A 144,179-nucleotide genomic window follows, 5' to 3' on the forward strand; every position below is an offset into this window, starting at 1 on the left:
TAGGGTAGGACTAAGCGTTAGTGAACGCCACTCCTAACATATGCGGTACAAGAACGCTGCTTCGCTGCGGGAAAGGCTAGCCGTAGCAAGGGGTCCAGCTAACGAAGGCGGCAATAGGAGACAATCGTATATGACTCCAGGAAACTCGTCTCGTTTTGAGGGTAAGCAGACGAACTTACCTGGCAACATCCGTCCTTGCCAAAGGTATTGGAAGCATCTAAGTGTCCTTGCGGGCCCACCGGGCAGCCTTTTCAGCAAAGTTGTTGCTGACGATGTCGAAATGAGCCAGAATCCACTGAAAGTTGACGTCGAGCCCTGTTTTCAGAGCACGAAGGGGTATTTAACTAATGGTGGATACTACCTTCTCGTATGTTCTGTTATGTCAAGCAGACTGGGGGCTTTGAAGAGCTGCTCAGGAATCTTGGAACATGAGTCTATAAAACATATATTGTGTGACTGTCATCAATACACTGAAAATCGGTAAATGTTACGTGATACGTTTACCCATTTTGACAGCCACCAGCTTTCAGAGGAGTTTCTATTAGGCCTGAGTGTAACTTTACAGGTCATCCAGGAATTCTTTGACGTTTTCTAAAATGTACGGGCCTGGACTCTAGACAGTGAGTTACGTGCTTTCCCTTTTCCCTCTGTTGTCATCGTCACCGAGTTTGTTTCCTCAGTCCTTTTTCTTCCAGCGCTGAGTAGGTGGCTAGATCATTGGGCGTCAGGCAGACCTCTACAAACGGTCCTTTTGCTTTCTTACCATTAAACTTTTCTGTCTCTTTCTGATTGTGGTGTCCTGGCACAACTAGATCATTATTCGACTTTTTACCGAGAAAGAACTGCATTTTAGGGGTGGTGAGCAAGGAAAATTGTGCGATTGTGTTTGTTAGAGACTAAATGAAGATTACTAAACTTTCATTTTCTGCCTGTTTTAATGCGTTTTATGAAAAGCTTACGAAATTTCCACGCTGGCATGAGAGAACCAAAGGCAGCAGCAATCATATATTTGAAACGAATAGAGGCAATGTTATGAGTGATCCTCAACAATGTATGAAATATGTAGGTTATTAGGAGCTTTGAAGATACCAACTATATGATCGTTGGTAGCGTATTTCACAAACCATGTACGAAAGCTCACGAAGTTCTTTCGAAGAAATACGCAGGGGTCATGTTATGCGGATGTGTGGACAAAGTTTCAAGAGCATCAGTGAAATACGGGCTTTGCTATAATGTCCTTAAGCAAGTACACGAAATCGTTATACGACCGTTAACCGGAACGTTTCCAGTGTCCCAAAAAAACTGTACTTCGCACTTCGTTCCGAATTCGTGAAAAAAGAGGACGATTTGTAGATAGTCTTTATATGTTTATTTTTAAATGTAGATATATACTGCGCATTTAAACGAGAACTTTGCAAGTGGTGAACATAAAAAAGAAACAAAGGATAGATAAGACTAAGCACAATTGCTACTGCAAAAAAAGCACAATTGCTACTGCAAAAGTACAACGTGACAGAAAAGAGCAGCGAAAATGCAAATACACATAAAATACGTATAAAGAGTGTCATTATTGGAGATGCATTTCAAAATGTGACAAGGAATCCTGGGTTATTGTTTGTTCAAAAAGGTTCTTCCAGTCAACTAATAGTTTTGGGAAATATAAATACTTAAATCAGTTGTTATGTAAACAGAGTAGTTGCTTGGGTAATTGCTCGTGAAAGCTTAACGTTCTTGGCTTAATTATGAGCTTTGAAAAAAATTGACTGAATGCTTGTTTTTGCCAATTTTCATTTGTTATATGAAGCTCGCACTAGGTTTCCCCTTTGTCGTCATTGAACGAAACAATGCAATTCCTTTATATTTCGTAGAAATGGGGAGAAGGTGACAGCTCATCTGTCAGCATAATTAAATATTTGTGCGTTAAATACAAGATTTGCAATAAATTACTCCTGCAAGTGCTCCAGATCTGGGGAGAAATTAGCCCAAATGTGCATACTGGGTAATTGTCGTCATACGAGCGTTCAGCGCATGCTTTCCTGGTGGCTGATGAGGATAAACTGGGACACCAAATTGAAATTTTCACAAATTCTGGTCCATCTTGTAAGTCATATGGGGGCAACGTCTTAAAAGCTTGCAGTTCAATTAGAGGTCATTAGAAATTCTAGAAGGACTTTTCGAAAGAGGCATCTTTGCTGGAAGTTGGGCTACGGTTCAGAAATATGTGGTGTCCGAACAAGACGTAACCGCGGAACACAAGAATCGATCTTGCATCTTGCAGCGAGGCTGGCTTGACCAGAAGGTTTTGATCATGCTCTTTCTTTTATATTTACTTGTTCCTGTATTTATTTTATGATCCCCACCATTTGCTCTCACTCTTGCTTGGGCCACAGAGCCATCCTTATTATTAGAGTTCATTCCCTCTCTCTCGTATTGTAGAGCACATATTCAGCTAAATATTGTTCGAACTTACCCCAGAAGAAAATCGCGAGCGGTGAGATTCTTTCTTACAGCAGTCACGTCCGAATTTCACTTACCGCCTTTACTCGGGCAGACTTTCTCACCAAAAATGCTTTCATCTCCAGCGAAGGTGTCATGATTCATCCGTGCACAAGTGTTATATGATTCCTCTGCACTATCACTTCTTCCGCGTCCATCAATTTTTTCGAGCCCAACACGTCTTATAACGTCTAGAACTCTATAGATTAAATTGTGCTTCAAGCTTCATGCTACACATCCCTAAAGCACAAATAAATTAGGCCTTTTTGTTGCATCAATGATCTATAACTTCTGATCACATATTGGACACACTGAAAAGGACATACGTGTGCAGTAGATAAACGGAAAATAGGATTGCTTGAATATGCGCACTGCATTGAGCCACAGTGACACGCTAGAACAATTCATAAATAGCTACTAAACCTTCCCTGTGTTTCTATTTGCGCTTAGCCTAGACAAGTGAGCCATTATTTCAAATAAATTCTATGATTTATTGTATGATTTGTACAAGAATGCTAATCTCGACAGGAAATGTCTACTGAGTGAATGAGAGCAATGATGACGAGCATAAACGAAATCCTTGGACGGCAGGCAAGTCACAAGCATCACACTGCTTGAGCACCAGAATGAAAAAATAGCCCCATTTCAATTCTGCAAGAGCATGCTCAGCTCAACACCATCTCCGAGCTCGTGACTCAGTAAGAGAAGGTCAGAATCCTTAAAAGACAGCTCACTGCGAAGGCCGCTGTTCTAAACAATCATTTCACTGAAGAGGGCCCTCTATCCACGACCTAGAATGACCTTCTTACATGGTTCTACACGTCTCTTACTACAAACAAGACAAACTATATTTGCCGACGTAATCAGCCAGCTTCTACAACACTGGCCACCGTCCCTGAAGGCCATTGCGTCGTGTACACGGAGGTAGTGGTTCTTCCACAAAGTGGACGGCTATCCTACGTAAGCGCGAGCCATTCCGAAATTACGTATACACGTACCTATGCCCCTGAAACACCGGATTCCGTATTATTAGAACTACAGGCCAGAAATGATGACATCGAATGTGTCAGCGCATTACCAAAGGTTGCTGAGCTTAACATCTACATGGACTCTCTCGGTGTAGTGAATAAACTAAAGCTCAGTTCAGTTCAGTTCAGTTTATTTACCTTAAAGACCCCTGATTTCAGGGGTATTACATAAGAGGTGGGTACAACATTTGACTTTACACTTGTTCAAGTAACATATGCACACACAAATGTGTACACATATACATATTCAAGTACATGCACACATGTATACACATATTAACGCTTATATATGTACATATACATACACGCATGTAAATACAAACATATATAATGAAAATTCAAGTACAACGTAGTTGCAGATGGTCAGTGACCTCTTGTAAAAATACGGATGGGCAGATTATTTCGACAATGGCAGGAGGGAGGCCATTCCAGTCTGCCGCCATGCGGAGAAAAAACGAGGCTAAAAATGTTGATGTTCGTGAACGTGGTCGTGAAACCTGTTTCGAGTGGCTGGTTCGGTATGATATGCGCGATGCGGACGTGATATAAGGTGCTTGGTGAAGGGTAGGACTGAAAAAGAATTTGTGGTAAAGACAGAGGGAAGCGATGCGCCGACGTAAAGCGAGGTCTGGAAGCCCAGATAGTAATTTCAGTGACGTAACGCTGATGTCATATGAATATGAAGAATGGATGAATCGAGCGGCGCGGTTTTGTACAGCTTCAAGAGCATCGATGAGATATGCTTGATGCGGATTCCAGACTGCGGAGGCATAATCAAGTTTCGGTCGCACAAGTGATGTATAAGCAAGTAATCTTACGTGATTTGGAGCGTTCCGCAAATGACGTTTTAAAAAACCTAAAGTTTTGTTAGAAGCTGAAATGATGTTATGCACATGCGTACGCCAAATCAGGTCGTTTGACACAGTGACACCGAGGTATTTATAAGTGTTAGTTCATTGTAGAACCAAATTATTAATTGTGTACGCAAACCTCCGAGGGTTATGGCTGCGGGTGAACGACATGCTTTTGCATTTGTTAACGTTTAATGTCATTAACCAAGTGGTGCACCATTCTGAAATGTTAGCAAGGTCACTTTGTAGGGTTAGCTGATCCGGAGTGTTTATTACGGCGCGGTAGATAACACAGTCATCGGCGAACATGCGTATATTACAGGATACATGCAAAGGTAAGTCGTTGATATAGATTAGGAATAGGAGCGGGCCAAGAACCGATCCCTGGGGGACGCCTGACGTTACTGAAACAGGAGTGGAGAGGTGGTTATTTATAGCAACATATTGCGATCGATTAGTAAGAAATTCTGTAATCCATGCTAAGACAGTAGGATGTAAATTTAGCTGGGAGAGCTTCGCAAGCAATCGTTGGTGAGGAACCTTATCAAACGCTTTCGCATAATCAAGAAAGATCGCGTCAGTCTGTACGTTACCATCCAGGTTAGTGTAACCTGGATCAAGTTGCAAAGGCACTCAAAATCTGCGAACAAATACGTAGGCTAAACGAGTCGTCCCATTTCACTATCACCGTGCACTGGACTCAGGAACAGTGTCGGAGTCCGCTCAACAACCTGGATGAACGAATTGGCTCATTCACCAATTTTACCTCACAATCCACATCCTCACGACCCTCTGAGCCCCGAGCTCTCCTGAACGCCCACAAGTCCATTCTCCGACGGGACACTCATGTGCTATAATTTTTCACCCGTTTCTCTTCCTTCCCCGCAACCTTTCCTGGGTGGAGGAAGTTTGTCTTCAGAGGCTTCGGGTTGGGGTGGCCCTGACACCTCAGGTCACCTGCGCCTGGGAATCTGCAAGTGACAACCGTTCAAAGTGTCCTAAGTGCCCGTAAGCGCTGCCTACGGCGCTGAGTGGTCGTTTCTTGTTGCTGTTTCCCGGTAATGAGCACATTTGGCCCAAGATGCTTAGAAAGGCCACATTAAAGCTTAATGTCTCTGAGGACTTCCACCGTTGGGTATCGGGAAACAAGTGCGAAAATTTATAACTGCACTACCTGCAGCAAACAGGGGTGCACACATTTATTTGACGTCTTTCGCTCACTTTTTTGAACATATGCATTGCGGAAGTCCACCGAACCAAAAATAAAGTAAATAAAACACACACACGAGAACAAGCTGGTGCGCGGATTTTTGGGGCTGCCTTCACCTATAGACACTTATACGAAGGAACATGATACAAGAAATTTTGCCTTTCCTAAGAGCATACTCCCTGTCGCGTTTTCACTCTCGCCCGTGCCACATGACGTTCTTATGCCACCAATTCTACTACTCGCTAGCATTCCTTTATGTAGCTTTTTTCTAATATACATTTTTTTCTCGTGCATCTCTTAGACGCTGGCGTAAATTTTTTATGATTGGAATAGCCGGCCCTTCGGTGGCCTAATTTACTGTGCTCTCATCATTCTATAAGCATATTCACTGTGAGTCTGGCGACAACATGAATTACTTTCTTTCTTGTTTTGTGGGACCAGTAATGATGTCTCTTGGCTGAAATCTCACGACTGAATTTCTCGTGAGGCGGTAAACTCAAGGCACCACTATATCTGAGGCTTTCAGTTTACCCTTCCACGCATGGTATTACATGTGCTCGGGGTGGAAAGCTTATGACAGGAAAAAAAGAAATTCGGAACGAAAGCGCCGCCTCTTGATTTGTTTTGCTTTTTTTTCCCTTCTGACGCGCCCAGTAAGCCTCTAGAGCAAGCGGTTGGTCTAAAATCGCGTGTTTCCTGCAGCACATCAACGCTTTCACTGCCTTACCGCTGAGACGCATGAGCTAACTCCGTTCACCTGGCCACGCAATGCCGACTCTCGCCCGACGTGGCTCTAAATGGAAGGAAGCGCCAGCCAGGCTTCCGGAAGCGCTGACTCGGTTCCGGCTTCCTGTTCCCGTTGCACAGTTAAGAGGCGATTCACCTGGCAAGTAGGTCTGGAGCAGGACCCGTCAAATGTGCCCGTGTAAGCAGCGTGCGTGGATGGCGCGCTTTGTTTGGCCTCCACTGTCTGTATGCGCGAGCGGTGCGGCAACCTGGTCGGGTCAGGAGCTGTCACCGTAGCTGGAGAAAAGCACCGTCAGCCTTTGCTGCCTTCTTCAGCGCGCAACCTCGCTTTCTTGGGGCAGGTCAGCTCCGTGAATGTGACACTGACCTTCGGTAGCAGCAGTGCGTTGTTAGCGTCAAACGGAGCTCCCATGTACGAATGGCACTCGTTCAAATGCCCGCGTGCCCCTGTCGGCGACGGTGTAGCTCACACAGGGCCCATTTCACGTACACACTTCTTTTTTGTGTTTCTGCCAAGGTTTCTCGCTTCACGTGCACCCTTGCTTTTATGTTTCTGTCAAGGTTTAACATTGCTGAAAAGGAGTGAATGGCTCCAAGGATGTCGGAAGCACTTTCGCGGGGATAATAATGGGAAATGGCATGCGGGTGCTTCAGTAAAGACCATAGGATATTGTTATGCGGACTGATGTCTACTTTTGTGAAATGCAAGTCAAATGGACATCCCTTGAATAAGCATTTCAGATGGATGAACTTTTTGTAATATTTTATGGCAAAACCATGCTCAACCTATTCAAGTAAACTTCAACAATATAATTTAGTGCAGATTTTGGTGGCGCGAAAGTTTTTTAAGACACAATCATGTATTTATTGTCTTTATATTTATCGCTTTTTATTGTTGTTGTTTACAAATAATCATTCTGGGAAGTGCACGTACCACAAAACAGGACGTATTATACGAATCTTTGTAATATTCGTACCAATGGAGATGCAGGCTTTGAACTGCTTCAGAGATAGCGCTAACCGAACTGTTTAAATTGCTTTAGCAGTTTAAGAGGACCATCACGTACAGCGGCGGGGGTGCAGTAGACGTAAATGAAGGAACTAAACTAGGAGAGAGCATTACGTCACGCAGCCAGCCTTGGCAAGTGAACTGTCCGTGAAATATTCCCTCCGCTTTTTCCCTCGCAGTATAGATCCAACACATGACCTCTGAGACTCGGCGTATTGGTTGGGAATGCTTGGTTCCCGTTAGTTTTTAATCGACGCAGCACTTGTTTGGTTGCCCTGCCGTAGGTCTCCCTGTAGAGCTGGAGCGCTAAAATGTATACCGCGTGCTCTGACATGACAATCACGTGTTGAACCGTTTAAGTTTGGCTTAATCGTGTTGCACAATGCTCTCGACTAATTACTTTCGTCTTCCATTGTAATAAATTACTAGGCAATTGATTGTGCCGGTGGCGGCGCTGCCGTGGGTTGACACATTGACCCAGTTTACACTTCCTTTTTTACTGAAGACACAGCTGGAATGAAAGATATAACGTCATCTTTGAAAGATGAATAACTTCTGGGAAATTTTGTACAACGCGAAATAAAGTTCTTCTTGAGAAGATTAACGATATTGTGTCTTTCTTTCTTTCTTTTTTTGTTGCGACGCATACACGCGTCAATGTTCGCTTCGGGGAACACTTTCTTCAGACTCCCTGAAGCTCTCAAGAGATGCTTAAAGTCCATTCGGAATGGCAGGTTACGGCGAGGTCAATGGAACGAACAGATCGCTAGTCAGCGCTTGGCATGGTGGCTAGTAGTCTTATCTGCGTGATGCAAGCACAGATATTTTTCCGCCATGCATGTATTTCTTACGACCACAGGACGTTTTATGACCAATTTATGTTATAACACAGGGTAGGACAGAGCGCAAAAGTTACTTAGCACACTCAGGAGAGGTACGTCATTTCACTGCAGCTAAATTAGAATGAACAGCCTCCTTAGTACACGGTGAATATGTATGGTCGGTCTCAGCAGTACCGATTTCACAAAACTAGCCATATGAAGCAGCAGCACGCCACTGGCCAACAGTAATGCGCGGACGAATCACGACAACCACCTAACGGCCCCCTATATATGCACGGGCCAATTGTGAGCTCTTGTTGCATCAGACAACCACTTGATGGAACGCGCAAGGTTGATTATTTGCATTTTTGTTTATTTACCTTCAAGGATCAAAGGTATTACAGAGGGACACTGAATTCAGCTTCAGCTTCACCTGGACTTTACGGTTTTAAGGAGGAAAAGTAATGTAGCACCTCTTTTAATCCAATTTATAACAAAAATTAACCCGAAAGCGAAGCTCTCGTGACAGTATTCGTTCTGCTAAAATTACTAACAAATTAATTGAACGTTTTGGGCATGTTGGGGCGGGGGGGGGGGGGGGGGGGCGGGGCACTAAACATGGTTTCCGAGCGCTACATGGGACATTCAAAAGGAAAGACAAATTACACACAACGTAACAGGTGTTTTCAGAATGTTGTGCGAACTATTTGCGATTCTTTTCGTCTAGCTCCATTAGTTTCTCAGTTACGCATGTAACGAAGCGGGTGTGTTCAAAGCGTGACTTGTCCATTTGATTTCAATGCACACTCACTCTAGATCCACTGTTTCGCTAAGCACGCTGCTCTGCTAACCACACAAAGTATCGCCTATTGTTGCAGCAGGTGCACGTGACCGCGGCCACACTATTCCCTTTGACTCGTCTTTCAACGTGCTTCAGGACGATGATTTAGAAATAAAGAAAAATAATTGTTATCGTTGTATCACCGTTAAGCGGTGATGATTGAGGTGGAATCAGAAATAAAAAAGCAGGTTATGACACTAGACGCCGCGAACGTACGTGGTATCTTCCCAAGTCAGTGACCCATTAACTGCATTACGCAACATCTTTCGACCGCTGATGATTGAATCGTACCAGAGCGAGCCGTGATACGAGCCCTGCACTCACTGTGCCGTGACATACAATTAAGGAATACGCCGACCTATCGCAATGAGCACTGCTCGCGCGCGCTATTATATTCCGGCTGGACAGTGATGCAAGCGGCGCAGCGCGTTTCGTATTCGAGTCAAGGCTGGCTCGTTGCGATGTCGACAGCTGGTCTCGGGTGCGCACTGTCTGGCTTGAAGCGGCTCGTGTGCGAACGCCGACGAATCGCTTCAGCTACTGTGTACGCTATATTTTGTGTATCATAACTGCTAATAAAGGCCATAGTTACCTAAATACACACAAGTGATGGATTGCAGTGTAGAAGTCGGCCATTAGCGTATGCGGCCGTCGACGTGCCAATATATGAAGAATAACTTGATTCTCGACATGCCTACAAGTGGCTGTCACCGTTAGGTGGCTGCCAGAGGATTAACGCAGAGCACCTGCTTATAATAGCATGGTTAGATTGCACTTTATCATATGGTGTTAAGGCACCCAGTGCAAAAACAAAGCAACATGTTTTTACTTGGGGTGCCTGAACACAACATCAGAAATGAGGCTGCAAGGGAAGTCAAAAGGGTTTAGATTGGCAACCCGTAAGATATGGGGACGGGTTTCTAACATCAAGGTAAATAAAGAGCACTTGGTGCTTCTATGTGTCGATTTAAATGTAAATTAATGCAATATGCGGTGTCTTAACATAATTGTAGGCATCAGTGTCAGTCCTCATTTTGCAAGCATAATTTTCCTAGACATCACAAGTTGACATGCCGTATACGGTGCCCTGTAATGTTTATATGGATAGGTTAAACTCACAATTCAAGCAAATGTGATCTCTGCCAGTAAAAGGCAACTTCAACCGCAGCGACCTTTCATTTCCCAAGCATGGCCAGTATAACAAAGTAACCTTCCGATAAATCAAACTGAGAGTTAACCGCCACTTCCATCCACTCTAGAAAAATAGGAAACTGCAAAACCCATTAAAATAGCGGCTCGGACGAGACGGTCTCAGTTTATGGCGTGACGTTTGTTCTTCTTTCCGTTAACCTCACGTTTGTCTTCCAGCACTTCGGTGTTTTGCGCTGCAATGACGCCGTGTTCTAAAACATAACTTGAAACAATGGAGAGAGTAAGAGAGAGAGATAAGAAAGTTTAATGGAAACTGAGGGTGTCAGTCCCATGCACTATATGCAGAGCTTACTACTTCAGATGAGGTTCTCAGATTATATGAAGAGGAAAACTACGCCAGAGATGGAGAAAACGAAAAAGAAGAAGAAAAATAAGACCAAATATACAAATCAAGTGTAGACAGCAAAGCGGAAACGCAATCCGAGCCACGAAGGTATTGTTGTTCTGCTTCACATCATGGAAAGCTACAATACAGTAGATGCTGAGTAATGTTTCCTCTGAACAGGAACTCCATCTTTAGCATGCTGCTGGAATAGACTGCTGCGGCTGTAACTAAATTGTCATAAAAACTTTGGCAGTAGCATGCAAAATAGATACGCTTGGAAAGAGGCCGTAGTTATCAATCGTGTCGTGATTCATCTAGAAAAGTCGTTCTGGCGTTTGCAGTTCCGCCCAGAAAAGGTTCTCTTGAGCGTTCGCGAAGCAAGAGAGCGAAAGAGGCAAATACATGACATAGATGGCAAACTCGCAGTCCACGCCACACACGGTGGCTGTTGCTGCACAACAGCACAGAACAGTATCTGGTCTACAGGCAAAAGAAAAAAAAAAGAAAGAAAGAAAACGAAAAATAAAACCACGCCAACTTGCGGTATTGCGGGCAATCTCATCCTGACAAATAAAACGTCAGAAGAGAGAAATACGCTTTCCTTTGTACAACAGAAACCCAAGCTTCCATTCAGCTCGCCAGACAACTCGTGCAGGTTCCGCAAAAGGAGCAGGGGCGACGGGATGTCCAGTCTACGCGGGTCTTACGGGTCAACAACAGCACCGCGCTGTGCTGTGCTACACGCTCAATGGGAGGGCTTGCAGTATGCGGACAAAACCGTGCGCGCCATGGACCTCCCCGAATCGCGAACGCTACGTCGAAAAAGCGTCCACGAATCAGGTCGGGCGTGTCGCTTTCCTGGTGCGCGCGAGGAGTGGAAAACGTTTCACCGGCTGGTCCCGATGAGTCATCACTCATCGAGGGCGACTATCTTTGGGCCAGGCGCCTCCGCGGAGTGCATATTCCTTCACATTTTCCTATGGGTGAGAAGAGAGGTGACTTCGTGGATAGGCGGCAGCAGGAAAGGTCACCACCAAAGAAAGGCCTCTGTTTTCGAAAGTTTCGGTCATTTCGGGAGCAGTCATACTGTTTGCTGCATACGGTCGACTCAACGTATCTTGTTCTTCCGCCCTTCGTTCCTTCCTAAGCGTGCATTTGTTACAGTAAAAACTGAGAGCTTTCTAAAGTGCAGCCGATAGCAGAGTACCGCGATAGCATAAAAAATATAAGCTAGAATTAAAAGTCCATCCATGACGTTTAACAGCGCGAACTTGGACAAAGGATGGCGAACAAGACAGACGTAGACAAGCGCTGTCCTTTGTCTGAATTCTCGCTGTTAAACCTCATGGATCAACACCAACAAGCCCGATCGCATACCTTACTACAGATTATAAGTTCATCGCATGGATGGCATAGAGTTTCGGTTGCCACTCAAGGCGTTATTTTGTACCGAACATCTACTTGCTTAAAAGAACGAAATCACATTGAGTGTCTATCGAATTTCCTAATAGGTGTGCGCACCTTTGCTTCCTTTTTTTTTTTTTTACTTGTGATGAAGTTTGCATAAGCTACTTTTTGTTTCTGGGTACTCATAAGCCAATGAATTTCACTGAGCGAAGATAACATTTGGCAACAGCATAAACGCGGGCTTTCTCAAGGTATTGAAAATTTCACTTCGAAATTTTACGGATGAGGTTCTTTTTCTTTGTGTAAAAAGTCAAGCGTTCTTCAATTCTCGAAAGGACCACGACGACGTTGATCACGCACGTACTTCTGCCTTTCTCTTCCTTCCTTCCTTCCTTCCGCGCGTACAGGGTCGACCACATCTAAGGTGAACACCTCATTAGTATTCAAGACATCATAGAAGCTGATGTACAGTACATAATTCGAAAAATCATTATTGTGTTTATCGACACCATGATTACACATCGTATAAAGAGCATTTCACTCGCGAAGTAGAATAAACGCTGTAATTTTACCGGCTTGAATACTAATGAGGTGTCCACCTTAGATGTGGTAGACCCTGTACACTTCTCTCGGGGCATCACCAACCAGCTCAATGCGATGACCGCCGCGTGTTCATGAAAATGGTTCCCATGCCAAGGCACACACCCACAATGAAGGATCGGCCAAGAAGCATGTAGGCGCGTTGGCTATGATGGTCATGTTCAAGCTATGGTACATACCCACAACGGGGTTTTGCCAAGAAGTGGGTGTTACATTTCGTGCCAACGCCAATTAGCTGTTTGAGATGATCGCTGTGTGTTGATGATGATTACGATTACCGTACTATGACACATACCCATGACGGGGCATTGGCCAAGAGGCGCTGAAACTTCACGTGCCAACAGCAGCGCTGTAACACACAGCCTAGCGAGCTGTGACGCAGTTTACAGTAACACATGCTACGATATTGCTCCGCTCATTTTGAAGCGTATGTGTACCGCTTCTGACATGTCTGGACACTGACGGGCTGCAACGTAACTGTGCATGCGCTCCTCGTAACCCACAAGGTCATGGACAGAAAATGGCTGAGCACATTGGGCTAAGCAAACATTAGTACACGTGCGCGTCTGTTATCGTTAAATCTGTAGCGCCGTTGTCATGCCTTAAAGCTACCGCAGCGCCTCCTGGCCTGCGCTAGCTCCTCATTGACCAAGGCACTTATCCGCGTGTTGATTATGATGATGACGATGATTTTGATACAATGGCACTTACCCACAGCGGGGGACTGGCCAAGAAGAGGCTGGTACATTTAAAATTAGTAAGACGAAATGAAGCCTCTTTAAGAACACGAGAAACACGAGCCTTTAAGAAACACAAGCCAATTTAAGATATGTCGCATTGCGTAGCACGGGGGCGCAGGAATGCATGCGCGCGCCAGTGTCCTTTACTCCAAAGACGCAGGAATGAAATGGGCAAATTTGTCGCTTTTGATTAACCGCTTCACGACGGCTTCGCTTCACATAGATGCCCGCATGTGCGTTGGGTCTGCCATTTTTTTTTTCTTTTATGTTTAGCAGCTTTAATATAAATAATTTTGTTTTCTCTGTATAGTTGCTCGCTGATTTACATACACTCCCCCAGTGCCTTCAAAACTGAAGTCTGTGGGGCCAAGTTATTTCTCTTTCTTGCCCCTTGCAATGCAGCATCATGGAGCGCGTGAGATGAAAACTTGATGACTACGTTTGATTTTTCTTTGTTTTTCTTAGCGACACAATGAATCGCGTAAATGTTTTCGCATGTCACTGGAACTCCTAAAGTCTTCCATACATAGGTGGAAGTATACATACTTGCACGCTAAATTTTCGTCAGGTTTCTCAGTCAGCCTTTTGATCTCGAGCTTACGTGTACGTGTAGTTGATGGTGTAGCCATCTACTTTCGTTTCCCAGCCCTGCTTGTTCCTGTTTCACTTTTTCGATAGTGACTACGAATTCTTCAAAGAGTTTGTTCATGAATGATAATGCATTGCGTACTTGGATTTCTGTGCACACTTTTGAGCTCAAAGTGTCTGCCGTATTCTACCCGTTATTCTAGCCTTTGTCATGAACCTTCACGAGATGTCGCTTTTTAATTAATTGCCCACGTATATCGAAGTAAATGTCTCCATGTCCAGATAGTTCTGGTGTCAAAAATAGGGTAAATTGCAGAGATGACATGATCGCTGATGCGCGACCGCGAACACTGTGACCCGTCAAGTAACCAATTACGTCACCACAGTGAACGATAACTGGCACTGGGCTTACGAACTGGTTCTTTAAGCTCATTGCTGTTCTTCATGTTAGACTTGATATAAGCTCAAATCTATTCAAAACATTTTGCGCTAGAGGTCAAGAAAAAAATTTGGCGGACGCTTAAGCTTCGCCTTTAAGAGCCGAACCCATTATCGTTGAAAGACCCCTGGATGCTTGTCAGGCTTTTTTCTCGTATATTAAAATTACAATCCGACGCTATCACGTCTGTAGGTTGTGGTGAAGTCGTACTTTACGATTATTCTGATGAATTTTATTTTGAGAAATTCAATTTTTGTTCACTAACGCCTTGCGCCACACGAAGGGCCTGCCCGGTCGGGGTAGTTCGGGGTGATGTGGTTCGGCATGATTATTTCCGCCAATGACGCCGTAGCTTACGCCGACGCAGACGCCGGATTTTCTGTAACACGGGGCCTCTTAACGCCTTTCGCGTTAAAAACTCGGAAATATCAACAGAGAGCAGGCGCCAAATACAAAGGAACGGAGCATCCTTCATATTCTCATGCACAGTGAAGCGATTTAAGCAAAACAATGGCTTATACTGAAAGCGTAGCAGACAAGAGGAAAGCAAAGCGCAGTGCTCGATTTTCGTCGCATTTTAACGTCTCTGCACACCTTAATGCGTAGCTAGAAAACGACACACACACACGAAAAAATTTCACTTTCTCATGCCCATCCAAGTAGCTGTCCCACATTATTCATTTCATGGTCATTTTTCAGCAGGAACCCATGCAAACGTGATAATACAGACACCTTATATTCGTTATAAATGTGAGGCGGAGAGAGAAAGAGGTGAGCTGCGCTAAACTCCGCGCACAAACCTGGTAATCGCGTTCGTCGAGCTCTTGGCGTGTACTGGTAACCTTCCTTTTTGTTTTCTTGAAAGGGTGGGAAGGCCGAGAAACTCGACCGCATGTGATCACATTACATGGAATGACCGAGACATAGTCCGCGTGTAACCACAGCTTAAGTGAATGAATGCTTCATTCGCGCCGACTTTGTGACACTTCACGCCGCGCACACTCTCACTGAGCGCGGCATCGCGTGTTTTCGCCGGCCACCGGGGTCGCACGTGCGGTGGAAGAGCGCAAGTTGATCGAATCGGTGAGCTGCGCTAAACTACGAGTTACGACACCGGTCTCGCGGAATCTTTGGGGAGCATAGACCTCTATTTTGCGCGCTCAACGTTGCGCAACGCGGCAGCGGGCATCCTGTTCTGGAACAATTGCTTTCGGCTGATACTTTCGTCCTGTCAATACATTCCATAAAGACTGGACGTTGAAACAAATTTAACACGAAACATGCTAGCACACAGGCTTACTTCGTAGGGTACGTTTACACTCGTTTGGAGGTTTCTGCGTATATTGATTGCACCTTCCCGCGAGGAACAAGAGTGACAATGTCGATGTGCCTAGGGCGAACAATCACTGCACGATTATCTGGCCCAATGACGAAATTGTACCAATATGTGGCAGTACAAACAATATGTAGCAGTACAAAGGTACATTAGTACCAAAAACAAATATGCACATCCACCACACAAGCGAAGTCCTAGTGAAGCCGATAATTTTATGTTATATGCCACTAATGGCGATGCGTATTGTGTTTTACTTTGATTCTGCGCAATGTGTTACCCCAGGCAATTTTTATGCTTGTGTGCTTCACCGTCCACCATCTATGCCTAAAGGCAAACACCAAATCAGATGTCATGCAATGATGTAAATACGAGGAAGGCGATATATGATGCTCGTCGAGGTAACAGTGGCAAGGACAGGTGCATGCAGAGAGAAGTACTATTCATATGTACCTACATTTAAAGATTTTGTACCTCTTTTGTCACATTGGCGCCTACCATTTTGGATGGGCCAAGAATGGGTACACACACAGTGGCACATACCAAATGGCTAAATTTAAAAAAAGTAAATAGTAAGATATCTTAAATATAATGCGCTATTCCTTGAGAGGTCGACGCGCTTTTGAGATAACTATAAGCCGACAAAGTTTTGTGTAGGAATTTATTTCCTGATTACGCAGTGTGGAGGTTCGCTCACTAACGCTATAATTTGTCGGTCAGCGGACAGAGTTATTCTTGTACGAGCAAAGCGGACAGCTGACGACAGTCACGCTATGCCATATATATATATATATATATATATATATATATATATATATATATATATAGAGAGAGAGAGAGAGAGAGAGAGAGTAATTTTCCCTATGTTGTCCATGGTGTCTGTGTTTGTGGACTTCTTATGATATGATTACTAAATCGAGCCCTTCGGTTCCCTTCCTTCGCGTTCATATATATATATATATATATATATATATATATATATATATATATATATATTGCATACTTTACAATCCCAACACCATCTTAGTCCGCAAGTTCTCTTCTGCGGTCTACTACGAGGCTGTGTAACGAATATCGCTTCAGGAACTCTCGAGGGAAAGGAAAGCGTGCCACCAGTCTCCACGAAACCTACTTTAACTAAACGTAAATGTAACAGCGGCCTTCTGGTTGATCTACTCTTCCGTCGTTTTCCTTCTCGCCTCTCTATTGCGACACCGATGCGCAAAGGTTGTGTTTGTCTTATCATGTCGAACTAGCGTCGCACGTTCGCACTTATACCACCCTCTGCGGACTCCAAAAAGAGCCAATGTGGCGCGGCTTTTGAAAGTCTAAACAGGCACGATCGTGCGTCAAGCGACTTCCACGCGAAGAGCTCCCACCACGTATCCCTCACCCGTCGCATCTTTCTGCACTTGCCCCGCCTAAACGTTACCGCACACGCTATGAACTCGCTCGGGTCATCGATGGGTCATTCGACTTCGACTGCACAATCGCGCCATCCGGCACTGTAAAGTGGACGCACGTGACCACCCAGGAGGTGCCATATCGCCGCGCCGCCGTAAGGATGACGTCAGGAAGAGGGGTGCGCTCGGTGCGGGCCGGTACGCCGCAGCGAAAGGGAAAGGGTTTGCTCCCCCTCCGGTCGACGAGGGTGAAGAGAGGCGTGCCATCGGCGGCGGGATCTGATCTGGGTCAACGAGGAGAGTGATTTTTCGGCCCCCTTTTTTCCGGGACACGCAGTGCACAACCTTTCCAGTCGGGCCCGGATCGGAAGATCGCCGCCCGCGTCCCCCTAGCGCGCTCAGATCTTTCGGCTCGGCGGAAGTTACCGTCTGCCGCTGCTTGCCTGTTGCCCCGCTGGACGAACGCTCCTCGTCGCGCGCATCGGGACGCAGCTTCACGTGTACGCACGCTCCTTTCGCCGCCGGTTCGTCCGCCCGCCTGCGGTCAAGAGCACACGGCGCTCGCTGCTTGCCAGCCAGCGTACCTGGTAGTGCCGACTGTTCAGCAATTAATCTTCTTGACTACTTTGCTGGGAAAAAAAAAACCATTCCTCGAGTCGCTTCGTTTTTCTGTCGCGAAACTAAATCGCCCCTGAGTCGTTCACGACGTAGCGTATAGTGAAGCAAGCGTAAAGCGTATAGTGGAGTCGTGTGCGTACAGTTGTCGCGCTGTCAAAGTACACTTTGGAACAAAATACGAGTTCGGTTGCGAAGGGCATGTGCTGTCGGCTGAAGGTGCCTGGGATCTCCTGCTCTTCCGTGCTGCAGACAACAGTGTCGACGACGTCTTCTGGATTTTTGAAAGCTGTGATCGTCTGACACTTACTGCGGGAGGAACAACCACATCGAAGGTCTACTTCTGACCAGGAGAAATCACAGGTAAGCGCAGCCAACATTCCCTTGTGCGATATTTCGTTCTTGTTGCGCAATGTATAGGAGCTGCATTGGACAGTTTCGTTTGGTTCGCTTCAGCAGGTGCGCTTAGACTCTGCGAGAGTCAAAGGTACGTTTCGTTCCAAATCGTCAGTGCGCACATAGAATTGTGGGGCTGTATTGTCAACTGTCGACTGTCATGGCAATTGCATAAGTTATTGCACCACTGCCCTATCTGTAGAACTTCAAGGAGAGAACGCCGAGAATGAAATGGAAAACAAGCTGAAGAAGAGGGGGAAAAAGCTAAAGCCAGACACAGAATGAATGTATTCGAGGAGCAAGGACGATAGCAAGCAAATGAAAACTTTTGAACCGCTACATTCACTACAACGTTGCCTGTCCTCTCTGCATGCTTCGGGGAGCAGCATTGAGCTAAGCCGAGCTTCAGCACACAGTTATAGTATAGACCTATAATGTGGTCACTCTTGATACGTTTTGCCCTGATGTCCATTAGTGCACCCGTGCTGACTAGCGAAAAGAAAGCATTATTGTGGTGCGTCTTTCTATACAATATGGATACGCTTGTAAACAACAATACAGCGAATTAAGATTCCGGGGCAGAAAGTAAGCAAGAATGAGCCAAGACTGACGGGTCGGTCATCGCGTACCATGTGGTGGTGAAATATCGCAGTGCAAAAGCTTCGGTTTGCACTCGTACGCTCGTGCAGCTTGCGATTTTTAAATAACGTGTGCGTCGCTCCACTTGATACCATACGAAGCATAGGAATCTCATATTAAAGCTTGAATTTCTGTAAGTGGCGTAACATGTAAGTGCCATATACAGCCGCTCTGTGATGAGCCAGGCGCACCAGCACTGTGACGCTATGACAACAGTTATAAGAGCCGTAACATTAAAATTTATGCTAAGTGACCACCACTGGAAGCTTCATATATACCAACGACATCTATAAGTTGTGACCTGGACGTTTCGCTGTACTTAGAAGAAGCCCGATCAATCAAACTATTGCTCACCCGAACATTATCTCTATTTAGGACTAGTCTATGGAACCTACAAAGCAAAATATATCCGACCTAGTCATTGGATTTGCAGTGCAAAATTACGAAATATAAACACTTCCTGACAAACACTGTAAAGTATCATATACCTGGGCTAGGTCTTGCTCCCGCTTAACGTTGCGCAATAAGAGATGGGGCACATATTGCGAGGCCGCTTTCAAGCCACAAGGTGACTGCCAGCGCAATGAAGTTTGTGCCGTAATGTACCGAAGCATTGATTGAAAACATATCTAATTTCAGGCGTATGCATTTCGTCTCCTCTTTTTCTTATCAAGCAGCAGTTCCATGTTTCAGTTCCTTTATAACCGCAGATACCTGGCTGATTGGCTACATTGTAGAAGAAAGCAACACTAAAATTCTCGAAGCATGAGCTATATTATTTACTTATGAATGATAGTTTCAAGCAAATATTTTTATGGGAAGAATTTTACAGTTGAAATTCAAAAAAGTGACCAGCACTGAACATGTCACTGGTTGCATGGTCACAGTCATACTTGGTTGAAGCACTGGAACAGTGTGCAGTATACTGCTCTGCCGTCTATAGTGACGCACGCTTATGATTACGTTATAGCAACACGTTGTTGATGAGGCCGCACAAATTAAAAAAAAATATAGGCGCTTTCGAGATCAAGGACACGTGTAAATATTCCACTGCAGTTTGGTTGAAGCGCGCAGTTCGCAAGCCGTGTTCATGTGGGATTGTCTACTCATAATGTTTATTAGTGCTGTAGATTAGTCACAAGGTCTGATCAAACACTTCAAGAGTGCCAAGGTAAGAATTGCAGCTGTAAACACTTCCAGTGCAAAGGTAGTATACACTTTTCACTTCAATGGACCAATGTATTAATCCATTGGTCCATTGAAGTGAAAAAGTGTATACTGCAGATTAATGTCTACCAGCCAAGAAATTTTCGTGTTACATTTTTGAGCGGTGCTGCATCGCATGCCGTTCCGGTGTCCTTAAGCAAATGCCGTCAGATTCCGTTAATCTGAAAAATGTAAGGCACGCGAAGCTGGCTCTAACAATCTTAGATTTCTATTAAACGAAGCGTCTCGACAACACGAATGCTTTTTTTTTTCTGGTTAGTAACATAATTAAAGCTAAGATAGAATTATTCAGTGATGTCATTAACATAAGCCGAGTGATACAGCGTCAATTTGCGAAGAATTCAAGGAATGTGAATTTGGGAACACTCTCTGCAAGAGCATGCAGACCTTCAAGATATTTTCTGGGTGCTAAGCCAATGAATACTTTTCCTAATGATGAAGTATGCTTTGTGGCATCGCACATTTGTCCAACTAATGACTGAACTGGTTCCCGTTCAAGTGAAGACCATGGCTCCTCGCTTCGTCGCTTTACTATGGCTTTTATAAAATGCAATAGCTTCGTTTCACCGCCATTAACTGAAGAAACTGCCTTTCGTGAAAGCTAGTTCCAATTCTTCTTTCTTTCTTTCTTTCTTTCTTTCTTTCTTTCTTTCTTTCTTTCTTTCTTTCTTTCTTTCTTTCTTTCTTTCTTGCAAGTCAAAGGACTTGTCGTGAGACATAATGACGTAAGGTAACTCAAATGACGTAAGGCACAAGCAGCTCTCTATCGTGCATGAACAGAGAACTTGCTTTTCAACCAACTGTCGAAGGAAAAAGATTGTAGTTCCCCGGCGCATCAGACTTTAATCTGGCCTCAAGTAAATTAATTTTGAACCGTGTGGAGATGCAACAATATGCAGAGGCAACTGTGTAGTTCCTATAGCTCAGACACATAGTCTTAAACAAGTTTATTGGAACCATTATTTGCATTATACGCAGTGGGACGTCTTGGTAACCAAGACCTTAATGATTTTTTGCAGCTACTACAGAAGGATTCAGAACTGTAACATCTAGAACTATTACCAAAAGACAAGATAAGCTTTAGTAGAAGCCGTTTCTGAGATATAATGAAGCGTCGATTAACTACACGCATACAATTCCGCCAATGGCAAAGGCTTAGAGTTGCCCACTCAGAGAGGATAGAAACAAAACTGCTAAGATCAGAACCAGCTCTGAGTTTTCTTTGCTTTAGCTGTTGAAAGAGTACTTGTTCTGTTGGGAATTCCAACTATGACGTGTCTGTACAACTCTACTGACATACTTCTATTAATGTAGCAAATGAAATCATTGTGACGGATCTTCATTGGTTGTTAACTTGGGCACTAAGCCATCGTGCGCACCCTGTCTCAATGTCTACGATAGTGTAGGAGCATCGAATGACTGCAGAGTTAACGCCACCTGTTCGGCTCCACGGTATTTATGAAACCTGGTAAAGGGAAAATGCAGTTCAATATACGTATTTTTTATCGCAAGAAAAGGAAACTGTAGACATATAAACCTTCAAAAGGGCAAATATCGGCTATTAAAGATACCGGTGTCCGTTCAGTGAACAGACTTCTGAGGCAGAAGCAGTACGACGGTGTGGTCGTCTCCCATTCCATACTTCGTAAGCTCCTGTATTAGTACATTTCCTTGCTATGTTAGCATTTGGGGAATTGCGGCGCCTTCATTGAGATACGTTTATAATAAGGCACAATAGGAAAATGTTGAGTGAAGAAATGGTTTCTCGCTGCATATGGCAGAATGAAGCCTTCGTCAATCTCCGGCGGTTCTCTTTTTCTGGTGTCATTCGATTCGCCGCGGGAGGTATATTTAGTAACGTGATGTTGGTGAGCACTGCTAATCGACCTCACGGTTTGCAATGGACGCCCGAGAAAGTCCCAGCGACGAGGAAAGCCGCATCGTTTTCTTTTCTTTCTCTCTCTATCTTTCACACTATCTCTCGCTCTCTCTTTCTGCACAGAAAAAAGAAGTGTAGTCCCGTGTATTCAACCTGTGTGCGCGTCTTGATGCCGACTGATTAGGGCAACGCTTGTGCGCTCTCTACGCGTCCTTCTTCACCAAAGTCATCAAGACTATTTCTGAAGCGAATCGTGATCCCAGCACGACCTAGCGGAACAGAGGATCGTGAGAGAGCACAGCGATATGAGGATACGCGGTGTTAGTATACACAACCTGGCTCGGCGTTTACCACCTTGGAGTGATGCAGCTCTCCGGATTGTTATAAACGCCCACGAATAGCGTTCTGATCACGCACGTCTTGCGACATGCATGATCATCATGATCGGCATGCATGATTGTCATGAAAGAAAACAAATGAGTCACCTACAAGGAAATTATGTCTTCAACTTTCGAAACTGATGTTTTGTGCTCGCCAAGGTCATCATCATGATTCGCCTGATGTATCATTAACCCATGTCTTGCGTCAGCTGACACCATCGTATGTTCACAAATTTCGTAACCTTATCATGGCGCTTAATCCTCAAGCATCCTCAATTGCACTTCCCGACCTTCGGCTCCCGTTTTATTCGTCTGAAAGGCTACCTATTATCTGCTTCGCGCAATACGTGACCTTTCGAAATAAATTTCTTCCTGTCAATCTGAACCAGAACATCAGCTACAACCAGTTTAATAATAATCAAGTTCACTCCTAGACGTTGGTACCTGCAAACCACAGGTTGCTGAGATGCTCCCCATCAATCCTAACACTTAATACTTCCCAGTCTGACAGCATGAACGCTTCTTTCGAAGCATGCATCGTATCGAATTGGATATATTGTGTTTTCTGCCTAACGCTTTTCATATCAGTATTTTCCCTGCCTGCCAAATTATGGCGACTTACTACCGCTGATGTAATCGCAGTCAGATACATATACGTACAATATATAATAATAGAATATATAGATAATTTTTATCACAGAAATGACAAAGAGAACAGTAGGATATATATATATATATATATATATATATATATATATATATTACTTGACAATGCATGGTATATGCTGAACAATGCAATGCCGCGCTGCCTTTTCTCTTTTAATAAGGTGCGGTGTAAAGAGATTCAAGTTTTTTATTTTTTTATCAAGCAGAAACGAGATCAAGATTTCGATCTCGGGGTACCAGCACAAACGTGTGGCACAGATACCCCAGGGCGCAATCTCCATCATCGAGCGGTACTTATCGGTGCTTGGCCTCTTTTTATCAACGGTAAAATCAGCCTTCATACTTTTTCCAGGACTAAGACGGAGGTCAACGTGCTTGATATAATAGGACATGTCATTCGCCGTGCGGCTAGTGTTTGGTTCCTAGGAGGATAGCCATTGACAACAAGCTATTCCGGCGAAGTGCACTAGAGGGTGTTGTGGCTCCGTCAGTTCAAAGGCTCAACTCACTTCGTCGCATGGCAGGTGTACGTTGGGGTAACCATCCCATGTCCATGCAGAAACTGAACGCTGCACTGATAAAAAGCCGCATTATCTACAAGCTGCCGTTGATGCCACCACTAATAAGTCAACTTGAGGGCTTAGAGGCACTAATAGAAAGGGACACCGTTTGGTGATGGGTGTTCCGCAGGCGGCTTCTCATGAACGAAGCCGAGTCTCTTCCACTCCCCCTTGGTATTCTAAGCCTTGGTGAATCAACTGTTAAGGCTCGGTCAGTCCTCCGTAGACAGAGTGCTTCTCCAGCGACTGCCAGGAAAATGAACTCCCAGTTTCAAGCCGCGCTGAACACCTTTTGACTGTTAAGTTTCGAATATTCTAAACGCAGTCGTTCGGACCTACCATGGTCTTTTGAAGATGTCACCGGCAGTGTGAGAGTATCCCAACCACCAGTGGAACGCACCATTCCACCGGCCGACGCAAAACGTCTTCTGGTGGACCACTCGAACACAGCGTATCGAAGCCACTTGCAAGTCTTCGCCGTCGGCGTGCGTACACACACGGAGCTGCAGAGCGGCATCCTGTATACCTTCCCTCGACGTGTCATGGTCTGGTCGACTTGACCGCTTAGTTTCGTCAACAACTGCAGAAAGTGCTGCAATCACAACCGCTATGCGAAAACTAAGGGTATATTCTGGTCGAGTTGTCATTATTCTCGCCTACTCAGTGTAAGCGCTGCAACAATTATATCATGGCCTTCCTCGGGATAGGTTTTCTGGGTAATTTTTGGCGCTGGTACCTTAGGGGCACGGGATCCAAAGAAAAATTTCACAAGATCCCATCACACGTTGGAATTGAAAGTAGCGTCTTCGTGAGTAAGCCCTTGGACTACATCAAGTATGTGTGGTCCAAGATCTCTGGAGGATGCAACCTTGCTGTATCGCATTAGAACAAACTCTGCTTACTTGATTGTTTAAGACTGGACGATCTGGTTGGGCGCTTTGTGCTGAGACCGGTAATGCGCAACACTCTTTTTAGTTACGCCCACAGTTTTACGAGAAAAGAAAGGCGTTGCTTCACATTCTGCAAAAGAAACGTCTTACACCCGCGATCTGTGAAGATACCTTTCCTGAAGCGCCCGCTGTAATCAGGAAGAGACGTCTACGACTGCTGCTTGTATTTCATCGAGACACGGGGTTGGACAAAGCCTAGTGACACACCCTTGCTAAAAATGTATGAGATGCTCAGGCATAACTATTGCCTGCAGAGAATACCAGGCTAACCCCGCCTGCCGCTACACCACCGTTACCCCCACCATCTATTGAGGAGAAACTCAACAGAGATTGCGGTAGTCTGGCCCGAGTCTCAATTATATAACAGCTTCAGCATTCGAGGCTGTATTACCATTGTAGTATGGATTCTGCCATGTCGTGCTGAATAAGCCAGTTCTTGTTATACCACCGAAGTTAAGCGGCAGTTCGCTTGGTCAGAGGAGGCATGGATTGCTGCCTTTTCTACGGTGCTATTAATCGGTTGTGCGCTTCAGCTATACTGTTACAGTGACCACGGAAGGAAATTACACCACTCCTTGACCCACACGCCAGCACACCTATTATACTTTACCCCTCTCTCTCTCTCACCAATCTATGATGGTGTCAGCGGTAAGCATTAAATACCTAATAAATTATTCTACCGACGAACAAGGTAAGGATACGTAACGTCACACTGGCCTATAACACTGGTCTATTCAAAGATGTCGCTAGAGTTGCAGTGCTATTGGTTCTCGGTTGACTTACTGTCAAACTATCTGTCATAAAAAAAGTTAAAGAAAACAAAATCCTTCCTCTGAGCCACACTTAGGGAAGCAGCTTCCTGTCAGTACAAAAGATAATCACGTTGATGGGCAAAAGTGCGAGGGAGGTGTTCGCTTGGGACAGCTACGCTTTATAGGAGTGCCGGTTTCTCGTTTGGAGGATCCGCGTCTCGTCAACTAAGAAAACGCTGCGGGGGACCCTTCTTTCGACAGCCACTGCGGCCTCTGAAGCCCCTTAGGACGCGTGACCCACTTGCCGTGGAAGGCGAAGCATCCACAGAGTTAAGAGAAAGAGAGAATGACAAAGAGAGGGGACGTGCACTCAGCGACGAAAACGAGACATCGGCTCCCGCAGGCGACACGTCGTCGTTATATTCGACGCCGTAAAAGACAGGCCACACTGCCGCGCCATCATTCCTGTACCCTTTCCCAGCTTCGCAGTTCCTGCTCAAAGTACAAATTAAAACAAAGAAGTGCAATTAAAGAATGCACTTGAGAGTCAGCAAAGAAAAAGAGAGAGGGAGCTGCAGCTGGACAGATATAGACCCCGGCGCCGCAAGCGGTCCCCTGAGCACACATGCACGTGCGGGGGAGTGCACACTCGTGCTGAATAGTCTTTCTTTCTTTCTTTCTTTCTCTCTTTCTTTCTTTCTTTCTTTCTTTTTCCGAGAAGCGCGCAATGCGCACACACATGTCTGTCAGGTAGGAAGCCCTTCTGAAACAAAGGCAGCCAGCCTAAGCATTATAGCGCCACCTGTGAGTTAAATATAGTGACGGCCCGTAGGTCCACAGCCGCTCGTCTTTAGTGGATATCTGATGGAGGCCTACACGCGTGACCTGAGGACGTTAAACGCGGAAATGGAAGGGCTTATCTGTGCGTTAACCGGAACAAATCACGTGCGCAGTTCCCGATCCGCACGGTTTTCAGAGACCTTGTCAAGGGGCTTTATAAGACATGCTCTTAACCGCATTTCTCGGTAACGGAAATCGAATGAACAGGCATTGGATGTGACGACTTAAGCATGCATAGGCCGCAATCGCTGCATGTGTTGTCCGAATGGATGGATAGATGGATGGATGGATGGATGGATGGATGGATGGATGGATGCAAAACTTTGATGGAAGTCCTGAGGTACGCGACTCAGCGCACTGCGGGCCGCTCCCACGTTGGGACAGTCAGGCCATGCCCGACCGCCGCATCGTGGGCCCTCTGGATAGCCCATAGTTGCGCCCCGGCATCGGGGCTCTTGATAGTGGAGAGCCACTTGTCCTCATTTATTTGTTCCGTGCCTCGCAACGAGGGGCAACGCCAGAGCATATGGTCTAGTCTAGCGAAGTCATTGCAGTGCCTACACGAACTACTGGCATAAGTGTCGGGATAAAGCTTGTGAAATAAAGCCGGGCTGGGATACGAGCCTGTTTGCAATAATCTGAGGGTCAATGCCTGCGCTCTATTTAACTTCTTGTGAGCAAGGGGAAAGTCTCTCCTGCCGAGATAAAAGTGCTGCGTAATTTCGTTGTATGTGTTCAGTTGATCTCTGTTCTCCACCACTGCGGGCTGGTGAGGGAGTTCTCCATGGTCGTGGAAAGCGAGACCTCGAACAAATTTTTTATAGCAATTAAAATATCCGTGTCGGTCTAATTGTTCTTATAGACTCTTATCACAGCTGCTTTTCTGAGTCTTTCTATATGTCAGGGACAATAATAATGAACGATACTAAATTAGTTTAAATGGGTAAATTTTTTTTCAAACGTCTATCTTTGTGTGTTTGGCGGGGAAAGGCTGATAATTACTGCAAAAAATAAACGCCAAAGTTTCCCTTATTGGAAAACGCGGGGAAGCCTGGGCTCCGATGTGACTTGGTTACGTCACGAATTCTGAAGTTTTTTTTTTTTTGGTAGTCGTAGGTCGTATGGTTGAGCGAAAAGTCCTCGAAAGTTGTTAGACTGAGCCACTGGGTATTCAGTGCAGCTCATTCCTTCTTTTACCGATAAACAATTAACTATAAATTAGTCAACGCTTTAAAAATCCATTGCGTCACAGCGACGTTTCGGGAACTGCAGTGCGGCGTCGCGACTCGTATTTCGCTTGTTGTTTTGTTTGTTTGTGTGTTTTATGACTTCCCAAGCCTCATGTCAGTGTTAAAAAGGGCTGCTGCGATATTGCAAAAGCATATTTGAATATTAGAGCTAAACGCTTCAGTCGTACTTTGTGCCCCTTTTTTTCGTTCGAGATCACACGTCCACGTTACAAACACGAGCGCCTCTCGGCGCTCTTCTGTGTCACGCGGTCGTGCTTGCTGCACACGCTTGACCTCTTACAAAGACTCTTACGTGAGCATCTTCGAAAAGACGAGACGCAACCAAATTGGCGGACGCATGCGTTTCACAATGGTCTATCTTTAGCCGCGGCCCCCATCGATATTGCCAGTGTCCCGTCTCAGACCGAGCCGGATCGCTCAAAGCGGGTCGCCAGTTGGAACAAAGCAGCTTCCGCTAAGCGAGCCCATTCCCATTTCTGTAACCGTTACGTAAAGCAAACGTTCGAAGCTACACGTACGTATACGTATACGAAAACTTGGAGTCGCTTCCGTGCACCGGTGAGCGCGAGCGAAAAATAGCAACAACCGGAGCGAAGCCCGCGGGTATGCGTGTCCAGCGAATGCACCCGAAAAGTACTCGCCGCTCCAGCTTTCTGCTGACACACGTGAACCTGCTCGAAAGAAGCGCAGGGCAAGCGCAAGTTGCAAAGTGAAACGTCATGAGCATGCGAAGGCGCTGCCGTCAGTTTCTTCGTAGGAAAAAAGGAACGGACGTTTTCAGCGAGTAATGTATACACGCATGAACGTTCTAGAAACCAAGCTACGTTGAACCCTACTAGCGTCATTTTTCTTTGAAGTTGCGATCAGTGTGCCGGCATAATATTTAGGAACTCTTCTGCTGAAGATTTAGCGTTGTTCGCTGATATTACAAAATCAGGCTGGGGAGGCCAGGACAGATGACACTACCTATGTCGGTTTCGCTGCTTTGTGCACGCTCTTCCCTAAGTCCAGTTTCGTAATATCAATGCATCATTTCCATTTTTAACTAACTGTCCAGCCCACCGTCAAGCTTTAACTAACTACATGTCAAAGCTTATTTTTTTAATTGGCTGATGACGAAAATGTTCGATGACTTTTGCACTATATCTCGTGTTCAGAGGGGCCGCTACAGCAGAGGCTCCGGATGCTATATTGCTCACTCGTTTCGCTTCGGTATCTTGGTAAACAAATCTCCTCCTCCTTGAGGCGGTCAATTCGTGAAAGTGTCTTATAATAGATGATATCCTGGAAAAATACGCCACCGAAGAGCCGCCTATCCCAAACATCGGAAACAAAGTCGAACAACTAAATGTCAGGGGAGAACATATCAAGAAGGCAAAAGTAGGGACCGACATCACTTAACCTATACATGTCACAGCTTTCGCAAGTTAAATTACGAAGCTGCGTCGCGCTTTCCTGCTCCAGTGGTATAATGATGTCGAGAGACGCGCGGCGATCTCGACAGTGCATCCTTCGTCATGAATCATTAACTAGTTGCCTCTTTTTCGCTTTATTGAGTTTCCGCTTTACATGCAACATCGTGCTGCATATATCGTCACTTAATGTGGTAATCACGGAACCCACCTTCATGTTGACAAGCAGTGCATTTGTCAGATTGGTGTGAATGCCCCACTACAACGTTGTAAGAAACACAATGACACATCTACATGTAGCACACACATAAGCCGCACAGATTACGCGCCACGCGTCGTCTTAGCGTTCCGCTCTCGCCATCATTGGCGTCACAAGACTTTCTTACCGATCAGTTGACGAACGCCGACGAAATCAGCTAGCATTTGGAAGTTTATCGCGCACTGATGAGTTCCTGGACATGGCGTTCGAGCCCACGTAATTATCACTGTGCGGCGCGAGGTCCCGTAGTTGCGAGCGCACGTTTCTCTCTCACTGATATGTTTCCGCCCACTTACGAAACTATCCGCTCAATGAGCATTCCCATACACTGCTTCCGTTGTAAAATTAGCCGGAAGTCCATCTATCCGTTCCTTTAGTTCGCCTTCACCTCTCACCTGGTGCTCAACTTTCCCACACTGCACCTCTGCGTCACAACCAGTCCTTTGCTTAGAACAACGGAGGCGCGACGTAAAAAGCCCAATACAACACGCGGTGATTTCCGAACGCACGCACTCATTCACAAAAAAAGACGATGCCGAAGATTTTCCTTAGATTGTACTGCCTCGGTCGTTATCTTTCAAGGAACCACCTCTCAACGAGTGTTACGTAATCATTCAATGAAAGCATATGGTAAACAATAACGAAACGCATCGCCCGGGGTAATATATAGACAGAAATCAGAAAGTGACAAGAAAAAAAAAAGTACGCACAGGAAGGAAGCGTCGATGAAGTAATGCGTGCAGCGAGGGACGTATACAGAAGGATACGTAGGAAGAAAGTAAAAGCGCCGAACGGACGTAATAGGAAAGCGGTCGGTGATAATTTCCAGGCAGCTGTGCTGTTTTCTTTTCCCAGGAAGCGGGCCGTGCGGAGCTACGCTGCCAGCGTCCTTCCTTCTTCCTCCTCGAGGTCCCTAGTGAACGTGGCTGCCGAACGTTGCTTTCTGCAAAAGAAGCCGCCACGTTTCCTTTGGTTGGGAATTCTCAGAGGGGTCAGCAATGCGCACGGAATGAAGTCATAAGTGGGCCGCGGCTGGATGCTTTGTAGTGAAAGTTCTATACGCGACGTTATTTCCGGGGCTGCAGAGAAGGTCGTTCAACTTGCTTTCCGCGGCGAGCGCGCAGTCGTTGGAGATTAAAACTTGGCGCAGAGTACTGTTATATCGAAATGCAGTCTTTGCTCGATGGAATGTCGTTCTCGAACTCTGTTGTCGTCAGCCGGATTATGTCGACAGTCTTGTCTCTACAGGTATAGGTACCTGATTGGCAGGCGGTGTTGTGGGAGCGCATAGGTCGGTGGTTTCGTTCATTGCTTTTTCTTGTTTCCTTGATCTCAAGTATCGCGTTGTGCATACGGCCGGGAAAGCCTGTACTACTTGCACAAGGTGGACAAGTCCAAACTTCATCGGGAAGCCTAATGAGATGACGCATATATGGTAGAGCTAATCCACCGATGTTAAAATCAATATTTAATACTGCACAGTGACATTTGAATTTAAGAGCGATTCTAGAAAAAACATACCACTGTAAACAATCTAGCCGGAGGGAACAAATTTCCACGTTTCTGGTGATCTCGCCACCTCTCTTCCTTCCACAATCCACAAGGCCTATCCGACAACCTTGTCGTGTCTTTCTTTTTTCTTTCAGTATAGTCAGCGTGTCACTTCTTTCAGCCCTAAGTGACAGCTTTTCTTTCATCTCCGTGTCATTTGCCCGATTGTATCTCTAAGATTGCGAAAACGTTGCAACCCCTCGGGTTCTGCGTTAGAGGCTACTTGTCTCTCTTCCATCTGCATCGATGCGTTCCACAAGAGCGCGCGGCGGAGCTCCACGTAATGGGGCGTCATTGAAGCGTCAAAATATGGCGGCAGCATTCAATAACAATACGGACAAGGCTGCATCGCAAACCTTAGCCAGAAACGAAGGCGGCAGAAGGTGTTTCCGAAGAGCGTTCGCTTTCCCTTCTCCCGCCACAATGGGCGGCTGAGAACAAAAGGCGTTTCCGGAGAAAACTAACGCAGAGACGAAAGGAGTGCTTTCCCTCGAAAAGAAAAGTGCGAAGAGAGGGGGGGGGGGGAGAAAAAGGGGGTTGAGCGTAAACAGGAAACGTTCCTCGCCGTTATAAAGCGACTGGCTCGAATCCAATGTCGCTCGCGGAAGTCGGAAGTCAACCATTTCCGGACGCGGAGATTTTTTTTTTTTTTTTTTTTTTTGCGCGCAGCTAGCTAGCGGCGGGCGAACGCGCGAAGCTGGGCCCGCCATAGCCGGGCCACGTACGTAGGGGAGGGAGCCGTTTCGGCACTTTCGGTTGGGTAGCGCCCCGGGACTACTGTGAGGGTCTCTTCCTGCTATAGACTCTGGAGGAAGGAAAACTGTCGGAGAATGCATTCATGGCGTCGATATGATCGGATGCTTGCTGCGGCCGCGTACGCAGACCCTGCAATCTTTCTTCTTTTTTCTGGCCGCCTTTAAACGAATGTGTTATGTATTCCCATCTGAGGGTCGTATATTGCAACTACCAGTTGCGCAATGTTGCGCAACGAAAAGGGGAAATTGAGGGAAAGAGGCCGTGGGCCCGAACAGGAAGGTCGCCTATATAGTTACGGAAGGATTCACCATAGCGGATATTGGAAAGGGGTATACCTCCTTTCCACTGTAATCCCGTGGGCTCCGCCATGTTTGATCGCACGGTGACGCGTCCATTGCTTACCTATAGACTGCATCCGTTGCCACTCAGCAAACCTCTGTTTCGGCCTTTGTCGGAGACAGTGACTGGGTGGACGACACGAAGCTTTGGCCACGACTTCGGAGAACATGTAAGCGTAAGCGCTTTTAGAGCTCATTACGCCTTGTCCAAACAGCGCGAGCAGCGTATACGGTGCTTGTATACTTGAAGCGGGGCTATAGATGTATTCCTAGCTATCCAAACCTTCCGCTTCTGAATTAAATCAGGATCAGTGTCTTTTGCTTTTCGTTATTTGTTTTCCAATCACTTTGAAGCAGCAGCTTGTCATGTTTCTTACTCAGTAACGTTTTTCGGTGCAGTCACGACCTGATTGTTTATTTTCTGCCTAATCGCTCACGGGTGGGCTCAGTTGCGGTAGATTTTCTAGACGTGCACAATGCTTGGAACGTAGATGTTCTGCACTTTGTAATATCTTGCAGCAAAGACGGATTATCACTAGTCACTCACTTACACTGTGAACCGGGACGACACTTTCAGCTTGGAACATCCGTGTGCTCTTGATGTAGTCCGTCACCCATGCTTCGGGGCATTGATTCAAGAGTGCGACCATTCACTTATATTTGATACGTGGGAAACAGAGTGGGCATAAGTTTGAGTGTGAGTTGGGGTGGATGTCTGTAGATAACGTGCGAGAAACTTACTATGCCAGGAATCAGCGATATATACTCCTTTTATCCCTGTGCAACGAGAGCTACTCACTCCAGCCGACATTCCGAGGTTGAAGTCCTTTCTTTGGAGACTATCAGTACAACGCTGGCTTATGAGTCATTTTTTATTGCGATAGCAATTATATGGACACTCAAAAGCAGATTTCTGCCGTCGGCGTCGCCGTCGCCGTTGCCGTCGCCGTCGCCGTCGCCGTGAGGTTCCGTATGACGTCAATGGAGATGAAATCGTCGCCGCGCGCCGCCGAACGCTGTATGTGCGAGTGAAAGGGCGCGAGGGACGCGCTCTTTCACGGGGAGTGAACGCATGGCGGAGAACAAACGCGCGTTCTGCGCCGTGCTTCCTTAAGGGCTGCAGAAGTAGGCGTCTCTTTCCTCCTTTACAATCACCATATATGTAGAGCAAACGCGCCTTCTTCTCACGCACGAAAGGCCGCGGGGGGGGGGGGGGGGGGGGGGAAGGGAGGCGACGTTTAGCTGCGGCACCAAGTGCCAATTTATATCAGAGGCTCCGGTACAGTGGCTCCGGCAACAGTCACCAACGCCGCAGGCATTTTGAGCGAACGCGGGCAAAACGCCGACGGCGTCGACAACAGTTCAGCGCGTTGCCGGTGCTGCTGCATGTCCAAGTTTATACAGCTGATAAAGCTAATATCATTACTCCGTATAGCTCTCTACAAATTTGCTATCGCAATTGATGCTTCGCCTTTCAGGTGAAACTGCGACAACTTTTTTTTATCCTCGAGGAAATCGGTGCATGTCGAAGGAGCGGCAACACAGGCCGCTCCTTCACCGTATCTCCTTGTGTAGATACGGTGAACTTGGCCATAAAGATTGAATCCATTCCTTACCATGTCAGCCGCTTTTTTTCCTGCCAACTATTGCACACGCCTACCCGTATACCTTTCCTCACTTTGCATCATAAATAAGCACCGTGCGTTAGTGATGACATAGGTGTATTTCCGACAGCTGATCGCACAGTAGCAGTGTAGAAGCGGTACTGATTTGGCATTTGTGCGCTTTCGCTTGAGGCAACGTTGGGCACGCCGCCGCAAGCGCCATGTCATTTTTCTAGAGTAATCTACACCGCGAAGAGGGTCTATAGACATCACGCATTTTTATACATTATATTTAGGGATTTTCCGAACCTTAGGTTACAATATAGCTTGTTAAAGGGAAACTGAGACATCCACTCAAATGTAGCAATTGCTACAATAGAAACCCAACCGGGTTCCTCGAAAGAAAGCCTCGCAGTTGAAGAAAAATTTGTCCTGGTCCGGGACTCAAACCCGGAACCACCGCCTTTCCGGGGCAGCCGCTCTACCATCTGAGCTAACCAGGCGGCTAGCAGATGGCAGGGTGAAGTCCAATTTGTCGACAACTCGAAGCCAAGGCAAGTGTATGACGTAATAGTTCAGCGGAAATCCGCTTTTTTTTTTTTTCTTCAACTGCGAGGCTTTCTTTCGAGGAAACCGGTTGGGTCTGCATTGTAGCAATTGCTACATTTGGGTGGATGTCTCAGTTTCCCTTTAATTACTTATCTCTACCTAGCGGATTTACAGTTCAGCAGCAAAAAAAAAAAAAAAAAAAACGCTTAGCCTTGCACTCGGCCACGCAACGCTTGAAACAGCGAAGCAGGGTGATCGTAGCCCAGCATTTTCCGAAAGTGCGCGCGAACTTTTCATCTTATTACTCATGATGATGATAATTTCTTTTCGCGCGTCTTGGACTTACGGTAGCACTGTGCGTTGCATGGCGCAGCTTGCAACACCGACACCGCATTCCAGGAGACCCGCTCCGTGAATGCGTCTCTCTCTCTCTCTCGCTCTCATAGCGCGCAAAACTTCTTCAGCTCGTCGAGCACGAGCGTACGAACGCGCCAGCTGTGCACGAAGACGACGACGCTCGAACGCAATCATATGGTTCGCATAAATGCATGCTCTGCAGGCGTGGCTGTATAGCTTAGTGGTTACGACGCTCACATTCGGTCCGGGTAATGCGGGCTCCAATCCCGCCTCAGCATAAAAATTTATTTTCTATTATTTCTTCATAGTTCCTTGATACGCACCACGAACCACAAATCTACGGCTGGCTTAATAAACAGCTTCGCTGTTAAAACGAATAACAAAACTTCTCCATCTACTCTGTACCGCTACCTCATCACGTCAGTGGTCTGATACGCCAGGACACTGTCTCCACAAAAGGATAGATATCTGTTTCGGCTGCCAGAAAACCTTGACCGGTCCTAACCTTCCTTATCTCTAATCCGCTCTCAACAGTCCGGCTGCTGCGTTGACCACAAGCAATTCCGCACATATGGGTGCACAGCATGTCACGGAGAGTTGGCATCCGTCTCGTCCTGCTTCGCCTGCTACGCCGTGACGCCACGCGCTGACGCGGCACGACGCGGGGGCGAGAATGGCACGCGACCTGAGAGCGAAGGATACGCGTGCTTCTAGGAAGCGCACGTTTTTTTTGCCGAGCGTGCTGGTTGAGGCGGGTGGGAGTCTCTGAAGGACGCGCTGCAGGAGACCTGCCGGAGTAGAATGAGAGTGTCACTTCGGGCTTACCACAGAAAGCACTGTCAGGGGAGCCGCGTCATCTAACGTGCACGTGTTTACTGTGTCGAGTTTGAGCGAAAGCTCGCGGCAGTGAATCTGTGTGCCAATCCGCGTCTTCGTCCGCAAAGTTGACGCACAGTGCCCTCTACTCCACGCGGCTTCGACGTCTTTCACTCCACCTTACGGTCTTAAATGAACCACTTCGAAAGCTGGATACTCCCACAGACATCGCCCGGAGACGAGCACTTCGTCGAGCAACCTTTTCCCACTGACGGTAGCTTGGAACAAAAAGGGTGAGAGCCTATGTTTCGCGACTACTGACACCTTAGTGTGTCAGAAGGACTGTGGTTGTGAATTTGGACATGACACTTTAATTTATTCAGTCTTCACGTTCTTGGCCAGCGCTCAAAAAAGCTATTCGCTTTTTACGTCATCCTGATGCTGGACATATCATTCGCAAAAGCAGCCGGCGAATAGAAAAGAGCACTTGCGAACGAAAATATTTCTTTGTGAAATCGCCCTTTGTGAAATGCCACAATGTGAAACCACGTCGCAGTGTGCTGTAAAATACTATTGCATGCAAGACAGGTGATCTGTACAGAAAGGTGCACGTTCAGCACTTGCCTGTGTTATACGTATGCATATCCAATGTCTTCCACACCAACCTGCATACGATCTCCTATTAAAAAGCTGGAATGACTTAAGCACACACGCAGCCAATCCATAAAGGAATTTCCATTTATACTGAACTACTCGGTCCCTGCGAATTCCGTCCTGTATAGAGACGCGAGAGCTTATTAATGGCGTGTTTGTTATGGCATGCATTGTCAACAATACAATATCCTTTCCATTTGTTGACTCATGGGTTCCTTGTGCGAATACAACTGCTTGTCACAAAATATTTCTGGTCCACATTTTAAATAGTCTTAAACGTAGGGCTCCGAATTTCCTGTGTTTATTTTTACAAAAGAATGTGTATTTTCTTTCAATGTTGATCCTGCTTTCGTACAATGGCGGGCCTGTGTGTGTTGAGCAGTGAAAATGCTATATACGGTGGCATATTCCCCAGTAAAGCCAATCACGTTGCGCACAGAACAATGAGGAAATCACCACCACGCTGGGGTCGTGGCAGAGTGCATAGTTATGCAACTAATTATATGACTATACCGAATAAAATGGCAGAAATTCCACGTTATTGCGTCCTTAATAATAAGGGGCAGCCACGTGGAACGCATGCCGGGCCTTTGCGGCGCCCAGTGTCGATGACCACATATAACGCAGCGCGATAGCTGTGCTATTATAATGGTCGAAATGCGCACCGAGGTGTGTCCGCTTTAACTATCTACTACGTGAGCCGTGAGATACATTCTCTCCAGGATTACCACGCGGTGTTGTTGCAGGCTGATGTGGACGCGATGACGATGCGTTTAATCCGTATGAAATACGTTGTATGTAGTTTAACTACACTTGTGTTAGTCACTTTTCAAAGAAGCTTCAGTTGTGGTGTATCGCGTACCCTTTCTTTTTGTTCCTAATGATCTGTGAGCTGCTCAAGCAGAGATGTACGTGTGCCTTGCACAAATAACGAAATAGAAAAAAAAAGGTGACTGAGACAAGTCCTAATTCAATTAATACAATATGTCCTCCTTACGGGGCTGGATTCCATTGAACTCTTGACCAAGTGAAGCCTTGTTCTCCCGACAGGCGCATTAACGTTGCGGTAGTTTATGGCCTAGGCCTACTTTTCCACAAGAAATGAGGATTATGCACACGACACCTGTGACGCCAGCAACGCCCTTCATTATACAGGCGAACACATGTAAACTACGCTTGTCGGTTTCCGTCTGCTACTAGAAACGTTAAGCAAGCATTAGGACGTCATTACTAGAATCTCTTTTGTCAACTTCTTCCTTCCCACCACTGGTCTTAATTTCTCGTTCCACGCAGAAGCATGTCTCATCGAGCATTTATTTCCTATTTAAACGCTGCTTTGTGGCGCGACGCCCGTTCTCAAGCTGGAAATACACGCTTTCTTTTGGGCGGTACCCACTTCGACGCGTCAGGAGAAGAACGAATACGCCCGCTTTTGAAGCGTATACGTAATTTGGGACCACCGTGTGAATGCCGTCGAAATGTTCAGTGTTCGCTCAATGTGACTCTCTACTCGCCAGCACCACCCATAAAATGACACCAGGGGAAATTCGCGAGGCAGGATAGAAAGCAATAACAATAATTGTCGTTACAGCAACATACGCCTGTCGTTTCTTTCATTTAGGGCAAGGTCAACGATGCCAAATTGACAGAGAAGTCAACGGTCGTCGCTCGTTACGTAACGACAGTCAGGGTAATCACCCTTGTGCGATGCGATGGCCGTGTGTCAAGGTCTAACGGCGACGGTGACTGCAGGTTGTTGCGTGCGCAGCCGTGGGTGTGGCAATGCCTTCCGCCTGCGCCGCTCCAAGTGCAAGCGGTAGTGGCTTCGCGGTGCATTCAGTTCAAGGCAAGGGAGTACGCGGTGGATGGCAGGGCCTAATGAAGCGGCGCATGTTTCCATTATCTCGTTCTTATGCACAGCGGCGTCCACCTACACTGTCGAGCTGCCGTATATACCTGAAAGATTTTGAGACGACGACACCTTCTTCAAGATACAATCGTATGAAGCAAACCGGTAATGAAGCCACGCAAACCATAGCGGAAGTTAATGGTTCTTTTAAATTTAATATTAGAAGTAGTAAAGAAAAAGGAAGTAAAACGGGACGAAAATGACTACTTATTGCAGGCGTTGAAAGCTGAAACCAAGTATTCGGCATAACGTGTGCCATGCTCTACTACTTGAGAAAGCAGCGGCCGTCTTCCCGTTCAGTGTTTGTGCATGTGCACTATCGATGCAACTGGTGCAACTGTGCTGCCCAAGGCTGGCTGCTTATTCGAAAGTCACTATCCAACTACAAAAATATATAGGCACCTTCTGATCTGCACTGCAAACATTTCCCTTCAAAGGGAAACTAATTAAAAAAATAATTTTAGCGGTATTAGTAGTGTAAGTGATTCAAGCGAAGCAGAAGCCCCACTATACGACCTCCGTCACCGTGATGTCCATTTTTCGTCCATAAGGCGTGCTCCCCCAAGTGACCGATGTCACCTATGAAATAATTCTAGCCCGGCCCACTACGTCCTACACTGTGACATTGTGGCATTGTCCACGTCGCCAGGCTCAAGCCCTACAACTCTCCACGCGCCTTAGATATTCAACAGCACCTGGATGGCGCTTTTGCCGCTTGTGGTAATATTAAGATATCATCGGTAGATGCTGAAGAGACGAACCTCCGCCAGGAAGACGATGAAGTGTCTGGGCTCTTGGCGCGAGCGAGTGTCGATTTTGCGGTATGGCTGCATTGTAAATACAGTGTAAATAGTCTCTATTGTCTGCCTCTTTCCACACGTAACAATAAATTGCCCCTTGTGCAATACCAAGAAAGCCAGTCGTACCGTGAAAAGACGGTTATTTATCCAGAAAAGACGCAAACATGAAAGACAGATCGATCCCACAACAACCGTATGAATTTTGACGGCATCTGCGACAGCCTGATTTATTTTTCACTTGTAAATATGGTCTACATTGTATTCTACAACAGCCAAAATCATAACATGGCAAGCTTCAAGCACATTTACTATAAGCTACAATGGCCAAAGTACGAAGAAGTGATTTGAAATTCGTGACATCAGACTGACGATCGGCTCTCTGAGTTCTCGGCGCGAGATTCACAAGATGGTACTTTGGCCTTGATTATTTATTCGAGTAATCAACCTCTTACCACTAAATTGAGAAAAATACAGTTTTGTAATGAACTACACATTTTATGGCCACTATCTCCGCACCTTGCCTTGTGTAATATGCAGCTTCTGTGAAGCTTGCCTGCGGAATAAATTTTAATTAAAAAAAAAACCTTGGTGGCGCTTCTCGTGCAGAAATGGCAGTCGTGACTTAGCAAACTTATTTTTCATGAGCCAACGCCTCTAAATGTCTCTCCGATCCATTTGTAGCTTGGCAGCTCCTACTATCTTTTCTCGAGTAGCCCTAATTACTAGGCCCAGAAAGAACAGGTATTGAATGTCAGCTATAGAAGATGTAGCAACACATTATGGACATTTCACTAAGTTTTCATGGTGTTGGACCCCAGACGCAGTTGACGGAAGGTGTAACGGCTGCCCCAACCCGCATTCTCTGAAGAGGTGCTAGCTACGCAGGAATGTATATATGAATATTTATTTTTGCGACCACTGCCTGCTTTGTTGTAGAGGCCTACTGCCTGTGTGCTCACTGGCGAGCGCAAGTTATAACGCTCTATACACGACACGAAATCGTCTGTTTTTGGATCTGCCTCCACATGTCTGCATCACACGTGGGAAGTAAGATCACTTCCTCCGAGGCACTCCATAGTACACCTCTGAGTAGAAAACGTATCCAGAGTGTTTATATATCTGTCCTTACATTTTCTTCGCTAGAAAATCAAGCAAAAGGCAAAAGAAAGCAATCCGGAAGTCCTTATGATTATGCCCAGCACTACAATTACTCTTACTGTTCGCATGAAACCAGGCGCGGCTCGAGATATAATTGGCAAGAGTTCGTGGGCACCATGGCGCCCAGTCGGAGGCCGGGGTGCCCACAAATCGCCCTCCCTCAATGAACTCGTTACTCTGTGACTTCAGTAGGTCAAGAAGAACAGGTTCGTTTATTATGCCAATGCATCAGAAAGCGCGTCACTGGCTAGAAAAAAAAAAGATAAATGCATGCGAAATAATCCTGCAAAAGGCTTGTTCAGAAATGTCTTTTTCAATAACACAAGTGACGGCAACATGGTGCAAAAAAGCAATAACGTAAACTAACACTGCAAGCGAAATCATGAGGCTATTTTGTTACTTTGCATGCGGCGCACATGTCGCAAGTACTTTCAACGTATATATGAAATTACCGCGTCCTTGGCATCCACATGTCCAAAATGTACCAAACACCCGTGCTACGATGCTATTTTTCTTGAACGCTGCTTGGTGAAAAGCCAACTCCTTTAAAGCGACCAGAAACGAGAGAAGACACCAAGCACTCGGGTAGGCTCACGGACGACGAAGACAATCCCAGAGTGGGGATTGGCTTTTTTGGTGTGTGTTCCGTCCTTCGCGATATTCCTTCACAAAAGAGACATTTACCGCGATCCTAGTGGTCATGGGCTTCTGCGATTGCGCATGCTACAAGCCACGTGTTAGCATACCCTGACCATGTGTGTTGCCATTCATGACACTTTACCCGCATGAGACAACCAATATTACATACGCAGGGTTCGTGGGGTACACACCAATAGTGAGGCGCCTTTTTTTTTCACGGTAATTTTCTTGTTTCACTTAACATGCATTGGCAAGTAGCAAGATGTTGCCAGTCCAACAGCCTCTTCGAGCCTCCTCAACAGAATACTAATAAATGGAATGAATCTGTGTCAAAATTAACGTGAATACTATAACTTGGCTCTCAAAGATGAAAAGGCAAGAATGCGGTTGTACTGTCGATTGAGCTTGCGCCCATTTTAGTTACATCAATGTAAATAACGTGCGGAATAGCATCAATCATTCCACTATAGACAAGAACCTGTTGCAGAAATGTTGCCGTGGTTTCTGTTTGCTGTATAGTTAATCACGTTGGCGCATAATAAATGTTTGGTTGCATTGTACTGGTAAAGTAAATTGAAACACAAACTTTTACTTGCTTTCGAAAGGTTGCCTCCTAGTTATGCATGAGGTGTTACAAATAAATAAACGTAATATCTGGTGAGGTAATGTAGACTCAGGCATCGCAGTTGGCAGCAACAATATTTTCACCAAGAGTGAAGCAGTAACTTCATTCCGCTATGGCTTCCTACTCAACTGGCTTTCATGACTGTGCTACCAAACAGTTAAGTAGGTCATCAGTGGGTCGCGGAACATTATAGGATGTTGGCGGGTTAATTGGTTCGTTGTGACGTAGACATGCGGCAAGAAGAGAGAAAAGATTTAATATTTTGTGGAGATGGAGGTTAATGGTTTTGGTCTCAGGGACAGATTTAGCATACTGCTCCACGTGAGATGGTGAGCGGTCATTGAAAGAGAGGTAAACAAAAACAAAGCACACACAACCTTACACATACACGCGTGCAAAATACGCACAAATACACACAGAGTACCATTAATTCGAGGGTTGTATTCTTTAGGAATGCTGTATAAGCGCTTTAGTGGGGCGCAGTTCCCATCCCGGGCATAGCAACGATCCAAAAATGTCCCGCAGCTGAAGTCGCGTTCGTCTCGCATGTTTAAAGCTTTCCTCAAGACAGCCCTTGAAGTTGTAAAGCATCCGGAAATGCAAATTAAGTTGTCTAAGTCCTCGTTAATACCGCAGGTGGCCCACGGTCGCATTCTGGGCAATTCTCATGTAAGCGACATACAAGCTAATAGGATGTCGGCATGCTGGATCCCACCTATCGAGAACACATGATGTATGAACGTCGCAGTTGGGGCCGAAGCGATTATGTGACCTATACTGCCACTCTGCGTCACACTACAGGCCACTCTGCAAGCGCCACGCAAAGGCTGACGCAAGTGCCGCCGGGTCACTTCCTGAAAATGGTATCTGGGTCAGCTTGGATGAGTCACTGTGCAGTTCCGGTTGCAAGGCCGGCTGCATGGATGTTGCGGGCTCTGCCACAAGGGGCCCTCCATGGCATAGCCCACTGTGGCTTAAGCTGCGGGCCATTGTGCCTGAGCAGTTCATTAAGTAGATGGCCTTACAGGCGTGGGAACATCAGGCCCATTGCAGTGCCACCCGTGAATTATTGAAAATCGCCCATCTGAGAGCTGGCTGCTGCTAACGTTAAGTGAAGGATGCTCATAGTACCACCATCTCATTAGCTGTGGTAGAAGTCTGATGACTGAACTTTTCTGAGAGAGAGAGAGAGAGAGACAGAAATAGAAGAGCGGAAAGGCAGGGCGGTTAACCAGACGCACGTCCGGAGCTTTTCTGAGATTGCAGTCTTCATTACCGAGACCCAGACACCTATGGCCGATGATGTAGCCTCAACCGATCCACCAGTGTAAATGTGGCAGCGAGCACTGTATGAGTTGTAGACGTGCTCTAGTGCGAAATATCCGAGATGTAACTCAGGTATCTACCGACAGTTTACTGTCAGTATGGAACACCAACTAGCCCAGGTAGCCACCTTGCCAGGTATCTGAGCTTTTCTCTTAATTCTAGGTAGAGAGGTGGAAATGTCCCATGACCATTTCTTCCTGGGTGCAACTGGAGAGATGGAACTTCACTGATATTGTAGAGGAAGCAAGCCTTGCACTCCCGAATCACAAATGGCAGAATGTCATTTCAGCGCGAAAGAACTGCGTGCGAAAAATTGGCGGTCACAGACGCCTGCTTTCCATGACGGTACTCAAGATCGATGTATTCTTGGAGAGGCCAGTACATATTCCAAGTGTTCGGCTTGTATGCCTTCAAGAACCTTAATGTTCACTTGAGAGAGGTGTTGGAGGCCAGGGAGAGAATGTTGAAGCATATGTTCACAGCGCGCAGTGTATAGTTGAAGGATAGAGTCAGCACAGCATCCGCTTGAACTCCCGGAAAGTGTCCGGAAGATATCGACAAAGAAGGCCAACTGCTTCTTGAAACTTACATGTGCTGAGCAGGTGGCGCATTTGTCAAAAGTCACTCTCGAAAGCCTGTGTTTTGCAACTTAAGGTATGGGACCCTTGCAATGTTCAGACGGTAGCGACACATCGCGTTTTGTGAACGCAATCGCACAGCGCTTCTCACAAATTGATCTTTGTGTAATGCCTTCCTTTGGTCGGTTGATCGGTCGGTCTGTCATCATAAAATGCCGTGGAACATAAAAAGAAGGAAACCTTTCCTCCAAGTTTGGCTTGATCGAATGCATGACCTATTGGTTTCCAACCATGTGTTCAAGCCACCACATCAGGGAAGGTCATGCGAATTGATAAAATGGCATAGGCGCACATTATGTAGCTGGGCGCATGTAGAATAATATAGTATATGACGTTGAAAACACCGGAACGGTATGCGCAACATTGAAAATGCAGATTTCTTTTTGTTCGTGCAGACGGTCTCGCCATCTGACTAATAATAAACAGAAAACACTTGCCACAGGAAATGTCAGTGAATTCGCACTCTTTCCACAATGTAATATGACGTCAACTTTTTGTAAATGACATAAACGAATTATGAAGTGTTTGTGTAAACGCATCTATCAAAGGAAATGGTAGTTCTCCTGAGCAGTCGCCACTACGTCTCCTTCACTAACAAAAGCAAAGCACCTCGAGCTTTTTAATTTGCCTTCAGTTATCCACCACAGCTATATGAGATCATTTCAGCTTCGTGTCCAAGTGCCCGTGAAAAGGTGACGGCGGTGTTATCGGCCCCCTGAACGTAAGACGTGCGGTAACTTCTGCCATCGTGGCCCGCACGCGCGCGTCCGTTCTCCGCGTTTCTTTCCTGACACCAATGCCAATGGGAGCGTGAGTGGTTTTTTCAAGTAGGCCGTTCGGCCGCAAGTGCTTCCTTCGGCTTGAATGCTGCGTAGTTGCGTCTTCCTTCCTCGGTTGTTTGCCGGATGCTGACGCGCAGGAAATGCTCGCACTCACGTAGACTTCGAGAAAGAATCGAAACACTGATGGACGTGCGGTAATAACGGGGTTGTTTTGACTTCAACGCAGGGTGGATCGCATTTATGTATGCTAATGTAAACATCGGAGATTGAGAGGGTGCAGCATGGTTTTCACGCAAGCCTTTCTCCTGGAAGTTAGGCAACGTTACTTGTAGCTCGCACTGATTGCATCAAACGCTTGTTTACCTACGACTGCACGGAGCCTTTACAGAAGCAAGGCATCTTGCGTTCGGCGTACCTGAGAAGTGAATCCCTGTTATTTAACAGCTGCGAGCGAAATGCGCTGTTTCGGTGCACAAGAGAGTCTGGTATCCCAAGACTATTACAGAAAAAAGCTAAGCTCTAAAAAACATGAAAATGCAGAAGCAATGAAATTAAATGAGCAACATCTTCCTGAGTGGAATAATCGCTAACAGGACTATGCCTTAAGAAAAATAACACAAGGAAAATAACAGCCACAAGCACGTGCATGTTAGAACCGATGTTTAATAAGCGCGTGTCTTGCGAATCCGTTTATCAGACCTAAATAATTGAGTTGACGCCATCGAGTTGACTAGTTGACCTGTCGAGCTCACGTACAAGCTAGCCGGCTGGTGAATGAGCGACAAGTCGGGCTGAGTCAGCCAAACTGAATGGTTGAACCAGCCCGACCTGCTTGTAGCTTGCATGTAAACGCGGACGGCTTGGTCCAGCCCGCGCCTGCGCAGAGGCACTGTGTGTCGTCGCGATTTGTGCGCCGGAAGTGATAATGGTATCAGGACAAGGCAAGCACAGGCAGCGCGCAGTGCAACCTAATTGGACCATTCGGCAGTGAATGGTCTAATGAGTTACGAGTATTGGGCTTCTGTGCTGAGAAAACGGGGTTCGACACCAACTGTCGGACCAATTGTGTCACTGGATGTGGAACTCTGGGTATGTTGGGCTCTTAAATGAACCTCTTTGGCACAAACTTGGATCGCAGGGTGTATGCCACTAGGTATGTGTCGCTCTTTAATGACAAAAAAAAAACAAAAAAAAACAATCTGGGATTTTTGCCCAAATCCCAGAATAACTTGCAGGACCTTTCAATAAAGTTCTTCTTCTCCTTCTAAAATTTATCCTAAGCTGGGCGGTATCAAACCCTCGTCATATACATTCAGACAGTCGTGTCTGAGTATATATTTGCACACGCACCACGCGCGGACTTCTCGGTGGCGGCGCTAGATGGGGCTGCGCGTTTAGAGGGAAGCGCGACAAAGGAACCCGGCTGCATACGCTCCAATACGGCGTGCCGCTATAGATTGCTACATTGCTTCTATCCTAATCGCATTAACGTCGACATACGTCGTATGATGGGTACTGCCGGATTTATTGTTTGTTTGTGTTTTTTACGCGGTCTTTATATAGCTGATGTGGCTTCAAAGACTCGCAACAGACAGAAGAAATTCAAGTTTTTTATAGTGCATTTTTTTAGAGCAGCAACAATGCGCTAATTTTCACGTGGCCGTTTTGGCTGCTAAATGTTTCAACGATGAGTATTCAACACTCCGCGTAGCCAAGCGATTGTCCATCTTAGTGCACGCTGATCTGATGAAGCAATTGGTGGAGTCTGGATCGCCAATTTGGTTGGAATGCTGCGTCCTTATTTTCTTTTCTTATTATATCTTATTTGCTTACATTTACATGGCGACACTTGCAATTCACAAGACGGCACTCTCGGTTACAAACAAACTACTCTGTGCAAAATGGTGGGAGTGAGCGTTGCTGTACGTTCCCTGCAAGTCCTCGCATCGCAGAGAAGGCAGCTTTGACGCACACTTATTAACCAGCTGCACGACTATTCTCGCAGGAACCGTTTCTGACACGCGCTCCATATACCTTATGGACTATAGGCAACCTCGGCCAGGCGGCTCTGCTGCGCCTAGCTAAGAGCTCCCCATTGTTGGAAAAATTTTCCTCGAAGGTCGCACACGGCGCTCCGTCCGAGGTTAGTTTAGGTTGCGCCTGCGTGCTCTCTCTCTCTCTCTCTCTCTCGTTTCTCGTTGCGCTCGCGCAGTATGGTAAATGGCAACGCGTGGACTGGTTGAGAAACGGGAAGGTGTAGACTACCACGTCGTTTTCTAGAAACTGTCCGACGCAGAATACCTTTTTCACGGCGGGAACACCATCAAAGGTGAGCGTTTGCTGTACCTGTCATTTAAAGCATCAAACGCAAAGTAGGTTTCGCACATCAGCTACAAGAATGGCAAATGATCTTTGCTTTGTTGATGACGACGTGCAACTGTTAGTGCAAATACTTTGAAAGGGTTATGACAACAGAACAAAATAAGTACTCATTGATAAACAGTGCCCCATTGCAAATTTTGTAAACAACTACAGGGTTGCTATAACGTAAAATGATTCCAAACTGTTTTGATTCCAAACTCCTGACGTCAAATTTACGTAACCGCTGACGCAAGCATCGGGCGGTGACCCGCAGCGTTGTCTGAAAAACCCAATCAAACACTCTCTTCGTTTGTAGGAGGTCACCTTTGTTCGCTTTCAAAACCAATAACACTGTCTACACTCAGCGGTTTTTCTTATCTAATTGTCTGACAAGAGGCGAGAAGCACGCTCTAGTGGAGAGGGTTTCGATGGGGCCGAGCCAGTACAGTGAAAATAGATAACCGCATGAAGAGGGTGGTGCCGGCTTGTCCGATTGGTCCGCTTCGCCTTACTTAGCTTGCGGTGGCTGGTCGAAAGTCGCGGCGGCGTGCAACGGAAGGATAAGAATGCCGCTAAAACGGATCCTCAGCAAGGAAGAGTTGGCAGAACGATGTCGTATGCATGCCGAAAGGGCTCGATAACGTTTTACTGCCACGCGAAAAGGTTTATCATGCGCTAATAAATACACGCTCCCCGGCAGGTGCGAGTAGCGAGGGCCACAGCGATCGGCGGGCAACCAGCTTCTATTTTTTTCGTAACGGGGCAGTCTGTGGCTATTCAGAAAAATTTTCATTTTTGTTCGGCATATTAATGCATTTTTTTCGCGTACGCGTCACTTTGACGTGGTGAATTTTCGTGGTTTTGTGAGGTCGCGTGACAGACAGGTGAAGTGAGCGTAGCCAGAAAACATTGGACCAATAGCAGAGGGCTAATAGTGAAAAGGCGTCGAATCAGGAAGGACTATTTTTCTTTTGTGTGGTTTAATCATGCATAATCTGTGCGTACACGTTATGTCAGATGGGGAGCTATCGCGGTTTTCGTGACGTCGCGTGACAGACAGGCGAAGTTGAGAGTGGCCCCAAAATGGTTTGACCAATCGTGGAGGCTGATTGCAGAAATTGGAATCAAAACAGTTTGGAATCATTTTACGTTATAGCGCCCCAGCTATCGTTCTTGAAATACGCATCAGCCGCACAGTCTTACAGACCACCGGTCAAATTCACGAAATATACCCGGGATACTTACAATTTTCATTGCGGTCAAAATGCTATCTCAATTACTACGTTTCGCAAAGCGTGCATTGTGCACTTAAACACGACAACTGTTGTCATCAGCTGGTCCTGCAGCGTGCTCCTGATTGAAAAGCGTCAGCATTGACTGGACCCGCTGGTTTGTACGAAGTTTACAAAACTTTACCGCTGTATACGTAAGGGCCATTCAATTTACCGCTTGACACAGACGAAAAAGAAGTGCATGCGAAATTAAAAATGCGCAATTTGGCTGTGCATAAAGCTCGGCGCTTGTCTCGTGTGCAAATTTTCCTGAAATATGCAGAGTGTCACGGTCTGGACACCGTGCTTTATGTTTTCGAGGCTATTTGTGGCACTGAACGGCGCACAAATATTCTGTACCAAGCTTACAGGTCACACTTGGCATCGTTCAAACGCAACCACCGGTAGCTCGTGCTCCTACGAAAACGGCCACGGGGTTGCTCCGACGTGACACGGTAACCCTCGACGTTCGAATCTGCCCTCTAGGGCAGCCATCGGCGCTGGCGTCACGGGTGGAAACTTGAGGTTGCTTAGCCTATCGAGTCTGTTGCTCACCAAAACGTAAGGGTACATTGCGCAATGACTAACAGGAAGCCGTCACTGCTTTCTAGTGGTACACGTACTACATTTGCGTGCATTTTTTTTTTGTCGGAAAGAGTTACCTGACTTACAAATGAGCAGGCCTTGCCATGCAACTTTCTGTGTGGTAGAAATCACGCAAGCTGAATGTTGTCCGCTGAACTTATGGCAACAGATTATCGTGTACCATACAGGAAAAATGAATAGCATATCCGTACTACTCCCACTAGATGGAAAGGTTGAGACTCTCTTAACACACAGAAACTGTTTACACGCCAAAATCACTTCTCGTATTCTGATTAAGCTTCCTAATAAACAACCTTCCTTTATTGGAAACCCAATAATCTTTATACCATTTGGTACCAATTTTCTAGAAGGTGGCGTGGATTCGATAGCAAGCAGGGGTAGCCGATATTCTAGTTGAGATTAAGAGGAATAAATGTAGTTCAGCAGGCCATGTAATGCGTAGGGCTCATAATCAGTGATCTATTAGAGTCACTTAATGGATGCCAATGTAAGGTAAACACAGTCGAAGAAGGCAGAGAATTAAGTGTTGCGATGCAATTGGGAAATTTGCAGGCGTAGGATGGGGTCAGCTGAGGCAAGAATTAGGTAATTGAAGACCGCTGTAAGAGGCCTTCGCCCTGCAGTAAGCATAAGATAGGCCGGTGCTGATGATAACGTGATTAAACACAAAGACCATTTAAATACCAGCAGCGTGAAAGACATCTAGAAACACTGGACAATGCAAGGACGCCATTTGTACACTACCCGAGATCAGGGGTGCTATGCAGGATGCGTCGAGTTGCTCGTTCGCACGAGTTTTACCAGAGTTTGCTCGATGGCAGTCTGTGAGTAGAGATAGCAAGGAACGTGCAAAAAACAGCAGGCAAAAATAAATGTCGAGGTAAAGCCGCGTATGACTATATAGGGGCTTTACGTTTGACAATATGAGCGCAATCTGCGCGGAACAGTGCTTCCGTGCATCAGACACAGAAGACTGCGCAACAAAATCCGCCAGCGCCGTGTGTTGTTATCAACGTATCATCGCAATTTAGCAATACCGTCACTTTCCCGCTGTCTATCTGCACACTTGCCGTGAGCCGCTCGAAGGGCGTGCCTCCTCTTTCGGGTATTATCTTTCCATCCTCCGTCGAATGCGAACACGGCACATGCGGTGCATTCTTGCACCTACACTTTCCCTCAATCGAATACTTTAAAATAGAGCAAATAAAATACAGAACATTTTATTTCTTAAGGTATCGGTTTTTTGCTTTGAATGCTATAAATTTGTGATGACAAGCGGAGATCGAGCAAATTATTAAATTTTGCACTTTTTTGCCGTTAGTGGCGGCAGTGAGGCGAAAGCTTACAAGCGGATACATTCTGGAGGGTCGCACGCACGAGGGAGTTCATACACTGAGCAGTCGCCAGGGGCACTGCAGTGCTATTCTCGATCAAGTCAGTCATGACAATGATCTGTCCATTAAAATTAATTCCCTGTCTATTATGGTAATGGCAACGCAGCGCTTAAGCATGGCTGTTCACCACAGGTGCTTCACTGAGGTTATTAAGGCCACCGCTTTACCAACGAAAACCCAAACCCTAACCATAGAGATGGGAGCAAGGACGGTCGCTGCAAAATGGCTGTGCGGTATTCTAGGGTCCGTAGTGACGCAGCACAGTGAAAATGCACCAGTTTATCAGCGTGCGCAAAGTCTCCGCGATGCATTGCGAAGAGCATGCTGCCCAGCGGCACAATTCATCGGATGTCATCACTTGCCCAGCGTGTCATCGCTTGCCCATGGTGCCTCCATGCGCATGTACGCAGAATTTGACTCTGTTGTTCACTCCAATGTGCCTGCCAATTGCCCCTGCTGCTGAGCTAAGAGCGATCGCAGATGGATATCGTAACGACAGCGCAGCAATCGCATTTTGGCCGTTGAGGGCTCCTGTGTGCAGTTAGTAAATTAGACTTCGAACGCAGGAAAGTGTTGCAACTGTTTAGTGTGCGGTGCTTGCGATGAAGAAATGCCATCGCGCTGGATCTAGAAAAGCGAACTTTTCTCGGCGCTGACCGTGTTTGCGACAATGCAGCTCCGATACATCACCGATGACAGAGCAGCCATCTCAAATGACAGCTGCGATACGTTGTCGGTGGAAAACACTACGCACTGCTCAGGATCGTCGTCCACCACGGCGCATCGACGCCTTGCAAGTAGCTACAGTGGCGTGCCCATAATTATTTGCTGTGCTCTACGTCGCCACAATGCACACAATGAATCGTGTTGTGGGGTCATCACAGCCTAAGAAGATATATGCATAAGCCAGCAAAAGTCGACGCTTTGCTTTTGATCGTGGGGCTCAGTGTTTTATTTCGGCGGTCAAGATTGGTGATGCTCTCAGTTCCGCACCACGTCGCTGTTGCCAAAAAATAAGTTGGGCGTGGCCAAACCGTGGTGGGCGCGCGCACAAGAGTTACACGCCTCGCGCGGGGCTTGACCTATGGTTTTGATTGACAGGCAAACTCGTGTCAAACTCGTACATCGCGAAACCCCCCTCGAGTTGAACTCGCAAACATGGCGGTGGCAGCAGCAGCCTGTGTCATCGCATCCAGCGGCAGCAAGCGTCAATATGACCACCTGGACCCGTTCACCTACATGACTGACGTAGAGTTTCAGCGTCATTTTTGCCTGTCCAAAACGTCAGTGTGCTGGCTGTGTGACGAGTTACGCGGGCCCTCGTCTGCGGAGACAGCGTGGTGGGCAAATTATGCCTTCCGAGCACAGACTGGTGTGACTAGGCTGCGGAGGAAAAGTTCGTGCGATCGCTTCGGCTCTCTCCGGCTTCAAGCGCTGTTCGCCCACCACGCCCCAGCCCCATGCCAGGTCCGGCGTCGTCATCGGAGAACTGGGGCACCTGTGAGCACCTGTGGTTCAACCCGGACCAACCAACCTGCGAAGGCGAAGTGATCACATTATATAAGAAGACTCAGAATAGACACCGGGCTGCCTTCCGGTGCAACAGCTTCCGAAATCAGTTTTCGCAGTTACACGGTACCGCTGCACTGCACGGGCAGAGAGGCGAAGGAAGTTACTTCGCCAACACGGACTGCCTCGGCCGTTCGAACGACCAACTCTCCAGGCGGCAAACGATTTGGCTTACGTACTGCGTGAGCAAAAGCGTGCACATATGGCTGTTGAAGGAGATGATCGGCGACTTGTTTCCTCTATCGGAGCACGCCATCGCCGACTGGAGGAACTACCCCCGTGAGGTCGCAAGGGACAAGTTGCTGGCGCGACCTCCACTCGGTGGCCCCGGGAAGATAGCGCAAATTGACGGGTGCCTTCTTCGCGGCCAGCAAAAGTACAATCGAGGCTGCCTAATAACGGGCGACAACGTTCCGCCGAGCCGCCAAAATTACGGCGGTGTTAAAGATGGTGGCCCATGGGTCTTCGGCATGGTCTGCGCGACCAGAGGGGTGCTGCGACTTTCAAGGTCGACCGACGAAAGGCGGCGACGCTAGGCGCCATTATTGCAGCCAATGTTCAACCGGGGACCATTATTCTAGTGACGAATTGGCCGCATACAACTGTATCCCAAATTTAGTGGATGCTAACAGGGCTATGCCTCAATTTGCATTGGGAGACAGTCAACTACAGCGTGAACATTGTGGACCCCATCCCGGGCGTTCACACGCAATACATAGAAAGTTATTGTCAAAAAGTGAAGCGCCACCTCGTCAGCGGTGGGTACAGGGTAACTGCACCGATTGTGGAGTATCACCTGGGATGGGTGTAGTGGCAGTCAACGGCCACGTGCGCTCCAAAGACCTTTTCTTGCGTTTGTTAGAAGCCACCGATCGCTCGGGCCACCCAGTATAAAGACTGTTTCCTGCGGTTGTTAGAAGCCATCACTCGGTGCTAGCCAGTATGAAGGTGCATCACAAAGTAAAAGAGAATAAAGCGGAGTTTTCTGATCCTTGTATGAGTGCTTTCTTGCATTCCTGTGTGCTTACACGGTAAGCGCGCGGCGAACCACTTCTGCGCTAGCCGACGCTCAGTTCGTCTCGCAGCCTTACTTTAGCGCGAGCAACGAACGATCTGTTGAAAGCCCAGTGTGAAATCCAGGCGCACACCAATCTGTGCTCGAAAGTGGGAGCGCAGGCACGTAGCGAGTCGCACCAATTCAATCCAGAGGAAAAAATAGCAGGGTGAGCGTCCCCTGGTGGTATAACGCGAAACGTAATAAACTACAAATTAGTCTAATACACATTCAGTGTACATCTCGTAAACTTGAAAATGCTTATAACCCACGTTAATGTTACTAATATTATTCTACTAAATGCATTTATTTCATAGCTTGCTTGTGCATGTAATGCACTCGGTGGAACGACAAACAAGTGAAAGTAGGCACGACCATGCACCGACCGTATGATCACGTGAGCCCAAGTTTGTCGACCACCCATATGGCAACGCCCAAGGGATAATAGCTACCCAGAGTGAACCTATAGATAAACCAATGAAACTGGAGGCGTGCCGACGGACACACTTTGTTTTGTTACCATTAGTTCTTTCATCTTGGGGCGTCGCCAGAGCTCGTGTAGGTCCCGAGTTTCGCCAAACTCGGCGCATCCTGCATAGCACCCCAGGATAGTAATCCTTTGCACATTCAGTGCTACTTTCGTGGGGATTACAATTTTCTACTATTCGTAATCACGAGCTCAGTGTTGTCGAGAAAAGAAACCCGTTCTACAGCACCAACAGTGTTGGATGACGACGAAGGATATCTGCGCCTGCGCGTGCCTCGTTCTCGCCCACAAATCGCTTGCAGCAGCTGCAGCTCTCCTTCTCTGTAAGCGTGTACCGCAGGAATCCGAAACATTTCACGGGGTCTCCCCTTCTCCACCACTACTTCCGCATTATTATCATTAGGCGAGCGCTCAGGTGGCAGTGCGCGGTCAAGCGCATGCGTGCTGGCGCCGCTGCCACGCGGGACGCACATGACTTCCCGGTCGTCGTCGTCGTCTCCATCGCCGCGCGCCGCCCTTTTCGCCGTCTCCAGCCGACAGACCGGCTTGCCGGCTTTCTTCCTTCCTTCCTGCCCCATCGCTTCCTTCCGTAGGACCGTGCAAGCGCCTCACGCAGGCAGCGCTGCGCTGCGGTGGCCCTCTCTTTTTTCGGTACCCCTTCGGAGATACAGCCGGGCGGGCGGCCCTCGTAAGTGTGGAAAACAAAAGGAGCGGACAAAAATAAAAAATAAAGCAGATAGCCCGGTTGCCTTCAGCCCCCTTCTTTGCGCGGTGCGAAAGCGCGTAGTATGCGGAATTGTCTATTGTGTAGTAGGGCTAGTACGAGTGCGTGCCGGGTCTCACGTGGGGGCGAGCAAAGGCATGGCTTGAGCCAGAAATGGATGAAAATAGCCAGGCCCACCACCGAGCGCCCTTTTTCTGCGATTTGTTTCTTATTTGCTGTTGGTTCTTTCGCATCCTCGAGACAGCAGGTATAGCCGAGGTACGAAGGAGAGAATAAAATAAAAAAGGAAACCAACGGGAACTGGTCTTTATGTCTATAACGTGCCGCGGTGCGTGAAAATGCGTCGATTCGGATGAATACGAGAGTCGGCATAAATGCCGCTGCGGCTCGGTGCTGGTCTAAGGTGTATAGATATATATAGGTATAGTCGTCGGGGGGCATCCCTCTCTAGAAAATGGATGGGTTGCTCGTTCTCGCTCCAACGACTCCAGCTGTCGAAGGAGCGGTCGCTTCAGCCTCCACGGCGATGCGTGCGTACGAGAGATGTACACACGCCACAGGGCCACATGAACTGCAGTATTGGAATCGGGCTATGATAACCGCATCTTCCACTTCCGCACTTAAGAGATGCACCGGGACGATCTATAATAATGGAATATCGACACTGCGGCGTGTTTCCAGATATATCAAGGCGCGTTCATCGCCGAGGATGCCGAGCATAATTGTTCATTATCGGGCTAGCATCACTTATAGTCTTCGCACCGGTTCATTTCTGAAGTTGAGCGCATGCTTTCGTAAATGTGTGGCGAATACGGCATGATTTGCATAGTAAAAATAGTGTTTTGATCGTGGAAGTGAGAACATTTTAAGAGCACGGTTGCTTTTTCGTATGCGCACACCAATGCACAGTCACAGTTCTATAAACATGTAATCAATGTGGAAACAGTAAGTACCAGAATACCAGGATACACCATCACATGAAGTCGAAATCAACGCATCCAGTTGCGCGAGCATGTAAAAAAACGACATGTATAAGGAATGAGCAGGCACGGTGGGAAAGTACGAGGCCCACCAATTTAGTTTGCACGAACGTGCCCTGGATGTTCTCTCAATGTTCATTTGGAGGAGACCACATGATTGAAATTATTCGTCGCAACATCTACTCCCCATATTGACACTAAATAGGTAAAGGATGCACCATTTTCATCCCTACATGTTACGCTCCCATGCAGTCCCCACGGAAACCTGTCGGCTGTGAAGCTCACTTCATGGTGTCTCTCTCACTTTTCCTGCCTTCGGCACATCAGATTATTGCAAACGGATTACGGCGTGGCTCACGTGGCACGCGCACTTATGCACGTAACGGCATTTCCTCAAAAACGGGCTGTACGCATCACCTGTGCCAAGCGACATGCACTCACGCAAGCGCGATGCAATGGCTGTCCCCTCTTCCCCCCCCCCCCCCCCGGGCAAAAATATAATAATAAGGAGAAGAAAGAAGAGGGGCTGGGGGGGTATGGAAAGGAGTAAGGAAGGAAGGAAGGAAGAATATAGAGAGCGCACCATGCGTTTCCTGGAAGAGGATGCACGCATAGTCGATTTCCTAATGAGCATCTGCGAATAGCCGCGATGGAGTTTGAGCAAACACGAGGGAGTGCCGGTTACACGTGGTCGCGCGACCGTGTCGACTCAAAACAGTAAACGACAAAATCGTCATATCCGCGACACGGATACAGAGAGACACGCGCATTCATTTCACCGATCCGTTCCGCCGCCCCTGCTTCCTCGCTGCAGCCCAGCCCTCGGCCTCACGAAGAGTGTATACCCACCGTTGTAGTACTTCGCAGTCCACCCGCATATGTGCGAGCGTGTCTCCGTGGACCTCTCTGCCTCCTCTACGTGTTCATTGCATTCGCGCTCCGAAAGCGCGCTGCCGGGCTGCGATGCGTTTGTTACGGTCGACGGTATAGCGGTGTTCGTGTACAGTCAGCACGGACAGTATACGATGCATGCAGTGAGCCACACACGGAAAACGCCGGTGTCGCCGCGGCTGCCGCACCGCGAGTTCCGTGGGGAAAAGACAAAAGCTGCCAGTGGTCTCCGTAAAGGTGTACGATTATGCACGGTCGCTTGCGCGTGCTTCACGCCTCGGCAAAGCGTGGCATGTGGGTACACGCCACGTGTTCGCGAGTGCAGGTCAATGCTTCGCCGCGCCTAAGAGGTATGCGGTGGAAGCGGGAAAAACCCCGCATCACTTGGTCACGATCAGGAAGGAGAGAAGGTTCGTGTGGAGGGGCGGCCATAGCGTTCACCGATGTATTTCCCTTACAGCCGAGCAGGAGGCCTCGCTTTTACGAGTGCAGAGAGAGAGACAAGCAGGAGAAAACGCCTATTCACATTGGCGAATGAAAGATTTATGGTTCGTTTGACAGCTGTCAATAAGTAGACGAACTTGCAATGTCCTTAACGTCGTGACTCGGGAAATTGTGAGAAAGTCGTGATCAATAGTTGCTTAACATTGATATGCTGTCGTTTTCAATACGTATCTACTCGTTCTTAAACAGAAGAATCGCTGTAGTTCTAACGGTATTCTAGCCGAGTTGTCTCCATAAGTTGTCTCCATTAGTTCAATAACGTTTTATGTTCTTTTTTGTTCTTGCTTCTCCGTTCTTCGTTGGAACGTAAAGACTTTCGTGTGATGATCGGCAGCGATGATCGAACGCAGAGAGAAAGCGATGTAGGCAAGATCGAATATACATGTTCGGTGGCACCGAATATTTATATCTAAACGTTTACACGTAAATAGATGACAGGTAAAGCAAATTAATTATGAAAATAGAGCTAGCATTATCTCCCTCTTCTACTGTCTCAATGGCTGTTAGAGCCCAGACTACTGTAGGGTGCCTCGCTGATCGATCAGCAAATCGGAATACATCCAGACTCCTTTTAACGTACATTGTACGGCACTTCACCGACCTATCAGCAATCCTGATTTCAGTGCAGACTCCTTTTGACGTACACTGTATGGAGCCTCACTGGTCTAAGAACAACCCTGATTTCATCCCAGACTGAGGGGCAAGATCTCGTCCGGGTTAATATAGGTCAAAAAGACAAAGGAAGAGTGCGGTAGGGCCGTTGGCCGTCCCACAGGTGCCGTTACCAATGAGAGTCAAAAGTTTGCTTTGCCAGAACCTACACGGGTAGCCCATCCCATACTTTTACATTTCATAGTAAAGGTATTGGAACACAAAACTATTTTCTTTTTTTCTACAACTAATTTTCCCTTTCCCTTCTCGACGTCAGTCACGGCTTCAGCGATAAATGCTAGGCAGGCACAATTTATTGCCAGGCCATTCCAAACCTCCTCGGCGTCTCTAGCCAGCAAGGAATTGGGGACATGGCGTCAAAACACCGTATAGACATGTCTCACTCGAGGTTTACTCATGGGCACAAGTATAAGACCATCATCGGAATCAGAACTCGGTGTTCACAAGGCCACGTTCTCGAATACGTTCTTTGCATCCGTACCACGCCTCCACAGCGCGCACTGTGACTCGTCCCCCGACACCAAACGGGCTTTTCCGAGCGCTCAAAAACAAAACGAAAATCCAAGCGGTTGCCGCCCGGACGCGTAGGGTAGTCGACCTCCGCCACGTACACACAACACGTGGGCAACTGGCGACGCTGTGAAAGTATACGAAACAAGCATACGGCCTTACAAGTTCCATAAAATTTCTAAGGAAGATTTGTTTCAGTGAAAAGCCTGTAATCATGACGCACCTATACATATATGCGGTAATAGGAAGGCCTCGCACGAGGTAACACACAACCGCGACATGTTAAAAACTGTAAATCGTGGCAAATTGTGGTAAGCCGCATCAAGCAATCTGCAGATATCTTGGTACCCGGCGGAAGATCACTCGTATAGAACATGTATGCCTTAAGTCTGCGTTCGTTGTCTTTTTCTTTGTGTATCACGATCGGCGTAAGGTCCGTTAAAAGAGTTCTACGGGATCTCGATCGGTCGGAGAATTACGGCATCGTACGGCTTTGCACGTCAATTTACACAATGATACATTCAAGCCTTATAGGAAAAGTGAACAACCTGTCACTTTTGTCACGTCAGACGGCTGGTACGCCCTATCGTGCCATATCATAGAGAAACAAGAAAAGCTATAGAAACTGAAACACAAATACACATCAAAAAAAATAACGCGTTTCTTTTTTTTATGAGAGGGAATAGATTCACACCGAAGTAGCGTTCAAATCAGTCAAAATGACTCTCTTGCGCAAAGCGACATAAGCCAATGGATCCGTCCTCTACACAGCATCCATACGCACATCTGTGAACGGACCGTGACCAACTGTGAAGATTACAAAAAATATATATACAAGAAAGAACCGTTACGACAGCGTTCTACGGTAACGGATTCTCAGTGTCCGTGGTGAAAAGCGAGAGGAGTGCACCCTCACACGTGAAAGAGTGCTAGATACGCAAAAGTGAAGACGCGCAGTGGCAGCAGAATGAACGAGCACACGTATACGCAGAAAGCAGGTCACAGCGCACAAGCGATGCACTTGCGGCAGTTAAGGCCACGGATACGCAAGATGGCGGGACGAAAGGGGAGAGCCCGTTCTCTTGGGCCAGCAGCAGCGCCGGATCGTTTGTTCGTTTCCTGGAGTCTCTCACGCGTGAGCTCGTGTGTACCGCCGCCGGCCACGACGTCAGGGTCACACAAAAGCGAATCTCGACCAGGAGGGCACAAAGACCTCCACGACCGCGCGAACGGTGGAACACTGCCCCAGCCGCCACGGATAAGCACCTGCATGCACTCCTTCACGCTAATGGCGCGTTATACTCGGGTTAAGCGAGCGGGCCGTGCCCGCGCAATGGCCTCTTATGATACGCATCCGCGGACTTGGTTGCTTTATTCCCCATATGAGACTCATCCAAGTACAGTTTTGTGCAGTGTGAAGGAGGACTCTACCAGACTCGGCGGAGTGGAAGAATAATGCCAATGCTCTCGTTCGAAGAAACACGATTCTAGCTGCTCCGGTACGACGTTTGGGTTCAGATGAATGCTGTCGCTTAAGCCCGGTGCACCTGAGAGCAACGAAAGAACGCGGCAGCCACGGTTGCTGGACGTGAAGCGACACAGTGCTCGAACTAATGCTGTTAACGGTGCAACTATTTTCACTTCGTTAGCGATGGGACAATGCACGCTTCAAAAAAATGTTTAATAATAAGAAGAAATAAGAAAAACAAATTCAGTGGTGCTGACGCTCTTCCCATCGTTCGGCAATTTTAGTGTCACTGACTTGGGCTGTCCAGAGAACCCACGATGCGGCGGTTAGGCTCGGCCTACCCGTCCCCACGTGGGAGCGGCCCGCAGCTCTGCCCTAGGGCAGGGCTTCTCAGGACCTATTTAATAAAGTTCTTTGTCTATCTGTCTGGCGGAATGTGCGTCGCTAGAATATAGATGCTGAGCGATAGCGTAGAGCTCAGCTAAACTGTGCCAGAACTTCGATGGTCTGCGTAACCTAAGCTGAAGCTTTTCTTTTTTAACTTTGCCTGTAAACATTTGATCCCTTCTTGGCAAGGAGCATAAACCACCACTCAGCCGGTCGTTCAGTAGTCACCGGCTCTACAAATATGTAATATGTAGCCTTAGCCCTATAGCATCCGTAGCCCTATAGGATCTTAGGTCTGCGTGAGTAAACAAGCTGATGCCTCTGCAGCTTTCACTGTGCTGCATGCTATTACTGCAATGACGAATAGTAGGCGCCTCATACGAACATGCACGCACTCCCAGCTGAAAGAAAGTAACCGGGCTTGGAAAATATTTGCGATCGCCCCTGCCGTTTCACCGGCCAGGAGTTCAGGTGGCAAAGGTCTCGGGGCGCGGTGCGTGGTCATCGCGTGGCCCTGGACAGCAGGTTTCCGCGTGGGCCATCCGCGTGCCGGCAACTATTTCGGTCGGTCGCAGCACGCTGGGGGTTGTCTGCTAGGAGCCTTTTTTGTTGCAGCGCTCACAGAAAGAGGAGGAAAAATTGCCCAGGCGGGAGGCACCTTTCTTTTCAGCGCCACCAAGAGAGGGTGATAACGGCCGACAATACAATAATGGCGGCTACTACGCCGACGATGTTCCTGATTAGAATGTTTCTCACCATTGTGCTTTCCGTTCGTGCACGCACCGTTCTTTATGCATTGTTGTTGCCCTGCACAAAGTATCGTAAAATGACGTAGGAAGCGGAACTGCATGCACCAAGCGGACAGTGTATTTTTCTTAGGAGTCGCCGCGGTGCGAAGACAGAATGCACTGTTACGGAGCCATATATATGTGGCTGTGCTGAGGCACAGATGCAATGACATATGGTTATGCTGCTGAACACGATATCACAGGTTGGATACCTCATGGCGAGAAGGTAGAATCTGAAATGACGGTGGCCTGATATTTGGAGCACGCCTTAACAAAGCTAAAATTAATCCAGGAAGCTCCACGACAGCGCCCCTCAATGCCAATGTGTAAATCTGGGACGCACAAAGCCATCATCTATTCTACTGTCGCTAACTAACAAAGTGATTTTGCCTTGCGACCAGGAGTGGCACTAAACAAACTGATTTGACTGGACGTGCCCAGTGATGTGTAAATTTTCTTACTCAAACACGGGCAAGTTCTACTTTTGTCAATCTAATTTACTGCTCTATATTACACATTTTATGGTAGAATCATGGTAAAAGTTTGGTTTTAAATACGTTCACGAACACTGACCATATTTACCGAAGTGCAGTTTGCTTAAAAGCTATAACGTCGTGCGTTTAAGTGCGAACATTCGTGCAAATTGCAGTAACTCTGAATGCTGTTTCCGCTATGCCGTTGTTTCCCCATCAAAGGTTTGCACCTAAAAACTGTGCGTAGAATTCATCCAAGTTAAGATAATTCTCAAGGTTTGTTGGTTCTATCTTCAGCTAAACCTACTTACATTTTTTTTTGTAATTTACAGTTACGATTATCTAAGAAATGGCAGACTTCAGATATGGTTATTTAAGAGCGGCATGCCTGGAAAAGCTTCCGTACCTTCTCTATATTAACTTTTTTTTCAAGTAAAGCTTGGTCGGTAAACAGCACTATTAGATATTAAAGCATGCAATGAATATCTTGTTGAAACTTGAGAGAAATGACAATCATGCCGATGAAGCGCTCTGACTTAAAAAAATGTGGTTGATCCCTCTTATATAGGAATCGGTATAGAACACGAAAGTGAAACGTGTCTTCACAGAAGTAGTGTAATGTTTATTGCACATTGATATATAATGTCTATTGGTGTTTTGTGGCTAAAGCGCCCTTAGGCGTTGATGCACCCACGCTGACGCCTGGTGGCACGTCTCCTCCATCACGACTACCAACGTCGATGACCATGAGCAACCGTCGTGCATATGGAAGCTGCACTACGCTGCACACGCTAGCACAACGCGAAAGACGAAGCACGTAACTGACACACTAATACAACGCGCAAGACAAAGCACGTAACTGAATCGTCACCGAGTCAAATCAGCGCGTACAGCGCGTCGTAATTGCAGCCTCCGCGATCAACTTCAGAAACATTTTCAGAGCTAATTGCGGAGGCCACGCTCCGCTGTGCTGAGTACGGTGAACGCCACCTAGGTGGCGTTGGTAGTGCTTCTTGATGCCAGCGTCCCTTCGAATGCTGGCATCGAGGCGTCGTAGTACTGAGACCACCGAAGCGTTCACTGTCGGTGCGCGTTAAGGCCGGAATACATGGAGCGAATAACCGGCGTCCGAGCGAAGAACTTCGTCGGGCGGCGAACGTCCGACGGCCGGCGTCAAGAAATTTGCCGTCCGCAGCCGATCTGCCTGTCCAAACATTTTCGTCGGGCGAACGCCGCCGCCGGAAGCGTCTAGCGCGCAGCGGTGGACGACAGCCAATCAGGAGGCACTAGTTCCGGTCGCAATGCATGCTGGTGTTTCGCGCGCGCGCGCCTTTTCGCGTCGTCTGCAATCGCGTTGGTGTTGCCGTGTCTGCATGTCTCTGCACCGATTGAGTAGTTCCTAGTATGATCTCTCAGGAATCGCGTTGTATTTGTACATCCCATATCCGCTGATCTGCGAGGAAACAGACAAGCAGTGCAAGCTCTCTACAACAACCTTCAACAGAAATCTTCTGATCTCAGAGGCCACATGCTGTCGTCATGCCTATCTCCCGACTTCCCCGATAGATGGCGTTGGCATCGGATATTTCTTTCGCTAGGCTTAGACGCGTTCGAAACGAGAAGCGATCTCGAAAACTACTCAAGGTTATCCATAATACTCTGTCGTCGAAGCGGCCTGAGACTAAGCGAAAGCCGTTTACGCAGTCATTTGCTTCCAACTAAGTGAATTCTACAAGGACAACGCCAAATTCAGTTCGAAGCGGGCGGCCGGGACCGCCGCCAACACGGCGGCCAACGCGCGGCGGCGTTCGCCGCATGTATTGCAACACAGCAAACATCCTGCGTCGTGTCGCCGCGTCGTTACTTGACGCGTGAAGTTCGTCGAGAAAGTTCGCTCCATGTATCCCGGGCTTTAGTGTCATAATGCAGTACTTCTCTTTTCTGCTCATAGGCGGCGGCACCGCCCCGAGCAAGAGCGCGGGTACACGGAGGAGTGTTAGATCATAGCCTCCTATATAATCTATGCCTGCCGGATGAGCCCGAAAAGGCCGTCGTCTATGGCGGCGCCACCTACGTAGGGTAGGAGTCAGCATATTGAAGGGAGCGGCAAACCTCGTGATGGGGATGTCGCAACTGCCGCATGATAGCAGTAGCAGACGACGAAAGTTGTTCACACTCTTGTCATAACAAAGGTTTAAATCGGCGGTTGCGGTGGTAGCAGACGATTTCTTTTTTGGAAGCCGCAGAATTCGAAACGTCGCTGTGAATGTTTCGCTGCTTTCCCTAAGTTTTTTTTTCTTGCAGCGATATCGTCGAAAATGTGAAGTTTACTTTCAAAAACTTTCAAAAAGCGCACCTTAGACCCCTACGTAAGTGGCGCCCCCCTCCCAAGTTTTGACGACGACCGCTTTATATTGCTATATTATTACAACACTAAAATATATAAGTATTTACACAATTTTTATTTACTTTCACGTATTTTTTGTCACCTATGAGTACCAAAAACGTAAAAAGCTTGCACGCGACCACCCTACGTAAGTGGCGCCACCGCCATAGTTCCGACGACGGCCGCTATCAATGGGATCGCCGATAATCCGGCAGGCATAGATTATATAGGAGGCTATGGTTAGATATATAAGGCGCGTCTGTGTAGCTCTCTGCGAATGCGTTTGTGGCGCAATGGGTTAAACGCTCGGCGATCTATCGTCGCGGACCGAGAGGTCGTGGGTTCGATTCCCAAATTTTGCATGTTTGTGGAACTTTTTCTTCTGGTTTCTTTCTTTGTATTATGTTCTATGACGTATTTCCGTGACGGAAATACGTCAGTGAAGTCTTGGTGGACCCCGGAATAAAACACTTTCGTGTTAAAAGAGGATGCCGGTGTGACGTCGGACGCTTTTTTTTTTTTGACACCTCTAGAGCCTGACGGCATGTGTAACCAAACTTAAAAGCGTTACCAAAAAAGCGCACCTCAACCGCTGCGATGCATAAAAAGTGTGTCCCGCTTTCGCGCATTACCCTCTGCTTTTGTGTGCGGTTCCACCATCTTCTCTCCTTTTACAAAATTTCGCCTCGGTTGTGGCAAATACAATATAACCTAATGAAAACATCTTAGAAAATCACACCACACCGAAGAACGGCTTAGCAAGCCGTTTCCTTGCCGTCCTTCTGACTCCAGTCTTTGCGCCATGTCTCTTTGAGACATCATCACTTAGCGTCAAAGTCAATGACAAGCTCATCTAAAAAGTTGCAACTACAGCCCCTGGCCTTTATAGTGCCACAAGTGCCATGTCCATAATAGGTCAGGAATCATCGAAGCAGATATTAGTTTGGCTGGATTCGATGGCTGAAACGTGTATGATGTTGTCTACATTAGATAACCTTTGAGCCGCCTTCATTTATTCAGTCTGCACGAACAATTATTTGTAGTTGACTACATATTCTTATTTGGCGAAGCTTATTCAGAATATACTCCTTCTGAGAATTGAGGGATTCCAGATGACTCAGCGAGAAGCAATGTTTTGGACACATACCTGTGTTCAGCGTCAAAACTTGCTCAATATGGATTAAATAGCTGTGCTGTTCAAGGGTTGAAGGGTAATCTTCGTTGTCATCAATTGTTCAGAATCTTAATAGACGTTGTGCCTAACCTTAATACAGCATCAATTCAATATATCTTCCCCTTTCTCTATTGCAGGTTAGCCAACCGGGTTACGCCAGGTTAATATCCCCGTCTTTCCCACACGACTTCTGTCTCTCTCTTTCAATATGTCTCCAGGACAATACCTGAAAAGCAGAAACTCGTTTCATTTTTTCTTACACCCAAAACGTTTGCATGATTAAGTTTTGCTTCGAAATAGAGAAGCCCAAACAAGTTACTCAATCCTTCTATTAGCACGTGCCCAACGATATTTTGCAAGGCCCGAACACGTATCACTTGCAGCAATAGACCAAAAATGTTATCAAAATCGCTCTCTTTCTCGCGCGCTCTTCGACTGCTGACGTGCTTTCGATGTTCCGGGTGCTCTATCCTGAAGTTCTTAGTAGTTTTCATATGCATTAGCTAATTATTCTAAACTTCCGCACTGTAAAATTTATTCACCCTCTCACCATACGTATGACATTCTACTTATGAGTCTGTCTGTCTGTCTGTCTGTCTGTCTGTCTGTCTGTCTGTCTGTCTGTCTGTCTGTCTGTCTGTCTGTCTGTCTGTCTGTCTGTCTGTCTGTCTGTCTGTCTGTCTGTCTGTCTGTCTGTCTGTCTGTCTGTCTGTCTGTCTGTCTGTCTGTCTGTCTGTCTGTCTGTCTGTCTGTCTGTCTGTCTGTCTGTCTGTCTGTCTGTCTGTCTGTCTGTCTGTCTGTCTGTCTGTCTGTCTGTCTGTCTGTCTGTCTGTCTGTCTGTCTGTCTGTCTGTCTGTCTGTCTGTCTGTCTGTCTGTCTGTCTGTCTGTCTGTCTGTCTGTCTGTCTGTCTGTCTGTCTGTCTGTCTGTCTGTCTGTCTGTCTGTCTGTCTGTCTGTCTGTCTGTCTGTCTGTCTGTCTGTCTGTCTGTCTGTCTGTCTGTCTGTCTGTCTGTCTGTCTGTCTGTCTGTCTGTCTGTCTGTCTGTCTGTCTGTCTGTCTGTCTGTCTGTCTGTCTGTCTGTCTGTCTGTCTGTCTGTCTGTCTGTCTGTCTGTCTGTCTGTCTGTCTGTCTGTCTGTCTGTCTGTCTGTCTGTCTGTCTGTCTGTCTGTCTGTCTGTGCGTCTGCCTGTGCGTCTGCCTGTCTGTCTGTCTGTCTGTCTGTCTGTCTGTCTGTCTGTCTGTCTGTCTGTCTGTCTGTCTGTCTGTCTGTCTGTCTGTCTGTCTGTCTGTCTGTCCGTCCGTCCGTCCGTCCGTCCGTCCGTCTTCAAGGGGGGTGGGTGGGACATAGGTTTTTCTTTAGCATGGTTGTGTAATGTGTCTTCTCATGGGTGTGTTTTCTTAACGCAGAAGCAACACAGCAGACCCCCAAGGAGGAGCAGGTGTCACAAGCGTGATGTCTACAAATAACACGGCCGTCGATCCAGCGGAGGAAGCCCGCCGGCGGGCCAAGAAGGACCGCAAGCTGATCAAGAAGTTCGAGAAGGAGAAGGAGCGCATGCGCAGGGAGCTGGCCATGGAGGACGATTACGCGGATCCCATCAAGGAGTTCCTGCCACCTGAGGAAGAGGAGAACGACGAACTGCGCATGAAGGCCATCCAGGCTTTGCGGGAGTGGGTGCAGCAGCAGCCGCACTTCGTCAACTGCAGGACAGGTAAGTTGTCACGTGCCGCGACAATCGAGCGCGAGCTTTCCGACACCGCCAGTCAATTGGCCGTTGTTTCAAACCATCAATGTTTTAGTATTTGAATTAAAATCTCAATCAGCATGGGCTGATTGACATTGCGGCTTACAGCATCACTACGGCTACTCGCTGGTCCGTGCGGTATCACTAGTGCGGTATCATGGTGACTGAGCAGTAGCACTCTAGATAGTTCCAGTTGCCCTACACCGCTATATAGTGACGTCCGACAGCCCCTCATTGTCATCGCACATGTGTGTCCTCCTTCTAAACACAGAGTTGTCCACCTTAGAGTGACTTCCGTAATTTTGCTCGTCCACTTTCTGAACCTGGGAAGCCGGCATGCCGGATAAAATGAACGTAGAGGAACACATCGTCGAGAAGACAGACTCACTCAGCGGCTACGTTATTAACTACAAATGCTTATACCAACGCCGGATAAAAAAAGCAAAGCAGACAAGACAATTCCTTGCCTTCCCTTATCCACTTGCCTTGCGTCGGCCTGAGTACACACAAGGCCGACACATGCACACAAGGTGTGGAGTAAGAAGCACCCGATTCGATTTACCCGCAAGATATCGCCTATAAAATCTGAAATATATTTTGGTTTGCCTGCGCGTAAGGCTTGACGCAACACGAATGCAATGCCAAGTCATTGCCCCGGCTTCTTCAACCGTTATGTAGGCCATTCTAAACTTAGCCTTCCGCCTTGAAACGCCATTGATCTGTAGCTGTTTCCATGAAACGGTTCATACCATTTCATTCATTTAAGTGGACCCTGACACACCATTGTCCCTTGTTTCCGGCGTTCCAGCCTCTCGTTCTCTATCGCCCACACATTTACGTCAGTATGCTACGAATTGCGTCATTGAAAGTGAAAGTCACCATTGGTGGATTTTATGCGGGATGGAAGAATGAGATGCGGTCGGGGCAGGCAAAAGAAAAAGAAAAAGCTGCTCAGGACATGCACGACTGGCCAAGCTTCAGAAATGTAGCAGGAGCTTGACCAAATTTTATTGAATTCACTGTCAGTGACTGAAGGAGTACAGAAGCAGGCAAACAAATTTAACTCGCAACGCGCATCGTTCTTAAAGTATGTTTTAATGATCCGGTAGCTTTCGTTTAAATGTTCACTATCGCAGTTCGCTCATGCTTCTTCTCACAAAACATTTTAAAGCAAGCGAAATTATTTATACAAATGAGCCCATGAATCGAAAAGCTGTTTATAAATGAACGACAAGGGATCGGAGCTTATAATGACAAAGCAGTTCGTGTTCTAGAATCATTCGGAACAAATGGCTGAAGCCAATCGCCTTGTCAAACATCGGTAAGATGACCAAGCAAGAGTAAACAGTCCTCACAAAGAGGAACATTAAGGAATTCGGGGCTCCACCACGTCGGGTGGGCCCAGCATGTGGAACATTCAAGCAGTTTATATAAGAGAGCTAATATCAAAGTTGCTCCTAACGTGCATCTATGAAAGCATGGTGTTCCGTGCATTCTGTTTCTGATTTCTCGTTCCGCAGACGCGATGGGCTGTCATTTCAAAGGAATGTCGCGACGACCTCCTACTGCCTAGTATTTGCTGTTATTTCAGGCAGCTCTTGATCACCGAGCGATGTTTGAACTCTGTTTGAACTCTTAACAGCAAAGCGCTGTAATAAGGCGTAGCGTTATTTCACTTGTTTGTGCTGCTTGAAGCTTCAAAGTCTTCTTGCTTGCATTTTTTGAATGGCTATGGAGTTCGTATTTCAGTGCGTACAGGCGCCTTTCATACAAGTGCGAAGGGCCGCACAGCTGTCAAGCCCAGTAATCTCGGCTGGCGCTCCGGTAGGCTTGACATTATGCCGCTGGCTGATGCCGCACCGGAAAAGTGGCGGCATACAAAGAAAAATATAAGCGCAGCTCAATGTGCGGAAGTCACCCCGTACTTCCGGCAGTCACGTCCTAGCAATAATAGTTTTATTCTTTCTGTTTTGTTAGAGCCTCATGTTTTTTGAGATGAGACCTTCACTGCTACCTGGATCGCCAGCTTCTCAAAGTAAGGCAGACATGCTTAACGACACCGCACGGTCGAATAAAAGCGAAAGAAAAAACGGTAACGTGGACCTATAGTATTTGAAGTTTGCACCCCGCCAGTTGCCATACTTGCAGAAATCCTAGTACCTCCAGTACACTGAACGCCAGGAGGGACAGCACTCAGTTTTGTGGTCCCCAGTGTTGAAATTTCTTAATCTTTTTTGTTCGCAAGCACTCGTTGCCATTGACCGGCAGCCTCCGCTAACGGTGTGTCCAACGTCGTGATTGGTTAGTTTCCGGTCTTAGGAACAGTTCTAGCGTAAGAGCTTCATTCTGATAATAATTTTGAATATGTGCAACAGATTAATAGGAATGCCAAGGAGGCCTGTTCCCGAATATGAACGGGTGATAATGTAATTCATGCAGTCTGCCTCCGCTAACGGTGTGTGTAACGTCGTGATTGGCTAGTTTCTGGTCTTAGGAACAGTTCTAGCGTAGGAGCTTTATTCTGATAATAATTTTAATGTATGCACAGATTTACAGGGATGCCAACGAGACCTCTTCACGAGTATGGACGGGTGATACTGTAATTCATGCAGTGCGTTCGAAAAATTTGGTTAAGTGTACGGTGAAGAAGAGCAATCGGTGCATGGAATTACTCATCATGAGTGGGAAATTTACGTGCGCTGTGCGCAATTTTCCAATGAACAGACCGCTTTAGGCACAATGCACCTCTACTGTGCACGTGCTTTCCTTTTCTGTCCCCTTACGATTTCCAAATTTTAACAGCGGAGCTGTTTAAGCTGATCGTTAGTCCGTAACGTGCGAACAGAAAATGTGGGCCGATCCTGGCGGTGCAGAAAGGGTCCAAGGGCAATGGCACATACTCCTGTGAACCAGCTCCTCCAAAGCTGCATTTACATATTAAAGATGTTTATTCTCTCTCTCTCTGGGAACTAGCGAAGCTGACCTGAACAAGTCTAGCTAAGCGTGGTTGGGACTACTTAAGTTTAGTCAGTTATCGGGAGCCAATCAATACCTTATCGATAATCGATCAATATTAAGTTCTAGAAAATGCTGGGATGACATGGTAGTTCTTAGCCTAGCCCAAATACGTGGCCAACACCTTGCGATAGCCACTAGATAGCCAACCAATAGTTAATTGATAATTGATCAGTAATCAAAAAATTCCGAAAAATGCTAGGGGTGACTTGGTTGTGCTTAGCCTAGCCCAAAAGCCAGGACTAGCTAGGCTCCCATTGGCTCCGCTGTCTCTTTAGCATTGCGCCTCCAGTACAAGCTACGCAAATTTTTTACAGTGTAAGCTGTTATGGGCTCATTACAATAGCCGTTTCGGTTCGCGATGGTGTCCGCCGCCGCCGCCACAGATGCCGGTGACCGTAACCGCTATCGCCGGAAATGCGAAAAAAAAGTACCTGGTCCCCGCCGGTATCAAACGCCAGCCCGCTGCGCGGGAGTCAGATACTTTACCACTGAGCCACGCAAACGCTTGCTATAAGGCAGTGGGAAAATGCCCTATATCCAAGTGCTGTGCAGAGAGCATTACAAGCCGCAGCTCGCTGTCCACGCTGGGCGGACAGTTCAGATCGTTCTCGTCTCGACTGTGCCGCGAAGACTGCGTTGTGCGTAATGCCGAAATTGGAGCTACTCTTGAGCCACTCCTCCAGCGTATACGATGTGACTGTGCTCTGTGTGCCGCGCATGCCTGTGACCTTTTTTTTAATCTCCCAACTCTTTTCTCCCTTCAGAGAAGCCAACTGAATGACTGTATTGGTAATGATCCCGCTTTTTATTTTTTTTCTCTCTGTTTATCTTCGTAAAAACCATGAATAACACAAAGATAAGTATCAACTACTGCGCACATTGACTGCGCTACTGTTCTCTAAATATGTTCAACTATGTTAGCGCCCAACCATGCCACCCCTTTACCCTCTCAAGCTCTCGGGTTTTCGTGCCTTAAGCAAATCTCTTTCCACTCCTTTCATCTAGCTTGAAGTTCTCGTATTCGCACTGATTATTACACCACGAGCCTGCAGCCGGTGAATGAATTTATTTTGATGAGGAGGCCAAAAAGAATATCGTAGGAATAACATGTCACATGACTCAGGCACAGTATCCGGTTTATCGTTTGGTGTGGTATTGTTAGGTAGTTATAAGTGGAAAGCACTTGGCAGTTGCGTTATGTCCAAATAACCAGAGCGTACATGTCCTCACTTGCGGTGCATGAAGGCGAAAGATAGCATTGTTCGAACGTATTTGTCCTTCTTCCTATTTATGTGCAAAACACGCACCTTAGCGGCGACGTCTGACCTTCCTTTTATCGGTGCCAACGTTCCGGTACGTCCGACAAGTTTTCTCCAAGCACGGACATACACGAACATAAGCCAGCAGACAAAGGCTGCAGGTTTCTAAGTTTGGCTGCAATTCGTGTACTTAGCGGAAACAAGAAGCTACAGCACGACTCATCCGCGCTAATAAATGAACATGACGTTTATTTCTATTCTTGTAACGCGTGCTGTGGCGCACGCAGAAAACAGAATGGCGTCGCCGTAGGTTTTCTCGGTTTTCTGCCATTCTCGGTTCCGCCCTTTCTTTTCGTGCTGTTTCCTGGCTTAGCGGCATGAGCTCGAAGACAGAGCACCGGCATAACTACGGCCTCCGAACGCATCTTTTATATATAGCTCCCACGCCTTTTCCTAACTGTTCTATTGATTGCTGCTCGCGCAGCTCACCATAAGCTTTGCACGGGCATACTTCTAGGGCAGGCGGCCGAGTTCCCGTAAGGGTCAAGTGCGCACTCGACTTGGAAAGTGAGGGTCACGGTGCACGAAGCCTCTGCTCATATACCTCTGCTCGTATAGTCGGCCGCATGATTGCCCGTCGCCTCGAATGCACCAACCACGCGCCGTATTTGTCGCTCGGCTCGACGACGAGGGCATCGCTTGCGATCGCCAATGCAAGTTTTCCCGGTCGTGAGTGGCGGGTTTAAGTCTTCCTCTCGGCACTAGGCACATTCATTCCAACTGCGGACATGCAGTTTTTACCACGCACAGGGGAACAGACTAGCGATGCATTGCGCCTAATGCTATATGATCAGGCGGCTTTTGGTCTACTGCACCCTAATCGGAGAGGATTTCACCCGCTGAGAAGCATAGAAACCGCGCGAACTTCTGGTATAGCCATTCACCACAATAAAGCAGCGAGTGAAAAAAAAAGACTTAATGTCAAACTCTCAATGCACACGCGCGAACCTACTCCCAGACATGCTGCAGGCAGCAGAAATATGGAAGGGATGAGTGCATGCGCATCAAGATATAGCAGCGGTAATAATGATCAATGTTTTAGGTCCCAAATCTTCTCGGAGAGCTATGATGAACGCCGGTGAATATCCCAAAATAGGTTTAACCAGCATGGGTTCCTGAAGCTGCACCTGCATATCAGTAAGAGTGTTTTCGAATTCCGTCAGCACTTAGATGCAACCACCTTCCCAAGGATTCAAACCCGCGACTTAATCTCCCTTCATAGCATACCATGTATATTTAGCGTGTTGCTCGTTGTAAACTAAATAGAGTTTGGGGTAAAAGTTCATTTTATAAAGACAATTAGGATATAAGCCCACAATCCCGAAAGAGAGTACCTTTGTCAGCTGTTGATTATAGTGATGTCCGTGTTATAACTGCCGTTCCTTGCGTGCTGTGCCTTCTGTGGCAGGTCGCAATCACGTATGCGCTTAGGAACATGGGGTAAACAAACTATTTTAGGCAACATTTCAGGGCAATCATTTTAGTAAAGAACAGCCTGTCTGAGAACCAACACAAGTATATCCATAGTAGAGCGACAGTGATAGTAAAGGCTTAGCATTGTATTTTTTGTGCTCTCGCTTAAACTAACAGGCAAAATTGCTAGAGTAATTATGATAAACTGCTTCGTTTATATGATTGGAATAACGCACGAGTGCAATCTGCTACGGCTTACCACTAACGAGCGTTTAACCTCCTTTTTGCCAGGAGAATAACTCTACAGGGAAAGTTCACAGCCACAAGGTGTACAGCTATAAACCTTGCCATGTGGGCGCTGGCGTTACGTCAAAAAAAATTAAATTATGGTGTTTTACGGGCCAAAACCACTATCTGCTGAGCACGAGGTAGCGGGATCGAATCCCGGCCACGGCGGTCGCATTACGATAGGGGCTAAATGCGAAAACATCCATGTACTTAGATTTATATAGGTGCACGTTAAATAACCCCAGGAGGTCCAAATTTCCGGAGTCCCCCACTACGGCGTTCCTCATAATCAGATCGTGGTTTTGGCGCGTAAAAGCCCACAATTATTAATTAATAAAATAATCTGATTATGAGGCACGCTGTAGTTTGGACCACCTGGGGTTCTTTAACGTGCACCTAAATCTAAGTACACGGGTGTTTTCGCATTTTGCCCCCATCGAAAGGCGGGCCGCCATGACCGGGATTAGATCCCGCGATCTCGTGCTCAGCAGCCCAACACCATAGCCATTTGAGCAACCACGGCGGGTATCTGGCATTACGACATTCCGGCTCCATGCCAGTACTTGATGCCTTACGAGTTCCAATGCAATGAAGCACTGATTTGCAATGGCAAATAGCATACTTCGGCTAGTATACTTAAAGAGTGTTCATTTAGGCGACTTATAACACACAACTTATGGCTTTCACGAACGTTGTACATTTGAAGGAAAATCAAAAATCTGAACATTAACGTGCGAGGGAGCAATATTGGTGGCGGGACGTATTTCCCGTAAGGCGTATGTGGATGCGTAGATGTGCTTTTTGGTGATTTGGTTATCGTAACGTACATATATTTTGAATGCTTCGAGAATGCGCAAAGAAAGAAAGCATCCTTATCCTGCGAGGGAAGCGGTGCCTTTTTTTTTTTTCTCTATACAAGTTGTCAAAAAAAATTCTCACAACTGCTAAGGTTAAATAAAAGCAGGGGGGGGGGGGGGGGATGACATTCCTATCAAAACGAAATGCGTAGACATCAAATCCTAGGTCTATATTTAAAAAGCAGTTTTTCTATAAAGCGATTAGTAACCATCGGAACCGGCCAATGGATATAGCTCCCATATGACAATAAAAATTTGCGAGGCGAATCACTAACTCGCGAATTCGGTCCTGTTTCCTGAACACAGCATCACTGTGCAAAGTCTTATTGCGTTACAGAAGCACTGGCTGTGCTCGCACAGTTTCTCATACTTATGTTTCCTTTCGACTGTGCTTGAGTGTGGTCGTATAGAGATAATCGATTTAATTTATAGTGTACATAGAGGTATACAGACCTTATGCAGCGCAAGTGCGCCCGACACGCAGCAGCTAGTCGTGGGAAAGCACGAAGAGCTCTATGCAGGATTATGTGATAACCGCTGCCTATATTGGGTCTTTTATTACAACGTAATACAACATAACGCCGAGTTTTCGAGCAGTTATGTGGCCAAAGTCATCTTCCACAATAACTACGTGTGAAGCGCTCACGTTGGCCACAGATGCCGTGTGTAAAGTAACAGTTACTTAACATGTGGATAACGGTAGTTTTTCAGAAGCGCAGGCTCTTGAGGGTTATGCATTGCGCATTATTTCAGAGCGTTCTTATTAGTTTATTATCACATGCCACTTTTCTGCTAATATGTTACTATAGTCGGGTACAACTTCAAAAAGCAGGACAGGCACCGCCCAGATGACCGAAGCACTGCAGCCGATTGCCTTCGCGACTAAAGAAATAGACCCAATTTCTCAACCCGGCCCAGTTCGAAGTGCGGGCTGCCACGTTCTCCATCGGTGGGGACACTGGTCGTCATGCTCATGACGTCAGTCTATAGTGTGCGCCCATTGGTGGAGGCTCGTGTGCATCTGCCTTTGAGGGGAAAATACCGCTGCCTTCTAAAGCTGCATGTACCAGACTATAGAGAGTTATAGTTTGTCCGGTATATTGAAGTAAACGCAGGTGGACTGGGCGTTTTACCAGAGGGTAGGAGGCGTAAACGTGAGCCGTCTGCACGGTGCAGCCACCTGGTGGCGCAGACCTCAATCATACCAACACAGAGCTAATATAGCAGTAACCAAGTGTATTTTACTTTGCTGCTGATGTAAATTTTCGCCACGAGCGAAGTAAAACACACTTGGTTACTGCAATATTAGTTCTGTATTTTTCTGATTATGCTCTGTGCCACCAGGTTGCTGGCACCATGCAGGCCGTTAACGTTTGAGTCTCCGCTCGTTCGGTAAAACGTCCAGTCCACTTGCCTTTAACTGAATACCAGACACGCAAAAAAATTCTAATTTTGACTGATATATGAGTATATTACCTAAGAGAAGTGCTTGAGACTGTGGAATCCTTTGCCTTTACTCTAGTTTGCGTTATCCTTGTCTTTGTCAGCTTTTGGGCTTATTCGTACTCTTCTCTCTGTTGTAGATGACAAATTCCTGCTCAGATTTTTGCGCGCACGCAAGTACTGCATGAGCTCTGCACAAGAGACCCTGGACAAGTACCTTACTGTCAGATCGACGTACCCGATCTTCTTCAATTGCCCGGACATCTACGAAGAGTCCCTGCGTGATCTCTTGTCAAAGGGGTAAGCTTTCTATAGGGGACACAAAATACCTTTTTTTCTTGTGTTCCACATTTGAAGGCAGAAATATTTCTCCGTTTAACGGGTAACGCATAAATGTCAAAAGGGTAACCTCTAAAGGTTACCCCTTTAATATGGCCACCAGGAGCGGCTGCAGCACGGGGCATAAACCAAGAAGGAAGAACGTCTTTCACGTCTTCGATTAACGTTTTTTTTTTTCTCTCTCTCTCTGAGCAAGCCATTTAAAGAGGTACTGAACCAGACCGAACAACGTTTGCAGGGAACAATGTTTGCAAGAGCAGTGGACTTTCTTTTTTCTTTACTATGTACTTTGTACACTGCGGTCAGGATCGTACATGTTAAAATGTATTTGCAACCACAATGTACACATGGGCTTAACTCGTGCTTATTTGCCCACTTACAGGTAAACAAATATTTCCAACAACAATATACATGTGAGTTCACATGCCTTCTTGTTGCCCCTTCTTCGTTTAGGTACTTCTTCCCACTCTTCCGAAAGGACAGTCAGGGCCGCACAGTCATGTTCAATGTAGCAGGTAAGTGTGCCTGAGTCACATTATTCAAAGAACGCTACCTGTGTTCGCTCAGAGCTTGCCTATTCGAGTAGGTTCTTCGAAGAACGTAACCATTTTTCGTAATTAGGTGAAACATTCCTACCACGGGACAGAACGAGCAGTACACAGACACGGCGCCATGCCGGTTGGCTCTTTTTCTCGTCCCGTAGGGTAGCGCTGTTTGCTTCTAATCACGAATTGACCAGCCAGACGGTCAACCCTCACTAACATGTTTTAAGGCTATACGTGGCGAGCATGAGCTTATGGTCAGACAGAGTGTTCTATAACACTGCACCTATAGCACTGAGCTCTACAACAAGGTGCATCACTTTCACGGCCGCCCAATCTAAACGCACGGGGCCGAGCCAGAGATTACGCTGCAAAATTTCTTTAGACGTGCATAAAATAGGCCTACTGCGCCGTACCAGGCAACAAAAAAAAAAAGCACAGCAGACGAGATTTGCTACAATTTACGAATTGTTGGCGTTCGCGCAGGCGCCCTGGAACCTAGAATCCACAAAACGATTGACATCTACCGGGCGTTCTCTATGAGCTTCGAGGCGCTGCTGGAGGACGAGGACAACCAGAAGAACGGCCTCACCTACATCCTCGACGAGAGCGGATTCAGGCTAAGTCACTTGGCTCACGTCAACCTTAGGGATGTCCAGCGAGTCATGATCAACGGCGAGGCAAGTGCTCCTCTCGATGATAGCCTTGTACAACGTTTTAAAAACTTGGCGGGCACTTGTATATGTGACACCTTGCACTGCCTTCAATACGGGGTGTGGCGTTGGCCCTTACTTTGGGAGCGCCAAGAGTGTAGGGGTTACGCGACCCGGTTTTTACTCGAGAGAGCGCCCACCTCGTGGTACCGAACTGAGTTGCGTGACGACCCGTGAAAGCGGAACACGGCAATGCATATATGTGACCAACCAAACTCTCTTTTTTTTTGGATGGGTTCTATATACGAAGCAGCGAGATGCGCCCTCTTCCGTGCCGGTCGAGGCGGAGGCGAACTGAGCGACGATGGCGAATGGCAAATAGACAGAAAGAAATAGGTCGCCCACCTGAGCTCCTCTAAATGTCACTGCGGCTGCGAAGATCTCACACGAGACGTTGGGCCGCAGCACATGCCCCGGATGCCGCGACGTACAGCGAGTCACATGTCGAGTTACTTCTTCGCCTATTTCTGAAGGCATCGCGCCTTTCAACATAACCACTGGACGATTAACAGAAAATATCTGTAAGCAGTGCCATATTATATACTGTAAGGACATATAATAAGTATGTGATAAGTGAAACGTTGATATTCGAACCAAGTGCGAATGTTCTGAAGCACTGTTTTTCAGTACGCAATAGTTGTCGTGCTTCAAAAGAGCGAAAAACAGATAGGTGGAGTGAGGCTGGGAGGAGAAAATTGTGTAATTGTTTTCTGTTCGCCACAAGCAATGCATTTACCCATAGGCGGAGAGTTTTCATGTTCCCGAGGGGGGGGGGGGGGGGGGGGACGTCTTTTGTTGTCACGAGACGGCCATCCTTGTCGCGTCCCATTGATACTGCCGGAGCGAAATGGGTGTACGTTTGCGTGTACGTTCGCACGCGCACCACGCGGTTGTCTGGGTGCCGTTCCGATTCCCCTGAGCATCTAATCCGCTTCTTGTCGTTTTGGGAAGAACATAGCTTAGCCGATTTTCTTCTCTGCGTTTGCCGCTGTCGGCCGCCGATCAAAGGGAAACGAAAAGAAACATTGCACTTTGTCCCGTCTCGTGCGTTCTCGCGTTTCGCCATGCCGGCGCCTCATGGCTCTCTGTTCAGCATGGAGCATGATGCGTCAGCGTGAGCATGCCGTACGCGGGAAATGAGTGCCTGATCCCCTTCGCCCATTAGTGGCGCCGTGTGAAAGGCATCTGGGCGTGCTTTTCTTTGCCAATTGTAATGAAAGAAAACAGTTTGGCAGAGGAAGGCAGCGCCACTGGACTGTCCAAGTCTCAGTCCTCAATCTTCCCGCCATCGAACGATTCGAGCCCTTCCGCGGAGCCGAGAAGGGAGAGGGGAAGTTCGGAGAGACGCGGTGTTAGCTCGTTTTCTGAGAACACTGGACGCGCCTTGGAGCGGCCTCGCTGCCAGTCAACACCAAATGACACTTAAGGAGGAAAAAATGAGAGTGAGGCAGGGCGGGGCGGTGCTGCACCATCACTCGAGAAGTAGTAAAGGTAGCATGAAACGGGACACCGGTGGGCCCCTCACGGAGACACGATGGTGGAGGGGGAAGGCAGTGCGGGCGCCCGACAGAAGTGCAACCCCCCACCCACCTGAGCTCTACAGTGACGCAGTTGAGGCCTGTGTTCCGGTGAGGAGTATGCTTCCCTCTGGACAATTCGTGGGGAGCCCCCCCTCCAAACTTTGCCCGCTGTCCCCCCCCCCCCCCCCCCCCCCCCCGCTCTTGTAGTCTCCGCCTATGCAATTAGCTTCAAGTCCACATACTCTGCATGCTTGTAAATGTTGAAAAGGAAACGTGGCTACAATATGTATAAACAAAACGATAGTGGAAAAGACAACAACAACGGGACTTGAATCGTGCTGTGTCTTTAGATACGCCGAATATTCATGTTAATGTCGAACAAAAACTGGTTGCGTGGATCTTTCTGTAAATTAAAACTAGAGTGCCACGCTATTTCGCTCTCACTTTATTCTACAATTAGTATTTCTGTTTTTTTCTTGTTCTTTTATTGCACGTAGGAGCAGAGTAGTAACCGGATTTTCTATGCTTAAGCAGCCAACATCGCCTTACATTCACTAAATAATAAAGGAAACAGCACCACTCATTCACATTAATTATACACGCAAACGAGTGCTACCTAGAGAAAACAGCTTCGCATCAATCAAGAATAAACCTATTTGCCGCCCAAAAACACAACGAACGGTTTGCGCGACTGAAATGAAATGAGTGTCCTACAAGTTTCTTGGACAAGTGCCTAATCTTTGCAGAAACGCTCCCTTCTGCAGGAAGTCGCTTTTCACTCAGACAAGTGGCGATTGTCCTAATAGCAAAGCATTTATGACCACTTTAATTCAAAAGCCACTATACAAAGCACCCAGTACACGGCCTCTATTGTGTCAACTGCTCCAGGGAATCTCACTGAAATGATCCAATAGCATCTTATAAGTCCCTATTATTCAAATATTAGAAGAAAAAGGTTATTCATTGAACAAGCCGAGTACTCCTATTCAAAATGAAGGTGCACATTAACATCTTAAATATTGAATGCATGTCCACCCCTCGCATATATGCATTGCAGTGGCTATTCTACATCAGGAACCATAATGCACTTCGTGCGTTAAGTTAAAAAATTAAAAATGCCTTCGAAAAAGCAGTAGTGCCACAACACATAAGGTACGCTGGCAATACTTCACAGCACTAGCTGGACTGGCAAAACGAATACGTTACCTCATAAATCCAGATGACGATGATTTAAACTTATTACTTAACGCTTATTCGCATCTTTACTTGCATCGTAGACTAGCTGAATCAAAATTAGCTGGCCCATCAAGTGACGATGCGTTCTATACAACATGTGATGGATTCACCAAAAATAGATAGCGTCCTGATTATCAAGCTACGAACAGTGCTCGTGAAAAGCAAGACACGCTTGAGATTTCTTTTTGCAGAAACGACGTCTCTTAGCTACAGAGCTGAAGAAACATGGATGAAAAAGAAGAAATGGTATTGTAAGTATGTGCGACAGCAGGGACATCTGGGATCTACCATCGACAACTGACGAAAGTACTGGTCTTGTTACAAACAATCAATATTAAAATGTCCCCGCGTTAGAAAGGTTACATGGTCAAAACATACTAACTCAAGGTTACAAACATAAGCTCTAACCCTCACGTAGCCTTTAATTATTGCTGCATAAAATAAAACGATCAGAATTCCTCCGTTCGATGCAAATCAGAATTTTTACCGAGAACAAAAGCGTGGTGAATAAAAGCGAGAACAAAATCATAACAAAAAAGTAACACTCCTTTCACGAGTTCGTACCTGGGTAAACATGGAGCAAATTAAGCACGAAAACTTGCGGTGTCATTGTCCCCTAGTAACACCCCTTTGTCTTTGGACTATAGAAAACAGGAAGATGATGAGACTAACATAAGTAGTGTCACAAAACGTGCAAGCTATATGGTATTAATTGTTGTAATACTCATGTGAACGTAAGGCAGCACAGCATAAAACCAGCTCTTGTACATAAACTACGTGCACTGCCACAGATACAAAATCTTGTTCCAAAAATAAATATAAAGGCTAGCTGCACTGAATGGCGATTTCCAGTCAGATGGCGTGGTCAACTATTTCACTGTTGTTTGCTTTCACTTGACGTCGCCAGCAAATAAAACAGATAGAGTTCAAGCTGAAGTCATGACTGCTGTCCCTGTTCTACCGATAGTGCTAAACACCATCCAAAGAAATAAGACTTTTAAAAAATCACCATAGCTGAAGCGTGTTAGCTGAAGCCATCTAAGCAGTGAAGACAGGTGCTAGCAAATGTGTTACTAACGACAACCACTTGTGACCTGACAGAAATATTTGTGCGCCATAGAAAAGCAGAATCAGTGCAACTAATGTATTATATGTACTAACAGTACACGGCCACTGACCACAGCTGCTGTGCCGCCTGCCTACGTTTCTTCTCCGCAGAAAGGCTGGCCCATGCGCCACAAAAACATCCACTGGGTGAACGTGCCGAGGTACATCTCGGCCATCTACGAGCTGGCGCTGAGCATGTTCAGCCGGAAAGCTGCAGAGCAGGGTAACAACTTCACCCTGCAACTCGTTCATAGCACCAATTTCACCTGAACAATTTTTCGCATCCAGATGTTTGTCCACTTCGAGGTCCCCAGTCTGCACGAGCACATAGACCCTGAGATCCTGCCCCTGGAGTTTGGAGGGACCATACCGATCAAGGAGATGGCGGGTACGAAACTCACTGTCACCGGAGGTGGCACGTAGCCTAACATCTTTTGATAGGAGAAATGCTGAAACCGTTGAATCGAACAGAAGTCTAGTACTGAGTCTTCAAAGGTCAACTGCATCGAAATTTCCCTTTGGCTAAATGCTACTAAAGGAGTACTGACACAAAAATTTGAAGTCTAGATAACTTTCGAGATCGATTTACGCGGACACACACACATCGTCTACAAGATATCAGCGGCGAATATAGCTTAGAACATACTTCAAATCAATTTTAAAGTACGTTTAAAATTTTAAAGCAGGGATTATAAACAACCGAGAAAACGCTAAGTCACGAGTTTGCGCTGCCGTCGGGGCAGGGCTGGCGAGCAAGTTTCTCGCCGCTCCGATCGTCCTGGTGACGCTGGCCTCTTTCGCCGCTGACGGTGGCACAAAAATCGCCATAATTTGTTGCTGACATGAGATAACCCTTAGAGTAAAGTGACCTCGAAAGTGTGCAATACATAAAACGTTGTGCGATATAGTAAATCATTGGCGTGGTTTTGGCTCGCAAGCGGTCAGTGCAGCCGCCGCAGAAATCGTCTCTACGAAGCGGCTCGCCTTGCTAACATGTCTTCTCATTGCTACCAACGGCGTCAGCAAAAGTAATTGTATAGTCAGTTATGAGCGACTTAAATGTGCAGATGTTGATTCTGTTGACGAACTTGGGTGCTTTATTACGAGCTGCGGACGAATTGCAAGGACCGACGGCCCCGGATCAGACCGCCAGCGAGCTAGGCCTATACCGTTTCCCAGCGATGGCCAGCCAGCCCGCCTGGCATGCTCGTTCTCTAACGTCGGCGTCGATAAGTGGCAGAAGTGTTCCCAGTTCGTGCGCGCAACTGGACGCTTAGAATGGACCCCGTTGATGAGCCGCCAGGTTTGCTCACTTCATTTCGAAACGCGCCGAGCTTAGAGCAGTCCGATGATCTTCCGACAAGACCACGTAGCCCCAAGCCTGATGCTATGCCGACTTTTACCCCGCACGTTGCCCTGCTCCGGAATACGCTTCATTCCCAAAGCGCGCTCGACGAACGGTTCGTACTACTTGTAGCGGTACGTGTACGCATATTCGAGTAGCTGTCGCTGGCCGCACTTTCCGAATCGTTGCTTTGTAGTGGACCGAATCGAACGTAGTTGGCCACGTCTAATACGGCGGCGACTCCCGCCTGGAGGAAATAGTCACCGCTGGAGGAGCGAAAACAAGGGCGACGATGTCGCCGACGACATCGCAAAGCAGGCGTAGCAGACGAACTAGCAACACGAAGCTCGCGCGCCGGCGAGCGCGCTGGCTTCCCAATGTCACAGTTTTGCGCGATCACGTGCCCACACTGTATTTACAATCCCTCTTTTCCCATCTCGTTGCTCTCTGAAAGCGAAACTTGTACTGGTCATTACAAACAAGACTTCAAGTAATTACCTGTCGCGCTCTAAAGCAAATGAGGTTTTGCGCCGTGATTACTGAGTAATTAGATACTTATTACAGCAGAAAAAAACAAGATCGAGAATTTTTGTGTCAGTACTCCTTTAAATAGGTGGTTATACTACTGAACAAATCTTGGCAGTGCTTCAGGGCTGCCAATTGTGGAATTTTATTATTAGAAGCCTTCAAATAGCGCCGAAGCAGACGACGTCTGTCCCTGGTTAGCAAGTATGACACAAGTCCCATCACTTCGCCTCATAGATTTTTCAGCGCGCTGCAGGCAATGCGGGCGAGCCTAGTCTCGAAGATCATGCATAAAGGTCGTGCGCTCTCAGTCAGGCGTCACTCCCTGCAAGCGGTAAGGCGACGTCTTTGTTTTTTCAGCTTTGCTATCAAAAACATCGACTTCTGCGAGTAGTTCATGGTGCATAGACTCAATTTCTAAGAATAATATTTCTAACGTAAACTTACGCGCGGGCGTGGACCTATATTTACACTATCTTAAACTAGGCTTCTTACGCAGTCCACAAATTTTTTGCAGTTGGCTTTTAAAGTGAGAAACACTGGTCAAGAGCGCACAAAGGGAATTGATTCATCAAGAAGACAAGTCACCTTGGGACCACAAGTTCCCTTGTCAAAACGTTGCAAAACGTTTCCTCCAACCTGAGACATTCCTTGTTCGGCCATTGCGGCTCACTTCAAGTCTCAATTTTCCTGTGAACCTCTGTCCTGTTTAGCACTCAGTCTGCGCTGCGGAACATTAGAAATCAGTCGGCAGAAACCACTTGGAAAGCAGGTGAAATTCCAGCTATTTTGTGATTACGTCGAACGGATGGAAAAGGAACAGTAAATCATTTATAGACAATGCATGGTAAAAGTTGCGAAAAGTGCGATTGTGGTTTTATGGTTATGTATTTTCCCTGATGCAGTGATTTCTCTGATAAAGCTACTGTTTACAGAATGGAGGACAATTAGCACACAGGCATATGTGAAGTGCGAAAATCCTCACAAAACGTATTTCAGACATTTTCATTTCAAAGATGCATTTATAAACTCACCTGGCCCAGGTTATGATAATAGGTGATCATAGTTCTCGGGGACTTCGTCTTCTAGATCGTAAATTCAAGGCAATGTAAAATTAGCTGGTTTCAACGGTTGCAACTGTAACACTGTGCTTCTAAACTAATGTTACACTTGTGTTCTGGATTTCTCTGTGTGCCGCTTTGTGGCGGTGCCACCGGACACTGCTGCATGGCTTCTGAAGTAATAGGCTTGGAAAGGATGCCCCGCTCAGCATGAACAATTTTAAGTGCAATGCATATTGATTATGTTTCGTCCGAATTTGTTTCGCATCACTCGGTCATCACACGTTGTACTGTGATATACAGCACATCACTTTATAAGAGATAGGAAAGTTTTATGTAAAGAAAATGCTACCTTAACATTTGCCAATGCGGCTTTAGTGCAATCGCTGAGAATTTTTATTTTTATTACATCACCCTGCTGACAAGGGGTTCCGCAGTTTCATTTTTTCTTGTCTTAAGCGAAGCCACTGCAGTAAAGTAAAAAATAAGCAGCGCAAACGTGTGCTTACTGGAAAGCTGATCACCAGAAGAGAGCCCTTTTCTGTGTGGGCTCTTTGTACTATTGAAGCTGTCGGCAACTAGAAGGGCCAATCTCCGCATGTTCTTTTTCATTTAGTTGCTTTTCAAACCGGAAGTCTTACAGTGTCAGTGGTCTCCTTCGATGTTTATTCAGAAAGAGTTTAAGAAATTAATTATCTTCTTTGGCCAGAAACGCGGGAATGCAGGAATTCGTTTTTACATATCCACTTAAACCACTCAGTTGAAGATAGAAAGAGAGATATTCTTTGAAATAGGAAAGCCACTCAGATCACTTAAGCTATTAAAATTATCTTTGTACAGAAAATAATTAGTAATAGTATTGTCAAAGTATGATTTTTAAGCCGTTTCTTGTGCCTAGTGAAGATACGCGCTTTTTATGAGAAATCCTTAAACTCTTCCATGTTTCAAAACTTTTGTTTGCAAACTTGGTAACACGCATGGTTATTCGAAAGTAAAGAAGAATTAAAGCAATAAAACCATTCTAGGTCAAGTCTTTCTTATCTTGCCAGTTAAATGGTTAAATGTGGTTTGTTGAGGAAGTTCTTATAGCTCTAGCCGTCTCAGCACAGTAAAACACTATTATCAGGTTCAAGTTGCGCGGCATGTGCACCAATATCTGTCAAACATCGCCCATGTTTTACTGGGCGTGCAAGAGAACCAGGATGAGGATTCTCTTTTAACCCGTTTGCTCCTAGATAACCTTAGTGTGCAATGTAAAGCCAATACAGCTCATTTGTTAGAACGCAAAAAGCCCATGGGACATACGTATGCAACAGAATGTCACTTCAACACCCCGACTACTTACGCTATCTTTTTTCTGTTGAGTTAAAACTAATTAAGTTAAGCTTTCTCCGAAGTTTAAGCCACATTAACCAATAAGCAGATTAGCGATATATCACTGGCTCTATTAGGTCCTCAAATGACTTCAGTCAAAAAAGACGGTCAAGGGGAGGAATCGCATAGAATGGGTCCAGGAGTGCTGTCTCTACACGGTGCTTCCTTTGTACATTATAGATTAGTCTTTATAGTCTCTACATTGCTTCGTTTGTACAATCTAAATTAGTCTATATGGTGGACATTAAACACATGCCCAGTGATGCGCTGCGTGTCCGAATCCTGGCCCTCTCAATGCTCACTCACCCCTTGACATCCCTTAACCCTTGGTCGCACTGGCATAAGCCTTTTACAACCGCCCCTTCTCTCTCCCACTATAATTAAAAGTAAGCTCAGCCCATGGCTTGTTGCATATTCTGCGTATGCCATCTTGTTCCTGATGCCAGTGCGAGACCCTTTCTCTACGTCATTGTACTAATGTTACATGGTTCTGTACCCAAGCCGCCTGGATCAAGAATCTCGAGGAGAAACGGGACCTGCTGATGTCTCTCGACCAGATGGGCATCGACGAGAGCAAGCGGCCCAAGAAGGAGAAACGCCAGGGCTACAGCCTCATGAGGCTATGGAACAGCATCACTCGGTTAGAGGTCTATTGATCACCCACCCTGGACTGACTTAACAATGACGACACCTTCGCAGCGCCACAGTCGTGCTATAGAAATGTGGACACGCGCACCCACACTTTCTAGCTCATGTGCACACCTTTTCTTGTTTTTGTTTTTTGTTATGTATTTGCGATATTCTCGCGTCACTGCGGGACAGCCACTCAGCCAATGCAAGGAAACGATGCTTTTTTTATTTCGAATAATAAATGAACACAGCTTTTTTTCATTCCTCAATATGACAGCTGTACTTTCTGAAAGCTCGACGTGGGAAGCACCCGCCAGTGAATTGGTAAGTACAACGTGAAGATAATACAACGATAAGTTGGAGCGTACAAGAAAAAAGGTAGGCGGGGAAGGACTAGCGCAAGCACCAGAAAGATGCTACATAACGTCTGATATCTGTGATATCAGACGTTATGTCGCATACTTCAGTTTGCTCGCACCATCTGAAGCTGCTTTCGGGAAAAGGCTGTGTAGAAAACCTTTCCGACTACTTTGTTGGAACACTCTTTTATGTTGACAGCTGTCTGAGCTTGCGTTGAGTTTCTTGAATGTTATTCAGTAACACTGGGGATTGTCATCGCCAGCAAGAATTTTTTATGGCTGCACCTAAAAGGTGAGTGAATAAAATTTCCTACACAAAACAATAAAAGGCAGTGGAATTAAACAAGAAAATACAACAGCACAAAAGCCAGTTTGAATAAGATGAGAAGATGCGCCCCTTGAGGAATGGGACGAATTAATGTCAGCCTACAAAGTCTGGAGGTTTTGATTGAAACGCTGATTTTGGCTGTTCATCTCGACGGTCATGAACGAATCAGATTTAGCGAAAATACTGACTGTAATGACTGGGCTATGAGTTTATTGGCACGACGTCCCGGTAAGACTATCTATTGCTCATTGCAAAGCATATGTTGGGTGTTCAGGTGTCCTCCAAAAACGGCAAGTACGAGTTTACTATTTAAAGTAGCTGAAGTTTAAATATTGGTGACAAAATGGTGACAAAACGATCCAAGAAATGTAATGATGAGAAATTTTCAGCCTTATTGAAGAGTAAGTGAAAAGGGGGCCGGGGAGTTTTTGTTGGTGAAAAACCGGAAGCCCCGTTTAATCAGGACTGCGGTAAAGAAAGTAGAACGGAAAGGAGGAGAAATAGAGAATGAGAATGGTGACAGAATTTGGATTTTAAAGTCACCCATCGAGTTTGCATTGTCGGAACGAGTCCAAAGTCATTCTTGTGGAATGGCAGCAAGATAACTTTTCATAACATTGTCAGACGTTTCTGTGTGAGCCAAACAGTCAGTCAATGACTGTCATTCTCGAGAATATGCGGAGCGTACACGTTCTAGCACACAATCTGTACACCTTACCATGGCCCATTTTTAGCTTCGACAGTTTTTATATCTAAAAACATGCAGATACAGTCGATTGAAGGCAGCACTGAGCCTGATTTTCCGAGATTATTAAAATACATATGTGAATTCGGCTTATGGTAGATAGTAGTTGGAAGTTAAGTGTTCTCTGACGAGACTCGGCAATAGGTGAGGAACAAGACATCAAGCTAACTTGTAATAACTGGTAAAGGTATGCTAGCAATCGGAAACGATAACTAGAAAAAATCGTGAGGCAAGACACACACGAAGGAACAGGAAGGGTGTTGGACTAACAACTGACTTTATTGACTGTTAATAAAGTCAGTTTTCAGTCCAGCACCCTTCCTGTTCCTTTCTCGGTGTCTTGTCTACCAATTTTTTTCTAGTTATCGTTTACGTTTGCTAGCATACCCTTATCAATCACCATGTAACAACTTGCCCAAGAAGCCCCCCTTATGAATTTGTAATACAAGACTTCCGCCAAAGTATCCTCTGAGTAAAAAGTTGGAACATGTGTGCATACCAAACTACAAGATCGGCTTTTCTATTTACTAGCAGGACGTAGGACAAGCAGGACGTACGCGATAATAATGATGTGTATATTGATGGTGTAGTCGACACTTATATTTTTTGTGAGTACACCTACCTTCCCTGTGTTGCATAAACAGCCATTTTGTCCGCGTCGAAAAGCATCATTACGCAGTAATAACACAACGGCATAAGCTATGCCAATATAGCATTAAAAAATCGAGAGGATGGCGACATTCAAGGTAAAGAAACAAAACGAAGATACAGGCAACAATACAATGACGGAAGGAACATAAGCCCTATACAAACAAACGCTAGAGATAGTATTGCAACTAGGATGAGAACTACGGCGACTCTGATACCACGTGGATTCACTCTTTTGGCCCTATTCGTTTCAAGAAGCAACGGCGGTGACCGTTTTCATTTCTGAGCTCTTTTGTTACCACGCCTATTCAATTCACTCACCAAGGATTGATGATTTCGAGCGCCAATTACGGCACGTTCAAACAGTTTGGCAGACGCGCATTCCAATCTAGTAGTTATCTCAAGATGCGAGCTTTTAAAATCTTGTTTTATTAAATTTCTATTAAATCCCCATCCCCCCCCCCCAAAAAAAAAAGAAAGAAAGACAAAGTGTGCGGATTGTGATTACGACGTATCATCATCGGGTTTCTGTGACTAGAGCAATAGCAGTACTACTGGACGGCATTACACAGTCCGACTTATCAGCTATTATAGTTCCAGTGGCATTATAGGTCTACGCATTATTAGTGCCCCTAATATTATTAATTAGGGGTGCACGAATAATCGACATTTTCAATACGAATCGAAGATGTTTTCCATCTGTTTTTGATTCGAGAATTTACGATTCGAGGTTTTCGAATATTCCTTTCTTTCAAATATATAGGGCATATCAACACAATGAAAGTGAGGGTTGTTCCGAATGACAAACATTTCTGCCGTCGCTGTGAGGTTCTGCATAAAGTCCAAGGGCGATAATATCGACGCCACCCGCCGTAAGCTGTATGTGCGAGTCAAAGCGCGCGAGGGACGCGCGCTTTCACGGAAAGCGAACGCACGGCGGAGAGAAAACGCGACGTCTTCCGTCGCGAGAAAGGCCGTGGGGAATGGGAGGGAGGGAAGGGAGGCAAGGCGACGTTTAGCTGCGGCACCACATGCGTATCTTGAGACCGGGCGCAAGGGGAACTGGTGACTCAATCTTCCACACCAAAGGAGGAAAGCGGGAATGCAGCGCGGTTGTGGGGGGTGCGGCTGATACTCTGCTAGCAACTGCGTACTTGTACTTTGCGCGGCTCTGGGCTGTCGCGCACACCCTATCTTGAATGCGATCTCCACACGGCTCTTACCTTTCTATTGGCTGTGCTTTCGCCGCTCAGTTTCCGTTGTAGCGATAGACCGGAAGAGCCTTCGCTCGCTGCTGGACCGAGCTTGCTCACGCCAGCGTTCTGACAGTGGTCGTCTGCGGCCATCGAGTGTGATCTATTCATGTTTGCTTATGCGCGCTTGCACCAGGCTTGTTAATTCAGTTAGTAAGCGAATGTGCCCAAGTTTATACAGCCGATAAAACTATTATCCTTACTCCGTATAGCTCTCTACTAATTTGCTATCAAAATTGATCTTTCGCCTTTCGGGCTAAACTGCGACCTTTTTCAAAAATTATTACTCTGTAGTTTTGCCGCGATACATGTGTAGTATTCTGAGTTTCCGTGGACATTCTTGGTCTGCGAGTATATGTTTTTTGTATACTTTTTATTTCGACAGCTAACAAATATGTCTATTCTTCTCATTTTTGTAGCGCATAATAACTATTTATATTTGAATCTTCCATGGCTGGAACGATCATTTTAGTCTGTCTAAATTTTTTTGTGCTGCAATATTAGATAAGTCTTTACCTGTGGCGACAAAAGAAGTTATTTCTTAGAATCCTTAAAAGTGGTCATGTTTACCACAGTAACAAAACAGCTAATCGCTGGGCAAGTATAATATTCCACTCCATAGAGTAATATCCATTTCTAGGTAATTCGCAAAGGGTGGCTTAACGGGTATGTTGGTAAAGTTGGCACTTTGGTTAGCAGTGCGGCGGTATGCATAGCAGGTAAAAGAAGTTGCAGAAAAGAGCTTTTCGGCGCTCTTTCCACTCATTTCTTTTACATTTCATTTAGATCGTCGCTCTGCTAATCAAAATTTCATTCATTGAGGATAGATATTTTTGATGCATTCGACGAAAAGTTCTTTTAACAAAAATAATTTATTCCCCTCCCTCCCCCTTTCTATTCCACCAAACTATTGAGCGCTATATATCAATAAAAAACACATAACATGCGCCATTTTACCCCTACAACTACGTGAAATCCTATTTAATGGCCGTTATTATAAAGATAAAAAAAGTCGCAGTAAGGCTAGTAAGGCTAGTAGTTTTATCGGCCATATGAAATTGTAAATATTCGCTTACTAACTAAATAAACAAGCACAGTGTCACGTGAGCACAGCTAAACATGAACGCTCGATGACCGCGGGAGCTCGGCAAAACGCTGGAGTGAGAAATCGCGCCAGAGACAGCGAGCAAACTGACTTTCGCGCTGGCTCCTGCTTCAACGCGAACTTAACGTCGACAGCGCAGCGCATACGAAGCTACGGGCACTCGGCGAATGCCCTTTGTCCCATCGCAGATCGCTTTGAAGATGAAGCCACCGCGGGCGAACACTTCAGCCGTGTCGCAGATCGCTTTCAAGATAGCTCCGTGAGCAGCAGCCGCGTAAGCAGAATGTACATGAGGGCGCGCCATCGCTGGTGGAAGGAAGTAATTTATCAGAAACCACGAATATGAATAATTACCAGCTTACAGAAATGTATTCAGTAGGTACTAGGTAACTTGAATACCAAACCTGCTTTATTTAGCAGTGAAGTTATTCAAACACAAAAAATGTACATGGAGTTTTGTTAAAAAGAAATAAATTATGGAGTTATACGTACCAAAACCACGATCTGATTATGCGGCACGCTGCAGTGGGGGAATCCGGAAATTTGGACCACCTGGGGTTCTTTAACGTGCACCTAAATCTAAGTACATGGGTATTTTCGATTTCGTCCCCATCGAAATGCGGTCGCCGTGGCCGGGATTCGATCCCGCGACCTCGTGCTCAGCAGCCCAAACCATAGCCACTGAGCAACCACGGCGGGTACATGGAGGTTTGTAATAAGGATTGAGTGGTCAGTAAAGCCACATGCAGGCTTGACGTTCTACAACAGATGAAAACTATACAAACTGACGTGGTACACCTCCATGAACACCCTTTTTCACAATCAAAGATTTCTTTGGGCATAAAGTAACACACCAGTGAAATGAACCGCTCTAAAGGCTTTAGTATCGTTCCTAGAAGACAGTGGCATAGGGTCGAATTTTTATACAGACTGGTCTTCCACAATGGTTTAATATGTCATGCTATACTTGATTATGTCTTTATTTTTTTTTCGCTGAGTTCCTATTGTTTAATCAAACAATTTTTTTAAAGTGATAGCTGCTGTGGGCTCACTTCCTCGGTTGTTTGGAGGTCATCCGCCGGCCTCCGCCGGCGTCCACCTCAGCCCATCGTTGGAATCCCAAAATTTGTGGCAAAAAAATTAGGAATAAAGAAAAAAATCACATTGTGCCGCGAGGACTTGAACCTATGACCAAGTAGCAGTCCAGGATTGTGCCTCTCAGTGACATTTTTTTTTATAATACATGTTATTTATTGCAGTGAGTGTGACATTTTAGCTAGCATTTTACACAAGCAAAAAGCAATACACTCGACTTGAACGGCTTTAGAAACACCCAAAAAGCAAGTTTTGTATAAGTGTAGCAACGGATAAAGAAAACAGGCGTAATGACCTCCAAAAGGGAGGCAACGACCGACCACTAAGCAAGCGAGGGTACCAGTGAAGTTGAAATTAGCTTTGTTCATATATGCCCTATAGGTGAAGAATCATTCTACTAAACTGTGATTACGAATGAATGGCCTCGGCATTGCGGTCAAACATTCGTGTCTTCCGATCAGAAAAGATATGCAAAAGATAAAAATATGCAATCCGATCAGAAAAGAACATCATCAAAAAGCACGTTATCTTCAGCGAGCCCAATAAAATATCGAAAGACATCGGCAAAGCGGCTTTGGAACCTTCAGTCAGGATGGCGGAGCGGTCCAAGGCAGCTTTGCCGATGCTGCAACAGTGGAGAGTACCAGCAGCGGCCAGGATTGGCTAACGCCCGCTCAACATTTGTATGTGTACTGGATATAATTGGCGTCCGCGCCATCTTCGTGTTCTAGCACATCACCTTCCCACTTACGGGGACATTCGTAAATTTAATTTTCTTTTTCTACATGTAATGATTCAGCGCGTCAGCTTCGTATTAGCAGATTACTTTGATACTTTTTACCGGTCGTGAAGTTCTCTGTCCCGCATGGGAGAGCTTCATACGCTGCTAACAGTAACATACGCTGCCAATAGTGAAGTTTTAAGACTCCGGTATTAGTCTTCTTTTTCAGGCGATCGGCTTCTTGTCATGTCTACTGGATAAAGACGTTGTTCACACCTATAGGACTTGCTCGAATTTTCACTTCTCTTCACCGCAATATACTGCGTGTTTTACCGCAGTACACTCCTGTAATGCGGTAAAGATATCGTGAAACGGGAGTAAGAATTTGCTTGTTTTTTCTGCGGCCTCATAGAAAAGTGCTGTAGTAGTAGTAGTCGTAGTAGTAGAAGTAGTAGTAGTAGTAGTAGTAGTAGTAGTAGTAGTAGTAGTAGAAGTAGTAGTAGTAGTAGTAGTAGTAGTAGTAGTAGTAGTAGTAGTAGTAGTAGTAGTAGTAGTAGTAGTAGTAGTAGTAGTAGTATATAAACTTTATTGAAAGAATAATCAGTTTTTGTGGGCGGCCCCCATCGCTAATGGTAGGGGCCCCTAGTCAAGGGCTCCGTTGGCTCTTCCCATCTTCTCCGCTCTCTGGATCAGCTTGAGCTGGTCGTCGAGGGGCGAGCTGGATAGCAGTGTCCCCCATTTCTCCCTCGTGGTGTTCGTGTCGTAGTGTTCTATGTTGTGCAGCGTGCACTCCCACGTAATGTGGCACAGAATTGGTATGGTCCCGCACTCCGGGTCTTCGTCTCTGTAGACTGTGGGGTGCATGCGCGCTTTCAATTTTTATGATCAGTTCCGCAATGGTTTCACCATTACGCAACAGCGTATTGCGGTGAAGCAAACACAAGGTTGCGCTTCACCGGAGTGCTAATTGTATTGCGGTGAAGCCCTTACAAAACGCTTATAAATCCTATTCGTCTTTTCTTCCCCTCTTTGGAAAGCACTGCTTCATGTTTGGGCTATGTTTAATGTGATTAACATCTTAGCCTACTTATCTCACTTTGTCGTGCTGATAATATCTGCTATTAAGCCCCTGAACCGTGGCTCTCGCTCGTCATGCGCATGGTCAGCCAATACAAAATGCAACAGTTGCATGCTGCTTGTGCTATGACGTCAGTCACGGCTATGTATGAAACTGGTCGCAAAGCGTCCCTTGCATTTAGGACAAACCACCTAAGAGGGCCTTATCAGCTGCCGCGCTAGAAATTAATGGCATTCTTCTTTGACATTCGCGCCACGGAGTGCAGTTATTCAAAACAATTCAGTACCAGCACAGAAAAACAAATAACTGGATATTCGAATACCTGAATATTCAGATATTATAACCACTGATCCCCACTACATCGGCCTGGATAGCGCATCGAGTGCCTTCGGCTGAAGCCAGCCTTGTCCCAGAATTTGGCGCTTCGCGCCCTTGCTGTGACGCTTCGCGTGCACGAGCTCTAGAGTTTCTCCATTTCTTCGGTTCTTCACCTAAAATAGCTACTTGTTGTATCGTAAAATACCATAGCAAGGCGGAGGAGTCTTTTTGTAAGACGTCCAGAGTTTCCCACTGCAGCGCCGACTGCTTCGTTAACATGAGAAACACTGGTTACTGAGAAAATGCTTTATGACAAAAAAATATAAAAACTATCGCATACGGGTTGAAATAACCGTAAACGTTTTTACCAGAGGACATGTAGAGAAAAACAACGCATCCTCAAACGCGGGAAACCACGCAGGAAGATTATCACGTCCGTAATATTATCTTACTGCAGGCACTAGTAAATGCAGCATACGCCGTTCTGCCGGAACAAGCCATCGCAGGACACCGCGCTTCCATTTACTTCACCTGCGCCCGGCTCGGCGAGCGGCGGAGTGGTATCCATCAAAACATAGTGGAGATCAGTGATTACAACCGAACACCAAGGCAGTCTAACCGGTCACTCCGGTATCGAATTCGAATAACCGGCGAATCGAATAATCAACCGGTTTTGCCGCAAAATCTGCTTGATGTAGCTGCACTAGTGGCTGTGGAGTTCTGCTGCTGAGCACAAGGTCTCGGGTTCGATTCCCGACCACGACGACCGCATTTCGATGGGGGCGAAATACAAGAACGTTGGTGTGTTTAGATAAGAGTCCATTATGAACCCTACGTGATTGAAATTAACCCGGAGCCCGCTCACTTACGCTGTCTCTCATAGCCCGAGTTTTGTTCTGGGTCGTTAAACCCCGCTTAATCAATCAAAAAGCGCTGCCGGGCGAATGAAGATTCACTAAAGAAAAGTGTACGGTGCCGGCGCGGCTCGGGACATCGTCAAACCAAGCACCACCACTGGTTGTCAAACTACTCGAGAGATGGCAGCACGGCTGCCGCGTTGTTCGCATTTCCTAATTATTGCTGAAGCTCTACATAGCTAAATTATTGCAAGAAAACGTGGAAATACTGGGTTCACAAAGAACGCTACAGACCGTACAGCATGTCAGTAACCCTGTTTGGTGAGCGCACAATGTGATGCCTCCAAAGTTTTAAAAACTCTTTGAAGCCGTGCTACATGACACTGTTTTGAAATGGCTGGCGCGAAATAGTTCGTATATAGTCTCGGAGGACACAAGCCGCTGCGTGGTAGCTCCTGTCCAACTGAATTCTTAGCGGAAATTTTGAACTCTCGGAATTACGGGGAAGAATTATCTCGACCCAAACTCCAAATTTCGCATTCCGCACTCAAATGCATAGGAAATGCAAAAAACGTTTTTTAACTGTAGGCAAGCCTTGAATCAATTCAAATAATAATTATTGGAGTTTTAAAAAGTATGAGCTAGTGAATGATGTTGTCACATTTTCCACACCTTGGTACAACCTATACGTAATAAGTCACCAGGATCTTTAGAACTTGTATCAAGAAATTTGCGGCCTTGCAACTAACAATTGTGACATGACAATTGTGAGAATAGAATCAGAGCAACACTCGACTTCGATCAACTAAGAGAACAGGCTGGCTTCAGGAATGGGTGTTCTAGGAATGATCACATCCACCTCATCAATCAGGTAATTGAGAAATCTGCCGAGTACAACCAACCTCTGTATGGCTTTCATAGATTATGAAAAGGCATTGGATCCAGTAGAGATACCAACATTTACAGTAGAGAACACACGCTTGTGTACGTGTGTTCTTTCGTCTGTCGTCTTCCTTGTTGCGCCCTTCTAAAACCATGCATCCGTACCAACTCGCCCAATTGTCAGTGCTACTCATACCAACATTCATAGAGGCATTCCGTAATCAATGAGTACAGGAAGCATACGCGAATAGCATGGCAAATATCTACAAAGGCTCCACAGCTAAACTTTAATTCTCCACGAGTTGACAAAAAGAAACTCTCAAGAAAGGGGCCAGGCAAGGAGATAAAATCTCTCCCATGCTATTTACTGCATCATTAGAAGAAGTATTCCGGCTAGTAGCCTGGGAAGGATTAGGAGAGAGGAACAACGCCGAATATCTCAACAACTTTCGGTTTCCAGATGACACTGTCCTGTTCAGTAACGCTGGGGACGAATTTTAACAAAGGATTGAAGACCTTAATCGGGAAAGCGTAGGAATAGGGTTGAAGTCAGCATCGAGAGGGAAAAATGAAGCTCTACATGCAATGTAATGCGTAGGGCAGATAACCGGTGTTCATTCAGAGGTACAGAATGTGTTCCAAAGGAGGGATAGTGTTGTCGAGGATGACAAAAAATTAGGTGGGGTGAAGAAGTCAGGAAATTTGCAGGCATAACTTGGAATCATCTAGCGCAGGACAAAGGTAATTGAAGATCGCTGGTGACTACTTCATCTTGAGATGTACATAAAAATTGACTGCTGATGATGACGATGATGAACTCTTCTACAAAAATAGGTATATAAAAGTTATATAAGCTAAAAATTTTCGGCATAACTCATCTACGAGGACTAAACAAGTGCGCAAATAGCCGAAATGCGTCATGTGTGAGGCCTGTACGGCAGGCGGGTTCCTCTCTCATGCTTCCATCTGGACACGGTCCGCCTGCTGGCTTCGTCGCCGTGACCCACGCTTAGGCCGTGGCACATACACAGGGACTCTACTTGGCGTCACATATCAATGGCACATTACCAGTGGCACATACCGACCCGAACGACTCACATTTTAAATGCGAAACATTTGTTTGCTTAGTCGGAGCCGAGGTCAGAGCAAGGTCACGCGCAAGGACGCGCCAACTTTGTCTCCGAAAGATGTGGGCCGATCCAGGGGATAAAGCAGCCCGAAAAGCCGCCGGACACTGTGCAAACAAATACCGAATATTATGCGAATTAAGGCGACCCGATCGGCCACTATCCGACAGACTAGAAACAAACATCAGATATAGTGCGAATTAAGGCGGCCCGATTGGCTGGTACCGGACATAGTGCGAACGAACCCCGGATACAGTGCGAATTAAGGTGGCCCGCGGCTGCAGGTGAGGCAAGTGAGCGTGGACGTAAGCTTCAACTGCAACACGCCGTCGTTGTCTTGCTGTCGTCGTCATTCCGTCGTCACCTTTCTACTGCCTCACCACTGTCGTCGTCACGCCATTGTAAATATCTTAACATCGTCATCGCATCGGCATCACTCTAGAATCAGCATCACTTTATCGTGATGCAGCCGTTGTCACACCATTGTTGCCCTCTTTGCACACATATATGTCATCTATACCTTTCAGAAATGCTTCGCATGACATAGAATATCATCAAGGGTGCTTTGTGCCTTCTTTTTGAGTGCGCGATCCTCGGGATCGGCTTGCATTTTTGGTGGTAAAGTTAAATGGCTCGGTAGCTGGAAAGAAAACTGGTCTGACATTGCCAAGAATGCTCTTCGCATTAAAACCTAAAGCGTTTGAGACTAAGTTGACTGCAAATATAATATGTCATCGTTATGTGCTTTTCCCCCGCACTTAGCAGAGCTTCGAGACTTTTCAAACTGAAAGAATTTGTGCAAGACACATCTTTCTTATGTACAAAATTATTTAAAATTTTCGGAATATATTTGAACGCCCCAATAATATTTGCTTTTTTTATACGCTCAAGCTTTAACTATTTTTGAAAAATGCAGCAAGGTTTTATTCAGATCAATACACCCCCCCCCCCCGCCCCCCTCTCCTGATTACCTAATCAGAAAACTTTTGCACTTCACGTATGTCTCAAGGGCGTATCCGAAGTTGCTCAGAAGTTGGTACAATTTTTTTTTCTTAACGGCTGCTGCACACCACTTCAATAAGATTTTTATGCGTTCCGACAGAAAATTTCACGGATATAGGGTCGTTGACATTCCACTAAAAAGAGTTGCATTTTCATGATGTTTATGTGGCACTTTGGCATAAATATACACTTTCTGTGCAAGCTTCATTTTCGACATGCCGTCCCATTGTATGGGCTTGCTTGTCACTCAGGCTCTGAATGAGAGAGAGAGAGAGTGAGGGAGGAGAAACGCAGGGAGGTTAAGCAGACGCACATCCGGTTTGCCATTATGCATAGTGCTTAATGATATTTTTGAAAATACTTTATACTGTGATGTGACATTACATGGGGAACGAGATGGGCATGTAGCTTCGTGTTTTCTTCATAATATAATAAAACACCTTCTAAAACTGTTGATCATGACTCTAAACAGGCTGCCCTATAAGTATTTAATACTTAAACACAACATAATAATACATAAGTAATGTCATTTAAAACTAGTGCAGGAGTGGCGTAGTTGGAGTTTTTGCAGCCGTCGCTGTTGTGTGGTGAGTTTATCAGTGAACTGTGCTTGCATGTCTGAAACTCAGTAACAGCAATCTTGTCAACAAAAAAGTTCGTGTAGAGCCGAGGTCAAGCCTCATAACTATTGATTTTGGGACCGAAGCTTAACCGACAGAGTCCCAAGGGCAGTGACAGTACGGACGCTTCAATTGACTTTCGAGCAACGGTATCGTGTCTCAAAATACAATGATCATACCGGTATTCACGCGCTACTTCTCTCGGCCGTCTGGAACCGCGGCATTATATTTCTCGCGCCCATATTCGTCTCTTTATCCTTGTAATGCGATTTATTTGTCAATAAGTGCGTTGCCCACGGCACGTTGTGCCCGTCCTTCCAGGGTGGCAGCCCGAGAGGGAGATAGAAAAATATTATTGAACATAAGGTGCAAGAAGGCAGATGAAGAGATCCTTATTTGAAAGTGTCGCTGGCGTGATTCTTCAGTGCTGTGCTACGGTGCACACCAGCTGCGCTAATGAACTCCACCAGCTATATCACTGCTCTGTAGGGGAATGGCTGACAGTTGGTAGCATCGCGGTCAACAGTCTCTAGTTTTGCCTTGAAACTTGAGGATAAGCAATTTTGATCGCTGACCACATCGTTGCTCGAGAGAGAGAGATACAACTTTATTGTCGCTCAGGGGTTGATGATCACGTGGACTCAGCCCAGGCCTCCTCCATCAGCGTACTTCAGAGCGGATCTGATGTATGCTGTTGGACATTCTTTGATCTGAAGCGTGGTGACCGCAGTAGTCCACCGAGGGGTTGGTGAAGACATAGAGGTGAGATATGGGAGTGAAGGAATAAAAGGATGGTGTTCGAGCATGCCGTGTGAACTAAGAGTGCAAGGAAAGGAAGATGGATAGCCTCTGAAACCCTGAAATATGTTTTCGCTTGCTGCACTTAGGCTTTACAGCCGAAAGCGTTCAGTTCTTGCAGTATGGTGCATAGCGTGCTCCACGCCACGTGATAATCGGTTGAGAAAAAGAGATCCAGAGCTAATAAAAATGGTAACCAGCTTAAAGAAAGCTCCGTGAAGGTGAAAAAATAGGGTCTTTTCTATAATGAGTACCGTTTGCCCAGATCAGTTATTTAGATTATTGGTCAATACAAGGTAATCCTTTAGTTGCGTGAAATACACTGATTCTACGTTAAGCAAATGCATTCGATAAGTAGCTTTACCGAAGCTCAAGAAACTCTCAGCTGGTTCACTGAAGGTCGGTCACGTAATTCGTTTATACGGTAGACTACGTGGGTACGGAAGAACCGTGGTCTGAATAACGTGTTGTAAATGTGTGCACAAAAGGCATGTTTGTGCACAGATTTTGGGCGTGTTGTGCGCAGATGTTTTTGTCCTTGTCACCATAGCTGTGTGCCGAACGTAAAATGTCTGTGGAATTTCACAAAGAAGGCCAGCAAGAAATAAGGGAAGAAAAAATTTTTACAATAACACAAAGGGCAGTGCGTGCCTTGCTTGGTGAGGCCAGAGCAAGATGCCTGCGGCCAATGACATACAAGATAAAATATTCGCAACAGGGTTTGTAACGGAGTACCAGGATATTCACCCAGCCAGGAAATCCAGGAAACGTCCACCTTCGAGAAGCGTTGGGTATCAAAGCTGATGGGAGCGTTAACTTTCATCTGTCGAGATAAAGCAGGAGAGGTTTGCAGTATTGGAGGAGAAAAAGCAGGGAAGATATAGGATGGGATCATCACAGGCATAGTTAACTTTACGATATGAAACACAGAAAAGGAGAGTGCCAACTTTCGATATGGTAACACGTAAGAAGCTCACAAAGGCTAGGTGACTATACTTACTGCCACACCGAATCAAAGGGGATGCAATTAGAAATCATCATCATCATCATCATCATCATCATCATCGGGTTCGAGGAAAATCTTCGAGGTAATGCCCGGTTCTGAATAAAGAAGTTTACATTCTTTAAACATATTTTTCGCGGATAAGCCTGTAATACTCCGTACAAAGGAGGTCCAATTCGTACACAGCTTCGTACGGCGTACGAAGTGAGTATGATTTTGTCTCCTCATTCAAGTGTGTCCCCCCCCCCTCTCCCCCGCATTAACACAAAATTGCTTATCTGCTCAGAAGCAAAAAGATTGCGCCGTTGAACACATACGCACTACATTTCACAGAGCTGACTCACTCTGGGCCCCATAGACTTGACCTGAAAGGAGCTCACCTTCGCTTTTACTCGGATCCCTGGTGCGAAGAACATTGCTTCTCGTGAAATACGATGAACGCGGAGCCGCCGTGCTAGGGTGCGCCTTCGTTCAAGCGCGCGGAAACGCATTCTCATTTTTCTTCACGCACCCCGGCTACGGGCACGCGGAAAAGAGGTTAGGCGCCTGGTGTGGTACCAACTTTGCGCTAGCAGGCTACTCTGCAATCGATCAGCTCCGTGAGCAAAGGCGGGCCTTTCGGTGCGATAAACACAACGTTACTGGGTCAGTGCAAGCAGACAACGTGCGCACCTGCGCTTTGAAAGGTCTCCAGGTGGTCAACAAAAAGAGAGGCATGTGGGCCAGGTGCCACAGCTACCAGCCTGGGTGACTCATTGGCTGCAGCGCTGTTCCGCTTAACCCAGCGCGGTTTAGCCCAGTGGCTAAGGCATTGTGCATCTGAGTTCGAGGGTTCAATTCCTTTTATGCGGCGGCCGCATTTCGATTGGGGCTAAATGTGGAAGTGCTAGTCTCCCAAATATAGGCGCATATCTTCAACGTAGAGTCTGCCTTTGTTCGAACTTGGTGAACATTTTTGGCTGACAGTTCTTCATTAAATCGTGACTTATTACGTATGAAACAGCGTATCGCAATTTTCTTTTGTCTTCACTACTTATTTTCAATTGAGATTGAATCACTGATTGCACCTTAGGGATTTCGATGAAATGAGATAGACACCACCCAATGTTTACAACTTAAAGAATTTACTTTTTTATGGCCCCCGCAAACAGAGCCAAAAAGCACCTCATCCTTCCCTCAACCGTTACATTTTTTTTCCTCCTGAATAAATGTAAACGGGTAATCAACACTATACTACAAAACACCACCTATCGTGTGAATTATTAACGTGGAACTAAAAAAACACCATACCAAAGCCGCTTAGCATCGCGACATGAATCGACCTGCCCTCCACAGCTCATTTGCCACTCCGACAGTGAGCTGTATGCCTACTTATTGCTATTAGCGCATAATCTACAAAAAAGCACAAGTGGACGCGAACGGGACAGTCGCTTATTGTGTTCCTTTGTGCTTTTTTGTAGATTATGCACTAAAACATTAATAAGTATGGTTACCAACTCGCCCGAACCAACGCGTTGCTCTACATACCTATGGCGTCCGCAAATGCTCAATCATTGCCTATCAATAATGAAAACAGGTGAAGTTGCTTTTCGTTTTCCTATCTGAACTCCCCTCGTTGACGGTAAGTATGTACCCGACTGAAAGCACGTCAACGTACAAGGTCGGAATACTAGTCATCGAGTTAAGGCGTCGTCGGTCTCGCTGCATACAAACGGGTACACAGCGTTTTCTTGAACGTCCGCACGCGATAGCAAAGCCCTTCTGCTTCTCTTCCTGCCCTTCCTTCCCAACAGAGCTGCATTGTATGGTGAGCGTTTGTAATCTTTCCTGCTTTTCTTTCTTGCCTTGGCTTACTTTCCGTGGCCAGGGTGTGGCTCCGCAGCCTGCAGCCATTGAATGCGAGTCGACTGTGCATGCACCTGGCAGTTCCAATACGACAACAAAAACACGATAGCAAGCGAGAAGGTAGAAACAATGAGCTTCGCTATGACAATGCCCGTGCACTGCTTTGTACGCTCATTATAACCTGACTATTTTTTTTTTTCACAAGCTGTCCCATGAGCAATCTCTTCGAAAGCAAACTGTAAATCTGTGTGGTCTGTGTATTTAACCGATGTGGCGCCCACCGCGGTGGCTCTGCTGCTGTGGTGTTCTGCCGATAGTAACGAGGTCATGAGTTCAATTCCGTGTCTCGGCGACCACAATTCGGTGGAAGCGAAATGCAAGACGCGCTCGCCTACTTAGGTTTAGGTGCATGTTAAAGAATTGCAGGTGGTCCAAAGTGACCCGCAGCCCTCCACTATACGATACCCCTCGTACCGCACTATTGCCTTGGGACGTTAAACACTATCCATAAATCAATCAGTGAGTCTCTGTGTTTTCAAAAGCAAGCAAGAACGCAACACCTTGTTTGCGTAAGTGTAACAATGGGTAAGGCGGCTCGTTTTTTTATGATTCGGTTAATGGATAAGGATGTTCGTTCTCATCCTCTCTCATAGTTTAGAGTATCGCGCAAAAGTACCCGCTCAAGTACATCATTTTTGAAGCATACTGCACAATTAGTGCCTCTAATGGAGTGAAGTAATGAGCTACAACTATCGTTTCGGGGAATTTGTTGTTGGCAGCAGCCTTCACAGTCGATCATCTTAAGTACGTGTTCATGAGTATGCGCACGTTTACTATGTCGCTCGTTTCCAAAGTGCGGTAGTCGAATATAACATATATGGCTTTAATGTTACAAAGTGGCGCTGTGGGCAGTGCATCACACTGTGCGCGGTAAGGATTCCATCAATCATGCAAGTTTTCCGCACCTCTGACCAGTGAATGGTCGGAACCATGACGTTACTGTGGCGCTCTAAACAGCACCCTATATTTCTACTTTGTTTCTTTTTTTCTTTTTTTCCCTGTTACATAGTTTCAAGTGACGAAGTCTTGAGTACAACATGGCGGCGATATATATATATATATATATATATATATATATATATATATATATATATATAGGTCAAACATGCATACATTCGGTTGCTACTATGCGGGCTTGGCATTGCACATCTGAACACTTTCGAGCTTCGCGATATCTCAGCGGCAGTGATAAAATTTACCTTTTCTAGATCTCATCTCCTGTCACGCCTAATCACGAAAAGAACGCATATGTTTACAGTGGCCGAAGCAGGTAACCAGTATGGGCTTGTCAAGACTTGCAAGCGGAACACTCCTCTTTCCTACTGCAAGCTGGCTTACGCTACAGTGCCACGACCAGCTATGATCGCTGGGTACAGAACAACACATATCACTGAATACTGCTTGATTTCATACACAACACTGATTTTATAGCATACATGTAACACACCCCTAACGTAACCAAGTCTCGGTCGCAATAAAACGACGACGTTTTTGACAAGATCACCCACTGAGGCCTGCTGGTTATAACCAAATGACTGGACGCTCGAATCAATCAAGTGGTTCGACAGATCAATTTATACACCACTGTCCTTTAATATACGTGCTCTCAGCCTATCTAACACCACGTCACAGCCCCAGGCTGTCTGGCCTTGTGCTCTCAAGCGCATACAAAGTGAAACGCCGAACTTTATATGATATTCATGTCACACCCCATTTTAAAATTTGCTTAACACATTCAGCGAACGAACTACTTCAGCGAGGACAGGCCAAGAAATTGGGGTGTTTTGCGCCCACATCTAAATTTGACACATAGCAGTCTCAATGAACGTGAAATTTTACTTACCCTGAGCAGCTTTCAACGAAAAAAAGAAAGAAAAGATGAGAAAGGAATTCGACAAGAAACACGCTCTCACAGCATATACAAAACAAGCGCTTTATTAAAAACGTTGGAATGAGCTCCAGCAGCGGCATCTCGCGTGCAAAATAATGAACAAAAATATAACTCCTATTGAATTACACATCAAGTGAGGCAGTGCAACTTGAAAAACAGCGGTCAACTTTATGTCGTCACAAAACTGAAGAGTAGGTTTAAGTAGCAAGAAAACAAACGTATCGCTCACAAACACCTCAGCCATGCGTGACAGACTTGAGGCGAGCAGTGAAGCGACATACACTTAAAAAGAAGTGTTTTGATTATTCGCTCACTCAGTTCTCTGGCACTCTTTCGCGTCAAAGCCACGAAGACGACGAGTGTCACAGTTTGCTGTTTGTCTGAATAATCGCGAATTCCAGCTCCCTCAACGTCTCACGAGCGTCGAAGTTGGATTTATCCCTCTTTCCTGCCAAAATGGATCAGGCTAATCACAAAGATTCTGTTGTGGAGTATTGTATAAACACAATGACGTCAGTCGTCGTGTAGTCAACACACACCAGGGAGCTAAGCGAGCGAGTGGTTCTCGGCACTTATGCAAGTCTGTAAACATGGTAATCGGTTGCAGTTCGTTGTATATTAAAGTAGAATTGCCAAAAGCAGATTTCGAGTTCATAGTAAAAAACAATAAATAGGTGGAATTAGTACAGGGCTAGGGAATTCATTGTACTCTAAAGTCTGGCGATGAGCCTGCGGTATTAAAAGCATTCAGACACACAAACACCATCAATAAAGGCCATGAGAGCAGTTGGCCGTTCACTTCTGGGTGCAGAAGAAATGATGAGTAAATCCGTGCAACCCATTTGTGTGACATGCGATGATAAAGAGAAGCTCCATGTGATTTTGTTGTATCACACAATGAGCAACACGCTCGTACGAGGCAGTGAAGCCAGACACAACGAAAACAAAAAGAACTTACAAACGAGATATAAGTCACACAACAGCACCCGGCATGGCAGGACACTGCCCACAAGCAAACTCAATGAATAATGTAGATCAGCATCCACGCTGTTTATAAATATGAAACAACTTAATCAAAGGAGAAGAATGATTGGTTGTACTGTAATAAATCATAGAGGAAGCAGAATACTCTGAAAGCCCGTGCCGATGATAATAAGCAATGCGAAATTAAAGATAAGCAGAAAAAAAGGAACGCGTATTCTGAAAGAAGGAGAATATAATAGCAATAGGCATACATTCTGTAGTTAGTAGAGAAGCATTCATGCGAAAAAATTTATCTGTAGATAATGATTGAATTCTTTGTCCAACAGTCTGAAATCAACAGTGTTGATGCATCAAAGTTGTTTTTTGACGCACCAGCGTTTCTGCACAGCAGGCTGCTTGCGCATATGTAGCATCAGCACAAACTGAAACGCGAGCATGAATGAAGTAATCAGAACCACCATTACGCGTAATTACACGTAAGTGGAACACTTCTAAGCATTTTTTATTCCCAAATTAACACTTTGGAGCCTAAATTAGGTATATGTTTAAAACACAGATTAACATGGTCACAAAACACATGCGAGACGCTTTCAACTTGGTCGCTTTAGATTTCATGTTGATAGCACGTAATTACATAACAGAGTTTTTATGTCCGGAAAGCCACTTTCCTGTCAACGTCGTCACGTCCTAAAATGATTGTGGACAAGGTCAGACGCTTTTTTTTTTTCAACACTGTGTAATCCTGCAGTCGTCTTATTCACGACAACACTAATTAGGGTTTGCTTTGAAAAAAAAGAACCATGCATACAAAATCGTGACGTAGACGTTTGATATGAAACTGTGCGCACACAACGTGGTCGTTTAAGCATACATAATCAGCCTTCGGGTGGCTGGCTTTGTACATGCGTGCACCAAAAAAAGCTTCTCAAAGCGTGGCAGCCAAGACTCAGGTAATTCAGCACGAAAGCGAACACGTTCGCGCAAGTAATATTTATAGAATAGTGAAGAGCGACACCATTGCACATACTGAAGAAAACACTATAGCATCACGTCTGTACAACCGACAGGCTGCGGCAATACGTGAAATATAATGTATATCTTACCAACGAACAACCCAAAAACAAGAACCTCTCGTATTACCGAAGTCACAACTATAGCCTTAAGTAAATACCGTACTTTAGAAACTCGATATTGAACAAATACGAATAAAGCGTTCGCGCAACAAGTGAACTACATCTTCGTCAACCTTATGAGCCATGGCACTACAGCCATGGTTAAGTGCATAAATGTCTCGACGGCGGTAATATTTTGCTTCCGTCATACCCGTGTCTCGCTCGTACCCGTTTTGTCCCAGTTCTCAGGATAATGTAGGTTCTCCATAAAAAGAAAAAGCTCATGTGCACACACCAAGGTGCGATAACATTTTGTGACCTTTAGTAACAATATTGGTTTCGAAAACCTGCCAAATTCACTAAGCCTCTGAGATTTCTCTTCAAGTGACCTCGCTATTGTTGTGACTTCAGCTATAATTGCTCAAGCACTGTCATGAACTTCCTACTGAACTTTTATTGCATTCGAGAAATTCATGGCAGTGTTTCTGGATGGTCGGACTGCTTGGTTGGGCAGCATTTTCAGTCCTCAAAAGTGGTATTCGCTAGCGTATGAAGTAGTGTCGTCACGAAGCACTTCACCAATCTGTAGAGTGCATATGACATGCATCCCGAGGTGATGTCTGTCATAACAGAATCAATGTCTCGAATGCCTACAGTTGCTTATTCTGTAGTGTTCAGAGCATACGCTAACTTCCTCACTACAATGAGCATGTTACTGAATGAGCGTTTGTCACCGCTCTTCGTTCAATTGGCCCCATGTAAACTTTGTGTGGAAATCTACCTCTACTACCCAAACTTACCCAATTCATTATACTACCTTACCTACAAAGCGCTGCACGCGGCGCCTTCTGGGCGGTTACGAGCGCCTGGAACGAGAGATGCTAGCACGGACAAATGACCGAAGGCAGCATTTAACGCTACCCAGGCATAAAAACGACAACCTTCCTTCGAGCAGTCAGCAAAAGCCTAAAAGGACTGTCGCCACCATGAAGCAAACACGTCTAAAATGCAAACGAGGCATAACAAACGTCCTCGATTTGGCATAGGCTGCTTGGTACCATCACCTATTTTACGTAATCATTTGCTCTGCGCAGACATAATGGCTGGCCCGGCATGCGTAACGTTGAACTCAGCAACAGCCTTGCGTGACGCAGTACAGGATACCAGGAACATGTGCGGGATCTTTGTGCGAAGGAGCGACGTAGGCTAAATCGACACGCTCACTGCCCCAAAATCTCAACAGGCGTTCCGTGACACGCAAGGCTGTTGGCAGATGTTAAGCCCCTTCATCGCTTTTGTCCTCTCTTCCTCTGAAAGCTGAGCCTGCCTGCCTGGATAACTGGTAAAGCCTGACGGGCGTGACGTCAGCCATGTTGCTACTGAGCTGCCTCCACCATACACCTAGGCATAAGTGAGTCAGCTAGCATAAGCGAACTGCGGGGACCTAACATTTGACATCGATATCGGTGGCCTTTAATACGCACGGGACAATAAGTTAGGAGGGTCAACGCGCTTAGTCCTTGTAGACGGGCACTTCAACGGTTCTGAAGCCTCCGTCCTTGGTGGCCTGAACGACGCGGACGCGAAGACCCTGCGGTTTGGGGCGCTGCTTGTTGATGATGGACTTCTTGAAGAACTCGGCGGGCTTGCGGCGGCGCACCTTCTTGACGGTGCGAGAGGAACCTCCGGTGGCTCCACTGGCTCCGCTGGCTCCGCTGGCTCCGCTGGCTCCGCTGCCTCTGCTGCCTCCGCTCACACTTCTTGCGACGGTGCCGCGGTTTCCTCCGTAGTTAACGACAACGGGGGATGATCCCTGAGAGGCCACAACGGGAGTCAGAACGGGCACGACAGCAGCGGGCCTTGCAGCCAGGCGACGGTACGAGGGCTTGCGAACCACTGGAACCTGTGAAGAGGAACGTGGCGCATCAAAAGATGATCCTCTAGTTAATTCTGGCTGTTTATCTTTTACATAGGTTTCAAGAGTTAGTCCCGTATTCTCAGCAAATTACCTATATTCACCAACCCCCAAACAACAAGAATGTGCTTTTTACGGTGCTTCTCAATAAATAAACCAGAAAAAGTGGTCGCAGTTTCACCTGAAAGGCGAAGCATCAATTGCGATAGCAAACTTTTAGAGAGCTATACGGAGTAATGATAGCAGCTTTATCAGCTGTATAAACTTGGACATGCAGCAGCATCGGCAACACGCAGAACTGTTGTCGACGCCATCGGCGTTTTGCCCGCGTTCGTTCAAAATGCGTGCGGCGTTGGTGACTGTTGCCGGAGCCTGTGATATAAATAGGCACTTGGTGCCGCAGCTAAACGTCGCCTCCCTTCCCTCTCCCTCCCCCACGGCTTCTCGCGCGTCGGAAGAAGGTGCGTTTGCTCTACATATACGGTGATTGTAAAGGAGAAAAGAGACGCCTACTTCTGCAGCCTTTAAGCGAGCACGGCGCAGAACGCGCGTTTGTTCTCCGCCGTGCGTTCACTCCCCGTGAAAGACGCGCCCCTCGCGCCCTTTCACTCGCACATACAGCGTTCGGCGCGCGGCGACGATTTCTTCTCCAAATGACGTCATAGGGAACCTCACGGCGACGGCGACGGCGACGGCGACGGCGACGGCTACGGCGACGGCGACGCCGACGGCAGAAATCTGCTTTTGAGTGTCCATATAATTGCTATCGCAATAAAATGAAAATTTAAAAATTGGCACTGTAGTCGTTCTCGTTGACTATCATATGCTCTTCGGCATGGTATAGTAAAAACGAGGTCCTCATATCAATTCGAGGTCGCGGTGGCAGCATTTGAATGGAGCAGAAATTTAAAGTGGCTTCGTTGTGATCTGTTAGTGTACGTTAGTATAGGGCTCCTTGGAGTTGAACACTACACCGAAGCCAGCCAGGACAACGGCCCAGACGTAGTCCCGCGGCCACCTCTGAAGCGCTCGAAAGCGGTTTGCTTTTTCAGCATAGTCGGCAAAGCTTTCGCCAATGCGTTCAGCTCAATTTCTTTGTTTTGCACTGAGGAATATTGAAATTTGAACCAGTTATATTAGTACTGACGCTGTCATTTTAATGCCCTCCGCACCGCCAATCACGCAACCAATAAGGCAACTCGTTCGGGCGGCGCACTTGCCGGCAACACATGGAAGGCGAAATCCACTTTCAGCAAAATAATACCTCAACCTCGAATTCATAGCAACATGTTTCTAAGGTCATTTTTCATCAATATTCTTCAGCAAACTTATAGGGACGTCGTTATAGTCGTGTGCTATGCATACCTGCTGAGAGTAGGCCTGCTGAATGGGGCCATGTCTCGCCGATATCTCGCCGATGGGGTAGAGAGAGTGGTGTACGGGAACCTTCCTCAGAGGCGTGGCCGCGTACGCCGGCGCAGCTGCCACGAACGAAGGCGTCGCCGCAACGGTGGCTAGGTGGTGCACCTGCGACCAGCGATCAAGAACACAATCAACACAGGTCATGTTACTTGCGTCTAGCGCCAAATAACTGCCTCTACATCACTTGTTCCTCTCGATGATTCACTGGCGGAATTTCTCATCGCTCAGGACTGCCCTGCATTGTTCAGTTTCGTATGCTAGTTGTCGAGAGTTGTGCGCTACATCGCCCTTATATGCAGCTTCATTTTTTATTCGCTTTTTTTGTTTTATTTTAACTTTTCTTTCTTGCTTTCTTTCTTTTCTTTCCTTCTATTTTGTCCCTTAGTCCTGCGCAGGGTAACCAGCTGGCCTTTACACTGAAAGGCTGACCTCCCAGCTTATCCCTCTCTTCTTCCTGTCCTCTTCTCCGGACGAAAGGTTGTTGAGGAATGGTAAAGTATAAATGTATGTGTTGATACGGTCCCTCCCCCCTTTTGTTTATTCTTGCGATGTTTCAATGTAGAAAGGTTACTAACATTCGTTGACTTTCGTCGTTGCTTTCATCTGTTGCGTGTTCGCCATTAACGCATTGTGAAATTGGCTAGTGGAGTGCAACGCGTACTTATGATAAATATAATGACAAAATCATTAGATAATAAGGCACAACACTCGTTTAGTGCGATACCTGTTCCACACAGTGTTTAGGTTGTGACAAAGTGAGAATTTGAACGTCTCCCTAAAGCAACGCACTGCCTCAGTCAATATGGTGTTACAGCCAGCAATCAAATATATTACGCACTCCTGATCCTGACTTTTCGAGCATGTTCTGGCGACTTATCGCACATCTACTGACTACACTTATAATGATAGGATGATGCCCAAAGGTCATTACACTGAAGGCCGGTTTACATTTCCTGCCGCTGATTACTCGTTCATGATACAATTCAAGGTGAATCAACTGATACATTCTATATAGCTGCCTAAAGATTGCTTTCACCACTTCCATTTGGAAAGGACAATGTCTGGAGCTCGATGGACCTTTATACATCAATTGATTGAATCGAGTGATCCTATATAGCTGACTGCTCCCTTCGTCTTCCATTTCAATGTAGCAATGGGGCTGGACACCTGCCGTGATTTTGGCGTACGTGCATAGTTTCGCTGCTGTGGCTTTTGTGCTGGTATTCCGTAGTGATAGTGTACTGAAACAATGACTTGAGGCGTCTTTATCTTGATACAGAGGCTCAAATGTGAGCTTTCCGTTTGCCTTTTTTTTTTTTTGCACCTTGCTGTATAGGCACCATGCATCTGGATGACCAGTGCGTGATTGCTCTACTAATCAGTGCTACGACCCCTGGAAACAGAACTGGATACGGACTCATGATTATTCTAAAACACGTGAGTCGTAGGAGGTCTGAATTGAAACATGCGAATACGACGACAGACAAGGTGCGTCGTATTCGCACAAAGTCCTTTTTGGCTGTCGTCGCAACCTCTTTGTCCGTGGTCGTATTCGCGCCTTTCACTTCAGATCATGCTCAACAAACGCGACCAACTATCCATCCTTACGTCGTAGAAGGTACTTTCAGTCATGTTGTGAAAAACACTATGCGTTCAACAAGACTTCTAACAGCGCCATTACATTTCAGAGCCTTTACAATGATTTTAATTCCAGTGGCAGGCATCTGGTTACTACCAAATTAATAAGTTAGTAGCCTTGCTTAAGGTTTAGCTACTATTACAGTGCTTCTTCTTTTTCTGATTGTTTCCTTTCCCATTGGCTGTGAAATCCGTAGAAATTAAGTATAGGTATAAGTTAAGCAAGGTATAGCCCTCAACACACCTACAGCGTCTATCTATCCGAAGAGCGGTGTGACGCCGTAGTACCAGCGCGTGAGACTAGCTTTGCTGAACCTACCGGCTGTGGCCTGGGTGCCACCAGGCGGTAGTGGTGCGGAGCTGCAGATGCCGCGCTGGCGATGTGAGCGGCGTGCGGCTGCTGCGACTCGATGCGCGCCGAGGCGGGCGCCGAGTCCTGCGTGCCGGGCTCGTTGGTCTTGACCCAGGCACGGAAGCCCCGGTGGTCGGCCACGTACTGCACCTGCCGGAACAGGCCGGCAGCGTCGCGGAACCCGTACATGCCGGTCTTCACGCCAGTTGCCTGCGTCCTGTTCGTGCCTCGACTGACGGTTGCCGTACTCGTCCTGCGTCTCGTAGCCGAACTGGTACGGCTGAGGAGCGTAGACCTGCGCGAATGAGGGTGACAGTGGGCGTCAGTCATGGGGTGCCCAAAGAGAAAGAAAGAAAGAAAGAAACGAAGGAAATTCAGGAAGGGCAACCGGACGGATCACGAATGGTTTGCTACATTTCACAGGGGGAAGGAAGATAAAGGAATAAAATGAAAGAAGAAAGAGCAAGAAGGTGCTAGCCGAACGCATACGTAGGAATGCATGCACATGTAGCACGTCCATAAAAGGTAAGTGAGGCTGGTCAATTAGTGAATCGAAACAACAGCCGCGTTGACACGAATGCAACAGCAACGTGTCGAGTTTGTCCGAAACAAACCGGTACCTGTTCTTGGCAATTTGTGTTCCACCGTGGTGAGTGGAGGAGCGCACAGCCCGGCACCCGTATCTCTCCCTCAATGCGATGCGACAGCATTTACTTGCACCGCGTGAGACTATATATATTAACCCATCTCGAACTATCGTCGAACCTGTCGCATGAATACGACTCGCCTTCCTCAGCGCAATAGCGCAGTTTATATGAATGCGATGCACTAGAAATGCAATGTGATGCGCCACTTTACGCATTCATGCAAATGCCACTAATAACCGCTTTACTTTCTGATTCTGAGGCAAGCATAACTGTGCTGCTCCTGCACCCTCACGCTTTCCGTCGAGTATCTGACTGCCTGAATAGAACATTTTTATTCAAAGAACCAAAACAAAATATTTTCTTTTTATTATTTTTATATTTGAACAGTCTTAACAAAATACGTTACAGTGGTCTTTTACATAAGAATGTCGTTCTTCGAAAAGCGAAGCAGGGCTTTTGGAGCGTGCTGTGAAAACCTATGTCCTGACTAGGGGCTTAGAACTCTATATATAGAAATCACAAAGCGGACGACGGCTCAACAGCTTTATCGACGGCAGAAGAGAGTGCCCATCGCTTTTCGCAAAACCGAAGACAGTAACAACTTGGATATTTCTTGAAGAATACACGATTGAATGCATTGAAGGTTCAAGCTTTGAGTACGAATTATTGTGGCATGAATTTCAGTATATGGCTTTTGAACGTGTGCTGGTCTAAAGTAGAGTTACTCCTTCTCACTTAATGTATAACACTGAGTATCAGAAGAGGCAGTTTTCACTCGTATAGCAGATACAAAATCCATAAATTTCCTGTTTATACTGTTTAAAACTTGAGAGCACTTGGTGTCACATGGAGACATTCGCAACCGGTGCTCAAGAAGAACGACTAGCGCCATCAAAGCTACTATTACAGATTACACAGACAGGTTATGGCTTGCGTGACCCGTTCTCTTCTCACGCTTTGAATCACGTACTTTAGACCTCAATAACGCGTTTGCTTAAAGGCAAATGAATGTTCTTCTTCAACAAAGTAAAACTATAGTATCATTATAATCCCCCCCCCCCCCCCCCCCCAAATTGCTTACATGTTGATAGAGGCATCAACGTGAGGTCTCTTTCATTGCTACATTCCGGGAACCTTTTCTCTATGTTTCACTGAAAATTGTACGGCGTCGCTACTGCACGCTAAAGAAACGAAACTCAATTTATACGAGACTAAATTTGTTGGTTTTGAACCGAGTGCCTGACTGTATACTGGCTCTTACAGACTAGAAGACATACATTACCGTAGGTTCTCATGTGGTGTGTGTGTGTGAAAACTTTTTATTTAGAAAAGTCCTGAGGCTCGACTCTTCCAAGCCGAGGCGGGCCGCACCCACGATGGCACCGTTAGGCCCAGCCCTTCAGCGACATCGTGAGCCCTCTGGACAGCCCGTAGCTGATCTTGAAAGAATGAACTCTGTAACATCTTCTTCCAATGGAGCCATTCTTCTTCAGGATTGGTGAGAGTAGCAGGGCATCCCGCGAGCATGTGTCTGATCCCAATGATGCCATTGCACGCATGACAATCTTTCTTGATCTCCCTTTCTGTATAAATTTTATCAATGTGCCTACAACGTATTTATGTACGTTTGTTCACTAAATTACCTGCAGACTCTCAGGTCCTTATACAATGCGGCTACTGCGTTCATGCCATACGTGAATCACGCGAAGAGTCGGGAAAACGAGCATCGTGTGCGAATCACTTTCGAGTTTTGAGCCAGTACGCGCGGCAGTGTGGCACGACCTTAGTATTCGCGTTTGTCAGCACCTATAAGGGCACAGCGCATGATCCACCGTACCCGCCTCGTTCCAGGCCATCACGTCTCTTACGCGAATGAAGGCTAGCCATTGCGTCATCAGAGGAGTAGGAGGAGCTACCGAGAACGCGCGCGCTCTTCGGATTACAGTAGTTTGCCGAGATCGCAACTTTTCGAGCGACGCGATTCACCTTGAAGTCCGGCCAGCGTTTCGATGTTGCGTTTTGGCAAAGCTCAGTGATCGCGGTGTTACGAAACGTGGGCGGTCCCGATTGGGGCCTCTCGCACTGGCTTGTGTGCCACGCAGGCAATCCCGATCGGCGGCAAGAAGCGGATTGTTTGATTCAGGCAGCGGTGTGGCCTGACCAAACTTCTAACGGCGGACAGTTGAGCACGTCGTCGAAGAGCCGGTCATCACGACGCCGCGCGCGGCGCAGCTGCTCATGCGTCCACATGCCACAGAAGGCGGGCAGATGCTGGACATATACGTGTCCTCGCACGTTGTCCGTGCCGTCGCCGAACCGCCAACAAATAACAAAGAATCCGCATGGGCTGATGGGCCGTATGTACGAGAGCGCATGGCCGATTCCGAGAGCCGGCGTGAGGCATGCAGACGCCGAAAGACGTCGTGTCGGCGCCGATATATATGCTCGATAAACAATAGGCAGCACCGCGGACTCGATGCGTGTCGTTTTGTACGGGGAGGGCGCGCAGCGTTGCCTTGGCGTGACGCTCGAGTCAATCCGCCGCACCGTCGCCACGCACGAACTCCGCGTATAAGTGTACATCACTGCGACGTATACGCCACAACACTACGAGCCGCGCGTATTACATATGCGCACGCCCGGCACACAGTGCACGGAGACTCGTGTAGTGCATGGCGACCTCGAATCGATGGATCCGTGACACGAAGTGGTTATTACTTCTGCTTGTGCTTGCCTCTCGCGATTCGCTTTCGCCGATTTATAAAGCGAGTTAGGGCTGGCAAGGAGCGTCGATCGTCTGGCCATCATTCTTTTTGGGGCCGTAATGGCCGCTGCTTGTGAGGTGACATGATCTTCCGCCCGAAACGAGTTCGAGAAATCTGATATGCGTTCGGGCAACGTGGACACGATCCTGCAAGTCGACGCCCATCCTGCGTGCGGTGAGCCACGCTGCGGACCACGCGGAACTGACCCTTTTAATTATCGGGGAAATGTGGCCGATAAAGGGCTATCTCCAACGAAGGCGCTTAGCATGCATGCACGTACGCGTGGTCAGTTTTAACACGTGCAGAGCAATGATCTCCCTCGCTTTGGCGGCCTACACCTCGCGACTGCAGGTGAAAAAGAAACTGATTCTAAAGGCGGGCGTTTTCTCTCGCCTCTTTCTGCTTTTCACTTCCTTCGCGTGAGGTTAACCGTAATAGTTGCAGTTCAGCAGGAGGAAACTGAAGAGGCTCTTTAATGGAAGCTGCAGCCAGACTCGTCTGGCCAGAGGCCTCGCGCGCCACTCCAGATAACAGAAGTGACAACAAGAAAACTACTGTTCTCACACCGATAACGCTGGGTGCTCGAAGTAAAGAGATGATAAGAGTAAAACTCCAATGCTATGAACGTCAGCTGCGCATTCGTTCAATCAGATGCGTCTGGCTTTTCTTTTACGTTACTGTACAGGTATAGTCTGTGGATGAGTAAAGCGTGGCTTTGAGTATCTCTACGCATACGTTGAAATATCCAACTGTGGTTGAGAGATACTGCTATAGTCGTAAAGATAAGAGGATACCCTAGCTTGCGATTGAAGATCACTGATTTCATCGTGTGTCTTCTAATGCTATAACGTACTCGACCGCATGCACCTTGAAAGCCCTCGTGGTGTCGTTTTTACTGCTCTTGAATGCATAACGAAAGCGCAACTAGCGATCGGATTATATGCTTAACGTTATATCGCTGTCAAGAGATAAGATCTTAACTTGTGAAAATGTATAGCGCGGAATGTTGACATCAACGCGTGCAGCGCAAAGGCGTGCAGTGAACGTTATATGGCCGTCAAGAGATAAGATCTTAACTTGTGAAGGATGTATAAGCGCGGAATGTTGACATCAACGCGTGCAGCGCAAATGCGCGCAGTGCAAGGAAAGCGTTGGAACAGATAGTTGTAGATAGTTGTGCCCAAGTTTACGCCATATATGGTAACCTAACGTGAATAACGCGTTTTTTGCGACGACCTATAGTTCCCTCAATGGCACGATATTTAAAACACTCGTCAGTCATTGCCTCCGGGACATAAATCAACACGAACCAGCGATTTAAAAAACTACGAATCTTTGACGATCGATTTCTGCGGTGCGAAAGATTTTCTTTGAATACCCTTCTCATGCAAGTGTCTATAAATCAATGCGACGACTGCTTTTACGCCCAAGAACATTGAAGCGATGACTGTAACGATTGTGCCTTCAGTGCTATGGTAATGCTGTAGTGATCATTGTAGCTGTTCTTATTCCCTAGTTCTGTTCATTTTACCTTATGTACGTTTACATATAAACCTTACCATTTGATTTGATTTTTTTCTTCTGAAATTTGTACTGCTTTTTTGTATTCTTTCATCCTAAATTTATTGGCGCCGATATATACTTTTCTATACGTTTTAATTTGGCCCTGCACTTTCTATTATCCTACAAAATATTACTGCGAGAAAATAGCCTTCACTTGCCCTGTACTAAGCTTCACGCCATAATATTCACGGGCACGATGACGTATACAGTGTGTTGTGAAAAATAAAGAAATAAATAAATTGTGGGGTCTATCGTTCCCGAAACAGCGCATTGGCTTATGAGGGACGTTGTGATGGAGGGTTCCAGATTAACTTTGACCACCTTTGGATTTATAAAGTCAACCGAAACACGGTACACGAGCGTTTATTTATTTTTTATTTTTTTGAATTCCGTCCCCATCGCAATGTGGCCTCCGTGGCAGGGATCGAACTCCTGACCTCAGCCTCAGCAGCGTAACGTTAAAGTCACTGAGCTACCTCGGAGGGTCAGCGCCTAGTGACAACTTGTGATCCAATGGTGGGCGTTTTTGTGGGAGAGAAGCGCAATGTTGAGTGCAGGGGGATCTAGCCTTGCTTCATTCGCCGACATTTGTTCAGCCCGAGTAATGACGATTCAGGTATGAAATCACAGAGTTATACGCCACATCGTCAGGTTTATAGGGACACACACACCATTCAGGGCACATATCGACCTTTATTTCACCGACATGGGCTTCACACGGTAGTTATTCTTTTCTTTTCGGATTCGCGTCCCTATGTCCACTCTCCGATGCCACTCCAAGTGTGCCGAAGAGCACAGAATAATTCAACTTTCTCGTAACTGCACAGGGGTGGGAGAACCCGTAACAAAGGTTCCTGGATTAATTTTAACAAATGGAGTTCTTTGGCCTACACCCAAAGCACGGCACATAGCCGTTTGCATAAACCGCCTCCGTTGGAATGCGGCCAGCGTGTCCGGGTATCGAACCCGGAGCCTCGTAATTAGCATAAAAGATCACAATCACTGATTCAACCACCGCGGCAGGTGAAGTACAGATTGAACGGCAAGGTCCAGCGAGAGAAAATGAATAAATCGATTGCTTTAGGCAATCGTTTAACGAGTTCGCTCATTGTCTAACAGCTTCGTTATTCTCTGTCATCAATTTTGTCATTTGTCCTCGTGCTTGATCGACCTTGACAGTTCAGCTGCCCCGCACGCAGCATTCCATTTCTCGCGAGTGCACGTCACAGCAAGGCGGTGGCGGTGGTCGTCGTCGTCGTCTGTGTGCCACTGTCTGTCTACGCGGCACCTATTTTCCTTCTCACCCTTTCGCCGACGGATGGCAAACAGACCTGAGCACCCATTAGATTGTCAGCGCCGGGCGCAAATGGTGGGAAACAGCGTTCGTGATAATTATAAGCGCCAGCACGGCTGAGCAGCACACAGCTGCAGTGACCGAGAAACGCTTGCCACGCCGCTCGATACGGATACGAGTGCAGCGTCCAGAAAGACCTTCGCGCCAGAGCTTCATATATTAGCGCGTAAGGCCGCCGGCCGTGTCCAAAGGGTACGCTTTCCGCCTGCTTCTTGTCGTTCGGCGCCCTGGAACGGTTGGGCGTGGTTCTCTGAATGTGTGGACCGGCGGGGACGAACGCCCGTTTCTAATGCATACCTGCGAAACGCGCCACTCGCTCAATTTTCTTCGGGTAAGAAGGCGAGAACAGCGGAACGATACGACAGGCCCTGCACTGTAATGCCAAGTACGGCGAGCGCCGAGGCGTTCACTCATCGCGCGTATAGCTGGAAAAGGAGACACGACCGCGGCTACTTGGCAGATTCCAGGGATTCTTTATAAGCGTATACGGAGGGGCGATTTGCGCTGTAGAGATGGAAACTGCCCATTTTTTTCGGGGACAATGGGACGGCGTCGGCTGGCGATCAAGCTTTAGCGTCTGAAATAATAAATCAACAGATGAAATCACCCATTTTCGTAGTTCCTTTCTTTTTTTTTTTTGACAGAGACTGTATTGAAGAAAAGCTATTCTCTAGAAATACGATAGAACCATACTACAAACGTTTCGTCGTTCCCTTATAATATTGTCTCTCGATTTTCAGTGTCGGTTATGCTACGATGAAGACCTAATTGTTTATGTCTGTGGTATTTGTGATGTGTGCTAAGGCGCCAATCAAAAACAATTAATTATTGATTCGGCGATTACAAGCCCTGTGGATTTGCCAATGATGCTTCTAATGTATATACTGCATTTGTAACTATTTGAGCCGAAGTAAACCTTCGTTGCTGTAGCAAAACGTTGCTGAAGCAAAACTTCACCGATCTTGCGTGCCTGATTGAAATTTGCCTCTCGCATTCGTTTAAACGGGCGTGTCAATCTATGCGCTTAAAGTTAAGCCTAGCCGCCTAGTCAAAGTGTATCTAAACGCGGTGTAGTTGAGAGCGGTGTTGTGTTCCGGAACAGCAAACGCGCGGACCGGACCATCAGCTCGCAAGTGCTGCTATCTCGCCTTCGGAAGGAAACAAAGCCAGTTGACTGAGTTAATCGCCAGTCATTTTGTCCAAGCGCGGTCCTGTCAGGCTGTATCAACCTGACCCACTGGTGCGGCGTTCATATCAACCAGATCTATTGTAAATACTGAAACGCGACTATGACACCTGCTGTTGGTGCAGTGAACAGACTCCAGAGAACGCAACTTGAGCCACACAAAACTTCTTTTTGCCATCGATGTTCAAAAAGGAAAAGAACAAACGCATTTCTCTGTAGACCCGGTTTCTTGGGTTTGCTTAAGCGTCGACCACAGTGCGTTTCCAGGCACGGAAGTGAGCTCGCATATCTACGTTAAATAAAAAATAATAATACAAAAAAACGGTCCGGAGCAACGCCTTCACCGTCTCCTTTGCCGATATGGGCGCGGCATTACGTTTTCCGCTTGAAGAGGAAAAAAAAAGATATAAAAAAATAACATGCAAAGAATCGTATCCTGGAATCGGCCAACAATTACTCGTATGCACTGTTTCTACTCACTGGCCTGATTCGAGTGCACAGCTCGAGAATTAATCGATGTAATCAGCGTCTGAAACGGGCTGTTAGCCCGGCCGGCGCAGTGGACAGGCGTTTTACTGGTCGCGATGACCCAGCCGATATGCTCGCGGCAAGGTCTTTCTGTGTTTCAAGAACACGCCTGCGGCACACACGCTGCAAGCCCGCCGGAAAAGGGCCACCCACCCCAGTGGGGTGTCTACACGGCGAGACCTAATCAGCAACAATTAAATCTAGATAGGGCGACCATTGTGTTCGAGGCTCGTTAGGCGAGCATGCAAACTTGGGTGTCCGCGGTGCTCAAGCGACCGTGCGCGCAGGTTAAGCACACGTATCAAGAGCTCGGGTCGGGCAAACACACAGACACTTGTACGTGCAAAAAGAAAGGCTGAGACCAGTGAGACCCTTTGAAATGTTCGCGCAGAGGCGTAACTGGAGCGGTATCCAAGGTCGGCGCTGGGGAGTAAGATTATTAGTATGGCCACTAACCACGTCACAGCCGTCATAATCGTCCTTGTCATTCTGTTCTTGAAATTCACTAAACCGGCAGCGACCTGCTAAAAGACATGCTAGGTGCGTGTGCCTATACGAATGATTTGAAGCGCCGGCGATTGAATGCGCGCAATAGTGGCGTTGATTAGATGCATTAGTAATACTGTTAATTCGTGTTCTCAAATCGCGATGTCTTCTGGTACGTGGATCTCCGCTAAAAACTGGTGAAATTCTCACGTTCCTGTTTGCCTGTTTATTTTACTTTTTTTATTTTTTTAATAAGACAGCTAATATTTTGAAGACGCGTTTCATGTTCTTAAATGTGTCTGCGCACAACTGAAAGGGGAGCACCGCCTGTCACTAAGGAAATATTTGCCTAGCTCGCATCGAGAAGCAAAAAAAAAAAAAAAAAAAAAAAAAGTGGGGGCGAGTGAAGCTTGTCGTAAGTGCACATGACGCACTGCTGTTCCTTCTATTTTTGCTTCCCTTACCTATACTACTTGCGTTTTAGTTTTCCTTCCCTGGATGGATAAACGTTTTCTCGACAGGGGAAGAGCTTGTAATATTATTTTCAGCGTGTGAGAAGCATCAAAGCCAAAGTATGTTTGAGGAATACAGTTGCTTAAAAATTAAATATGTCCTCACGTAACACGATAAATGGCTCATACCCCTAAGCAATAGCTCATACCCCCGTGAACGCAGCCTCCCCATTACGACGACAGAAGTGAAATTCTACGCTGGAATGATGAGCGGTAACGGATCCAGCAGATGACGACGAACGCGGGAACAGAGGCACGAGCGCGTGCCGAGCGCGAGCATGAGCGCAACCCGAGGGGCGCGAACGAGATAGCTGCGGAAGAAGACAACGACGCTCGAGCCAATGCTGATGATGATACCGCGTACGCGTACACCGACCCCCATGGAATTTCTCACTATATCCTAGAGGGAAAACTGGCGCTGCTGTGCTGTGGTATCCATGGGAATGCCGGTATATTGTGACTTCGGATTGGCATCGTGCTCGGAGAGCCAGAAAGCCTTGAAGACGCGCCTGGCTAGCCCCAATCCGTCTGTCATAATGATTTATTTTCTGCTAAAACAGAACGTAAAAAGCTATTTTAGCTTAAGTATTACACAAAACATTTTTTGTTTGTTTTTTTAGTTTTGAGGACTTACTATAGGATGTAGAATTATATGAAACGTAAGAAGTATCAGCTGGCCGCAAAAGTTGACGGCAAACGACAAGGTTCTCGCTCGCTTTGGAACAACTTGTCATCTGTTCTTGCCTTTCTTCTCGTGATTCTGCATTATAGGTGAGCAAACTTTATTGAGAGATGTAATATGGGTGAATGAAAGCCTTTTATGCAGATTTCATTTTAATAACGCATTAGTTGGGTAACCATATCCACGTTTTATGCGAAGCCTCGTACAACACCAATCAACATAAGCCTCGCAGACACATATCCCGTCATTCCCATGACGGCACATCGCCCTTTAAGAAACTCGCTTAGACGGTGGCGCCAGATTACCCTCTAGGTGTTATAGTGAGAAACTGTATGCCGACCCCGACACAAGTGAGCCTATAAAGCTTCGCTTAAAAAAAAATGACAGAGTAAATTCTCACCTCTTGATCATCGTAGCCGGCTCTGGCTGAGGCAGCCAGTGCACATGCCAGAAGAGCCACCTGCAGAACGAGAGAACAGGAAAGAAAGGTTAAAACCGGGAATACATCGACTTCTGCTGAAACCACGAATCTACAGAGGCGCTAACGAGCTCTTCTCAAATCATCGTCAGCCACACAATCATTCATCATCATACAACATTTATCATCATCAGTCACAACAACAGTAATCACAACAGTAATCCTAATGGGTGAAATCCAGCCGTGCGCGACGCCAGCACGTATGGTCACGCCTTGTCAAGCCACTTGGCCCGTGGAAACCACATCTGGAGTGAGTACTGCGAATGGGTTCGTACTGTCGCTCCACATCCTCGGTGTACCTCGTTAACCTCAACAACCTCGAGAAGGAAACCTCGTTGACTTCACTGCTTTTCCTTTTTCTCTCTCTCTGCCTTCATTAACAACACCTTGAAGCACTCCTCGATTTCTGAGATCTTTAAAGACGCATTAGAAAGCTTCTTGTATACGAAAGTAATTTTTTTTCCGGCGGTTCCTCCACGTAATGCCGAAATGTTTGCACGTGCGTTGCGGCGGCCAGTTTTCGTACCCTGTGTGCAATAATTTCAAGTCCTGAAGAGCAATTTCATTTTTCCGCATATCATACATCCTAAAATCCTAAAATCAGGATTTGCTTTCTTTTCCTTGCAGTTCTTTAAAATTTACATATTTATTTATTTTCTCTTTTTTTTGTCACAGCTCTTGACTCCTTTTTTTTCTACAAGGTTTTTTCTCGTAGTAAATAAAGAGTCGAACCCATAGGATGTACATTATGCAACGGGCAAAGAGGGTGCGTCTTGCCTTGTTTTGTACCTTATTCCCTATTGCCGAATCATTCAATCTTGCGTCCTGAACTACATTGTTGACCCATTTCTGCAAGTACAGAATGTACGTCCGCTAGAACACATTCACTGTACATAGATGCTTTGTAATTCACTCGCTGAAATCACTACAGTAAAATTTCATCAAACCGCTAATCCATGTGTTAAAGCGTTGCAGGTATAAGGAACGGCTACGCGAAACGTTATGGACACATACAATAACTAGGCTCGAAAATAAGACGGCAACAAAAGGATAAGTTGAGAGCGAAGTAGACGGACAGAAAGAGAACGAGGATAGCAATTGCTCACAGACGAAGGGCGTTCGGTCACGAGATCGCGTGTGAGCGCACAACGCCCAAGCTTCGATGAACGTAAAGTTTTCATAACCCCGTATACTCTATTGTTACTGCCCGCCGCAGGGGTACGCCCTCCACTTTTGAAGGTAACGACATGAACGAGCAGAAGGATTTGTTCTTCTATACGGAGCGCAATCTCTGAAACGCAACGGCACATTGCGTATATGCACCATACGCCTTTTGTGACTTGGTCGATGAGGGTCGGCTTTACGTCATTCAATAAGATTGATCCTTGTCTGATCCAAGAGGTTACAGATACCCACACGTCCGGACACTGCATGGCCACTTTTTGGGGGACATTCGGGACTGCGTGCAAAGTATTTGGCTGGACGTGTTGAGGTAGCGAAGCTCAGGGCTCAAAGTACTAAAGATAAGTGCGCTCTCACTGAAGTTTTGCACATTAGAAATTACATTAACTAGTCAGCCAACGGATGCACAAAAGCCGCAATCGAAGTCGTATGAATGCGGCATAATTTTGCGCAGAGAGAGAGGGAGAAAGACTCAAGGCAGGGAGGTTAAACACAGGCGATTTTTCAGTTCGCTACCCTGCACTGGGGTGGGAGAAACAGTGGTTTGAAAGAGGACCAAGGGGGAGAGAGAGAAAACAAAATCACCAGCTCTTCCCCTGTCGAGAGAATGGGGGTAAGCAAAGCTTGTCGTGTGTGTACCTGACCTACTACTTTTCCTTCCCTTTCCTACTACTTTCCCTTGAATTTCGTATTACTTCCCCTTCCCTTTCTTTCTACTTTTTCTTCCCTTTCGTGCAACTTTTCCTTCCATTGCGTTGTACGATTCTCTGCTCGTCGCTGTAGTCGCTTGCGTTCGATGTCTCGAGTTTGCACGGTGGCGTGGTTAGCAACATTCGCCCGCCATTGCCGCTTGCGATTCGTCGAAATTAAATTGCCTCAAAATTAAATCTACCGGTCACGTAAGACAATGAATGGCTCATACCCCCTTAAGCAATGGCTCATACCCCCGTAAACGCGGCCTCCCCATTACGACGACAGAAGAGAAGTGAAATTCCTACGCTGGAATGAACGAACGCGGGAGCAGTGGCACGAGCGCCTGCCGAGCACGAGCATGAGCGCAACCCGAGGAGCGCCAATGAGCCAGCTGCGGAAGAAGACGACCACGCTCGAGCCAATGCTGATGATGATAGTTTTTCGCGTGCACCAACCTCCTACACGAGTGAGCCAATACAAGCTTCGCTTGAAAAAGAACAGGAAAAGGTAACATTACAGGCGTTCATATAGGCCGGTCGCTCTCAAGAAGCTCAGTAGCTCTTGCACGGCCTTCTGATGCAATATTAAGTCCCGTCGATGTTGTAAAACTCTTTCTTCTGAGAGAGGTTTTTCGTCCAACTAGTTCAGCACGATGGATGGCGATTGTCTCTGCACTCTGTATTGCGGGCACTGGCATAGAACACGACGAATTCTTTCCTTGTCGCCGCATTCGCCACATGCTGTGGTGTCGGCCATCCCTATGTGGAACGAGTAGGCATTGCTAAACGCGACGCCCACCCATAGCCGGCTACACAAAGGGTCGCGTCTCGTCGGGGTAGTCTTGGTGGAAGTCGAAGGCTTAAGGTTGGATCCAGGGTGCACGTATAAACAGGCATGCATAAAATGTGGTTCATTCCACTCTGATTAAGTAGATCGGTGTGCAAGTAGGCGGAGCATCCTTGCAGCATTTGCCGTAGACAGCGGGATTCATTAGAGCGGTGGTCTTTTACCTGAGCTAAATGAGCAGCTCGATCGGCACGCTCATTGCCACAGTGACTTGGTAGCCACTGAAAAATGATTTCATGTCCTTTCTCATACAGGTGGTGTATGACCTTTGTAATATGTATCAACAACTGTTCATGCGGACCACGCCGTAAGACTGACAGTAAGTATACTACAGTGCCATCTTCGAGTCGCAGACAATGGGTCACTTATATGCTGGTTCTTCATTATTAAAGTGAATATAGTACGACTCGATGTGCTGCGAGTTCTTCTGCCGTCGACGCTGTCAAGTGAGGCGTTTTCAACTTGATGGTGGCGGCTTTTGCTGGAATGACGACAGCTGAGGTGTGTGTGTGTAACTCCGGTACTTCTCATATATAGGAGTAAGGTAAGCTGTTTAGGAGCCGTCGATAACATATCTGTTTTTTTTTCCGGACGCCAGGTATTGTCAGGTAGATCTCTGACTTAATGGGGCACCAAGGAAGAGTCGAAGGTCTCGCGGCAGGTGTGAAGCAAGATGGTATAGCCTCACGATGTGCGGATACCATTCGGCAGAACAAGGCACGTGGTCTCTCCGCTGGCAGAGAGGATAGATGGTGGCGCAAACGCATACGTAAATAAGGATCTCACGTAACGCAAAACTTCGTGAAAACATGCTGCCGCGAAGTTTCACCGAAGTTTGTAAATTTCATATCAAGCCCAAATATATTTCAGAATAAATTTAAGCATATGAGCTCGAGCTGGCGTATACTCTGACTCACTCAGGCATCTAGCTTATATGTTCGCCAGCTCAGCTAGTGCAGCATGGAACAGCCGCTACCAAAGTGACGTCTGCCCTCCCAACAACCTCAATCTTGCTTGGAAGTCAAGAGCGGATTGCTACCGGCTTGTCTGCAAACGTTAAACCTGCTTTGCAGGGCGGAGGTTGTCACCGTCACGTTGTCGCATCAACGACGCTCTATCACACGAGCTGTCACACATGATTCGGTCTGTCCAAGCAGCGCCGCGTAGGACGCGCCCGTCAGAACAGGCGAGTGAACGACAAGCCGCGTGGGCTACTGTCACTTGCGTTGACATACAGGCGTGCATGTACTGCGTGCGCACTGGACACACACGCACTCAAGCACACAATCCTGTTCGCTTAAAGGCTGAGCAGTCTGCTTCAACCTCCGCATCGAGGAACCGCCGTTAAGACGAGACAGAAGCACAAATAAGTACAGAAACGAGCGGTCGCGTGATAGCAACGCCCACACCGATGTCCTTGCAGGGTCTGCGAAGCATCATTTAGGGGCTACGGCGTCGAACAAAAGTCCATTCGTACTCGGAAAAGGCGTTGCTTACGCTATTTCCACCGATGAGCGCTGACGCAAATAGCGGTGGTACACTTTGATCGGACGCATCCTACTCGCGCCGCCTCTCCGTTATTCTATATGTCAAGCCAAACGATTTCTATACGTCCAACGTACAGAATCGATATCTCCTTGTGTGACTCGAATATAAACAAACGTTCGTGTCATTGGCCCTGAGTATGTCACGCTCAGTAAGCTACTGCTCTCGTCCGTCTTGAGCAAGGCATATTTTGTGCGCGCCGCTTTTACCAGCCACAACCGAGACGTCGACACAAGTGTGAGTGACAAAATTAAGTAAGCATAAAATGTGTCATACTTAAGACCGCCTTTGCGATTGCAGCTGTCTCCTGCGCAACGATGTATAAAGCCCCTCTTCGTGTTAGGCATAGTTAGCGATGGGTCCCCACGCTTTGCAGACACGTGGCAGGCAATCTTTCATTGTAGACCTAACTTTATTCCTTTCTCATCTGCATTGTATCTGAAATACAGCAGCCATACTGCCTCACCTGCCTCACTTAATACTAATTGCACCCACGGCTTTGGGACACTCAGACGACAGGCCTTTTACGGAGAAGATCTTGGGCCCGTGGCCTCGGCGTCTGCTATGTACAAGGCTACTAAGGCACTGCTGCGTTTTTGAGGTGCACTGGCCTGTATGACCGCCTATGACGAAATCAGCGGTGAACTCTTGACTGTGTAAATGTTCAGGGTGTGCACTTCTCTCTTCCTTCTCCTCTTTCAATCCCTTTTCCCCCTTCTCAAGTCCAGAATAACCTACCAGGCTCAGCCTGGTTAACCTCCCTGCCTTTCCCTTATGACTTTTCACTCTCTCTCCACCCAGACACACATTTGGTCGCATCTTCAAATAAATGAACCTTCAACGCCCTTATGGCAAAAGCTACGCGTTTAACTAATCATTCCAACATAACGTGTAGGAAGCCTGCACCAGTCTACGAGAACAGGGGCCGTATTCTGAAATGATCCACTTCGGCGATAGTATCGCCTCGGCGACAATATCGCCGTCAGGCGCGCGCTGATTGGCCGTTTGAGCAAAATTGGATGACGCCGTGCTCAACCAGCCAATCAGATCATCAAATTTTGCTAAAACAGCCAATCAGCACGCGCCGTTGGCCAAGGCGATAGTATCGCCGAAGTCGATCGCTTCAGAATAAGGCCCCTGATTGTCACCGAGCATAATGCTAAACATCTGGGGGATATTCTCCTAAAGTTATTAATTTTATTTATTTTTATTGTATGGCACAGGTTTTTCGGTTTCTGTGTTATTTAGTCCACTTCTTTATGCTAAAAAGACATGGCATAAGCAAGTGAAGACGTAAAACCCAGAAATGTTTCATTTCCAAATACTTAAATATAAAGGATAAAACAAGAAGAGAAAAAAATGGGGGGGGGGGGGGGGGGGGCTATTGGAGTGAGCAGTCAAAAAGAGGAAGCGCATAAAAATAGCGGAAAGGAAAGACAGGATAAAAGTACGTAGTGGACGTGGAACGATTATTTCGTATACGTTTCGCTTCTTCGTACTACATCCTTTGATTGCACCTTCACATTTCACACATTCCACGTTTGTCTAATTTATGATTTCCTGAAGTTACGAGCGAACGAACATAAGACCGTGAAACGGCTGCTGGAAGTCGTAAACTCGTGGTCTGATATGCAAATAAACTGCAATACTATCCGCTGCACAACTCGGGTCGTTCCACGCCGTTATGGCCACCCTGAGAGGCGTGCGGGCGGCGCACCTATAAGCATTGACTTCCTATCACGGAATACCTCGTGTGCAGGCTGTTGGAACGGTGGACGTCCGCGCTTGACATTGCGCATTTCGCTCAAATATTTCTCCTTCTTCTTGTCGCGTTGTCTGTGCCAATCGCGATTTTAAATCACGCTGCGTTTCGTGGAAGGAACGATGAAGTCGTGTGGCATTCGCACATCTATAGCGCAAAACGCGAGCAACAAAAGAGGAGCGCAACTGAAAAAAGCCAGGCACTATAGTCTATGTCGTCACGTTTCCTTTTGAGTTAAGGATCGTATGTGCATTCAAAATGAATTGCCTTAGCCTTTCAAGTCAATGCACGGTTCGGTGCTGTTGCACAGCGCGATAAGCGATTATTGGCAGCGCCAGATTAATTTCGACCACCCAGAGTCCTTCAGCGGGCACAATCGCTCTCAACCTACGTAGACAACCTAGCAGCATCTGAACGCGGCCGCCGCGACTGAAAAACGAGCCAGCGACGCCTTTCTCAGCAACTGAGCGCCATAATCACCCATTGAGCCACCTCGACGCTTGATAATTAAAGGCACCAAAATGATAGCCCATTCCCTGAATTAAAGAGGGCGAACGCCAGATAGTGTTGTGCTTATTTATAATACCGGTATACGCTTTGACTCAGCCGTGTGAGGAATGAGCTGCGGCTGCACGCCTTTCGGAAAGACAGCATACGACCGCATGGCTAGGTGTTAATGCCATGCGATACTACGGCAGGCCACTCTAAAGGGGCCCTGAAGTACCTTCCACCAGTGCTGCGCGCTTTTATGTCTCTCGTCACCGAATGCGCACCGCTTAACACAGAGGTACGTCGGCCAACGCTTTCTAAACAATGCAAGGCTTACTCGCTGTGAGTTCTGGCGTCAGGCGGGAAGGGCCGCAGTATGTAGTACTTATGTGTTTAAGTGGAGGACATGGATAATGCTTAACGCAATCGTCTTTATTTCCCAAAGGTCGGGCTTCAGTGGCAACTTGCCCGTTCCCAAGGGTGACGTCACATTTAAGATTAGGTGCTTTTAGCGTAATCTTTGAGGCTGTCGCTCCAATGCGGCAGTGGCAACGTTCGCGATTTTCGCACAGTTATTTGCTGTCAACGAGCCTTTGCGCATGCTCTGTTCGCCACTATGAGAGAGAGAGAGAGAGAGAGAGAGAGAAAAGACTTTATTCCAGGTCAGACTAAGACCTATAGAACTATGAGGTAACCATCCAACAACAGTCGCCGTCTTCGCAGACAATGGAAGAGCAAAAGCAACGAGACTTCGGGAAGGTATGAAATCAACGAATGGACAGCGTGCTGTAGTCAGAACCTATGAAGGAGTTGATGAATATTAAGTCCACTGAACAAAGGGAGAAGTGAAGTGAGGGGGGAGGAGGAAAGAGAAAGATAGAAGGCAGGGAGGTTAACCAGAATAACGTCCGGTTGGCTAACCTACACCGGTGGAAGGGGAAATGGGAACACAGAGATGACAGGGAGGGAGAGGAGGTAAAGGGAAATTAGCGGTGAGTTCGCTGACGCGTGTGGTACTGCACTATTAGTGAAAGACGTTCACACAAGCCCGTCGTCCTCAAGAAGCACAAAAGTGCCTTCACCGCTTTGTGGGCCGACGAGCGATGGGGTGGTGTTGCAACAGCACCTGCACGGAAAGCGTCCGATTGTCCAGTTTTTGTAGCGCGTTAGCAAGTTGTTGTCTTTCTGGGGCATATCGTGGACAGTGGCACAGCAGGTGGTCGATAGTTTCGTTGATGCCGCAGACCTCGCGTGCATGCGTCTATAAGTGGCTAAGGGGCAAAGTTATTACTTCAATGTTTGCTGGTCGGATCTACTTAATGAGAGCCGCAATTATATCTCGACGCTGTTTCATGAAGCAGCTGTTGACATAGTGGCCTTACGGAGAGGCACATTAATCCCCTAAGGCAGGTACACGCCACAAATATTATACAAGGAAAGCACTCTGGAAGACTGCCTATACTTTGTGGCATGTGCCTCGTTTTCGGCACCCATTGTGTACCTCAAGTAGTAGGTAATGAATTCGCCTATATTTCATTAACCATTACAGCTACAGCAGTATAGCTGCGTATCTTTTTTTATCATTCGTTTTACGCCACACATGCGAAAAGCTACATATTCTCAGAATGTGTTCACATCAACAATGCAAATAAACTTCAATCGTCACAACCATATGTGCACCTCTTCATTCTTACACAACTCGCGTTTAAATCTTTCCTATTAGTTTTGTTTCACATGCGTAACTTCTCCTTCTCCTTTTTCAAAGCTCAGTCCTATACGCGCAATGTCGTACACTGGGATGCTCTACAACCAGAGTTGTTTGATCTCGATCCATCAGACAGATAGATCGATATTCATTTCTCTTGTTCTCGATCGACAATACAATCCATTTCGGCGTAGATGGTGTAGCTGACAAGCGATACTTTACCCTGTCGTACACATGCACTAAACGTCGAAAATAGGATAGACCAATGATGCAAGGCGCGTCATAAATGTGTGCGAGCGTTACCATTCTCACGTGCAGTGTCCACGGAATGCAAAGGTGCTGCTTCCGTGTGCACAGGCGCGTAGCCCACGTAAGGCTTTCACGTGGACAAATGGAGCGATCGCTTAACGGTGCGCAGCACTTGTGAAACCGGTTACTATTTCTGAGAAATGGAAGACAAACACGCCAGCAGGTACACAACTGCAAGGCTGTGCTATTGAAATTAGCCCTGTAGATCTAATAAACAGCTCGACAACCGTTAGTGGACTATCTGCTCAAAATAATGCACGTTATTCCCCCCAAGCAATAATTTTCGTTCCTATTCGTTTATTTAGCTTATTAGTTATATCTAAGACCAATTTCTGCTATCACTTCTTCACTCAAACTACTTGCCCATTTGCCTAATAACGATTAATAAACATCAGTTCTTTCTTTACGTTCTTTTTTTTTTCTCTCTTTTTTCTTCTTCACTTCCACCGAGGCATGGACCGGCAGCATTAGAGCCCGCCTAAATGTTGTTTGCTTAGAAATACACGTGGCACAACAAGCGCTTAGCCGTAATTAAATGGACGAGAATCAACAAGATAAGAAATGGACCAAATATGAAGCACTTAACACAGCAGCAGCACTACGCTTATAAACACACGAGAATAACGTGAAAGGAAGCCTTTCTTGAAAAGTTATACATGACTGCGCCACTTGGGACGACACCGTAAGAATACACCATTCCGGATACAATTCACAAAGCTTCTATAAGGAAAGTATATCGCGGAAAGCGATTAACTGTGTTTACCGCGGAAGGATTTGCGGTGGTGCTCTGTCGGTAGTTGGGCTGTAAGCATAGAGGCAGGAAGACCTCCACGAGAGCTGACATGTTTGCCTTTGCGCGAAGAGCAAATGGACGCTGTTCTTATCTCGTCAACCTAGATGTCCAACGGAGACGCCAGCCTGTCTGATGCATCGCTTCACGTGCGCCGCCACGTCCTCGCAGTGCTACAGGTTGACCGGCTGAGCGCGTTTACAACGGCGCCCTTCCTCGGCGGGCTCCTACCCGACAAACTCAATAAACTATCAGTCAAGCGTTTCATTGGAAAGGTTCGGCCAGGGTGCCGGTACATTTATAGCTCCCGAAGCAGCCGTGAGGTCGCTTCGCGGTATACATCTGCGTAAACGTGGCAGCCCATGCCACGTCGTACTGCCCAAACTTGAATAGATGTGTAATTCTTACATTTTTTTTTCATTTGCTTACCAAGAAAAAAGAAACCGGAGTAACGTGCGTCCCAGCTATGCACAGTGAAAATTCTTTGGTAAGCGATACTGATGGATTGATTGATTGATTGATTGATTGATTGATTGATTGAAGAGTAATTTCGCAGCCTCTCATTAAATATAAGATGTTGAATAGGTGAATAATCTGAGACGAAATAGACCGATTGCAGCCTTACCGGATTTATTTGTACTATTTGACTAATAGCGAAACGAAACAAAAACCGGCGAACTGCCAAACCTTTTTGCTTTTCTTTTCTCCTTCTTTTTGTAGGGGCAAAAGGCAAAACGTGAGGACTTAGTAGTTCTCTGGCTGAATAAAATCATTTATGATCAACTGCTCAGACAAGGCAACGCCACTGAGTTAGCTGAAAGTAAACATCATTCTAACGCACATGACGCCGCCGTATGAATCCTCTTCTAATGGCAGTCCTTTTTAAGTGCGATGCACTTGAGGGTCCCGGGCTGCCGGCGTCTAATGTGATGTCATGTCGTCATGGTCACGCACAAAAAAAAATATCTGCCAAGAACTCTCGTCTCGTTCACTTGATATATACCGAAATTGGCATGGAAGGGTACGAATGTATGAATAAGGTGACTGATAGGTCATGACATCAATAACATCACTTGCTCGTCAGTTACGTCACGATTAACGATATTAAAATGACGTTTGGCGCATACCCGCAGCGATATGCGGGAATTAACATAAACTCGTGAAAATCGCTTCCGGAACGCCAGTCTGGTACACGCGCGGCGCAAGAGAGGGCGCCACCACCCCACAAGCGCTCGATTCCTCCTCACTTGTGCAAGAAAAGCACAAGAATAACATAAGGGAAACACCGGCGCATCACTGCTTCGCACTTCCGCTGATTCCACGTTAGTGGAGCTGCATTAGCGCTGGATTAGAACTACACAAGCGCATAATTTGAATCCAGCACTTAATGTAGCTGCAATCCTGCTAAAATCTTGCGCTTATGTAGTTCAAACCAACGGTGAGTTAACATAAGGGAAACACTAACGCATCACTGCTTCGCACTTCCCCAGGTTTCACGTTTGTGGAGGTGCATTAGCGCTAGATTTGAACTACACAAGCGAATAATTTGAACAGGATTGGAGCTACATTAAGCGCAGGATTGAACTGCACAAGCGCAGGATGTTTTTTCTTCCTTACTTTGTTCTTGCGCGCGCGCGCGCGCGTGTGTGTGTGTGTGTGTGTGTGTGTGTGTGTGTGTGTGTGTGTGTGTGTGTGTGTGTGTGTGTGTGTGTGTGTGTGTGTGTGTGTGTGTGTGTGTGTGTGTGTGTGTGTGTGTGTGTGTGTGCGTGTGTGTGTGTGTGTGTGTGTGTGTGTGTGTGTGTGTGTGTGTGTGTGTGTGTGTGTGTGTGTGTGTGTCCCACACATCGATGAATCACGTTTCTTGAACGTAGTGATCCATTCTGCAATCGACAACATTACGAGCAAGACTTGCACCACTCATAAACGCACAGTTTCCCCACCCTCGTTCAAACCCTTGTTTGCAACGGTTAACCACGTAACGCACCTTGCGACTGCAGTTCCTCACGTTGCTCAACGCGTTGCTCACCCAAGTATTGCAGCAAGCTGTAGAGCCAGCTAAATGAACTGTCCTACTTTGCTCTGTAGCTGTAGGTGTATTACAGCATCACAGGTCGTGGAGGGAAAACCCCAAGAGAAACACCAACATAGTTCGAGCAAAAGAATCAGGAACGTAGTCAAAGCAAGCTCTCGTGCACGTGACACCTTGTCGAGCGTAAGTGTCGCTACCGTTGTCCTTTGTTTTTAAAAAAAAATTATGCGTAATAGCGTGCGCATGTTCTCCACGTGGATCTAGAAGATGTCGTTGACGCTCGATGGCTTCGTACCACTTCGTCTATCGCAGAAGGACGAAGCGGGAGCTATCAACATCAAACCCTGCGTCGTCGGAATCGCTGTTTTTTAAGGTGCTAACGACATGCTCAGCGCGGCGCATTCGCAGGCTTTTCATACCGATGAAAAAAGAACACCGCATATCCACGGGGTGAATGATGATGAGTGGGCGAAGCTCCGGAGGGAATCATCGGTAAACCGTGAATATTCCGTGTAATTCGCCCAATCTCGCCGCACTAAATCGAACGATTGACTTCCACCAATGACACGCGCCATATGTGACGTCATTCCTATTTTATAACAGCGCCCTTCATTATAATTGCACCATCTCCCGCTTAAGGGGACGCTAGCACAAACGCGTTAGAAACGTGCAGTACTCTCTAGTAAGGGGGAGAGGCCACAGCGTCTTACGCAGCCGTTTACACATGCCGGAACGTGCACCGCGTTTGCCGACGCCATCACATGACTGCTAAGAGAGTATAACCCCCGTACTCATAAACGCTCCTCGAGTTGAACTTGACTTGCCACCGCCTTCAACGCGTTTCGAACGCGCTGCCCAAGGCGGTGCCAAGTCAAGTTCAAGTCGAGGAGTGTTTATGAATACGCATTGAGATGAAAAGAGGCCTTGCCAAGGGTGGAGTACTGGTTATGCGAAAGCTATTCCGCGCCGGCAGATAATCTATCGTCCATATACGAGATAGCTGATACGTTATGAGATGCGCAAGCCGGACTTCTCTCACTCGCTGCAAGGACGACTAAGCTGTCTTGTTGTGTGAGGGTTTTGGCACCACTATGAGAGCGCACCACACCGTTAGTCGTTTAGTGAAACCTACACAACTCAGCCGGTTCCAATTCATAATTTTAATTAAAAGGAGTGTGGTTTATGAAGAGCGAGCAAGGAGAGGAAAGACAGGGAGGTCAACCCGACGAGCGCCCGGTTTGCAACCCTGCACTAGGGGTAAGGGAAGGGGGGAAGAGAAAGAGGAGTAGCCCAGATTATCAATGCTGCTCGCTTTAACCGGACGTAGGAGTACAGGCAACGTATGCGTACATGTGGGGTACGCATAACCTGACGCTCAATTGAAGGAGGAAATGGGAGCGTAATGGGATCATCGTAGTCTTTGTCATGACGTCTCTAAAAGCACCACTCCTAAGTTTTTTCTAGCTTATAAAATACTAAGCTGCTCATTTTGGAATCCTCGATTGTGTTTAGATAGTTTTTTGCTTGGCGTCACGGACGCAGCTTCTCATTGTGATATTAGCCAAACATAGCGGCTATGGCCGATGACGTCAGTGCACCATATTATCGCGCGTACATTGTTTTGCTATTTAACGGGTAACTGGGTTTCGTCAGATTATCACCGCATAAACCTTTCTTATTGATGTTGCTTGACGCAGGACGCACCTGTCGGGCTGTGATCATTTCTTGTGTACGCAGCCTCTCGACGTGCTGGCATAGCCCAAGATGGCGGCCACGGCGACGTCAATTAAAGCAAGGCATCTATATATTCAAACGGTATAGACGATCTACATAAAAATCACCGATTCCACGCAATCAATCTCAATTATATATACTGTCAACCGTTTCGATCAGTCAGCACCTGACGTAGGCCTAACAAGCAGAACGAAGAGATTGCAAGTTCCACGAAGATTTCCCAGAAACACTACGCGTGTATACAAGCGCGCTATAGCCCGACTTTCTCCGGCGTTCTGGGCGCAAACAGCTATCCTCTCCACAAATGATAAAGTTAAAAGACGACCGAGCAACCCTACAAAGGCCAGCCGGCCCAAGCTTTCAATGATGCGAACATACAGAACGTCAATTCGCGGAATTGACTTTTATCTGCGTGCGTGTTTGGCCTGCGAACGCGACGGCGAATGATGTTCCCGCGCGAAAGGCCGCGAGCGACCGGCGGAGGAAGAAAGAGCAGAAAGATTGTTCAGGGGTACAAGGCGAGCGTTATAAAGCGTGGAGCGCACGCGAACGTCCGCGTTTGTCAATCAAGAGGCGGCAGGCGCTGCGCCCACCAGCGCAGAGCGTCGACGAGGAAGGTCGCGCTTCGCTTTCGCCCCAGGAATCTAGGCCGTGGCGACTCGCGAGCCTGCGAATACCGCCTTAGGCCGCCCGGCCGTATAGCCACGGGTATTAAGGCCCCCGCGGCAAGTATATAAGTGGTCGCGCACGAGACCGCCAGATCTCATCGGGCATTCATTTATGCTAACTGGGTTTACTTGTCTCGCTGTGGGCCTCACCCTGCTATCTATATATGCAAGTGTGCGCGACAGCTGCTATAGCTCGCTTACGTGAAGCCTTAATCGAGTTGCCTTTTGCGTATCCGCCCAGATCTCGCATCAGACTATAGCATTGCCTCAGCGTGCGTTATGCTATATAAGTGAACCGGAAGACAACGTAGATATACGGAGGCGCGTGCCTTTAGGCTCCCGGTGTCCTACACGCGCGAACACATGCCACCACTGGGACATAATGCATTACGCCACCAGCAGTTGTTGTTCGGTTCCGCACGAGCGAAGTTTTTGAAAAACAAAGAATCGAAGGTGAGTGAAAGGTAATGGCGCCCTTCCGCACTGCGAGCTTTGTACAGTGTACAGCTTAATTACGCAACGCTAACGGTGAGAAATACCTGGAGGTTGCAGAAACGTGAAGCGCAGCCACGTCATATGTATACGTGATAGCTGTGAACGTGAGCAAAACAACAAATAGTGGCCGCAAAAGTGATCGAAGACCGAAGTTTTGCCGTTCGTTTGCATCGTTTTCCCCCCTGCCCGAATGCGTGGATTTGTGTTACGACAGCTCCAACCCACCAATATTATTTTTGTTTTTGTTTTCACATAACCTCTCGGTTACTCCTGATCGCCTACGATTCAGATATTATGTGGCAGTGGAAACACATTTTTACGTCGTTCGTTTTCACTCAAGCGCGAAGCTGCTCGCGCGTGTTAAGGATACTCGTATATGTGTATATGACGGGCACGTGACTTCAAAATGGAGGTTTCTTTTTTTTTCTTTTTTTCTTAGCGTTCCCCCGACCTCGCCTCCGATTCTCGAGATGGTCGTCACAGCCAGGCAGGTGAAATGCCGCGACTGAATCTCTCCGTGAATCGTGCGCAACCGTTTCTTGATGCAGGCGCGGAAGCGCGCGCCCTCCATTTTTCGCATCACGCCTCGATTCCGTGTGCCCCGGCGCGGAACTTGGCCGAAGACCAGTCGTTTCCCACCGCAAGCGCTCGGCGTTGGCTTCCGCTTGTCCGTCCGTCTGTCTAGACTTCCAGGAAACGCTATGCACTTCTTCATTCTTGCTATGCATCGTTCGTAATGTTTGAGACCGAAAAAAAAAAAAGAACACTCCATTATACACGGCGAGCGCGTTTATAACCTGACGCGGGATCTTCAGGCTGTCACGAAGTAGGTTAAACTCGGATCTAGCAGTGCAATATTGCCCACTTCTTTATTTTCGTTTTTCTCGCGGCGACTTCACGAATGCCAGCATGCAAAAGCCTATGTACGTACGCCTTCATCGTTCGTTATATAACGCCTGTAGGTCTCAGGGCACTCACCAAATTTGCTCTGGATGATCATGCGCGTCGTTACGGGCCCCAGCGCTTTCCGTGTCGTCATCCTTTATCATACCAATTGCTGTTTATGCATCACATTCGAGGTCTGCCTCTTCCGTTATCGGTAATTTATTATTGCGAATGTTACTTGAATAAAGCTAAAATTTATCCGATTGCACTATAATGCTATAAGATAATATTTGAATGCATTATTCGATCCAAGTGCTGTTACGACTGCTATTTTGTCGTCAGAGCCGTCCATTCGATTCTGCTTGGAAGTTACTTTCACCAGAAGGGCGAAGAATGCAACAGACTTCAAAAATAACAACCCACAGCTCTTATCTACAGTCGGGGTTAATACAACGCTCGCATGGCACGAAATACCATGTGTCCCAGCTAACGTTAGCCAACCTGTTCAATTAAAAAAAATTACAAAACATGGCCACGATACAATTATAAAACCTACGGTGTTTGGTTATCAGTGGTCGGGCGATCGAACACCGTACAAGTTACAACGCTACAAGGTATATGTAACTTGTAGCGTTGAAGAGCTTGACGTGAGTTTAACGTCTTCTTGCGATAAAATGTCCCTGTTATCTTTCAATGCAACAATTTTCAGGGTGCCATGATTGCAGTTATTCACCCTAACCATCATCATGATAACAATAATGTAATGATCATTCTTTTTAACCACCCCTGACCTCCTTAATCATCATCATAATCCCAAGTTTCATTCTCGTAATTATCCCTCGGTGGGCTTCGAAATGCGACAGGGAGCCGTGCCTGAAAAACCAAACACAATTTTTAAAACAAACTACCGGTATTTCACGCGCTCGCTACGTGCTGCTCCTCTATGTATACGTACGCATACAACGAGTCCAACAAGCTACCAGGCGTGACGCCCAACCGCAAGTATCAACACAGTTAAGAAGCACACGCGCCTGCGCACGCGCGCGCGCGATTAGCTCATTCGCGTTGCCCCGACGTCGTCGGCAGCGCTCACTCGAGCACGCTTTGCGCACGGGTGTTGCGCGTGGGCGTTCTCACGTCCGGGGCGCGTTCCAGTTGTGCGCCGCACCGCGTAAGCGGCAGGCAGGCAGGCAGTGGGTGCGACCGATCGCTGGATCTCGATCGCGTTCGGCGTCGGGTCAAGCACGCTTTTCTATTCCCCCTTCCTTTCTACCCAACTCGCACTTTTTCCAACCGCTGCTCTCGCTTTATTTGGCTGCGTGCGCCATATAGTGACGGCTCGACTTTCAGCTCGTCGTCCGCGATCCGGAGAGGGCGTTTCTCTGCGTCACGCGTGGCCAATCTTTCAAGCGTACACTGTCGTGCCCTCTACATGAGATATCACGGCGTGTCCTCTCTTTCATCGAACGATCGGGCACGTTTTTCGAGCCGCTAACGTTAGGCACCCGACAGCTGGGATAAATTTGTGCAAGAGGCTGCAGAAGAACGCTGTTCGAACGGGCTGTAAGGGAAGCGTTGCACGTTGTAAGGGCTGTGAAAGAGAAAACGTCCTAAGCCGTTTATCTTTCCACGTGTCTCACAGATAAGGCAGTCAGATATCTGTGTATGGAAGAAGCGCGACTTTGTTCCCGTTTAATCGATTTTTAATCTACCGCTTCCCCAGGCAAACGTTACGTAACTTCTCCATGCACTTTCGGTACACGTTGGTTTAACTGGCAGGCTAGTGCTTCGTAGATAAATCGGTTGTTAGCTCCCGAGTCGCATGTCTGATATCCCTCTTTGTGGTCGGCGTTCGGTGTTTCCACTCTTATCTTGTTTTAACTCGCATCGTTGTTTACACTACGTCTACAAATCCTAGGCTGTGTGTCAAAAGACGCATGACGTAAGAGAAGCTTCATATCGATGGAACTCTTCCATGGAAGATTAAGGTTCTCTCCATAGAGGGAGCTGCGTGGCGTATGTAGGTGGAGGCCATATCATTCACGGTCCCGCATTTTCCAATGCTGCAGCGAAATCGAAATACTATTGGTAAACGCGCTCGAAGCTTGTGACCACGCTCGCTGCTACGAAACGAAGGACACTGGTGAATCTGGCCCCCTCGCGGCAGCTTGCGACGGCGCACGTTTCTGCTCGGATCGACGGCACGTATGCGAGGGGGAGGATTACATAGAAATGCAAACGGGTTCGAGTACAGATAGCGCTCTAAAGACGCAAAGAACAGGGATAAGAGACGGCGAGGGATTGTTTGGAGCAATCGACCAGAAAGTTCGCGAAGCTCGCGCAACATCTGGCGCATGCGCGCTTTTCCTAAGCAGATCAATATTCATTTCAGGGCATCTAATGCGTATTTAGCTTGGGGATCAGCTAAAGTTGTTGAACGCAGGTGTTTCGTGCTACTCCACTTAACTTGTATATGTGTTAAGGTTGCTATGGGGCATGAAGGTTATAAAGACAAGAATGCTGGTTAACATTCAAAATGGAAAAGGAACAGAATGTTGGATGACGTGATGTCACATTTAAGCGCGAGGTTGAAAAAAAATTATAAAAATAAATGTCGAACGCATGCACTCTGTACAAAATTTTTAAAAAGAAAACGAATAAAAATATCAATAAACTTTAAACGCGTATACACAGCCAATAAAGAAAAGTTGCACGAAAAAAAACAAAAAAGAATCCCCGGCATCTCACATAATGCTCTATTTGCAATGTCTGAAGAAGGCCACGGTCAAAGAATGAGAGGGAGTGCTCACCTTTCCCTGTTTATGCTTGTTCTCCTTCAGTGACAGTAGTGCGTGGAACTATATGGTTAGCACTATGGTTCAAAGAACAATACATTTTATTTTCTGGTCTTCCATACAGTAAAACTGACTTTTCCGTGTGAAGGTTGCGATATATAATGTTCGTAGTTAAGGAGTCTAATCAATGTAGAGGCGTGGCGGCGGGGAGGACCGGACTTAACTCTGCCGCCTGACATATTCTTGTGAACCAAGAAGGAAAGTCCATAACGGTATGTCATTTAAACTCCGTATAGTTACTTCGGGCGACAAACAAAACCGCAAACAACAATACACGGTGCCGTAACATTTTATGTGTTGAGAAGATGGATCGCTGTACGAGTTCTTCTGAAACCGCAATCACAGTAAACAAAAACGTTTACATTAGGGCCGGCATTGTCACAGTTCCATCTTTTCGGTTCAATTTTTCTTCAGGGATAACGTTTCGGGGCTCACAGGAGTCTGACGCACTAGGCCTCTGAAACCTGTAGCCTGGGCCACTGCTGCCGTCTCAATCAATGGGATCAATCATGTAAAAAAATTGGGGCTGTGAAAGCCAGTTTTTTTCTCGCTCATTCACGTATTATCGCTAAGGATTCGAAATTGCACAATACTTAGGGGAAACCGAACCATTTACCGCCGGCGTATAACGCAAATTGTAGGGATATGTATGAAGGAAATGACCACCTGGAATTAAACGCATACCAATAATACTCCCGCAAGGATTTGCAACTCAAATCTTTAAGTGACGATGTAATGTTCACAGCAATCGCTCGAGTCTGCATTATACTTCATGAAACTAACCGTTAGGAACTCTTTTAGAACGCTCCTCCCCGCTCTACCAATGTTCACTGCAGATTTCGCAAGTAATTACAGGCTTAATTGACCTGTTTAGCTTCTCGTCAGTGTGTACATACACAAGGTCTACTCAGATCCTTCCAAGTTTCACGTCGATTTATTTTCTTGTCTGCCTGTGGCGATTGTTTCAAAATCCTCTCCAGGTTCCTTCTCACCGATTCTATAGATTAACTCATAACAGCTCACGCGGCCACGTGCATGTGAATGGGAAGAAGACGGACGTGAGGGGGGGGGGGACCACGGGATACAGCAGGGCAGGTGCTCGCTGCGAGTGCTTGCAGCAGTTGACGCCATACAATAAAAAAAATCAGATGAGGCCCCAGGTGTCTGCTTCACATACCATGAGTTGGTATGTGCCACAAGTGCGCCCCGACGATAAATAGTGTGGCTTATCACGAGATCCGGATAAACGCAATGCTTATTCGCAGCGTGGAGGAAACATTTGCAACTCTATAAGCTTCTGTCACTCGCCTGGACGTGTGGCACGCAGCAGGCCAAAACCTGTTGATATCATGTTTTGTTGTGTTTATATTAACCGACACAACCCACGCTAGGCATTACACCCGGAAAGCTGCTGCATTATGTTCCCAAGATGGAAGAGTCTGAGAACGCTTTTTGAAATGCCAGTGTACCAAGGACGACAGGCAGGGGAAGGCTTCTTTATCTGCAAGCCTTTCCAACCGCGGAATGCCCGAATAATGCACGTGCAAGCAGTTTCTCGTTGATGTCCTTTTGACGGGCGAGGAAGGAAGAGGTGCAGTAAATGGGATGCCTCGGAGAAATGAAACTAGCGGGGCTAGCTTGCTCCTCGGGCAGCTCGCTGATGAAGTCTACAGGAGCGATGTCTAAAAGGAACTGCAAGTTCTTGTGCTGTCAAAGCAGAGTGTTCCTTGAAGTGTCAAGAGCTACGCGTACACAGAGACAGCAGGTGAACCTTGAACTCACCCTGCTCCTTTATGTGTAGGCACAGAAGGCGTTTTTCATGAGCGGTTCACCTTGAGAGGTTGTACAAGCGCATTTGTTTTTATGTTTAGTACTATACATCCGCAGCTTCGGGTGTGTTTTGGTTGATGCGGCGCGCGCGAAACGCTGCACAGCAAAAAGAAAAGGTGCCGAATAGCTTTATATTATATGAAAACGTTGGGCACCAACACACGTGCTTGTTCGGTTATAGCAAGGCCTGTGTTTCTTGGTTTGTTATTACAGCTCGAAGGCCGCCGGGCCCCTGCACTTCAGTAGCGTTCTTTACAGTTAAGACTCCCGACGATTGTCAGTGAAACTATTGTAGTCCCGAGCTGAAGCTACAGAAGGTTACTGCTGCCTTGCATCTTACAACACCCCAATGTTTTCTGTATCGACTCGAGTAGGCATCTTGTGAAAATGATGAGAGAACCGGAAATCCGGAGGCGAGGCGCTGAGTTCACAAAAGCCTTTCGTTCGTAAGTGCGCTATGCCATTTGCCCGCTTCCTGCGCTAAAAATATGTCCCGAATTAGGATAGCCTGCCATTTTTTCTTACGAACAATTTTAGCATACGTGCTTTTTGTGAATACGCGTTCCCAGTTACGCTTATGGCGCGGAAGATAACTTCAAGGGACCCTAAAGGGAACAATAATAATACCGAAAACACCACTCTTACCGCGAGAATCCGCTTGGTAAGCCAGAAGGAAACGAAAAACACAGAGCCGAGCGGCGACGCCACCTTGAAGTTCCCGCACCAGCTCACCTTGACGTCATGGATTTTGACAGCGTCTTCTTGGACTCAGTTAATTCTTTAGCGGCAAAGATTGGCTACATTGTGTTCTAAAGGAACCCAAGGCTGAATATGGCAAGTTTCGTGAACTTTTACTGAGCCAACGTGGCCCAAATAGGAAAAATATATTTAGAAGTCGTGACGTCACACTGAAGTGCTGACGTTGGGGTTTCCGCGCGAAATTAAAAAAAATAACTTTGAGCTTCATTTTCTCTTTTAATAATTGACCTATTGCAGTGTTATTACCGAGAGCAGAGTTTTCGAATAATACTTTATCAGTCTAAGTTAATTTATTGTTTTGCTTTAGTGTCCCTTTCAATTCAACGAGCCAGGAGGGAGACTCTTAATTAGTTTGCGATGACAAATACCACTTTTCGGATAAGGCTGCCGAGATGGTCTCCGCTAATACCATCTTGTGCCATGAAAACCTCATTTTAGTTAACGTCACTACTATACCGAAGTTAGAAAGCATCCCGTATCTGCCTCGTCCGCTGCAGTCCTTGTACGCAAGCTCCAGAAGGTAAAAGCAGCCAAACTGCGTCAATTTCCGAGCCACTATAGAGATTACTATCGACGTCGCTCACTCAATGCCCACGCTCCTTGCCTAAGACAATGACGCCGGCCACTGAATCACTCGCCGATCTGCAAACCCTGCTCGGAACAGCGCACACACTGGCTAGCCGCGCACGCATGCATTCAATCAAGTCGTATACGCCGCGCGACACGGCGCAATGTTTTCCATTCTGTGTGCTTGTCCTGCAGGCAAGGCAGCTCCGAAAGCGCACAGCAATCGGCGCTCCGAAGCTCAATCGCTCTTTGTTACTGCCGCTGTTACGACGCGATGGCGAAACGTCGGCGGAAGCCAAGCGCGACCGACACCGCTCTCCGAGACGACGAGGAGCGCCCCTTTGCATGGCGCTCATTAGTGAGCGGGGAGGGCGCCACCAGCTCTCAATGCTTCCGGACGTGCTCGCTTCGAGCTCCCAAGAACATCCAGCAATTGTTCAGTTTCCTGCACCGGAACCTCATCATCTTCGTACGAGAGGTCAGTCAACATCTTTAGATCTACTGGAACGTGAAAAGTGACCTTTACACTCAGTTCCCGTAGAACGGTGACCAGTTTTGTGCCTTAGCCGATGGCCTCGCCACACTAACCCTAGCTGCACGAGACCGAACGCTCGTGCACGTGCGCTGCCGGCCTCACGGCGGCCAGCGCCGCTGGCACGCGCCCAGCATGATGGACACGCGAGAGACCGAAGAACGATCTGACCAGGACTGGCAAACCGTTAGAGACGCTAGCAAGCGTCTTGAAGAACACATCACCATAATCGTGAAAGTCACCGACGGTACCGCATTACAAGAACTCCCACCAGACTGTGTTGGACCCAGTGTTGTGCACGCAGCGGCTTTGACAACTACGGAAAAGAAAGATACCTACGTGAAGGTGAGGACTGTACAAAACCTAATAGCAGTTGACAGCTACCGCCCAACAGCAATAGAGAAACTTCTTCGCATACGGCAAATTTCGATAATGGGAACACAGCACCCGGTCCTCACATACCAGGCGAATGGCACGAACACAGTCAAAGGTGTAATTCATGGTATACAGTGTGCAGTTACAGAGGAAGAACTTGAAAGGGAGGTAGAAGTGCAAGGAGCTAAAATACTGCAAGTAAGACGCATCGGTTCCTCGAAAACAATCCTCATAACTCTCGAGGGAACATATTTGCCACGATATGCTCTCTACTGTCGACTGGTCGTCCGAATGTTCCCGTATAGGCCCCGCAGCATGCTGTGCAATTCATGCCTTCAAATTGGACACGGCGCGGACGTATGTCCTTACAAGAAGAAATTTGTGGCCTGTGCAAAATGTGGAACTAAGTTGCCTCCCGGATCAAATGACGACACTCCTCATGACTGTGAGCTATGTTGCCGAAATTGCGGTGGAGAGCATGCAGCAAATTACCCCGATTGTCCAGTGCGTCAAGAGGCTGACGAAGCGAGAAGAGAAGCTGCAAGAAGCCGCAAGCAACGCTACCTAAACGCTATGAAAGATGAGGAACCACACGAGCCCGCCAAGCAATCCGGGAAACCAAAGAACAAGCACCGCAGCCGCAGTAGGAGCCCCAGTAGAACCAACTGGCCTGAGCTCCCGACAAGAAACCGCTTCGAAAGACTTAGTAGCCCAGAAAAGCAACGTGATCGAAGTGCCAGCCACAGCAGAGACAACAACCAGGACAAGAGCACCATAGCTAACAAGGAAGCTGGCAGAGAGGCCCCACGACTACACCAGAAACCAAGAGGAAACGAAGAAAAGACGAACAGGACGCCTTCAGGAACACAGACAGACAAAAGAAGTTCCCGAGAAGAGCAACGTACGTGGGTGAGTGGTTCGCATCTTTCACCAGCTGCCAAGTCTTCACCCTCACATCACACCGCTAATCCACACCCTTCCTACTGTCAGGCATTGAAAGCAGCTCAGACATCGCAATCTCAAAGGAACATAATTAGACATCCACCAACGAGTATTAAAGAGAAAGAGGGGGACACAGGTACACACCATAACAATGAAACGGAAATGGCAGAGGTCCTAAGCAGACTAGATCAAATCGTTGTTGTAGTTACTAAAATGCAGGAAAACATTTTGAACCTGCAAGCAGAAATGCAGAAAAGGGATGCTATCATAGAAAAATTAGCAGAGCAAAATGCATTAATCACAGAAATACAAGAACAAACAGAAAGGACGATTAACCGTATCGAGACAATTCTCAACATGACGAGAAAGCGCACACAAAGCGCACACAAGATGAAACACCTAACAAGGTAGTAATTCCGGACTCGGAGAACACAAATATCCCCAGGGAACATGACACCCAACATGAATAGCGGTATCGGAAATAAAAGAAGCTATCCAACTGAAAATAAAATAATAATCTGGCAATGGAACTGCAGAGGTTTCAGAAAGAAAAAGGCGCTGCTGTTGCAGCTAATTGGAAAGGAACCTAGACCACCTGATATAATTATGGTGCAGGAATCAAACGGGATAACAACCATACCAGGATACCAACTTTTTCAGCAACCCAGTATTAAAAGAAAATGTAGGAAGGCAACAAATAACATTTATGCACCAGGCATGACTGTAACTTACGTTAAGAATGAATTAGCGGCGGTACAGCTCGACACGGCAGGGGGCAATACAGAGGAGCAAGAATACGTAACGATAAAGTGCAGAATCCCGAAGAGCACACAGGAAATAATTTTCATAAATGCTTACTGGCTTCCTAACAAGGCAAATAACAACATTCAGTGGCTAGAGAAACACTTAAGGGGCCTAAAAAATACCCCATTCTCTTAGCGGGGGACTTCAACAGTCCAAGTAAAGCTTGGGGATATGACTGGACGGCACCGAATGGCAGAAAGTTAGAATACGTTATGAATAACGTACAGTTTACTCTGTTAAATGATACCACGATTGCTACTAGAACAGGCAACAGCGTCGAGAAAGACACGAATCCGGACTTAACATGGTTCAGAGGACCCATGAATGCTGTGTGGGAGAACAGCCTAGAGAACATGGGAAGCGATCATTTTATCCTTACAACGCAGCTTATAGTGAAAAAAGGACGAACCGAAAACAGAACTTTTACTAAAACAAAGATTACTAAATGGGACGATATGCGAGCTCAACTATTACAGAGAGACCCAGGGGATGACTTAGATACTTGGGTAGAAGATATCAAATCTGTGTACAAAAAGACCACTAAGGAAATAGGAAGAGATGAAGATCACCCCTATGTTGACTCCCATCTCTTAAATCTCTGGGACAAGCGCCACAGGTTAATCAACAAATACAAAAAGAATAAATTAAACAAAGCATTACGCAAGACAATTCAAAGAATCACAATAGAAGCACAAGATTATGCCCAGGAATTAGCCAACGAGAACTGGCTTCAAACATGTGATCAGCTTAACGGACAGCTGCATACTCCGAAGGTTTGGCAAATATTGAGGACCCTTCTAGGCCAGGCAAAACCAAGGCACGCGATAACTAAACTGCAAATGTTGGAAAATAAAAATGCAGAGGAACTCGCTGTAGAATTTTTGCATACCTTTTTTCCAATCAAAAGCGACGATCATCCCTTACCAGATTACGACGAGTCTGGTAACGACAATTCCCAAGGCATCAACTCGCCTTTTTCCCTTCGTGAATTACATGCCGCCATGCAGAGCTTAAAACGGAACACTACCCCTGGAGCAGATGGAATCACGTACGCAATGTTGAGAAACTTGCCAGATAATTATCAAGAGGCTCTGCTGGAACATATAAACAAAGCATGGGAACAAGGTGTAATTCCAAAACAATGGAAAGAGGCAGTAGTAATACCAATTCCTAAGACAGGAAAACCACCCGACAAAGTATCCAATTTTAGGCCCATATCATTAACCTCCTGTATAGGAAAATTAATGGAGAAGATGGTTTTAGAACGTCTTGAGTGGCACCTGGAAGGCCTTCAACTTTTACCCGAGACAATGATAGGCTTCAGAAAACATGTTAGCACTCAGGACGCTATGCTGAGGATAAAAAACCAGGTGTTCGATTTACCAAGTACAGCTCAGCTAAGAACAATCGTAGGGGTCGATATGCAACGAGCGTTTGATAGTGTCACCCACCGCGCAATTCTAGAAAACCTCAA

At 46.7% G+C, this 144,179-nt stretch overlaps 2 pseudogenes; one reads left to right on the top strand and one right to left on the bottom strand.

Moving 5' to 3' along the window:
- The first annotated feature begins 34,834 nt into the window (after positions 1-34,834).
- LOC119441927 (clavesin-2-like) lies at positions 34,835-83,812 on the top strand (annotated as a pseudogene).
- A 17,497-nt stretch (positions 83,813-101,309) lies between these two features.
- The window catches only part of LOC119441928 (uncharacterized), a 78,018-nt pseudogene continuing 35,148 nt past the window's right edge, over positions 101,310-144,179 (bottom strand).

The sequence above is a fragment of the Dermacentor silvarum genome, chromosome 2, assembly GCF_013339745.2.
Source record: "Dermacentor silvarum isolate Dsil-2018 chromosome 2, BIME_Dsil_1.4, whole genome shotgun sequence".
NCBI classification, from domain to species: Eukaryota; Metazoa; Arthropoda; class Arachnida; order Ixodida; family Ixodidae; genus Dermacentor; species Dermacentor silvarum.